The 144179-nt window shown below is 43.3% G+C and overlaps 2 protein-coding genes across 2 annotated transcripts; both read right to left on the minus strand.

The window, feature by feature from the left end:
- Positions 1 to 216: 216 nt before the first annotated feature.
- LOC139159561 (sperm-associated antigen 4 protein-like) lies at positions 217 to 33017 on the minus strand. The gene is given in 12 exon segments (XM_070736870.1): positions 217 to 366; positions 1986 to 2075; positions 5310 to 5344; positions 5347 to 5464; positions 10001 to 10110; positions 10735 to 10819; positions 13383 to 13539; positions 20545 to 20585; positions 25899 to 25954; positions 27807 to 27871; positions 29827 to 29911; positions 32993 to 33017. Coding segments are annotated over 12 exon segments (1017 nt in total).
- Positions 33018 to 34818: 1801 nt separating this feature from the next.
- Positions 34819 to 66139, minus strand: LOC139159562 (SUN domain-containing protein 3-like). The gene is made up of 11 exons (XM_070736871.1): positions 65989 to 66139; positions 61413 to 61536; positions 56096 to 56160; positions 53196 to 53251; positions 50956 to 50996; positions 45299 to 45455; positions 42649 to 42733; positions 42018 to 42127; positions 38394 to 38561; positions 36091 to 36180; positions 34819 to 34977 (listed from the first exon to the last, which is right to left on the minus strand). Exons 1-11 carry the CDS (start codon positions 66137 to 66139, stop codon positions 34819 to 34821), a joined length of 1206 nt encoding a protein of 401 aa, XP_070592972.1.
- Between the last annotated feature and the right edge of the window lie 78040 nt (positions 66140 to 144179).

Raw genomic sequence — 144179 nt, forward strand, 5'->3', positions numbered from 1 at the left:
GTTGTCTAATATCGCCACTATTATTTATTTTAACATTAGAGGTATTGTTGATTAAAATAAGAGCAGATAAGGAAATAAAAGGATTGAAGATTAAAAAAGAAATTTACAAAACACAAGCATTCACAGATGATGTGGTGTTTGTCTTGGAAGAACCAACAAAATCTATTTTAAATTTAATACATTTAATTTAAATTTAATATGGGAACATCGCAGGATTTATTTATCTTGGTAGATTTCATCCACTTTCTTGCCCATATTGGCCATCCTTCCATGCACCCTGATTCGATTAATGCAAGTGTACTCTGGATTTCCCCAGTTGCTCTCCACTTTGATTTTTACATACTGGAAAGCCTTCTCTTGTTCATTCTGAAATGTAGATGAGGGAAAAGAACAATCATAATAAAAAGCAATCAAGATGAAGTCATCCTCTTGAATGGCTCTATCGGTTTAATAGAAGAGTGCAAAGCCTATACTGTATATCTATATACAAGAGCCGGGGTGGCGCAGCAGGTAGAATGCTGTACTGCAGGCCACTGAAGCTGACTGTAGATCTGTAGGTCAGCGGTTCAAATCTCATCACCGGTTGACTCAGGCTTCCATCCTTCCAAGGTGGGTAAAATGAGGACCTGTATTATGGGGGAAATATGTTGGCTCTGTTAAAAAGTGCTATTGCTAACATGTTGTAAGCTGCCCTGAGTAAAAGGAGAAGGGCGGCATAAAAATCAAATAAATAAATAAAATAAATTTGTAGACCTGTTTCCCAAATGCTGATATAACTGATTTGGGATTGTTATTCATCAGAAAGAAGATTTGTGGTGGGGTTTTTTTTGTTGTTGTTTTGTTATGTCCCATTAGCTCCCAGCAATATATATAGTCCTCAACATATGACCCCAATTGAGCTCAAAATTTATGTTGCTGAGTGAGAACTTTGCTAAGTGAGTTTTGCCCCATTTTATGACTTTTCTTACCACATTTGTTTAATTAGAAACACATTGTTACGTAACAAATTGTTAAGTGAATCTGGTTTCCCCATTGACTTTGCTTGTCAGAAGGTTGCAAAAGTTAATCACATGGACCCCGAGACACTGCAGCTGTCCAAAATGTGAGTCAGGTGTCAAGTGTACAAATAGGGGTGCTGCAATGGTTACACGTGTGAAAAACTGGTCATAAATCACTTTTTTCAATGCTACTGAAAGTTTGAACAGCCATTAAGTAAACTGTTGTAAGTCGGGGACTATCTTTATAGTGCCACAGATTATCTAAACTATATTTCCTCAGGAGGAGCTCTGGTTTTCCAGCTCTGGCCGAATCCACTCCTTAAAGTACTGAATTAAAAGTTGTCTGATTTTTAGTAGATGGGGCAGAAATTGGAGAGATTCTTTCAAAACAACTCCCTCTGACACAGCCCCTTCGGTTTTACTCTACCCTACTTTATTTATTTTATTTAGTTATTTATTATTTAGATTTGTATGCCGCCCCTCTCCACAGACTCGGGGCGGCTCACAACAGAATGAAACAATTTATAACAAATCCAAATATAATTTAAGATATTTAAACAACCCCGGTTTGATTTTAAAAAACCCATTTACTAAACAAATATACATACAAACATACCATGTAAAAATTGTATATGCCCAGGGGAGATGTCTCAGTTCCCCCATGCCTGACGACAAAGGTGGGTTTTAAGGAGCTTACGAAAGGCAAGAAGAGTAGGGGCAGTTCTAATCTCTGAGGGGAGTTGGTTCCAGAGAGTCGGGGCCATCACAGAGAAGGCTCTTCCCCTGGGGCCCGCCAGCCGACATTGTTTAGTTGACGGGACCCGGAGAAGGCCCACTCTGTGGGACCTAATCGGTCGCTTGGATTCGTGCGGCAGAAGGCGGTCTCTGAGATATTCTGGTCCAGTGCCATGAAGGGCTTTAAAAATCATAACCAACACTTTACACTTTAGTTTTACCTCTACCCCACTTCTCCCATTTCTAGTTTACCTTCAGTTGGAATGTCTGAATTAATTCCTTCTCGGTATCATACATGAATGTTCCCAGTAGGATCTCCTCTTTTGTTTCATCATTTAGCCCCTAAAATTAAAAGGAGGGAATCAGTGTATTTTTTTTTCATTAATATTTTTATTTTATTTTATATGACTTACAAACATTTAGACATCAAACAATACAACATTAAACATTTACACTTGATATATTTACAAGATTTATTTTTTAACAATTCTATTTACTATACCTTTTTCTTAATTTCACCCAGTTGTAAATTTTTTCCCACACTTTGTAATAGTCCTTATTTTGTTGGTTTTGAATTTCGTATGTTAATTTGCTAAATTTGGTGCAGTCTAATATTTTTTTAATTACCGTTTCTTTGTTTGGAATCTTATCTTGTTTCCAGACTTGTGCATATGCTAATCTTGCAGCAGTAAGTAAGTGATTTATTAAGTAGTAATTTTCTTTGCTATGTTTGCCTCTAATTATGCCTAATAAATACATTTCCGGTTTTATTTCAATTTTATAGCCCAATATTTCTTCCATCCATGCCCTAATTTGAATCCAAAATTTTTTTGCTTCGTTACATTGCCACCATATGTGGTAGTATGTTCCCACTTCTTTTTTACACTTCCAACATTTGTTACTAATGTTTACATTCATTTTGCCTAGGCGTGCTGGCGCATAATGCCATCGGAAGAACATTTTATAAAGATTTTCTTTATATGGTGTTGACAAAGTCATCTTATAATTAACTGATCATAGTTTTTCCCAGTCTTCTAGCTGAATTGCATATCCAAAGTTAGTCATCCAAGATATCATGTTAGGTTTAACAATTTCTTCAATGTTTTCATAGTTTAATAGATAAATATACATTTTGGTTATAAATTTTTTGTCAGATCCTGTCAATAATTTGTCTATTTCATTTTGTTTATTACATATTCCAAATTTTACCAAGTCCCTTTTATATCTGCTTTGAATTTGGTAATATGGAAGCCAATCTATTACTATGCCTTCCTCTTTAAGTCTTTCTCTAGTTTTAAGACTTCCTTTAGTATTTAATAGGACTTCGTAGGTTATTTTTTGTTCTTGGCTTATTATATTTGGATGAATTTGAGCTTCTAGAGTGGATAGCCATCTGGGTATTTCATTATAGTGTTTTTTCCTGACTTTCCGCCAGTGTGTCAATAGTGTATTCCGAATTTGGTGTTGTTTAAAGTGAGAATGTTTTGAATGTTCTTTTCCCCACAAATGTGCGTGCCATCCTTCATTTATATCGTGGCCTTCTATTGTTAGAATTCTAGGATTTTCAAGGTTGACCCATTCTTTAATCCATAGTAATTTAGTGGCTTGGTGGTATATTTCTAAGTTGGGTAAACCGAATCCTCCTCTTGTTCTTAAATCTTGTAGAGCTTTCATGTTTATTCTTGGTTTTTTATTGCACCAGATAAGGTGAATCAGTGTAGAAGAGTTGAATGCTGCAGCAGCCCTGAAGGACAACCTGGAAGCAGTTCTTGACCAACAAAGTCAGGTCAATGCAGAAACCAAAAAAAAAAAAAAAAAGGAATTTTGAGTCTTGACAAGCAGGCAATCTTTTAATGGTGAGCGGAATTATTTTATATGAAACGGGCAGAGAGCTACGGAGAGTGGTGTGATTTTTCACCTTGGTTATTGCCAATTGTTTTTAAAATGTCTATTTTATTTATTGATTGATTGATTTTGTCCACTACACAATGAGGGTTTTAGTGGGTATACACATAGTAAAATACATGATGTAGGTTAGATACAGAATATACTCATAGTAAAATATATCTAAGAAAGAGTAGAAGAGAAGATATAGGAATGTTAAGATGCCTATGTTAGGGCTTATGTCAGAAAGCTATGCTGCTAATTTTTAGCAACTCTGGTGTACTGATCTGGACTCTGACTTTCCCTGGAAGTAGCAGGCAAAGGTTTTGTCCATTTCATCCTCCTCCTCCCACACATTGTATTCCAAATCACTATCCTGTACAGGGGTTGTAGTGAAGGCAGGAAATGTCCCAGATTATGGGACCTTATTGAAGTATCCTATGGAGTAGGGAAAGTAGGGACAGTCTTTAAATGAATTCATATGGGAAGCAGCAAAGAAACTGTTAGTCATTTTCTGAATTAAAGACACCAGGGAAGATGATGCCATGCCATTGGATAAGAGAAATTAATAGACTACTTAGGGTGGAAACTGATAGAGTTGGGCAGATATAATTCCTTGTCTTAGAATTCTACAGGGGGAATGGCCATTTAGCTCATTACTCTAAATATTGCTAGTTTATCCAGCCTCTAGTGATAGGTTGCCAGTCCAGAGAACTTGGCAGTGTATTATGTACCAATCCCTTCAAAAGGAGCTTTTTGAAGGGAGCAATAGCTTACATATCCCAAATTAAGGTATTAATTAATATTTTTCTTAAATTTGTATCTTACTTTTATTTGTTACAATTTAAGATCTGTACACAATAATGGGCTGCGGCCCCCATGGGAGGGGGACATAGTGGGAGTTGTAAGTTCATGCATTATTTATAGAATACTTAATAATTTTTTTATTGTCCTTCCTTCTCTAGTACTTAGTATGATCCTTAATTGCTTTTAAAATAGGAAATAATTAAATAGTACGTTTTACCCATAAACACTTTAATCATTTTTATCATTATCTAGATCTTAACTTTTATAGCAATTAAAGAAAATTGAGCTACTTGCCTAATCTGTTATCATACTGAACCTTATGGGTTTAGTACAAAACCTTAAAATGTTACTGTGCTCCTCAACAAATAATGCTTTCTATCATTTGTCCTTTTGGTGGCTATTCAAATAACGTGACTTAATCAACTGAAAAAGAGTCGTCAAGCCACTACCACCCAGTCACATGACCTTTAAGCCACCCCGGTGACCTTTAACCCACCCCAGTCACATGATTGTCAAGCCACTCCCACCTGGTCACATGGCAGGCAAGCCACACCCACAAAATAAACCATGCCCACAGTGTGGCAGTAAACATTTTGGCAGCTCATTGCTATATGTTCATAATGCTCCCACCTCCCATTTTTCCCCAAGAACTTTGAGAGATGAATTGGTCTGAGGGAGAATGACTGGCCTAAACTATGCTGGCTTTTATACTAAAGGGAGAAATAGAACTCGGAGCACTGATTTCTAATCCTTCATCTTAACCTCGATACCAGAATGGCTCCATATCCTATTTCAGCTCAATATCAAGGGCATAGTAGCCTTGGTGCTTCCTAAATTGGAGTTAGAGGAAAGATATGAGATAAGTTAAAACAGTATTGTACTCACATAAACCAAGAAATCTTTTAAGGCGCTTGTGATTCTATTGCTTTAGAGATGTGCTGAGCTGTAACGGCTGTGAGTCGGACTTTTTCAGGCAGCTTAATTACGACTTGGCCTTCAGATCCTGAGAATGCCCAGCAGTTTCCAGGGTAAACATCCGGCTACAAACAGGAGACCATTCACATAAATAAAATGTTCAAATTGGAATCACTCTATAATATGTAAATAGATGCATTGCTCTGGGGTTAAAATGGTTTATACAAGAAACACCCCCAATTTGGTGGTGGGGTATGTATGCTTGTCGGGTGGTGGGCACTTTCACTATACACTTGTTTTATGTTGTGGGTATCTTAAAATTGTTAAAAATCAATTAAAAAATGAATTCAGGTCCTGCAGATTGATTTGATGTGTGAGTACAATAATTACTGGGGTTTCTCCAGGAGTAGGGTGAACTTTATTGTGAATGTGTGACAAAATTGCTTCTGACCTCTGACGAGACGCACCCGCTGGACGGGGGTCTCGACAACCCTGTGATGGTTCACTTTACGAGGCCCGATCCTGAAACCATTACTAGTGCTTACCAATGAAACACGGAGTCAATGGTCTGGGTAAAGTGACAAAGCTTTATTGTTACAAGTATCTTCTTTTATACCCTTCATATGCAAATGAAGGGGTTTCAGCTAGTAATTTTCTATTGGCTAAATACAAGTCTAATTTTTCCTAATACAGTGATCCCCCGCTCGTTGCGAGGGTTCCGTTCCAGGACCCCCCGCAACGAGCGGGTTTTCGCGAAGTAGCGCTGCGGAAGTAAAAACACCATCTGCGCATGTGCAGATGGTGTTTTTACTCCCACAGCGCTAGCGAGGAGCCGAAGATTGGGGGCGGCGCGGCTGTTTGCCGCCGGCATGGGGGGCTTCCTAGCAGCCCCCCAAACCCGGGTTGGGGGTCCGGGGGGTGCTGGCAACGCAAACTCCTCGCTGCCGCCCGCCCTTCGCCTGCCCACGCCGTTCATTCTCGCCGCTTTCGAGCTGAGTCCGGGAGCGAATTCGCTCCCAGACTCAGCTCGAAAGCACCGAGAGACAGCGCCAGCGAACGGCTTGTCCGCGCTGTCTCTGGGCGCTTTCGAGCTGAGTCCGGGAACGAATTCGCTTCCGGACTCAGCTCGAAAGCACCGAGAGACAGCGCCAGCGAACGGCTTGTCCGCGCTGTCTCTGGGCGCTTTCGAGCTGAGTCCGGGAACGAATTCGCTTCCGGACTCAGCTCGAAAGCACCGAGAGACAGCGCCAGCGAACGGCTTGTCCGCGCTGTCTCTGGGCGCTTTCGAGCTGAGTCCGGGAGCGAATTCGCTTCCGGACTCAGCTCGAAAGCACCGAGAGACAGCGCCAGCGAACGGCTTGTCCGCGCTGTCTCTGGGCGCTTTCGAGCTGAGTCCGGGAGCGAATTCGCTTCCGGACTCAGCTCGAAAGCACCGAGAGACAGCGCCAGCGAACGGCTTGTCCGCGCTGTCTCTGGGCGCTTTCGAGCTGAGTCCGGGAGCGAATTCGCTTCCGGACTCAGCTCGAAAGCACCGAGAGACAGCGCCAGCGAACGGCTTGTCCGCGCTGTCTCTGGGCGCTTTCGAGCTGAGTCCGGGAGCGAATTCGCTTCCGGACTCAGCTCGAAAGCACCGAGAGACAGCGCCAGCGAACGGCTTGTCCGCGCTGTCTCTGGGCGCTTTCGAGCTGAGTCCGGGAGCGAATTCGCTTCCGGACTCAGCTCGAAAGCACCGAGAGACAGCGCCAGCGAACGGCTTGTCCGCGCTGTCTCTGGGCGCTTTCGAGCTGAGTCCGGGAGCGAATTTGCTTCCGGACTCAGCTCGAAAGCACCGAGAGACAGCGCCAGCGAACGGCTTGTCCGCGCTGTCTCTGGGCGCTTTCGAGCTGAGTCCGGGAGCGAATTCGCTTCAGGACTCAGCTCGAAAGCGGCGAGAATGAACGGCGTGGGCGGGCGAAAGGTGGGCGGCAGCGAGGAGTTTGCGTGGGCAGTGGGGAAACTCCTTGCTGATGCCCGCTGCTCGCCCTCCCGCCAGCAAGAGGGGGAAGACCCAGGGAAGCCCCCCAGCAGCTGATCTGCCGGGCCCCATCTACGCATGCGTGCCCATAGAAAAAAAGGGCACGCATGCGTAGATGGTGTTTTGACTTCCGGGTTCAAAAATCGCAAATTACCCTGTTCGCAATGGTTGGGGACGCAATAACCGGGGGATCACTGTATACGTTTCTTATAGGCTACAAATATAAGGTTTTTCAAATCTATAGGCTAATAATAAAACTTTTGAATACGCAAGTTTTCATAGGCTATATCTATATGCAAAAATAAGGCTTCTGAGTACATAACTGTTCATTGGCTATTTCTATTAAGCTTCTAATTGGTTATAAAAGGTATCATCTACAGCTTATGATAGGCTACTAACTTCTCACTTTATGCACCTATCGGTAGCTGAGTTGCCAGCCAATCACACTGTCAGTGTCTTATCTCGTGCCAGGAGCGCTGTTGAGGGATGTTTTTTACTCTGTCCAAAGTTCATGGCTATTGTATGAGTCACTGTCTCTGGGCAAATTTTCACCATGCTATTCAGATAACTGTCTCTGTGTATATCCTAGAGCATAGCTAATATTTGGCTTACACAATCCCTACAGACCACTAATCTGTGTTTTCTCTGGCTTATTAAGAGTTCAGATACACCAGCAAAGTAAACTATTAGTGGGTAAATAGAGTTTTGTAATTAAACCAGAATAATATCCCAACTAGTGTAAATTTTCCAATCATTTGCAACCAGGAAAATGTCATTCTTCCCTCATTCCTCCGTTGTAAATGAGGCATTCCCTCTTTCTCATTCTCTTTCTGTCTATCTGCCTTTTAATCTCATTGAGGGGAGTAGTGAAGAGAATGGGCAAGAAATGACCAGGATCTCCAACATTTTTATTTTTATCCCTCTAGAAATGAAGGGAATGGATGACGAACTGGGGAAAAGGATTACATAAAGTGAGGAGAGTACAAGGTGAAAAGAACAGAGAAAGGGGATGGATGGGATTAAAGAAATATTCCCGGAAGGTTGGCAGATTTATTTTATTTTTTAAATTTATGCGTTTGTTTATCAAAACGTGTAAGTAATAGCAGATATTGATATAAACACAAACATAAGTAAAGTAGGTGCAGGCAAATAGGGATGTTAGGCACAATAGTGTGCTTATGCATACTCCTTACTAATAAACGTATTGTGTGTGTGTGTGTGGCTGCTGGGCGGCCGAAGAAACCTTCCCTGGGTCTTCCCCGCCGCCCACGCAAAGGGGAAACCCCGATCTTCGGCTCCTCGCTCATGCCCGCCCGCCGCTCGCCCGCCCGCCGCTCAAGAGCAAGAGGGGGAGAGATAGAGAAAGAGAGAGAAGGAAAGAAAGAGATGAGAGAGGGAGGAAGAGAGTGTGAGAGAGGAAGAAGCAAGATAGAGAAAGAGAAAGAAAGATGAGAAAGGAAGGAAGAGAGTGACGTCATAAGGGTGGGAAAAATCGCGATATAGCGTTTCGCGAAGATCGAGATCGCGAAAATCGAGGGATCACTGTATATTGTGTTAAGTGTTCCATTTATCTTTTTGAACTGTGTGTGTGTATTTATCACCAAGCATTTAACACCAGCAGCCAATGCTTCAGCAATATACAAAGGGCCATTTTCCTCCATTCTGAAGCCCAATAATGAAGACTTCTATAGAAATGGGAGAGAATTCTCCTTTTGCTTTCCAACGTCCAGAAAGCATAAATAAGGAGAAACAGTCTACACTATAGCAATAGCAATAGCACTTAGATTTATATACCATTCCACCGTGCTTTACAGCACTCTCTGACATGTTTACAACATTAGCAGCCCCCAATTTTACCGACTTCAGAAAGAAGGAAAACTGAATCAACTTTAAACTGGTCAGGATTGAATTTCTGGCAGTGAGCAGTTACCCTGCAGTCTTGCATTCTAACTACTGCGTCATCACAGCTTTTGCCATCATTTAAAGTCTTCTTAAATACAGCAACTCAGAACTTCACAAACTATTCCAGCATACAAAGGAGAAGATTTTGTTCTTCTCTGGAATATTCTGTTTTTGAGCTGGAGAGTTTTGTGCATCCCTCCCCAGGGTTGGGCTACTGCCTGGATGGGAGGCAACGCAGTGGAGTAGCAAAATTGGAACTCCACCCTAGAGCACCCAATTTGCACTGAAAGATATTGAAAGAAAATATAGCGCGTCCTGCATAAACCACGCCCACAGTGTGGTAGTAAAAAATTTGGTAGTCCTTCATCCTCCCTCTCCCTGCTCTAAACCAACCGAAATCATTATTGTAACTTCTGAAATCTGCCTTAGTTTAATGCAATGAAAAGCAACAGTTAGATTTTCAAGTCAGAACAAAATAGGCCCTGAAGAACTGCAGAAAACATTTGCAGAGCCATTCACAAATATGTGCATCCTTTAATTTTAAGGAAAGCACTGAGCTTTCCTTAAAATTAAATGAAGTCAGATTTTATCAACATTTCGATCTAGGCTAGATTGAGAAGTTAAAGAAAACATCCATGTATATAGTTATGAGATAGAAACTGGACTCGGGGCAGTACTATTTTTCTAGCTGAGAAATTGTACTATTCTTCTGAATTAACTAATAGCAATGATAGAAATATTGCACCTGTAAAATAGTTTCAGGGGGGTTGGCTGAAGAGATAAATGGAAACCAACAGTTTTCCTGGTGCAAAAAATCGAAAGACTTAGATGTCCTGTTTTTATCAATCGTGGCTCCTAGATAGACAGACAGATGATTATGTAACCTCAAGTTATTTTCTATTTCTAGTGAATATTTAGATGTATTTTCTTGTGACAGATGTTTTTTAAAGTCTAGAATTAGTAGAGAATTAGTAGAGTAAAATACAAAGAGATTTCTTATCAGAAATTACATTCATTCACATGTAATTTCCCAATATTAGTTCCCGCGTAGTCTCCATGTAGATAGATGATACTTTTATAAAGGCTAGAATAAGTACAGAATAAGTATAAAGGCTAGAATAAGTACAGAATAAAATATAAAGAAACTTTTCATCAGAAATTAAATTCACTCATATATACTGTAATTATCCAATAGTAATTCATCTTTTGTAGAGTTTAGTGCAGAAAGAGAAAAATCTGTCAGATATGATTTCAAATCACTTTCTTATCCCCCCCCCCCCCCCAAGCTTCAGTTCAGGGATTTAAATGTGATGCCCATTAAACATTTAAATCAACCGAAGCTTTCAGATACTTCTCAAGGGCAACCAGGATCTCAAGATCCAGAACTGGGTGTAACTACTGCACAACTCGCAGTTTATGCAAAGACACTCCTGGCTGTGAGTTCCAAACCCAAAGCCACTCCATCTTTCAGGACATTACCTATTGACTTTTGAGCCCAGTCAGCCTTCTGTATATCATCTTCAAAAATCTTCTTAAAAGCCAAATTGAGCATATCAATCATTTCCTGCAAAGGAGAAGAAAAATACACCAGGGAAATGGTTTATACAAATATCAGTTACATACGTTAGAAATCGTAAGTTATGAATAGAACCATAGACTTAATTCCAACTGTCAGCAACAGATACACAAATATGGACAATAAAGCATCATGTCAAAAAAGCCAAAATTTGCCAACTCGGCAAATGGTTTGTTTCTCAAGTTTGCTGAGTAAAGACAGGAAATAAATGTGCCCAAATGAATAGCCCATAAAGGAATATTAACTGGTATCTAATAATATTTTTCTATCAGATTTTAGCTAAGGAAGAATGGTTGCTGGTGCTTAAAACAGTGTGTACCACGATTCTTTTAGATAGCATTAAGATGTTTTCATATGTCATTTAACTATGTGAAAAGACGATGCCTATGAAGCATACACTATAGCCAGCCCTGGGACACAGGCATTTGGGGGCTAATGTCAAAAGACAAAAATTTATATCAGTGCAGAAATCTCTATGCAATGCTCATGCTTTTTAGACATAAAGGCTGAATCTTCTGTGGAGAAGAAAAGTATGTAGAGGAGATTTAATAATTCTTAGAGTCATCAATCAATCCAGATAGACTATCTCATGTAGCAGGTTGGAGATCTACAAATTTCCTTTAAACTTTTGGTAAAGGGTAATCCCATAATTTACTATTTTATTTAATTTCTATACCACTCAACTCTCCAAAAGGAGTAATTGTTTTGTCTTCACCATAAAGACTTAAAACATACTAGAACACCTTTTATTATAAGTATCTCTATTATGAGCAGTGGGAAACCTATGACTAAGGCAGTGGTGGCGAACCTTTTAGAGACTGCAAGCCAAAACCCACTTTCTTGTCGCAAAGTGCCAACAAGGCAATTTAACCTGAATACTGAGGTTTTACTCCCTAAAATAATGATAAAGGCAGAGTTCAGCTAATTGTTCTACGAAAAATGTGATAAATGCACTTTTATGCCCCTTCATTTTTTCTGCTTTTGAAATATTATGCTCAATAACAATAAAACCTTTTGTAATATCATTTCTCTTTTTCTCTTTCCCTTTCTGTTTTTCTCTCTCTTTCCTTGCCTCTCTTCCTCTTTCCCTTCCTCTCTGCCTTTTTCTTTCTCTTCCTCTTTCCCTCCCTCTCTCTCTCTCTGCCTTTGCTTTTCTCTTTCTCACCCTGTTTCCATCCCTCTGTTTCTCTCTCTCCTTCCCTCCCTCTCTCATTGCCTTCATCTATTTCTCCACCCCACCCCTCCAAAACTGGTGCTGGGTGGTGGGAATCTGGAGGCTGATGAGCCTAGGAGCAGTGCACCGAAGTTCAGCTGTCTGGCAGGGAGGCATGGCACCCCAACATAGGCAGCTCTGCAGGAAAAGCAACTGACATCCGGGAGGCCAGAAGGAGCCTAGACCAGGGGTAGGCAAAGTTGTCTCTTCTATGACTTTTTTACTTCAACTCCGAGAATTCCTGAGCCAATCATGCTAGCTCAGGAATTCTGGGTGTTGCAGTCCACATGTCATACAAGAGCCAACTTTGCCTACCCCTGGCCTAGATGATCCAGGGTTGCATTGCGGCTCTGTGTCGTAATGAATTTCAGGAGGAGGAGGACCCCATCTCCTCCATTGGGAAACACCTGAGCTATGGTGGTGAATCTATAGGATCATGCGCGAGGTGGCATGCAGAGCCCTCTCTGTGGGTATGTGCGTCATCGCCCCAGCCTAGCTCCATCGCATTTCTTTGTCGGTTTCATTTTCAGGGAAACAAAAGTTTGTGGGACTAAAAAAAAAATTCACTCAATCAATTCCAACTTTGTGAGATCTTCTCCTTTCATGAGAAGTTGGAATTGATTGAGTGAATTTTTTTTTTAGTCCCACAATTTCATTCCCTGAAAATGAAACTGATGAAGAAATGTGATGGAGCTAGGCTGGAGTGATGATGCATGTGCCCACAGAGAGGGCTCTGCATGCCACCTCTCGCATGATGCTATAGATTCACCACCATAGGTCTAGGATTGTCCAAACCTTTCCACTGGTTGATTGTTCTCCCTGTTGGGAAATTTCTCCTTGGTTCTTGGTTGCTTTTTCCCTTGATTAGTTTCCATCCATTGTTTCTTTTCTTGCCTTCAGATGCTTTGGAAAACAAATTGATGCTCTCTGCTCTCTGCAGTCCTTCAAATATTGGAACACTGCTTTCGTGTCATCCCTAATCCTTCTTTTCATTAGAGTACATGTACCCAATTAGCTTCATCCTTGTTTCTCAACATTTTGTTGATATTGTGGCGACCAAAACTGGATGCAACATGGAATACTAGTGCCCAGTATGGAATTATAATTTACCCTTTTGCAGCAGGAAAGAAACCCTCACTCTGGTTCAATGTTTTCCCTACTGTATTTTTTAAGCATATTTGGTACGAGTGAGGCTGGGCATGAGAACAACTAACAAACTTCAGTTTTGTAAAAGGGGGAAAAATGACATTCTATGGTAGCTAATAGATGTGCAAAAGAAAATGATAATCTGGAAAGATCGAAACCAGAGAATTTCTGAGATTAGTTGCAGCTTCCTACTTTCTTCTCTCCTGGTAAGTCACTTTCCTGAAGGATTTGCTTGGTGGACTGCAGGCGGCCTTTATGGAGGTTGCTGATCTCAGAATGCAGTTGATCCATTTCATTCTTAAGGTCCTGAATTTCATGGAATTGATCTTCCAGCAGATGTTGAGATTTCCTTGTAATAAAGGAGGGGAAATGGGTGTCAGGATTATATGCAAAACTCTGAAAAACTGATAAATGGCAAAGCAAAAGGATACAAACCCATTCTATTGTTGCTTCCGTCTAGTGTTGCCTGGATTTTTGCTGTAGACTAGTGTAATACAGCTGGTCCTTGACTTACAACCATTCATTTAATAAGGCCGAAATTACAGTGGCACTGAAAAAAGTGATTTCCGACCACTTTTCACATTTAGGACTGTTGCGGCCTCCCCATGGTCACATGACAAAGATTCAGATGCTTGGCAACTGATTCATATTTATGACGGTTGCAGAGTCCCAGTGTTGTGATCATCTTTTTGCAACCTTTTTATAGACAAAGTCAATTAGGGAAGCCAGATTCATTTAATAACCATGGTATCAACTTAACAAAGGCAGAGTTTCACTTAACCAGCGTAGCAAGATAGTGGTAAACGGGCAAAAATCACTTAACAAATGTCTCATTTAGCAACAAAAACATTTGGGCTCAATTGTGGTCGTAAATTGAGGACTGACTGTAACTGCTTTCCAGACCATTCCTGGGCCTGCAATGCACCAGCTAATTATTGTGGTTACATAAAACTGGATATTAAGGCATTTCCGCCGAATCTGAAGGATGTTAGAATCAAGAAAGGAGATATTAAGCATGCCTGACCCCAATACGGTAAACCAGGGATGTCAAACTCAATTTCATTGAGGGGCGCATCAAATTTTTTTCCGGTGTTGGCGGAAAAGTATAGTGTCTGAGCGACAGTCCCTTTGGGACTGGGCGGCATAGATAAACAAACAAACAAACAAACAAATAAATAAAAAATCCCTTCTTTTTTTATTAAAAGAAATTAATAATAAAACAAAACCAAATTATATTACTATTATTATCTCAACAGTTCACACCCACACACCCACACACCCACACCCACACACACACACACACACATACAAACAAACGGCTGGGGGTTATTATTTGGGTGCTTTTTACCATATCCTTTAAATCAAGAGTCATTTCTCTCTCTTTCTCTCTCCCATTCTTGCTCTCTCTCTCTCTCTTTCTCTCTATTGCTTTCTCTCTCTCTCACTCTTTCTTTCTTTCTATCCATCTCTCTTGCTTTCTTTTTCTTCTCTCTCTTGCTAGCTCTCTCCCCCCTTTCATCTCTCTTTCTCTCTTTTTTTCTTTCTCTCTCTCTCTTGCTTTCTTTCTCTTCACTCTCTTGTTAGCTCTCTCCCCCCCTTTCATCTCTCTCTCTCTTTCTCTCTTGTTTTCTTTCTCTCTCTCTATTGCTTTCTTTCTCTTCTCTCTCTTGCTATCTCTATCTCCCCCCCCCTTTCTCTCTCTCTCTTAGCAGCGGCATTGGGCAGTAGCCCTTGGGCGGTGGCAGGGTGATCGCCGTGAGGCGATGAGGGGGCTGCGAGAGCGCTTTCTCCAAGCGCTTCAGGAACGCTTGCCCTGCCTCTACTGCAGCCCCCTTGCTGGAAGTCTGGGACGAAAGCGCTCCCAGCGAAGGGGCTGCGAGAGGGGCGGGGCAGGCATTCTCGAAGCCTTTGGAGAAAGCCCTCTCTCGCAGCCCCCTGGCTGGCTGGCAGCACTTTTGTCCCACAGCCGCTACTGCCGCGAGAGAAGTCGCGCCCCAACGCAGGAGGTGGCGGAGGAGGAGAGGGGGCGGATCGGGCGGGCGGGGAGCAGGGCTGAGAAGCCAGGGGCACGTTTGCCCGGAGGCACTGTGGGGAGGTAGGTGCGGCCGCGGCTCCCTTTGCTCCTACTGCCGCACCTCCCCCCCCCCGCGGGCTGGCAGGGGGATGGGGAGCGCTCGCTCGCAGCTTACAGCAAAAAGTTCCCTGGAGGCTCAATTTTTTTGCTGTGAAAGCCTCCTGCAGACCTCACCCACCGCATGTGGTCCACCCGAGCGCTGTTTTTGCCAACAGAGGAACAAGAAGCCAATCTTTACTGTTTCCAGGGCAGTCCCGCGAGCCGGATGTGGCCCATGGGCCTTGGGTTTGACAGCCCTGCCCTAAAGATAGTCAGGAATGAATCTTTTTGAATTTGAGGGAACTTCCTTCCACAGAAAGGTGGATAGAATTGCAGCTTAAATATTTTCTCCTTGGGTGTGAAAGAATGTTGCACTGTAGTCTCTAACCAAAAGCAAATGCATACTTATCAAGAGGGCTTCCAATGTGTTTTCAGTCTTAGGATTGCCTCCAAAGGGATTGGTGTAGGCCAGGAACAGGCAAAGTTGGCTCTTCTATGACATGTGGACTTCAACTCCCAGAATTCCTGAGGTAGCATGATTGGCTCAGGCATTCTGGGAGTTGAAGTCCACAAGTCATAGAAGAGCCAATTTTGCCTACCCCTGGTGTAGGCCAAGGATGGAATTGGACAACCTATTATTTTAACCCTAATGCAGGGGTCGACAAAGTTGTTCAGAATCTAGGAGCCAGCCAAAAAATTTAGGAGCCAGAATTTTTTTTAAGCAAACTTGGTTTTTAATTTAACAAAAAAAAAATTACAAACGTTATAAACAACATTTTACTTTTAAATGCAATATCGCAATGGAGTAACAAAGTTATATGGCATTATTTCTCTATACCATCATAATGCATTTAATCTCCAACTGATGCACATGAACAGTTGGCAATCCTATTCTATCACAACTAGTTTCATATTTTAAGCTTCAGAAAATCTTTGCAGTAGGAATGTCAACTGACATTAGTACAGGTACAGATTAACAGAGTTGGAAGGGACCTTATAGGTCATCTAGTCCAACCCCCTGCCCAAGCAGACCCTATACCATTTCTGACACATGGCAGTACATTCTCTTTTTGAAAGCTTCCAGTGATGAAGCTCCCACAACTTCTGAATGCAAGCTGTTCAATTCCCAAGGTTGTGTACTTTTTTTACTCTCCTTTCATTGTTCTCTTTTCCTAGTTTCCTAAGAGTGGGAAAAGGCTACACTATGCCACCTAGGATTTTTTATGATCTCTAATATTAATATGTTACTCTACTCTGAGCCATGGTTACAACCATTGGTACCCGCATGGGGCTGTTAAGTTATGAAATATATTGTAACATCACAACACAAAACCTGACATACACTGAACTTGTGCTTGATATCAGGATTCAAGTACAAAAGTATAGGCTTTGCATCAAAGATTTTGTCTCTTTTTAAAATAACGGGTTTTAAGTGAATTCCTCTTAATTATTTTTATTCTTGATTGTATATTTTTAACTGCTATTAGCCACCTAGGATCACAATGGTGAGCTGGTTGCCACATAAACTGAATGGAATAAATTAGTGTAGCCTAGAGAATTCTAATTGTAATATTTAGGGGGGGGGGGAATCAGACCAAAAACACAGAATTAAAAAGTATTAAGAAGTGGAGAAAGAAGACCTTAATTATCTTAACTGTTTAGTATTATTTCTAAAGGGAGTAAAGGTTTTAATATTTTTTAAGACACATAGAATGTCTTCTGACTTTATTTCTCTTCAATATGCAGTCCACTATTATAAACTTTCTCTGTGTGGAATGTATCATTACTATTTACATATAAGCAGTAGTATTAATATTTGCAGAAAATATCTTCAGATAATAACTTTTACATTATTTCAAGTTTTAATATAAAAAGCTCTTAAAGTACACATGTAATAGAGAGAAAATTGCTATCAGTGAACAAATCTTTGAAATTGGTACAAATTACTCACATGCAATAGTTTCTGATGCAGGACAAAATGTATTAATTGGTTGTAGAACATAAAAAATGTACTTATTATGGTATCCATTATTAGACAAAATTAATATAGAAAAAAAATTCCCTTGAACAGTTCTGGAAGGATGCAGGTGTGAATCACCAAAAAATACCTTTCATTGTTACACTGACAGAAAACTTCATTGGATCAAAGTTTATTGTATCAGCAGGGTGAACCGTGCAACTATTTTCTGAACTTGATTTTGACTATATGCGAAAACTATCACCTATTAGTTGTACTGTTAGGAACTGCATTCTATATAGACAAATGAAGAACCACCTCCCCACTCAGCTCAGTGACATCAGCATTTCATTCAGGTATCAGAATTGCTATTCCAGGCAGGTATATAGCTTATTATCATTCCTTGAGCTTGCTGGGCCAACAACAGATAACTTGTAGCCTTACCTACTCTGAGTTTAAAATCTTAGGAGGAAAAAAGTATTTAAAATTAATTTCTAATCTACAGAATTGCAAACAAAATCTACATATAGAATGGCATGAATTATTCACGCAAAATCTAATGCAATCTACTAACTGAACAAGTTGCTTAACCTTCCTGCAGGGTGCATTATGGTCGGAAGTCACCGCGCACGCGGCCGGAGGAGGAATGAACAAAACCTCACGCCGGGAGGGGAGGGGCTTCCGCTTCTCTCCGAAGGCGGGTGAGCGGCCAAGATCGGAGCGTCTGTGTGCGGTGGGGGGGAGTGAAGGGGTTCGAGTAGGAGGCGGAATGGAGGCAAGGGAGGGAGGGAGAGACGCACGCAAGCGCAGGGGACGCTGGGAAAGCAGCTCGCTCCGAGGTTGATGGGCGGAGCTACGGAAGCCAAGATGTACCATTTCTGGGCGTAAACACAAGGCGGGAAAAATATACTGTATACATACAGTACAGCAGGCAACATTTTCTAGGCGCCAGACAACATTTTCTAGGCGCCACTGGCGACCAGGCGCCTGGGTTTGTCGATCCCAGCCCTAATGTACATGAGATAATGAAGCTTGAGGCTTACATTCCTAGACCAATGCATGCCTGGCTGGGGAATTCTGGAAATTTGCCAAGGTTGGGCAGCCCTGTCTTAGTTCCTGTAGTTCTAAGCCTGGCTGCATTTCAATAAGCCACATTCCCAGAGATTTGTACAGTTCTTTTCCTTTAAACCATAACTTTTCTTCCATATCTTAGGTTTGAAGGGGGAGAGGCCTCTTTCCAATGTTTTGGTTTATTGGGTGACGATTTCCAGACTTTTTCTTTTAAAGCTTGTGTGCATTCTTGTTTTTAACTATTGTATTTTGTAAATTTCCCAGAGTCATGAGATAGATTTAAGCAGTTTATACATTTAATTAATGAGTAAAGTCTTTTTCTTTAACCCTGCTGTTCTGTTTTTAAAAAGTTACAAATCTTCTGTTCCCGGGTCACCCTGACCCGGACCGAAAACTCTTCATTTGCAGTGCTTATGTTTGGTCAATTTGAATACTTTTTTCACTTGGAAAGTAGTCTGAACATATCTGCACACAATGATATGAAAATTGAACTGAAGAAATTAATCCTTATTGGTTTATTTTGCACATAAATATGCCCCCCCCCCCGTTTTTGGTGAATTTTTTTTAGGTTTATTGATAAGTATGCCTGCAAAATGCATTCTATTTTACTAAAGTTGGTGTGGGATTGGTAGCTTGAACATTTCTGAACATAATGATATGAAAATTGAGCTGGAAAAATTGATGCATATTGGTTTATTTTGTTGATGAAATGCACGCCCCCCCCGGTTTTTTTTAAAATAGTCTTCACTTTATGGATAGTTTTGATAGCAAAATACATTCTATTTTACTAAAGTTGGTGTGGGATTGGTAGCTCGAACATTTCTGAACATAATGATATGAAAATTGAACTGGAAAAATTGATGCATATTGGTTTATTTTGTACATAAATGTATGCCTCCCCCCATGTTCAATTATTTCAATTTATATAAAAATTATGCTGTTAATTTCAAACTTACATACTTTTTTTTAGTAAAATGGATTTGTTTCATAAAATTAGTTCTCTGGCTACAATGTGGTTTATTTTCAAAAGGATATTCCAAATATTTCTAGCCAAATATGTATAAAAAGTGGCAATAATGGCACACAGCAAGGCCGAGGGGGGGGGTGGCACTTTTGTGGCAAAAATAAACCAATAAGAACAATTTTTTCCAGTTCATTTATATTTTTCTTATATTCAGAAATGTTCAATTTAGTATATCAAACCTTTTGGGGGGAAATTCCTTAGGGATTTGTAGCCTTAAAAAATAGAAACTGACACGAAATTCAGAAAGGATGGGGGGAGGGGCTTTTTGATCAAAATAAAAATATAAGTCTCAATTTTTCCAGTTCAATTTTCATATCATTATGTTCAGAAATGTTCAAACTAGTTTTCCAGTGGAAAAAGTTTTCAAAAAGACCAAATTCAAGTACCTAAAAAACCTCATTTTGTTCCGGGTCTATATGACCCGAACAGACTAAACGTGACTTTTTTTTTGCCCAGAAAATTTTTTTCCCCCCCACCCCCAAAAATATTTTTTTGATGATCAGCATTGTTAAATTGAGTAAATGAATGCCTAAGATTTTAAAGAATATTTCGGATTTGGAGCATAAAAAAATAAAAAGTGAAAATGGTTGCAAGCAGCTGAGGGGGGGAGGAGGCCTTATTTCTGATGTTAAAAAACCAGTAAGAATCATTTTTTTCAGTTCCTGTATATTTTGCTTATATTCAGAAATGTTCAAGCTACCAATCCCACACCAACTTCAGTAAAATAGAATGCATTTTGCAAGCAAAACTATCCATAAATTGAAAAAACTTTCACAAAAACAGGGTGGCGTGCATTATATCAGCAAAATAAACCAATAAGAATTACTTTTTTCATTTCAATTTTCATATCATTGTGTGCAGAAATGTTTAGACTACTTTCCAAGTGAAAAAAGCTTTTAAAAAGACCAAACATAAGTACTGCAAATGAAGAGTTTTCGGTCCGGGTCAGGGTGACCCGGGAACAGAAGATTTGTAACTTTTTTTGCCCAGCAAAAACTAAGCCCCCCACCCCCCCAAAAAAAATTCTCATAGAGAGAACCCCTGAAATGATGAAAAGTCATGAAATTTCAAGTTTCAGATATGCAGGGAAAATTTTTTACAGGGACTCAAACTTGGCTTCGGGTCAAATAGACCCGAAACAGAACAGCAGGGTTTTAAGATATTTTGGAGGGATGTATAATAGTCTTACCAGAGATTGTTCAGCTCAGTTTCATACATTTTTGCTAGTTCCTGTTGGAAGGGAAAAAACATATGATTCAACTTTTATATGAACAATTTTTTACGTGGACTTCAATCATAGTTAACTTTAGTTAATTTATGACCATTTTAGAATATATATCTATATATATCTATATCTATCTATCTATCTATCTATCTCTATCTCTCTCTCTCTCTCTCTCTCTATATATATATATATATATATATATATATATATATATATATATATATATATGTACAGTATATGCTTCTTGACTTAAATTCAATTCCATACCTCCCCAGCCAGAATTATGCAGTAAATTATAATCTTATCATTTAGTGATTGCCTCAGATAGTGAGAATTTACCATTACATAGATGATGAAAAACTAACTTAGAAACATAGAAACATAGAAGTCTGACGGCAGAAAAAGACCTCATGGTCCATCTAGTCTGCCCTTATACTATTTTCTGTATTTTATCTTAGGATGGATATATGTTTATCCCAGGCATGTTTAAATTCAGTTACTATGGATTTATCTACCACGTCTGCTGGAAGTTTGTTCCAAGGATCTACTACTCTTTCAGTAAAATAATATTTTCTCATGTTGCTTTTGATCTTTCCCCCAACTAACTTCAGATTGTGTCCCCTTGTTCTTGTGTTCACTTTCCTATTAAAAACACTTCCCTCCTGGACCTTATTTAACCGTTTAATATATTTAAATGTTTCGATCATGTCCCCCCTTTTCCTTCTGTCCTCCAGACTATACAGATTGAGTTCATTAAGTCTTTCCTGATACGTTTTATGCTTAAGGCCTTCCACCATTCTTGTAGCCCATCTTTGGACCCGTTCAATTTTGTCAATATCTTTTTGTAAGTGAGGTCTCCAGAACTGAACACAGTATTCCAAATGTGGTCTCACCAGCATTCTATATAGTGGGATCATAATCTCCCTCTTCCTGCTTGTTATACCTCTAGCTATGCAGCCAAGCATCCTACTTGCTTTCCCTACCGCCTGACTGCACTGTTCACCCATTTTGAGACTGTCAGAAATCACTACCCCTAAATCCTTTTCTTTTGAAGTATTTGCCAACACAGAACTGCCAATACAATACTCAGATTGAGGATTCCTTTTCCCCAAGTGCATTATTTTACATTTGGAAACATTAAACTGCAGTTTCCATTGCTTAGACCATTTATCTAGTAAAGCTAAATCATTTACCATATTACAGATGCCTCCAGGAATATCAACCCTATTGCACACTTTAGAGTCATCGGCAAATAGGCAAACCTTCCCTACCAAACCTTCCCCTATGTCACTCACAAATATATTAAAAAGAATAGGACCCAGAACAGACCCTTGTGGCACACCGCTTGTAACCTGACCCTGCTCAGAATACTCGCCATTAACAATAACTCTCTGATGTCTACGCTTCAGCCAGCTGCAAATCCATTGAACTATCCAGGGATTAAGTCCAATCTTCACTAATTTATCTATCATCTCTTTATGTGGAACCGTATCAAAGGCTTTGCTGAAGTCCAGGTAGGCAATATCCACGGCACCACCTTCATCCAACACCTTTGTGACATAGTCAAAGAAATCAATGAGATTAGTCTGACATGATTTGCCTTCAGTAAAGCCATGCTGATTTGGGTCTAATAAGTTATTGTTTTTTAGGTGCTGATTTATCCTCTTTTTGAGTAGAGTCTCCATCATTTTAACTACAACTGATGTCAAGCTAACTGGCCTGTAGTTACCAGCTTCTTCTGTACTGCCCTTCTTGTGAATAGGCACAACACTGGCCATTCTCCAATCCTCAGGAACTTCTCCTGTTAACAAGGATTGGTTAAACAAATCAGTCAGGGGGGGTAGTAATGACAGATCTGAGTTCTTTAAGAACTCTGGGGTGGATGCCATCTGGACCCATTGTTTTATTTATCTTTAATCGTTCAAGTTCTTCTAAGACATCGGCTTCTAAGATCACTGGAGCTGAATCCGTACAGCTGGAAGCAATGCTATATCCCTCTATAGTATTATTTTGTAAGGTATCTTTTGAGAAAACTGAACAGAAGTAGCTATTGAAATGGTCAGCGATCTCCTTATTCCCATTAATGCATTTATTATTCCCGGTACTAAGCTTCGTGATGCCGCAGTTTTTCTTCTTCTTATCATTAATATATCTGAAGAAGGTTTTATCCCCCTTCTTTACAAATTTGGCAATTTCTTCCTCTTTTGAGGCTTTAGCAGCATATATTATCTGTTTCGCCTCCTTCTGTCTCATTTTATACACCTCCCTATCAGCTATACTTCCAGACTCTTTATACCTCCTATAGGCAGCCTTTTTTTCATTGACTATAGCCCTTACATCATTGCTAAACCATAGCGGTTTCTTCTTCCTTTTACCTTTAGTTATTTGTCTTACATACAGTCCAGTGGCTTTTAAGATGGCCTTTTTTAATACAGTCCACTGGGTGCTCGCTCCTGCCATTTTATCCCTCCCCTTTAATTCATTATCTAAATATTCTCCCATTGCATTAAAATTTGTTTTTCTGAAATCCAATACTTTGGTTGCATTATAGGATTGCTCACAATGAGTTTTTACATCAAACCACAAACATAGATGGTCACTGCAACCTAAATTTTCTCCCACCTTGACATCTGAAACCCAATTCCCATTCGTAAAAACTAAATCTAGAATATTCTCCCCTCTAGTTGGTGTCTTAACCAGCTGTGCCAGAGCTGCTCCTGTAAAGGCCTCTACTATATTCTTACTTTTGCATGTAAGGGCACTGGGGATATTCCAGTCAACATCAGGCATGTTGAAATCACCCATAACCACAATATCTCCCTTTACTGCCATTTGGGTAATTTCATCCACCATCTTGTTGTCATATTCCTCGGATTGCCCTGGAGGCCTATAGATCACCCCAATTCTAATGACAGAACCTTCTTTATTTTGCATGCAAATCCAGAGAGTCTCTAGATCTTGACACGTATTTTGAATTAGTGTTGTTTTTAGACTTTCTTTAATATAAATGGCTACTCCACCTCCCCTTCTCTCTATTCTATCCTTCCTATACAGTGTATATCCTGGTATGGATATTTCCCATTCATTAGAATCCTTAAACCATGTCTCAGTTATGGCAACCAGGTCCAAATTATCTCTAGATATTATGGCCATTAATTCACAGAGCTTGTTGCTCAAGCTTCGAGCATTTGTGCACATTACCCGAAGAACATTATTTTCGTTATTAGTTTGCCCCTTATCATCAACAACTACATCTATATTATTTGCAGCTCCCTTTTCATAAGCTTCCAAAAACTGCTTTATCCTCATTGGTCGGGGACAGAAATCACCCCCATCAGTTACATCTCTGTCCCCTTTACCTAGTTTAAATGCCTGTCCAAAAAAGTTCTGAATTCCTCACCGAGTACCTGGGTACCTCTGTATGATGGATGCAAACCATCCCTCTTAAACAACTCCCTATTAGACCACCTACTGACATCATGACTTACATAGCCAAAACCTTCAGCTTTACACCACTGCCTTAACCACTCATTAAACTCTCTGATACACGTTGTTTTATCCTCTTGGCCACAAACCGGTAACACCTCTGAGAAAGTCACTGAATCAGTTATTTTACCCAGCTCCACACTTAGACATTGAAAATCTCTTTTTACTACATTAACATTTCTCTGGGACAAATCATTTGTGCCAAGATGCACCACCACATCAACGTTATTACCTTTACTCACAGTCTTAACAATGTTTGTAATCCACCTCCTGTCCCTGCTGGCAGTGGCCCCTGGGAGACACCTCAGCACCTTCACCACATCCTTGCTCTGTCCCAAATCAACACCTCTAACGGTCGAATCACCCACAAGAAAATGTGTCCTCTTTTTATTTCTACTAACTGCACTTGATGGTTTGGTGACATTTACGACAACTTCCCCTTTGAACATCAACTTGGGAATCAATAACCACATTTACCTTTACAACATCATTTGGTTACCTGTCCACATTACCTTGTGCTTATCCCATACCCTCTGGTAGAGCCAATACATTTTAATTTATGTTTGCTTGTTTGTGTCCTACTTTCCATTATATATATATTTTTACAAAATATCCCAACATACCTTCTTCCTCTTATTTTTCCCACAATAACAATCTGAAGTGAGTTAAGGTGAGTGTGTGTGACAGGGCCAAGATCAGCCAGCTGACTTTCAAGGTTAAGGCAGGACTAGAACTCAGTGTTTCCTGGTTTCTAAGCCAGCATTTTAATTGCTATATCAAACCCAAGCAAGCTGTCACTTCCTGAGCTGCTTGTTTGTGTAGCAGTGGTTACTCCAAAACTGCTGAGAACAACTTAACAGGCTCAGTTGTGTAACGTTAATTAGTTGATTACAGCCTGGTAGCAGCTGCTGCCTGGAATTGACAAAATCCTAGTCACTTAGGAGGCATTTGCCTCCTAAGAAGCTGCAGCTACACTCCTTTCAATGCATATTCCCCATTATGTACCTGCTCACTCTCTTTCCAGTGAATGTAAATGCAAACACCATTCCCATTCTTTCTCATTATCCCAGTGCCAGGGGGATAATTTCAAACGATGGGGAGTAGGGGAAAAGGGGTATATGATTTGGCCATTTCTCCAGGTTCTTCATAAATTGAGTTCTCACTACACCTTCCACACTGCTTGGAGCCCCTCCCTTATGATACCAGATTGCAACGCCTTGGTCCCTTCAGCCTTGAAAGACGGAGTTTAAGGGGTGACTTGATCGAAGTGTATAAAATCATGCATGGGATAGAAAAGGTGGATAGAGAAAATTATTTTCTCTATCACACAATACTAGGGCAAGGGGGCACTCCTTAAAGCACATAGGTAAGAACGCGAGGACAAATCAAGGGAAATATTTCTGAACAACGGACTTGTAGTTTGTCAATTGCAGTCACTCTAACAAGGAGTACCTGTTTTTGGAGAATGCAAAAGTAGAGGAGCCAAGATTGCTACTTGAGACATTCTTTTATATTTAAAAAATAAAATCCAGATTTTAACTGTCACTTCTATGATGACAGATTATACACAAATTCACTTGCTGTTTTCCAGATACAACATTTCTGGTAGCCTCAAAACCCAAGAAAACAAATGTGAACAGCATCTTTGATGGCCTCTTATTATCGAGCAAGGGCTTGTTTCCATTGAGAATTGTTACTGAGGAAAGGATCTTTGTGTGTGGCAGCCTTTTTGTCTTGAGGCCAAATTCTCAAATTCTCTATGAGTTCCCCAATCTGGCCCCAAACTATTTCGATGACTTCCTTTTCTGTCCCTTACATGCAATGGTGTTTACCTTTGATGACAGGCCATCGGATAATTGCAGGTATTGACAAACAGTATAAACTGTGCCTGTAAGAAACAAACAAAACTGGGAAGTTTCTACAATGAACTCTACAAATGCCTTTTGTCTTGAAGCTTCATGTCCAAGAAATTGCTAAAATTACACAGAATATTAGGAAAGATGTTCCTCTAGCATGTTATCCTCTTTTCTCAAAACTCTTCAAGAAGGACATTAATCCTACCTACACTGAAATTTGGCAACTTTATTGAACACTGGGCACGTTCTCTCCTTCCTTTTGAAAGAATAGAAAAGCTTTTTAGTTTTATAAACACAGAGAAATATAGAAGTGCATATAAGAAAAATATCACCACACACAACCATTTTCCACTACCTGAAGGAGCATTTAAAATCTCACTTTTTTCTACCGATACTTACTATTCAAACAGCCTTCATTTACTTCAACCACCTACCCAAATTGTCTCTTACAGAAGCTCTTTCAGTACTGAGAGAAAAATCTGTATCTGAGAAAAAGGTGAACGGTCATAGGATATACAATAACATGCCCTTGTTTGCAGGTTGGATACTTCCGCTGTGCAGTTCCATGCGTATTCGTCCTGTAAGAATCTGCAGTTGGATCCTGGTTCAGAGGAGCAGGAGTTGGAGCTGGGACTGTCCAACAGGGAAGACATAGTCCTCTATAAATGAGTGGAAAGTCAAGGGGATGAGGATGAGGAAGTCCCAAGGCCGTCTGGCAGTGAGAGGGGAGGGGGCAACCGGATGGGGGTCCTCCAGCAGGAGCATAGCAGCTGCAGAGGACCAACAGAGATGGTAGCCTCTCAGTGGTGGGCTGCTACCTGTACGCCTCGGAGCTCCATTCCGCTAGACTGCGCAATTTGCGTGCAACCACTCTGATGCCGTCTTCAATATTCTGGTGACTGGCGCCATGTTTTTTTTTTTAAATGTCTTTTTTGCTTCCTGCACATTCGCAGAAGCAAAATCCTGCGAGGGGATGCTCAGGTGCGCGAAATGTCATTGATTTTTTGCTTCTCCACATGTGTGGAAGCAAAAAATCACTGAAATTGCATGCAAGCGAGCGTCCCCTCGGGAGATTTCAGCAAGTTTTTGTTTCATGCGCAAAAAACCCACATGTGGGAACGCACGCACAGGCGCACATCCATGACCACCCGAATGAGTAGGATGCCCATGCAGCGCACCGGTATGCAGGTAAGTTGAACCCGCCGCTGCTCTAGACTGCCTCTGACAAGGAACGGATGAGGAGAGCAGAGTGGAGAGGGGCAGAGAGGAGATCAGCGAGGTTGCTTACAAGGAAGCACCCAGTCCTTCCTCAGAAGGAAAGCTGGGGAAGGTTGATTGAATCAGATGCTTGAGAAGGCGTGTCTGTCGGGAACACTTGCTTGTTTTGATGTGCTTCTTCACAGCTTCTCTGGATCCTGTTCCTTGAATATTGGGCTTGGTCTCAGCTCTCAGACTTTAGACTCTTGGACTATTATTTGGTTGCTGAAACTCTGGACTTATCTCCAGTGAAGGGCTACCAAAATTTTACTACCACATTGCGGGCGTGGCTTATGCAAGATGCCCTGCATTTTCTTTCAACATCTTTCAATGCAAATTGGGTGCTCTGGGGCGGAGCCCCATTTTTGCTACCCCACTCCGTTCCCCCCCCCCATCCAGGCAGTAGCCCCACCCCTGCTTATCACCCTCTTTCCTCGTGGGAAACCTTCCTTAGCCACTGCCTTGCCCGCCTGACGTGAGTTAAAACATGAACTTTTCTGGATAAAATCTGGCACATTGGGACTTCTGACACTCAGGTCATCGACACAAGCACCTTTTTTGTTCAATCCATGAGAACCTCCTGCTATTCAGATGTTTTTCTTTCAAATCTCAAGTGGAAGTACTTACCATAAATGACTGAGGCAGCTATGGTGAGCAACATCAAGCATTTCACGCAGTTATCCATTTGGCTTCTGTGGAGGAAGGTAGGATCATTAAGGAAAAGTCAATAGACGGGAAAATTCTTAGGATAAAAATGCTAAGGATAAGAATGGGAATTTTGATAATGGCGAAGGCCACTCAAGGGCATTGCTCGTTCTTTTCCCAACCAGAGAGGTTTATTAACAAGTCATTCTGAGGGTTGCTGCTGCTTCATGTTTTTTCTCTCTCCTCTCTTTTCCTTGCTTGATATCTGCCATAAAACAATGCATGGTGTGATGTCATCAAACAGGGTGTTTCCTTAACCCCTAGTGCCAATGGTATCACACCATACATTATGGCTATGCTAGCTGTTGCATGAGAAAGGGAAGAAACACCTAGGACAGGGGTAGACAAAGTTGGCTCTTCTATGACTTGTCAACTTCAGCTCCCAGAATTCCTGAGCCACTCATGCTAGCTCAGGAATTCTGGGAGTTGAAGTCCACATGTCATAGAAGAGCCAACTTTGCCTAGCGCTGACCTAGGAAGATGCATCTATTGAGTTCAACCAGTTCAGTTTAAGGTGTTAGCAGCATTGTTAGGTATCAGATAGGGGCCTTTCCCAAACTGGATATGCAGATATGGAATTGGAAATTGCCTGCATGTAAAACAGGTCAAGCATCAAATTCTAGGCAATGCTCAGGTTATTACATTGCTTGAGATATGGAAAAGCAGAAGTGAGAGTAAAAGAAATAGTAGAGTTAATGAAAACCAGCAAGAGGATCAGCAGAAAGACTACTTGTGAAGTAGAGGAAGACATAACATAAGCTTTCTTCCTGCAAGTAATGGAGGAGAGAGGCAGCTTGAGTCTATGCAAAGGATTCAAGAAGTCCATGGGTGTTTCAACTGGGTTTATTTCAACATGGCCAACTCTCCATAGGATGATTCACTGCGGGACAAGAATTACACTAATATCAAAGAAATGGTGGAATAGAATCACTGAAGAATGGAAAATTTAATATTTTAAAATTTATTTTAAATAATAAAATTGAATTGTTAAATTGTCCCATGGCGAGTTGTCCTGATGTGAGTTGGCCATGGTGAATTGACAGTGGCAGGTTTGGTTGCAGCTACTTGGCTGGGATGGATTGATTGATTCATTGGTTGATTGATTGATTGACTGATTCATTCATTCATTCATTCACTCACTCAGTCATTCATTCATTCATTTGGTTTTCTGAATGGTTTATCCCATTTCCATTCCCAACTCAGCCAGTGTGGACAACTTTCACCACCAAAGAAATTGCTGAATACGTTGGCTGGAGAAGATATGTGGTTTGGAGAATCTGAGAGAAGTAGACTTGAATTTAGAGGGAGGGACTTGGGACTAGGAAGAGAGAGAGAGAGAGGAACTGCAAATGGGACCATGCAGAATCTGTTACTTTTAAAGTCAAGGAAGGATGAAATTAAGGATAATTAATCTGTGCATAAAAGGTACCATTAAAACACAATAATTGAATATTTTATAGTTATAATACATTATTTTCATATAAAACATGGATTTATAATCAAAATAATTTTTAAATATTTAAATTCATGGGGATGTGCATGGGGGTTCAAAAATGCATGCAGGGAGTGGAGGGGCAGGAGGTCACTTGTATATGCAGGGAGTGGGGGAGCATAGGGGGAGTGTGCACATATGCGGGGTGCATGCAGGGGAGTTGTGTGGGCAATTGCAAGGCTGGGTGTGTGTCGCACACGCATTGCGTTATGGGTGTCAAAGTATGCTTTCGGCAAGTGACAATAAAAATTTTAATCACCAATGTGTTAGGGTAACACCTCTTTAGCCTATTTAAAGTCTTGCATGTCATCTAATATATGATATTTTCAACCTCTACCCTGCCCAACGTAGAACTTCTGCAATGGAGAAGACGATTAGATGCAGAGTTAGCTGTCTTGATTATGATTTCTTTCCAAAAGAGGTTTTGGACATTGTTACATTGCTACTTACCTTATACAGCAGCAGAATTGTAAAAGTTTTCGAAGAAAGCAGATAATAGAATACACAATAAGGCTAGGAATGCAGCATATGGTTTCTGTGAAACAGAACAATTCACAAAACAATTAAGGTGTTGATTCTGAAGGTTTATAAAGTACCGTATATACTCGAGTATAAGTCGACCCGATTATAAGCCGAGGCACCTACTTTTGCCACAAAAACTGGGAAAACTTATTGACTCGAATATAAGTCCAGGGTGGAAAATACAGTGGCTACTGGTAACTTATAAAAATGGAATATTCTTCTATTGTAGCTTCTTAAAATTGTTTTTGTAGGAGAATAAAAAAACATATGAAGAACGGTTGCAAGAACTGGGTATATCTAATTTAATGAAAAAAGGGACCATGGGAGACATGATAGCATTCTTCCAATATCTCAGAGTTTGCCACAAAGAAGAAAGAGTCAACCTATTCTCCAAAGCACCCGAGGGCAGAACTAGAAGCAATGGGTGGAAACTAAACAAGGAGAGAAGCAACTTAGAACTAAGGAGAAAATTCCTGATAGTTGGAACAATGAATCTGTGGAAGAGCCTGCCACCAAAAGTTGTGAATTCTCCAACACTGGAATGTTGGATACTCATTTGTCTGAAGTAGTGTAGGGTTTCCTGCCTCGGCAAGGGGTTAGACCAGAAGACCTTCAAGGTCACTTCCAACCCTGTTGTTATTATTATATTATATAACTTTTTTCCTTCCAAAATGTTTTTTATTTATTGCATCTTTTTTCCTCCCCTTCCAAAATCTTTCTTTTTTTTAAATTCCAAAACCCTCTTAAAATATCTTTAGGAATGTTATCTTAATCTTAAAACCTGTTATCTTAATCTTCATTACAATATCATTATAATTTTCTTAATAATTGGGATTTTATATATTCTTTCAAAACAATTGCTTAAATCAAACTTCCATGTGATAAATATTCAGATTTTCCAATTAAAATGTATTTCATAGGTTAAAATCATTATTACTATATCAATAGATCAGTAAATAACAATTGGGGTTACTCAATCATTAACTGTAAAATCTTTCTTCTACATGATATTTATCTTGCATAAGGAGAAACCATACTCTTAAAAAAAGGTAAATCTATTCATATTAATTATGTAGAACAAATGATAAATGACAAAATTCATACTATTATATTATCCTAACCTTTATATTCTTTTAAGCAAGTCAGCATTAACAATCTGCTTGGGTAGGATAAGTATAGTTGGAAGGAAAAGTTTAATTACACAGAGTTATCCCCACTTTAAGCAACATTTTGTTACAAAATAACCTATCCTGTTAATCAAATTTAAATGGGTAACTTACATTTTACTTGTACATTTTATTTAGTTGTAAAATAGCGTTGCTGGCTTGATCAGAAGAGAAATCCATGGTTCCTTCCTTCTGAAAATCTCTTCAACTCTCCCGCCCCTTCTCCCAGTGCTTCATGTAGAGCAGGAGCTGTGATTGGTACAGCTTGCTGCCAACCAGATAGCTCTCTCAGTGCCTCCTTTCTGTGTAGAGAATGAGCTGTGATTGGTTCAGCCTGCTGCCAATCAGGCAGCTCAGGGGCAGCAAGAGCAGAAAGAAAGAAACCTGTTGCCAGCCATGAGGTTTCTTTCCTCCCTGCCTTTCACATCGGAACTGTGGAACTTTGGGACAGTTTTCAGGTCAGTGAAAGTCAGTGACTCTAGTATATGTCGAGGTTGTATTTTTCAGTACTTTTTTGTGCTGAAAATATCGACTTATACTCTAGTATTTACGGGTAATTAGATGGGTGAGGGCTGGAAGCTTTTCAAAAATCTCTTTTGTGTTTTTCCATTGATTATGAATTTCATCTGCATAAATAAACCATCCTCACTGGAGAAGTGCTGAGCAACCTGACATTTCCAGTTTTGTGTTTTTCTGTTTTCTTCTCCTCCTATCCTTGTGAGCTAAACCAGGCCAGGTTTTAAAGAGAAGGATTGTTTGTGCACCTATTTGTAAATTCAATTTGAAATTTCTGAAAATGATGGTCATTAAACAAATCCATTCATTTGATTGGACTTTTTTTTTTTACTGACACCAACAAAAAAATGACAGAAACTGGCAAAAAAACCCAGCCATTTGAATTATGAATAAAACTGTAACACTCGTATGGGGTTCTTTGTAACAATGGAAACGTGGGAATTATAATCAATAAAGGAGCACATCAATGTTGGAATCTGATACCTATGTTTGGCTGTCTTTGTGCATGTCTGTACAGCATACGCATCTGTAAACTTCATGGAGCAAAGAATTCAGTGGGTAGGAATAGTGGGCACAGAAGGTAGGAAGAAATAGGTAGCCAATAACTATCTAGAGAATAAGTACTGAAGTGGTTGAACTGAAAATAAAAATGCAAAGTTCTCAATTAAAGGAAGACAGAGTTAAAGAGACAGTTGAAAAGGAATCCTCAGTGAATACAAAGTAAGTTTCTGATATAAAAAGGAAGAATTAGCTCTGAACGCTTATTGCTTTTGAAGATAATTATTTGGATAGTAATAATTATATAAATATCCGGGTCTTACAAAAGGATTACGAAAAAGGATTACCTTGAATGCCTTTTCTATATGCAACAGTTATTAATTAATTTATTTTTTATTTCATCAAGAATGCATTATATCAGGGGTCTCCAACCTTCATAACTTTAAGCCTGGCGGACTTCAACTCCTAGAATTCCCCAGCCCAGGTTGCTTTGCTGGCTGGGCAATTTTGCTTTGCTTTGCTGGCTGGGCAATTCTGGGAGTTGAAGTCTTCCAGGCTTAAAGTTGCCAAGGTTGGAGACCTCTGTATTAGATAACAGATATAAAAACATAATTATGAATACATGAAATGGATATGAATAAAAGGGACCATTAGGGACAGGGACGGTAAGCACACTGGTGCGCTTATGCATGCCCCTTAATGATTAGTATTCCTAATATTAATATTAGTGATTCCTAATAAAGTAATTATTTATAATATAGGCACAAAACATATAAAATTATGTGTTGCACTTATTGGGCTGTATTAATTATGATATCAGGATACCTGAGCTGTCCCCATCCGAAGCGTGAAGTCAGCTCTGAAGGGCCCTTGGATTCTCTGAACTTTCTGCTTTCTTGCAGATGTTTCATTACCCTTTTCTGCTGACAATTTGCTCATCTTCCCAGGCGCTTTTCATATCTTCTTGCTGTCTTCACTAATCCATTCACACAAGAAATATGTATGTATCTATGACTTTTGAAAGATCTCATTTTATCTAGGGAGTTATGCACGGGAAGGTATTATAATACATGTGCAGCCTGGAATAAATAGGAATGAACTGGACAGTTTTAAGTCTTGGACTATTGGCTTCACCTTTATCCTATCACATTATGGAACCCAGCCATCTGGTTGGGCAATGCCCACCACATGAGTATGACACATATAGCCACCATGCTATGATCCCACTATATAGAATGCTGGTGAGACCACATTTGGAATACTGTGTTCAGTTCTGGAGACCTCACCTACAAAAAGATATTGACAAAATTGAACGGGTCCAAAGACGGGCTACAAGAATGGTGGAAGGTCTTAAGCATAAAACGTATCAGGAAAGACTTAATGAACTCAATCTGTATAGTCTGGAGGACAGAAGGAAAAGGGGGGACATGATCGAAACATTTAAATATATTAAAGGGTTAAATAAGGTCCAGGAGGGAAGTGTTTTTAATAGGAAAGTGAACACAAGAACAAGGGGACACAATCTGAAGTTAGTTGGGGGAAAGATCAAAAGCAACATGAGAAAATATTATTTTACTGAAAGAGTAGTAGATCCTTGGAACAAACTTCCAGCAGACGTGGTAGATAAATCCACAGTAACTGATTTTAAACATGCCTGGGATAAACACATATCCATCCTAAGATAAAATACAGAAAATAGTATAAGGGCAGACTAGATGGACCATGAGGTCTTTTTCTGCCGTCAGACTTCTATGTTTCTATGCTAACCTTTTCTGATTTATTTTCCCTAAAGAAAAAAGATATGTGGAATTAAGGTGAAAGCAGACAAATTCTTCTGGTTCTGGTCAGCTAACTTTCTTTAACAACTAATTTGCCTGTTGGAATCATTGGCCTTATATTTATCTTTTCAAATAATTTTCTTCCTAAAAAGGATTTATTGACCCATAGAAGGATTGCATGGCTTGGAACATGTTAAACAAGATAGCCAACACTACACCAGGCTCATCAACTGAGTGGAAAGTATATTTTTGTTATTGAAATGTTTTTCGACTTACCTGTAAATTTAAAGCTGAAAGGTTGTTCAATGTGTACAAATCTATGGAGGGTGAGCCTTAGTTGAAAGCTCCTTAACATTTCATGACACTGCTTTTCTTGATACATATTATTTTTCAGTCAACAGAGTGATTCATTAAGACATAATTTTATAACTACATGGATATCTACCCCATTTCTTGATACAGTGATACTTATTGTGTGTATTATTAGTCTTCCACATTAAGGTAATTTTTGTTGGAAATATGAAGGATTTATTTGATCTTTTAATATCTCTGTACATTTGCCTCTATGCTATAATCTGAACTGAAATATTTTATTGGGAGATCGCCTCCAGTCACCTCATCTTTTTGAGAGATTGGACAGAATCTACTCATGCTACTCACATTAGTTTAACAACTACACATTACTTTAACAACCACATTACTTTATCAACTACATTACTTTAACAACAATTCTAACTGAATTTTCAACTAAAATCAACATTAGTTTAACAACTAATACTTTAACAACAATTCTAACTGAATTTTCAATTGAAATCAAACTGAAAACTGTTAGTCAAATAACTCAACATCATTAGTATATTCTCATGTTTTATTTCCCATTTTCCCCTGGTGGGAAAATCTGGAGCAAGTTCTAGATGCTTTTTACACTTGCTCAGTATAAATGTTCATATTCCCGTTTTTCTTTATTTATCTTGGGAGATTTCATCCACTTTCTTGCCCAAATGGTTTATATTGGCCATCCTTCCATGCATCCTGATTCGATAAATGCACGTGTACTCTGGATTTCCCCAGTTGCTCTCCACTTTGATCTTTACATACTGGAACGCCTTCTCTTGTTCATTCTGAAATGTAGATGAGGGAAAAGAACAATCATAATAAAAAGCCATCGAGATGAAGTCATCGTCTTGAATGGCTCTATCGGTTTAATAGAAGAGTGCAAAGCCTATACTGTATATCTATATAAAAGAGCAGGGGTGGCGCAGCAGGTAGAATGCTGTACTGCAGGCCACTGAAGCTGACTGTAGATCTGTAGGTCAGCGGTTCAAATCTCATCACCGGCTCAAGGTTGACTCAGGCTTCCATCCTTCCAAGGTGGGTAAAATGAGGACCTGGATTATGGGGGCAATATGCTGGCTCTGTTAAAAAGTGCTTTTGCTAACATGTTGTAAGCTGCCCTGAGTCTAAGGAGAAGAGCGTCATAAAAATCAAATAAATAAATAAAATAAATCTGTAGACCTATTTCCCAAATGCTGATATAACTGCTTTGGGATTGTTATTCATTAGAAAGAAGATTTGTGGTGAGGTTTTTTTGTTTTTTGTTTTGCTATGTCCCATTACCTCCCATCAAGATATATAGTCCTCAACATATGACCCCAATTGAGCTCAAAATATATGTTGCTGAGTGAGAACTTTGCTAAGTGAGTTTTGCCCCATTTTACGACTTTTCTTGCCACATTTGTTTAATTAGAAATACATTGTTACTTAACAAATTGTTAAGTGAATCTGTTTTCCCCATTGACTTTGCTTGTCAGAAGGTTGCAAATGTTAATCACATGGACCCCGAGACACTGCAGCTGTCAAAAATGTGAGTCAGGTGTCAAGTGTACAAATAGGGGTGCTGCAATGGTTACACGTGTGAAAAAATGGTCATAAATCACTTTCTTCAATGCTACTGAAACTTTGAACAGCCATTAAGTGAACTGTTGTAAGTCGGGGACTATCTGTATAGTGCCACATATTATCTAAACTATATTTCCTCAGGAGGAGCTCTGGTTTTCCAGCTCTGGCCTAATCCACTTCTTAAAGTACTGAATTAAAAGTTGTCTGATTTTTAGTAGATGGGGCAGAAATTGGAGAGATTCTTTCAAAACAACTCCCTCTGACACAGCCCCTTCGGTTTTACTCTATCCTACTTTAGTTTTACCTCTAACCCACTTCTCCCATTTCTAGTTTACCTTCAGTTGGAATGTCTGAATTAATTCCTTCTCAGTATCATACATGAATGTTCCCAGCAGGATCTCCTCTTTTGTTTCATCATTTAGCCCCTAAAATTAAAAGGAGGGAATCAGTGTAGAAGAGTTGAATGCTGCAGCAGCCCTGAAGGACAACCTGGAAGCAGTTCTTGGCCAACAAAGTCAGGTCAATGCAGAAATCAAAAAAAAAAAAAAGGGAATTTTGAGTCTTGACAAGCAGGCAATCTTTTAATGGTGAGCGGAGTTATTTTATATGAAATGGGCAGAGAGCTACGGAGAGTGGTGTGATTATTCACCCTGGTTATTGCCAGATTGTTTTTAACATGTTTATTTTATTGATTGATTGATTGATTTTGTCCACTACAAAATGAGGGTTTTAGTGGGTATACACATAGTAAAATAAATGGTGTAGGTTATATAGAGCAGTGGTCCCCAACGTTTTTTCCACCAGGGACCAGTTTCAGCAAGACAATTTTTCTATGGCCCGGTGGGGGAGGAAAGGGGTGTGGTTGGGGGCGGGATTAAGCATGGTGGTCCTCCCCGCCCCTCTTTCCCGCCATTGCCTTGTGGCCAGCAGAACCTGCCTCCCAAGCCCTCTTGCCCGGCGAGAGGCGAAGCGCTGGAGGGAGGGGGTCAGGCCGGCCCTCCTGCCTCCCCCCCAGCCAAAAACGCAAAGGCATGCCACAGCAGAAGCTAAAAGAGGCTTGAGCCTCCCAGTCCTTCTTGCCCCTCTGTCCCGTCCATCACCCTGCCTCCTGAGGCCTCTTGCCCGGCGGGAGGTGAAGCGCTGGAGGGAGGGGGCGGCGGCAGGAGGGCCGGCAGCTGCTGACTCCGCGGACCGGTGGAACATGCCCCGCGGCCCGGTACTGGTCCACGGCCCGGTGGTTGGGGACCCCTGATATAGAGGATATACTCATAGTAAAATATATCTAAGAAAGAGTAGAAGAGAAGATATAGGAATGTTAAGATGCCTATGTTAGGGCTTATCTCAGAAAGCTATGCTGCTAATTTTCAGCAACTCTGGTGTACTGATCTGGACTCTGACTTTCCCTGGAAGTAGCAGGCAAAGGTTTTGTCCATTTCATCCTCCTGCTCCCACATATTGTATTCCAAATCACTATCCTCTACAGGGGTTGTAGTGAAGGCAGGAAATGTCCCAGATTATGGGACCTTATGGAAGTACACAATTGCTGGTCTTTGAATTCTACAGGGGGAATGGCCATTTAGCTCATTACTCCAAATATTGCTAATTTATCCAGCCTCTACTGATAGGTTGCCAGTCCAGAGAACTTGGCAGTGTATTATGTACCAATCCCTTCAAAAAGAGCTTTTTGAAGGGAGCAATAGCTTGCATATCCCAAATTAAGGTATTAATTAATATTTTTCTTAAATTTGTATCTTACTTTTATTTGTTACAAGTTAAGATCTGTACACAATAATGGGCTGCGGCCCCCATGGGAGGGGGACACAGTGGGAGTTGTAAGTTCATGCACTATTTATAGAATACTTAATAATTTTTTTTAATGTCCTTCCTTCTCTAGTACCTTAGTATGATCCTTAATTGCTTTTAAAATAGGAAATAATTAAATAGTATGTTTTACCCATAAACACTTTAATCATTTAAATCATTATCTAGATCTTAACTTTTATAGCAATTAAAGAAAATTGAGATACTTTCCTAATCTGTTATCATACTGAACCTTATGGGTTCAGTACAAAACCTTAAAATGTTACTGTGCTCCTCAACAAATAATGCTGTCTATCATTTGTCCTTTTTGTGGCTATTCAAAATAATGTGACTTAATCAACTGAAAAAGAGTCATCAAGCCACTACCACCCAGTCACATGACCTTTAAGCCACCCCGGTGACCTTTAAGCCACCCTGGTCACATGATTGTCAAGCTACTCCCACCTGGTCACATGGCAGGCAAGCCACACCCACAAAATAAACCATGCCCACAGTGTGGCAGTAAACATTTTGGCAGCTCATTGCTATATGTTCATAATGCTCCCACCTCCCATTTTTCCCCAAGAACTTTGAGAGATGAATTGGTCTGAGGGAGAATGACTGGCCTAAACTCTGCTGGCTTTTATACTAAAGGGAGAAATAGAACTCGGAGCACTGATTTCTAATCCTTCATCTTAACCTCGATACCAGAATGGCTCCATATCCTATTTCAGCTCAATATCAAGGGCATAGTTGCCTTGGTGCTTCCTAAATTGGAGTTCTTTTAATGAACCTTAGAGGTAAGATATACAATAAGTTAAAACAGTATTGTACTCACATAAACCAAGAAATCTTTTAAGGCGCTTGTGATTCCTTCCGAAAAAGCTATTGCTTTAGAGATGTGCTGAGCTGTAACGGCTGTGAGTCGGACTTTTTCAGGCAGCTTAATTACGACTTGGCCTTCAGATCCTGAGAATGCCCAGCAGTTTCCAGGGTAAACATCCGGCTACAAACAGGAGACCATTCACATAAATAAAATGCTCAAAATTGGAATCACTCTATAATATGTACCGTATTTTCCGGCGTATAAGACGACTGGGTGTATAAGACGACCCCCTAACTTTTCCAGTTAAAATATAGAATTTGAGATATACTGGCCGTATAAGACTACCCCTCTTCTGACGCACATGCCTTCGCTCCCCTTCTGTGCTGCGGCCGCGAGGGAAAGGAAGGGGGGAGGAACGAGCGAGCAAGAAACGGGGTGTTGGTGGAGACGGCGGGCTGAGGCAAAGGGCTGCGTTTCCCTTCCCTCCCTCCCTCCTGCACCCGCCTCAGGCAGCAGCAACAGCAGCAACAGCAGCGCGTCGATGAAGCTGGCGAGGGAGCTCCGGAATCGGTTGGTGCTCGCCCGACGCCTTGTTTTTTTATTTTCCCCTTTGGTTTCTCTTCACAGGCGGGAGTTCGGGGAGCTTTCGGCCGGCAAGGGAGCGCTCGAGGAGACAGCGTCTTGCGGCATTGCCTCCCGTCGGGTTTACGACGAAGGGACGCTCAGCAACTTCTTTTTCCTTTCGGCGCCGTAGCCACCCGCAGTCCCCGGAGCCGAAAGTGAGTGCGGGCCCGCTCCCCCCTCTCCTCAATCCCGCTCCCTGCCTCCTCCCGCCCGCGGCTGTGGCACCCGTGTTAAGCAGCAGCTTTCGCTGGGTGGCTGCTGTGTATGAATGACTTCGGCACCGAATGGGCTCAGTATCCGGCGTATAAGACGACCCCCCACTTTGGAAAAGATTTTCAGGGGTTAAAAAGTCGTCTTATACGCCGGAAAATACGGTAAATAGATGCATTGCTCTGGGGTTAAAATGGTTTATACAAGAAACACCCCCAATTTGGTGGTAGGGTATGTATGCTTGTCGGGTGGTGGGCACTTTTCACTATACACTTGTTTTATGTTGTGGGTATCTTAAAATTGTTAAAAATCAATTAAAAAATGAATTCAGGTCCTGCAGATTGATTTGATGTGTGAGTACAATAACTACTGGGGTTTCTCCTGGAGTAGGGTGAACTTTATTGTGAATATGTGACAAAATTGCTTCTGACCTCTAATCTGTGTTTTCTCTGGCTTATTAAGAGGTCAGATACACCAGCAAAGTAAACTATTAGTGGGTAAATAGAGTTTTGTAATTAAACCAGAATAATATCCCAACTAGTGTAAATTTTCCAATCATTTGCAACCAGGAAAATGTCATTCTTCCCTCATTCCTCCGTTGTAAATGAGGCATTCCCTCTTTCTCATTCTCTTTCTGTCTATCTACCTTTTAATCTCATTGAGGGGAGTAGTGAAGAGGATGGGCAAGAAAGGACCAGGATCTCCAATATTTTTATTTTTATCCCTCTAGAAATGAAGGGAATGGATGACGAACTGGGAAAAAGGATTACATAAAGTGAGGAGAGTACAAGGTGAAAAGAACAGAAAAGGAGATGGATGGGATTAAAGAAATATTCCCGGAAGGTTGGCAGATTTATTTTATTTTTTAAATTTATGTGTTTGTTTATCAAAACATGTAAATAATAGCAGGTATTGATATAAACACAAACACAAGTAAAGTAGGTACAGGCAAATAGGACAATAAGACAGGGATGGTAGGCACAATAGTGTGCTTATGCATACTCCTTACTAATAAACGTATTGTGTGTGTGTGTGTATTGCTCAAAAAAAACAAAGGGAACACTCAAATAACACATCCTAGGTCTGAATGAATGAAATATTCTCATTGAATAGTGTAGGCTAGATTGAGAAGTTAAAGAAAACATCCAGAAGAAAATAATGATATGTACCGTATTTTTCGCTCTATAAGACGCACCTGCTGATAAGACGCACCTAGATTTTAGAGGAGGAAAATAGAAAAAAAATATTTTGAGCCAAAAAGGGGAGAGGAAGAGAGGAAGGAGTGAAAGAAGGGAGTGAGGGAGGAAAGAAGGGAGGAAGGAAAAGGAAAGCAAGAAATGGAGGGAGGAAAGGAAGGAAAGAAAGAAAGAAAGAAAGAAAGAAAGAAAGGGGGAAGGGACAGGAACAGAGGAAGGAAGCAAGGAAACTTATGAAAGGGGAGAGTAAGAGAGGAAGGACTGAAGGGAGGGAGGGAGGGAAGAAGGTAGGAAGGAGAAAGAAAAGAAGAAATAGAGGAAGGGAAGGTAAAAGAGAGAAAGAAAAAGAGCAAGAAAGAAAGCAAGAAAGAGAGAAAGAAAGAAAATGAAAGAGAAATAAAAATAGAGAGGGGGCATGAAAGAAATGGAAGGAGGGAAGGAAGGAGAGAAAGCAAGAGAAAGAAAGAAAGCAAGAGAAAGAAAAAAGAATGAAAGAGCAAGAGAGCAAGAGAGAGAAAGAAAGAAAGAGAGAAAGAAAGAAAAGAAAGGAGGGAGGGAAGGAAAGAAAGGAAGAAAGAAAGAGAGAGAGAGAGGGAGAAGAAAGGAGGGAGGGAAGGAAGGAAGGAAAGAAAAACGGGGAGTGTGGGGAAATACCGGGGTAAGACCCGAGTTTGATACGTGTGAAGGGAAGCCCCCTTTCCCTCTCTCTTTCTCTCTTGCTATCTCTCCCCCCTCTCCCTCTCTCTTTCTCTTCCCCCTCTCCCACTCTCTTTCTCCCTCGCCCTCTCTTTCTCTCTCTCCTCCTCTCTCTTTCTCTCTCTCCCCCTCTTTCTCTCTCTTCTTCTCACTTTCTCTCTCTTGTTTTCTTTCTGTCTGGGCAGATGGCTTTGCTGACCGGAGAAGCCAGCGATCCGGGAGTCCGGGACTGTGTGGCTTTGCGCCATGAAGAGGAAACGGCTCCGGCAGCAGGGAAAAGTCGGCCGTTTTCTCTTCATGGCGCAAAGCCACACAGTCCCGGACTCCCGAATTGCTTGCCCAAGGCAGGAGGCGGCGGAGGAGGAGAGGGGGCGGATCGCGCCCCAAGGCAGAAGGCAGCGACGTTGGAGAGGGGGCAGATTGCGCCCCAAGGCAGGAGGAGGAGAGGAGGCGCATCGGCCGGGCAATAGGGCAAGGTGGAGGCACCGTGGGGAGGCAGGGGCGGCCGCGGCTCCCTTTACCCCTACTGCCACACCTCCCCGCCCCCGCCCACCTCCCTGCGGGCTGGCAGGGGGATGGGGAGCCCGTGGAAAAGGGCGCGCACGGGTGTATTTGGGGGTGTGCGCAGCTTACGGGGAACGCTGGGCCAGGCAGCAGCTAGCCAGCCAGCCGAGGGGATGGCGCTGCCGAGTTCGCAGCCTCCCCCCCCCTCCCTGCCTGTATCTTCGCTCCATAAGACGAGGCTGATTTTTCAACCTACTTTGGGAGGGAAAAAATTGCGTCTTATGGAGCGAAAAATACGGTATATAGTTATGTGATAGAAACTGGACTCGGGGCAGTACTATTTTTCTAGCTGAGAAATTGTACTATTCTACTGAATTAACTAATAGCAATGATAGAAATACTGCACCTGTAAAATAGTCTCAGGGGGGTTGGCTGAAGAGATAAATGGAAACCAACAGTTTTCCTGGTGCAAAAAATCAAAACTCTTAGATGTCTTGTCTTTATCAATCGTGGCTCCTAGATAGACAGACAGATGATTATGTAACCTCAAGATATTTTCTATTTCTAGTGAACATTTAGATGTATTTTCTTGTTACAGATGTTTTTTAAAGTCTAGAATTAGTAGGGTAAAATACAAAGAGATTTCTTATCAGAAATTACATTCATTCACATGTAATTTCCCAATATTAGTTCCCGCGCAGTGTCCATGTAGATAGATGATACTTTTATAAAGGCTAGAATAAGTACAGAATAGTAATTCATATTTTGTAGAGTTTAGTGTAGAAAGAGAAAAATCTGTCAGATATGATTTCAAATCACTTTCTTATCCCCCCCCCCCCCCAAGCTTCAGTTCAGGGATTTAAATGTGATGCCCATTAAACATTTAAATCAACCGAAGCTTTCAGATACTTCTCAAGGGCAACCAGGATCTCAAGATCCAGAACTGGGTGTAACTACTGCACAACTCGCAGTTTATGCAAAGACACTCCTGGCTGTGAGTTGCAAACCCAAAGCCACTCCATCTTTCAGGACATTACCTATTGACTTTTGAGCCCAGTCAGCCTTCTGTATATCGTCTTCAAAAATCTTCTTAAAAGCCAAATTGAGCATATCAATCATTTCCTGCAAAGGAGAAGAAAAATGCACCAGGGAAATGATTTATACAAATATCAGTTACATACGTTAGACATCGTAAGTTATAAATAGAACCATAGACTTAATTCCAACTGTTAGCAACAGATACACAAATATGGACAATAAAGCATCATGTCAAAAAAGCCAAAATTTGCCAATTCGGCAAATGGTTTGTTTCTCAAGTTTGCTGAGTAAGGACAGGAAATAAATGGGCCCAAATGAATAGCCCATAAAGGAATATTAACTGGTATCTAATAATATTTTTCTATCAGATTTTAGCTAAGGAGGAGTGGTTGCTGGTGCTTAAAACAGTGTGTACTACGATTCTTTTAGATAGCATTAAGATGTTTTCATATGTCATTTAAGTATGTGAAAAGATGATGCCTATGAAGCATACACTATAGCCAGCCCTGGGACACAGGCATTTGTGGGCTAATGTCAAAAGACAAAAATTTATATCAGTGCAGAAATCTCTATGCAATGCTCATGCTTTTTAGACATAAAGGCTGGAACTTCTGTGGAGAAGAAAAGTATGTAGAAAGGAGAGGTGATTTAATAATTCTTAGACTCATCAATCAATCCAGACAGACTATCTCATGTAGTAGGTTGGAGATGTACAAATTTCCTTTAAACTTTTGGTAAAGGGTAATCCCATAATTTACTATTTTATTTAATTTCTATACCACTCAACTCTCCAAAAGGAGTAATTGTTTTGTCTTCACCATAAAGACTTAAAACATACTAGAACACCTTTTATTATAAGCATCTCTATCATGAGCAGTGGGAAACCTATGACTAGGGCAGTGGTGGCGAACCTTTTAGAGACTGCAAGCCAAACCCCACTTACTTGTCACAAAGTGCCAACAAAGCAATTTAACCTGAATACTGAGGTTTTACTCCCTAAAATAATGATAAAGGCAGAGTTCAGCTAATTGTTCTACGAAAAATGTGATAAATGCACTTTTATGCCCCTTCATTTTTTCTGCTTTTGAAATATTATGCTCAATAACAATAAAACCTTTTGTAATATCATTTCTCTCTTTCTCCTTCCCTTTCTGTTTTTCTCTCTTTCCTTGCCTCTCTTCCCCTTTCCCTTCCTCTATGACTTTTTCTTTCTCTTCCTCTTTCCCTCCCTCTCTCTGCCTTTGCTTCTCTCTTTCTCACCCTGTTTCCATCCCTCTGTTTCTCTCTCTCCTTCCCTCCCTCTCTCATTGCCTTCATCTATTTCTCCACCCCACCCCTCCAAAACTGGTGCTGGGTGGTGGGAATCTGGAGGCTGATGAGCCTAGGAGCAGTGCACCGAAGTTCAGCTGGCTGGCAGGGCGGCATGGCACCCCAACATAGGCAGCTCTGCAAGAAAAGCAACTGACATCCGGGAGGCCAGAAGGAGCCTAGACCAGGGGTAGGCAAAGTTGTCTCTTTTATGACTTTTTTACTTCAACTCCCAGAATTCCTGAGCCAATCATGCTAGCTCAGGAATTCTGGGAGTTGAAGTCCACATGTCATACAAGAGCCAACTTTGCCTACCCCTGGCCTAGATGATCCAGGGTTGCATTGCGGCTCTGTGTCGTAATGAATTTCAGGAGGAGGGGGACCCCATCTCCTCCATTGGGAAACACCCGAGCTATGGTGGTGAATCTATAGCATCATGCGCGAGGTGGCATGCAGAGCCCTCTCTGTGGGCACGTGCGTCATCACCCCAGCCTAGTTCCATCGCATTTCTTTGTCGGTTTCATTTTCAGGGAAACAAAAGTTTGTGGGACTAAAAAAAAAAATCACTCAATCAATTCCAACTTTGTGAGATCTTATCCTTTCATGAGAAGTTGGAATTGATTGAGTGAATTTTTTTTTTACTCCCACAAACTTTTGTTTCCCTGAAAATGAAACTGATGAAGAAATGTGATGGAGCTAGGCTGGGGTGATGACGCACGTGCCCACAGAGAGGGCTCTGCATGCCACCTGTCGCATGATGCTATAGATTCACCACCATAGGTCTAGGATTGTCCAAACAAAGCCACTGGTTGATTGTTCTCCCTGTTGGGAAATTTCTCCTTGGTTCTTGGTTGCTTTTTCCCTTGATTAGTTTCCATCCATTGTTTCTTGTCTTGCCTTCAGGTGCTTTGGAAAACAGGTTGATGCTCTCTGCTCTCTGCAGTCCTTCAAATATTGGAACACTGCTTTCGTGTCATCCCTAATCCTTCTTTTCATTAGAGTAGATATACCCAATTAGCATCATCCTTGTTTCTCAACATTTTGTTGATATTGTGGCGACCAAAACTGGAGGCAACATGGAATACTAGTGCCCAGTATGAAATTATAATTTACCCTTTTGCAGCAGGAAAGAAACCCTCACTGTGGTTCAATGTTTTCCCTACTGTATTTTTTAAGCATATTTGGTACGAGTGAGGCTGGGGATGAGAACAACTAACAGACTTCAGTTTTGTAAAAGGGGGAAAAATGACATTCTATGGTAGCTAATAGATGTGCAAAAGAAAATGATAATCTGTAAAGATCGAAACCAGAGAATTTCTGAGATTAGTTGCAGCTTCCTACTTTCTTCTCTCCTGGTAAGTCACTTTCCTGAAGGATTTGCTTGGTGGACAGCAGGCGGCCTTTCTGGAGGTTGCTGATCTCAGAATGCATTTGATCCATTTCGTTCTTAAGGTCCTGAATTTCATGGAATTGATCTTCCAGCAGATGTTGTGATTTCCTTGTAAGAAAGGAGGGGAAATGGGTGTCAGGATTATATGCAAAACTCTGAAAAACTGTTAAATGGCAAAGCAAAAGGATACAAACCCGTTCTATTGTTGCTTCCGTCTAGTGTTGCCTGGATTTTTGCTGTAGACTAGTGTAATACAGCTGGTCCTTGACTTACAACCATTCATTTAATAAGTCTGAAATTACAGTGGCACTGAAAAAAGTGATTTCCGACCACTTTTCACATTTAGGACTGTTGCGGCCTCCCCATAGTCACATGACAAAGATTCAGATGCTTGGCAACTGATTCATATTTATGACGGTTGCAGAGTCCCAGTGTTGTGATCATCTTTTTGCAACCTTTTTATAGACAAAGTCAATTAGGGAAGCCAGATTCATTTAATAACCATGCTATCAACTTAACAAAGGCAGAGTTTCACTTAACCAGCGTAGCAAGATAGTGGTAAACAGGGGCAAAATTCACTTAACAAATGTCTCATTTAGCAACAGAAACATTTGGGCTCAATTGTGGTCGTAAATTGAGGACTGACTGTAATCATAACTGCTTTCCAGAGCATTCCTGGGCCTGCAATGCACCAGCTAATTATTGTGGTTACATAAAACTGGATATTAAGGCATTCTCGCCGAATCTGAAGGATGTTAGAATCAAGAATCAGACCATTTTCTACTACGGCTTGACTTCCTGGCTCCAATCCTTCCCCGCAGGGAGGCGGAACCAATGAAGATGTTCCGCCCCAGACGCCTGATGGATCCAGAGGGTTTCCAGACGGCGCTTGGGGTTATTCCAGAGGCACTCATCCACAGTTCGGCGGAGTCTCTTGCCTAGGCCTGGAATACGGCTGCTGCGGAGGCTCTCGACCGGATTGCGCCTTTGCGACCCCTCCATGGCGCTAGACCCCGTAGAGCCCCATGGTTCAACGAGGAGCTCTGGGAGTTGAAACGCCAAAAGAGACGTCTAGAGAAGCGATGGAGGAAGAGTAGGTCTGAATCTGATCGAACACTTGTAAGAGCTTTTATTAAGACTTACAAAGTGGCGCTCAAGGCGGCAAGATGCGCGTACCATGCCGCCTTGATTGCATCAGCGGAATCCTGCCCGGCCGCTCTGTTTAGGGTGACCCGCTCCCTTCTTAACCAGGGGGGAGTTGGGGAGCCCTTGCAGAGTAGTGCCAAGGAGTTTAACACGTTTTTCGCTGATAAAGTCGCTCAGATCCGGGCCGACCTCGACTCCAATTGTAAAACAGAGTCGACTGACAACGAGTCAGTCGAGGTGACTGGGGCACGTACTTGTCCACCTGTCTGGGAAGAGTTTGATCTGGTGACACCTGATGAAGTGGACAAGGCCATTGGAGCTGTGAGTTCCGCCACCTGTTTACTGGATCCGTGTCCCTCCTGGTTGGTCTCGGCCAGCAGGGAGGTGACACGGAGCTGGGCCCAGGAGATTACCAACGCTTCCGTGGGGAGGGGAGTTTTTCCATCACTCTATAAAGAAGCGCTTGTGCGCCCCCTCCTCAAGAAGCCTTCCCTGGACCCAGCCGTACTTAACAACTATCGTCCAGTCTCCAACCTTCCCTTCATGGGGAAGGTTGTCGAGAAGGTGGTGGCACTCCAGCTCCAGCGGTCCTTGGAAGAAGCCGATTATCTAGGTCCCCAGCAGTCGGGCTTCAGGCCCGGTTACAGCACGGAAACCGCTTTGGTCGCGTTGATGGATGATCTCTGGCGGGCCCGGGACGGGGGTTTATCCTCTGTCCTGGTGCTCCTCGATCTCTCAGCGGCTTTCAATACCATCGACCATGGTATCCTTCTGCACCGGTTTGAGGGGTTGGGGGTGGGAGGCACTGTGCTTCAGTGGTTCTCCTCCTACCTCGCTGGCCGGTCGCAGTCGGTGTTAGTGGGGGGTCAGAGGTCGACTCTGAGGTCTCTCCCTTGTGGAGTACCTCAGGGGTCGGTCCTCTCCCCCTTGCTATTTAACATCTACATGAAACCGCTGGGTGAGATCATCCAAGGACATGGGGTGAGGTATCATCAATATGCCGATGATACCCAGCTTTACATCTCCACCCCATGCCCAGTCAATGAAGCGGTGGAAGTGATGTGCCGGTGCCTGGAGGCTGTTGGGGCTTGGATGGGTGTCGACAGACTCAAGCTCAACCCGGATAAGACGGAGTGGCTGTGGGTTTTGCCTCCCAAGGACAATCCCATCTGTCCGTCCATTACCCTGGGGGGGGGGGAATTATTGACCCCCTCAGAGAGGGTCCGCAACTTGGGCGTCCTCCTCGATCCACAGCTCACATTAGAGAACCATCTTTCAGCTGTGGCGAGGGGGGGCGTTTGCCCAGGTTCGCCTGGTGCACCAGTTGCGGCCCTATCTGGACCGGGACTCATTGCTCACAGTCACTCATGCCCTCATCACCTCGAGGTTCGACTACTGTAATGCTCTCTACATGGGGCTACCTTTGAAAAGTGTTCGGAAACTTCAGATCGTGCAGAATGCAGCTTCGAGAGCAGTCATGGGCTTACCCAGGTATGCCCATGTTTCACCATCACTCCGCAGTCTGCATTGGCTGCCGATCAGTTTCCGGTCACAATTCAAAGTGTTGGTTATGACCTTTAAAGCCCTTCATGGCACTGGACCAGAATATCCCCGAGACCGCCTTCTGCCGCACGAATCCCAGCGACCGATTAGGTCCCACAGAGTGGGCCTCCTCCGGGTCCCGTCAACTAAACAATGCCGGTTGGCGGGCCCCAGGGGGAGAGCCTTCTCTGTGGCGGCACCGTCTCTCTGGAACCAGCTCCCCCGGAGATCAGAACTGCCCCTACTCTTCCTGCCTTCCGTAAACTCCTCAAAACCCACCTTTGCCGTCAGGCATGGGGAAACTAAACATCTCCCCCTGGGCACATTGAATTTATATATGGTATGCTTGTGTGTGTGTATGTTAGTATAGGGGATTTTCTTAAATTTATAATATTTTAATTAATTGGATTATGTATTGGATTGTTTTTCACTTGTTGTGAGCCGCCCCGAGTCTTCGGAGAGGGGTGGCATACAAATCCAAATAATAAATAAATAAATAAGAAGAAAGGAGATATTAAGAATGCCTGACCCCAATACGGTAAAGCAGGGATGTCAAACTCAATTTCATTGAGGGGCGCATCTGGGTTGTGTTTGATCTTGGGGGAAGGTAGGTGTGGCCATAGTGGGCGTGGTCAGCTCAACGTCACATGTACCAAATTTTTTTTTGGTTTTGGCGGAAAAGTATAGTGTCTGAGTGACAGTCCCTTTGGGACTGGGCGGCATAGATAAACAAACAAACAAACAAACAAATAAATAAAAAATCCCTTCTTTTTTATTAAAAGAAATTAATAATAAAACAAAACCAAATTATATTACTATTATTATCTTCTCTTTTTCCATCCCTGTCTCCTCCCCCCGTGTGTGTGTTTGTGTGTGTGTGTGTGAACTGTTGAACCATTTCCAATTAGAGGTGAGCTATTGGAAATGGTTCAACAGTTCACACACACACACACACACACACACACACACACAAACGGCTGGGGGTTATTATTTGGGTGCTTTTTACCATATCCTTTAAATCAAGAGTCATTTCTCTTCTCTTTCTCTCTCTCTCTCCTCTCTATTGCTTTCTCTCTCTCACTCACTCTTTCTTTCTTTCTATCTCTCTGGCTTTCTTTCTCTTCTCTCTCTTGCTAGCTCTCTCTCCCCCCTTCATCTCTCTCTCTCTTTCTCTGTTTTCTTTGTCTCTCTCTATTGCTTTCTTTCTCTTCACTCTCTTGCTAGCTCTTTCTCCCCCCTTCATCTCTCTCTCTCTTTCTCTCTTGTTTTCTTTCTCTCTCTCTATTGCTTTCTTTCTCTTCTCTCTCTTGCTAGCTCTCTCTCCCCCCTTCATCTCTCTCTCTCTTTCTCTCTTGTTTTCTTTCTCTCTCTCTATTGCTTTCTTTCTCTTCTCTCTCTTGCTATCTCTATCTCCGCCCCCCCCTTTCTCTCTCTCTCTTAGCAGCGGCATTGGGCAGTAGCCCTGGGGCGGTGGCAGGGTGATCGCTGTGAGGCGGCGAGGGGGCTGCGAGAGCGCTTTCTCCAAGCGCTTCAGGAACGCTTGCCCTGCCTCTACTGCACCCCCCTTGCTGGAAGTCTGGGACGAAAGTGCTCCCAGCGAAGGGGCTGGGAGAGGGGCAGGGCAGGCATTCCCGAAGCCTTCAGAGAAAGCCCTCTCTCGTAGCCCCCTGGCTGGCTGGCAGCACTTTCGTCCGCAGCCGCCACTGCCGTGAGAGAAGTCGTGCGCCAAGGCAGGAGGTGGCGGAGGAGGAGAGGGGGCTGATCGGGCGGGCGGGGAGCAGGGCTGAGAAGCCAGGGGCGCGTTTGACCGGAGGCACTGTGGGGAGGTAGAGCCGGGCGCGGCTCCCTTTCAGCCTACTGCCGCACCTCACCCCTGCCCCCCCCCGCGGGCTGGCAGGGGGATGGGGAGCGCGTGCCTGCAGCTTACAGGAAACAGTGCCCTGGAGGCTCCATTTTTTTGCTGTGAAAGCCTCCTGCAGACCTCACCCACCGCATGTGGTCCACCTGAGCGCTGTTTTTGCCAACAGAGGCAACAAGAAGCCAATCTTTACTGTTTCCAGGGCACTCCCGCAAGCCGGATGTGGCCCATGGGCCTTGGGTTTGACAGCCCTGCCCTAAATATAGTCAGGAATGAATCTTTTTTAATTCAAGGGAACTTCCTTCCACAGAAAGGTGGATAGAATTGCAGCTTAAATATTTTCTCCTTGGGTGTGAAAGAATGTTGCACTGTAGTCTCTAACCAAAAGCAAATGCATACTTATCCAGAGAGGACTTCCAATGTGTTTTCAGTCTTAGGATTGCCTCCAAAGGGATTGGTGTATGCCAGGAACAGGCAAAGTTGACTCTTCTATGACATGTGGACTTCAACTCCCAGAATTCCTGAGCTAGCATGATTGGCTCAGGCATTCTGGGAGTTGAAGTCCACAAGTCATAGAAGAGCCAATTTTGCCTACCCCTGGTGTAGGCCAAGGATGGAATTGGACAACCTATTATTTTAACCCTAATGTACATGAGATAATGAAGCTTGAGGCTTATATTCCTAGACCAAGGTATGCCTGGCTGAGGAATTCTGGAAATTTGCCAAGGTTGGGCAGCCCTGTCTTAGTTCCTGTAGTTCTAAGCCTGGCTGCATTTCAATAAGCCACATTCCCCGAGATTTGTACAGTTCTTTTCCTTTAAACCATAACTTTTCTTCCATATCTTAGGTTTGAAGGGGGAGAGGCCTCTTTCCAATGTTTTGGTTTATTGGATGACAATTTCCAGACTTTTTTAAAAAAAACTTGTGTGCATTCTTGTTTTTAACTATTGTATTTTGTAAATTTCCCAGAGTCATGAGATAGATTTAAGCAGTTTATAAATTTAATTAACGAGTGAAGTCTTTTTCCTTAAGATATTTTGGAGGGATGTATAATAGCCTTACCAGAGATTGTTCAGCTCCGTTTCATACATTTTTGTTAGTTCCTGTTGGAAGGAAAAGAACATATATGATTCAACTTTTATATGAACAATTTGTAACGTGGACCTCAATCATAGTTAACTGTAGTTAATTTATGACCATTCTAGAATATATATATATATATATATATATATATATATATATATGTACAGTATATGCTTCTTGACTTAAATTCAATTCCATACCTCCCCAGCCAGAATTATGCAGTAAATTATAATCTTATCATTTAGTGATTGCCTCAGATAGTGAGAATTTACCATTACATAGATGATGAAAAACTAACTTTGGAATCAATAACCACATTTATCTTTACAACATCATTTGGTTACCTGTCCACATTGCCTTGTGCTTATCCCATACCCTCTGGTAGAGCCAATACATTTTAATTTATGTTTGCTTGTTTGTATCCTACTTTCCATTATATATATATTTTTACAAAATATCCCAACATACCTTATTCCTCTTATTTTTCCCACAATAACAATCTGAAGTGAGTTAACGTGATTGTGTGTGACTGGGCCAAGATCACCCACCTGACTTTCAAGGTTAAGGCAGGACTAGAACTCAGTGTCTCCTGGTTTCTAAGCCAGCATTTTAATTGCTATATCAAACCCAAGCAAGCTGTCATTTCCTGAGCTGCTTGTTTGTGTAGCTGTGGTTACTCCAAAACTGCTGAGAACAACTTAACAGGCTCAGTTGTGTAACGTTAATGAGTTGATTACAGCCTGGTAGCAGCTGCTGCCTGGAATTGACAAAATCCTAGTCACTTTCACCCCTGAAGGCATTTGCCTCCTAAGAACCTGCAGCTACACTTCTTTCAATGCATATTCCCCATCATGTACCTGTTCACCCTCTTTCCAGTGAATGTAAATGCAAACACCATTCCCATTCTTTCTCATTATCCCAGTGCCAGGGTAAGCATTTCAAACGATGGGGAGTAGGGGAAAAGGGGTATATGATTTGGCCATTTCTCCAGGTTCTTCATAAATTGAGTTCTCACTACACCTTACACCACACTGCTTGGAGCCCCTCCCTTATGATACCAGGTTGCAACGCCTTGGTCCCTTCAGCCTTGAAAGACGGCATTTAAGGGGTGACTTGATCGAAGTGTATAAAATCATGCATGGGATAGAAAAGGTGGATAGAGAAAATTATTTTCTCTATCACACAATACTAGGGCAAGGGGGCACTCCTTAAAGCACATAGATTAGAACGCGAGGACAAATCAAGGGAAATATTTCTTTACCCAAAGGGTCGTTGGTTTATGGAATTTAGCTGTCAGCCTTGATAGCTTCAAGGCAGGATTAGACAGATTCATGGATGCCAAGTGTATCGATAGTTATTGAAATGGATGTCCATGTGCCGCCTCTATGTTGGTTGAGGCAGGCAGAATTCCCTTGAGTACCATTTGTTGGGGGTCAAGGGAAAGGTTTGCCTTCTCCTTCTGCTCAAGATTCCCATGTACAATTAGGGGGCCAATGTGTAACACAGAATGCTGGACTCGATGTGCTTTGGCCTGATTCAGCATGGCTCTTCTTATGTTCTTATGCTTGGATTCACACAACTGTTTGGGGTTATATCCTAATGCTGTAAAGCAGGGATGTCAAACTCATGTTGTCATGTTGTCATTATATGATGTATTGTGACTTTTTCCCCCCTTCGCTAAACCGGGGTGTGGGGGTGGCCAGTGTGTGATGCAGCTGTGCCATGATTGTGACACCCCTGCTTCAAAGCAAAGGAAAGCTGAAGTAAAATAATAAGCAGAATTGTGGTCATGTGATTTTTTGCTTAGTGACAGCTTTGCTGAGCAACGAACTTGTAGTTTGTCAATTGCAGTCACTAAACAAGGAGTACCTGTTTTTGGAGAATGCAAAAGTAGAGGAGCCAAGTTATTTTAAAAAATAAAATCCAGATTTTAACTGTCACTTCCATGATGACAGATTATACACAAATTCACTTGCTGTTTTCCAGATACAACATTTCTGGTAGCCTCAAAACCCAAGAAAACAAATGTGAACAGCATCTTTGATGGCCTCTTATTATCGAGCAAGGGCTTGTTTCCATTGAGAATTGTTACAGAAGAAAGGATCTTAGTGTGTGGCAGCCTTTTTGTCTTGAGGCCAAATTCTCTATGAGTTCCCCAATCTGGCCCCAAACTATTTCGATGACTTCCTTTTCTGTCCCTTACATGTAATGGTGTTTACCTTGGATGACAGGCCATCAGATAATTGCAGGTATTGACAAACAGTATAAACTGTGCCTGTAAGAAACAAACAAAACTGGGAAGTTTCTACAATGAACTCTACAAATGCCTTTTGTCTTGAAGCTTCATGCTAAAATTACACAGAATATTAGGAAAGATGTTCCTCTAGCATGTTATCCTCTTTTCTCAAAACTCTTTAAGAAGGACATTAATCCTACCTACACTGAAATTTGGCAACTTTATTGAACACTGGGCACGTTCTCTCCTTCCTTTTGAAAGAAAAGAAAAGCTTTTTAGTTTTATAAACACAGAGTAATATAGAAGTGCATCTAAGAAAAATATCACCACACACAACCATTTCCCACTACCTGAAGGAGCATTTAAAATCTCACTTTTTTCTATCGATACTTACCATTCAAACAGCCTTCATTTACTTCAACCACCCACCCAAATTGTCTCTTACAGAAGCTCTTTCAGTACTGAGAGAAAAATCTGTATCTGAGAAAAAGGTGAATGGTTATAGGATATACAATAACATGCCCTTGTTTGCAGGTTGGACACTTCCGCTGTGCAGTTCCATGCGTATTCGTCCTGCAAGAATCTGCAGTTGGATCCTGGTTCAGAGGAGCAGGAGTTGGAGCTGGGACTGTCCAACAGGGAAGACATAGTCCTCTATAAATGAGTGGAAAGTCAAGGGGATGAGGATGAGGAAGTCCCAAGGCCGTCTGGCAGTGAGAGTAGGGGGGGGGGGGGGGCAACCAGATGGGGATCCTCCTGCAGGAGCAGAGCTGCTGCAGAGGACCAACAGAGATGGTAGCCTCTCAGTGGTGGGCTGCTACCTGTACGCCTCGGAGCTCCGTTCCGCTAGACTGCGCAATTTGCGTGCAACCACTCTGATGCCGTCTTCAATATTCTGGTGACTGGCGCCATGTTTTTTTTTAAAAAAATGTCATTTTTGCTTCCTGCACATTCGCAGAAGCAAAATCCTGCGAGGGGATGCTCAGGTGCGCGAAATGTCATAGATTTTTTGCTTCTCCACATGTGTGGAAGCAAAAAATCACTGAAATTGCATGCAAGCGAGCGTCCCCTCAGGAGATTTCAGCAAGTTTTTGTTTCATGCGCAAAAGCAAAATCACATGTGGGAACACACGCACAGGCACACATCCATTACCACCCGAATGAGTAGGATGCCCGTGCAGCGCACCGGTATGCAGGTAAGTGGAACCCGCCGCTGCTCTAGACCAGAGGTCGCCAACCGCCGGTCCGCGGACCAGGACCGGGCCGTTGGGGTTTTTCAGCCGGTCCACGGCGCCGCTGACAGCTAGCTCCGCGGCCCTGCGCCTGGTCAGAGCTCGCGTGGAGGCTGCCTCTCTCCTCCCATATTTTGCCCCCCTCCCAGCCTCTTGGCCGCATTCACCTTCCTCCGCCATCTCCAGCATCCAGCTCTTCCTCCGCTTCTCGCTTCTCTGACAGCCGAGCGGCGGCCCGGAGGCTGGGAGGGGGGCGGAGCACTTTGAATCCTGGCAGAAGCTGCTGCCCGAGTGCTCTTGGCCGGCGGGATTCAAAGTGCTGGGGTGGGGGGGTGTCCCGACAGCCCCCCCCCACCCCAGTGCTTCGCCTCCCGCTGGGCAAGAGCACTCGGGCAGCAGCTTCTGCTGGATACGGGCGATGGGTGGGACGAGTGGCGCGGAAGCCGGTGGCTGTGGCAGCTGCTGCAAGAGGCTTCCGCGCCGCTCTGTCCCACTCATCAACCTTCCTAACTCCTCCCCAGCCAAAATCACAAAGCCAGGCAGCCCCCAGCTGCCAAAGGAGCCTCCTGATTCTCCCCGCCCTTCTGTCCCGCTCATTGCCCGTGTCTGGCAGAAGCTGCTGCCCGAGTGCTCTTGGCCGGCGGGATTCAAAGTGCTGGGGTGGGGGGTGTCCCAGCGGGAGGCGAAGCACTGGGGTGGGGGGGCTGTTGGGACACCCCCCACCCCAGCACTTTGAATCCTGCCGGCCAAGAGCACTCGGGCAGCAGCTTCTGCCAGACACGGGCAATGAGCGGGATAGAAGGGCGGGGAGAATCAGGAGTCTCCTTTGGCGGCTGGGGGCTGCCTGGCTTTGTGATTTTGGCTGGGGGGGGGAGTTAGGAAGGTCCTACTTCTCCCCCCCCCCCCGGCCATGGAAAACTGGTCTAGCTTAAAGCCGGTCCCTGGTGCAAAAAAGGTTGGGGGCCTCTGCTCTAGACTGCCTCTGACAAGGAACGGATGAGGAGACAGAGTGGAGAGGGGCACAGAGGAGATCAGCAAGGTTGCTTACAAGGAAGCAGCCGTGTCCTTCCTCAGAAGGAAAGCTGGGGAAGGTTGATTGAATCAGATGCTTGAGAAGGCGTGTCTGTCGTGAACACTTGCTTGTTTTGATGTGCTTCTTCCCAGCTTCGCTGGATCCTGTTCCTTGAATTTTGGGCTTGGTCTCAGCTCTCAGACTTTAGACTCTTGGACTATTATTTGGTTGCTGAAACTCTGGACTTATCTCCAGTGAAGGGCTACCAAAATTTTACTACCACATTGCGGGCGTGGCTTATGCAAGATGCCCTGCATTTATTTTCAACATCTTTCAATGCAAATTGGGTGCTCTGGGGCGGAGCTCCATTTTTGCTACCCCACTGCGTTCCACCCCCCCCCCCCATCCAGGCAGTAGCCCCACCCCTGCTTATCACCCTCTTTCCTCGTGGGAAACCTTCCTTAGCCACTGCTTTGCCCACCTGACGTGAGTTAAAACATGAACTTTTCTGGATAAAATCTGGCACATTGGGACTTCTGACACTCAGGTCATCGACACAAGCACCTTTTTTGTTCAATCCATGAGAACCTCCTGCTATTCAGATGTTTTTTTTTTCAAATCTCAAGTGGAAGTACTTACCATAAATGGCTGAGGCAGCTATGATGAGCAACATCAAGCATTTCACACAGTTATCCATTTGGCTTCTGTGGAGGAAGGTAGGATCATTAAGGAAAAGTCAATAGACGGGAAAATTCTTAGGATAAAAATGCTAAGGATAAGAATGGGAATTTTGATAATGGCGAAGGCCACTCAAGGGCATTGCTCGTTCTTTTCCCAACCAGAGAGGTTTATTAACAAGTCATTCTGAGGGTTGCTGCTGCTTCATGTTTTTTCTCTCCCCTCTCTTTTCCTTGCTTGATATCTGCCATAAAACAATGCATGGTGTGATGTCATCAAACAGGGTGTTTCCTTAACCCCTAGTGCCAATGGTATCACACCATACATTATGGCTATGCTAGCTGTTGCATGAGAAAGGGAAGAAACACCTTGGACAGGGGTAGACAAAGTTGGCTCTTCTATGACTTGTGAACTTCAGCTCCCAAAATTCCTGAACCACTCATGCTAGCTCAGGAATTCTGGGAGTTGAAGTCCACATGTCATAGAAGAGCCAACTTTGCCTAGCGTTGACCTAGGAAGATGCATCTATTGAGTTCAACCAGTTCAGTTTAAGGTGTTAGCAGCATTGTTAGGTATCAGATAGGGGCCTTTCCCAAACTGGATATGCAGATATGGAATTGGAAATTGCCTGCATGTAAAACAGGTCAAGCATCAAATTCTAGGCAATGCTCAGGTTATTACATTGCTTGAGATATGGAAAAGCAGAAGTGAGAGTAAAAGAAATAGTAGAGTTAATGAAAACCAGCAAGAGGATCAGCAGAAAGACTACTTGTGAAGTAGAGGAAGACATAACATAAGCTTTCTTCCTGCAAGTAATGGAGGAGAGAGGCAGCTTGAGTCTATGCAAAGGATTCAAGAAGTCCATGGGTGTTTCAACTGAGTTTATTTCAACATGGCCAACTCTCCATAGGATGATTCACTGCGGGACAAGAATTACACTAATATCAAAGAAAGGGTGGAATAGAATCACTGAAGAATGGAAAATTTAATATTTTAAAATTTATTTTAAATAATAAAATTGAATTGTTAAATTGTCCCATGGCGAGTTGTCCTGAGGTGAGTTGGCCATGATGAATTGACAGTGGCAGGTTTGGTTGCAGCTACTTGGCTGGGCTGGATTGATTGATTCATTGGTTGATTGATTGATTGACTGATTCATTCATTCATTCACTCACTCACTCACTCACTCACTCATTCATTCATTTGGGTTTCTGAATGGTTTATCCCATTTCCATTCCCAACTCAGCCAGTGTGGACAACTTTCACCATCAAAGAAATTGCTGAATACGTTGACTGGAGAAGATATGTGGTTTGGAGAATCTGAGAGAAGTAGACTTGAATTTAGAGGGAGGGACTTGGGACTAGGAAGAGAGAGAGAGAGAGGAACTGCAAATGGGACCATGCAGAATCTGTTACTTTTAAAGTCAAGGAAGGAAGAAATTAAGGATAATTAATTTGTGCATAAAAGGCACCATTAAAACACAATAATTGAATATTTTATAGTTATAATACATTATTTTAATATAAAACATGGATTTATAATCAAAATAATTTTTAAATATTTAAATTCATGGGAATGTGCATGCATGCGCAGGGTTGGACACGGGGGGTAAAAAATGCATGCAGGGAGTGGAGGGGCAGGAGGTCATTTACATATGCAGGGAGTGGGGGAGCATAGGGGGAGTGCGCAATATGCGGGGTGCATGCAGGGGAGTTGTGTGGGCAATTGCGAGGCTGGGTGTGTGTTGCACACGCATTGCGTTATGGGTGTCAAAGTATGCTTTCGGCAAGTGACAATAAAAATGTTAATCACCAATGTGTTAGGGTAACACCTCTTTAGCCTATTTAAAGTCTTGCATGTCATCTAATATATGATATTTTCAACCTCTACCCCACCCAACGTAGATGTGATGGAGAAGATGATTAGATGCAGAGTTTGCTGTCTTGATTATGATTTCTTTCCAAAAGAGGTTTTGGACATTGTTACATCCCTACTTACCTTATACAGTGGTACCTCAAGATACGAACCCCTCGTCTTACGAACAACCCGAGATACGAACCCGGGGTTCAGAAAATTTTTGCCTCTTCTTACGAACTTTTTCCGTGTTACGAACGGCAAACCCGAACTTCCGGGTTTGGCATTCCGGAGGCTGCTAGGAAGCCCCGCAGCCTGGCTATCACCTTTTAAAACAGCCAGGGGGCTTCCCAGTTGCCTCCCGAAGCCAAACCCGGAAGTTCGGGTTTGGCGTTTGGCTTCGGGAGGCTGCTGGGAAGCCACCCGGCTGTTTTAAAATGTGACAGCCGGGCTGCGGGGCTTCTCGGCGGCGGCGGCAGGTACATAAGACGGAAAACGTTCAGGAGGCCGTTTTGGGTTTTTGGCTGGGAGGGAGGGCAGGAGGTCTGACGCTGGGGGAGGGAGTCAGGAAGGTCCTCCTGCTCCCCCCCTCAGCGAAAAACACAAAGACGGTCTGCCGCCGCATGACAGGCAGGGCGGAGCAGCGTGGAGCAAAGGGAGTCTGAAACCGCCAGCGGCTTCAGTTTCCCATTGCTCCGCGGGCGGCGGCAGACCGCCTTTGTATTTTTGGCTGGGGGGGGGAAGCAGGAGGCGCAGGATCGGGCCGGCGGCGGGCACAGGGAGAGGCAGCAGGTCTGCATCCTGTGCGGGTGGGCGGGCCGCGGGTGAGGAGGCGCGACCGAGCGGGCCGGCTCAGGCTCCGGCTAGGACTGGGCGGGCAGCGGCTGGGCACGGCGGTGAGGGTGCATCTGACTCGGGGCTGGCGGCGCCTGACGCAGCGGGGAACATCAGCGTGGGAGGCAGGAGAGGCCCAGGCAACCGGAGCAGCATTGCCGCCGCTCCCGGCTTGGCTTCCCTGGCCGCCTTGGCTTCCCTGGCCGCTTCCCTGGCCGCCTGGCGCTGCGATCTTCCAATCTTCCCTTGGCAATCTTCCGATGTTTCCTGGCTTCCCTGGCCGCTTCCCTGGCTGCCTGGCGCTGCGATCGGAAGATCGTAGCACCAGGCGGCCAGGGAAGCAGCCAGGGAAGCGGCCAGGGAAGCCAAGGGAAGATCGGAAGATCGCAGCGCCAGGCGGCCGTGGAAAGAAGCCGGGAGCAGCGCGCCCCAGGCAACGCACGCTGTGATCACAGCATGCGTTGCCTGCGGTGCGCTGCTCCCGGCTTGGCTTCCCTGGCCGCTTCCCTGGCCGCCTGGCGCTGCGATCTTCCGTTCTTCCCTTGGTTTCCCTGGCCGTTTCCCTGGCCGCTGCCCTGGCCGCCTGGTGCTGCGATCTTCCGATCGCAGCGCCAGGCGGTCAGGGAAGCGGCCAGGGAAACCAAGGGAAGAACGGAAGATCGCAGCGCCAGGCGGCCAGGAAAGCGGCCAGGGAAGCCAAGGGAAGATCGCCAAGGAAAACGCCCAGCCCAGCCCCCCCGGAGGCGTTTTCCTGGAAGCAGTGCCATCCACCACCGAGCTTTTCGTAATCTGTTTCAATTTTCTTCACTCCCCCCAACATTTCCCGCCTTGCTTCGCTTGACTGGCCGGAGGACATGACATTCACCGCCTCTCGTGCCTCCTTCGGCTTTGCGATTGGACGCGCCTCCCGCCGCTCTGCCCAATCGCAAGGCCGAAGGAGGCACGGGAGGCGGTGAATGTCATGTCCTCCGGCCAGTCAAGCGAAGCAAGGCGGGGAATGTTGTGGGGGGAGTGAAGAAAATTGACAGATTACGAAAAGCTCGGTGGTGGTGATTGCACTCCTTCCAGGAAAACGCCTCCGCGGGGGCTGGGCTGGGCGTTTTCCTAGAAGGAGTGCAATCACCACCACCGAGCTTTTCATAATCTGTTTCAATTTTCTTCACTCCCCCCCCCCAACATTCCCCGCCTTGTCTCGCCTGACTGGCTGGAGGACATGACATTCACCGCCTCCCGTGCCTCCTTCGGCTTTGCGATTGGACACGCCTCCCGCCGCTCTGCCCAATCGCAAGGCCGAAGGAGGCACGGGAGGCGGTGAATGTCATGTCCTCCGGCCAGTCAAGCGAAGCAAGGCGGGGAATGTTGTGGGGGGAGTGAAGAAAATTGACAGATTACAAAAAGCTCGGTGGTGGTGATTGCACTCCTTCCAGGAAAACGCCTCCGCGGGGGCTGGGCTGGGTGTTTTCCTAGAAGGAGTGCAATCACCACCACCGAGCTTTTCATAATCTGTTTCAATTTTCTTCACTCCCCCCCCCCAACATTCCCCGCCTTGCCTCGCCTGACTGGCTGGAGGACATGACATTCACCGCCTCCCGTGCCTCCTTCCGCTTTGCGATTGGGCAGAGCGACGGGAGGCGCATCCATAGGCTTGGCCGGGTCGCCGCAGCACCCTCCCTTCGCCAACCCTTTGGCGGTCACCGGTGGGCTTAGGGTGCCTTGGCACCGAATTCGCTGCCCCTTCCCCGTCAGCCAACATGAGCCGTAAGGAAGGGACCATCGTGGCCGGGCGGGAAGCGCCGCCTTCTTTCTCTTTTTCCCTCCCATCTCAGCCCCCCGGGCGGGGAGGGAGGGGATCCGAATGGGGGAGGGGTAACGATTGGCGAAGGGCGGGGAAGCCAGCGGCTGTAGCAGCTGGTGCAAGAGGCTTCCCCGCCCTTCGCCCGTGGCCAGCAGAAGATCGCTCCACTCGGTCGGCGGCTCCGGAGAGGCAGGAGCCGGGCACTGGCCTGCCTTTTGTCCCCCCCGCCGCTGCCGCCGCCCGCTGGCTGCAAGCGCTCTGCCAGGCGGCCAGGAGGCATTCAGGGTGAAATGCATGGAGGAATGGGAAGCTGAAGCCACCGGCGTTTGAGCTTCTCGTTCCTCCATGCCCTGAATGCCTCCTGGCTCAGGCGGGCGGCAGCAGACCGCCTTTGGGTTTTTGGCTCGGGGAGGAGGGAGTTAGGAAGGTCCTCCTGCTCCCCACCCCCAGCCGATAACCCAAAGGCAGGCTTGAGCCAGGAGGCATTCAGGGCGAAGTGCGTGGAGGGTTTGGCGTTGGGGTTCAGGAGGCTGCTGGAAAGCCTCCCGGCTGTTTTAAAAGGTGACAGCCGGGCTGCGGGGCTTCCCAGCAGCCTCCCGAACCCTGAAATTTTGCCAAACTTCCGGGTTCGGGAGGCTGCTGGGAAGCCCCGCAGCCCGGCTGTTTTAAAAGGTGACAGCCGGGCGGCAGCGTTTTTTTGCGGGGGTTTTTTTGCTGTTGCACGGATTAATTGACTTTACATTGTTTCCTATGGGAAACAATGTTTCATGTTACGAACCTTTCGTGTTACGAACCTCCTCCTTGCACCAATTAAGTTCGTATCATGAGGTATTACTGTACAGCAGCAGAATTGTAAAAGTTTTCGAAGAAAGTAGATAATAGAATACACAATAAGGCTAGGAATGCAGCATATGGTTTCTGTGAAACAGAACAATTCACAAAACAATTAATGTGTTGATTCTGAAGGTTTATAAAGTACCGTATATACTCGAGTATAAGTCGACCCAATTATAAGCCGAGGCACCTACTTTCCCCACAAAAACTGGGAAAACTTATTGACTCGAATATAAGTCCAGGGTGAAAAATACAGTGGCTACTGGTAACTTATAAAAATGGAATATTCTTCTATTGTGGCTTCTTAAAATTGTTTTTGTTGGAGAATAAAACATATGAAGAATGGTTGCAAGAACTGGGTATATCTAATTTAATGAAAAAAGGGACCATGGGAGACATGATAGCATTCTTCCAATATCTCAGAGTTTGCCACAAAGAAGAAAGAGTCAACCTATTCTCCAAAGCACCTGAAGGCAGAACAAGAAGCAATGGGTGGAAACTAAACAAGGAGAGAAGCAACTTAGAACTATGGAGAAAATTCCTGACAGTTGGAACAATGAATCTGTGGAACAGCCTGCCACCAAAAGTTGTGAATTCTCCAACACTGGAAGTTTTTAAGAAGATGTTGGATACCCATTTGTCTGAAGTAGTGTAGGGTTTCCTGCCTAGGCAAGGGTTAGACCAGAAGACCTCCAAGGTCCCTTCCAACCCTGTTCTTATTATTATATTATATAACTTTTTTCCTTCCAAAATGTTTTTTATTTATTGCATCATTTTTCCTCCCCTTCCAAAATCTTTCTTTTTTTAAATTCCAAAAACCTTTTAAAATATCTTTAGGAATGTTATCTTAATCTTAAAACCTGTTATCTTAATATCATTATAATTTTCTTAATAATTGGGATTTTATATATTCTTTCAAAACAATTGTTTAAATCAAACTTCCATGTGATAAATATTCAGATTTTCCAATTAAAACGTATTGCATAAGTTAAAATCATTATTACTATATCAATAGATCAGTAAATAACAATTGGGGGTTACTCAATCATTAACTGTAAAATCTTTCTTCTACATGATATTTATCTTGCATAAGGAGAAACCATACTCTTAAAAAAAGGTAAATCTATTCATATTAATTATGTAGAACAAATGATTCATGACAAAATTCATCCTATTATATTATCCTAACCTTTGTATTGTTTTAAACAAGTCAGCATTAACAATCTGCTTGGTTAGGATAAGTATAGTTGGAAGGAAAAGTTTAATTACACAGAGTTATCCCCACTTTAAGCAACATTTTCTTACAAAATAACCTATCCTGTTAATCAAACTTAAATGGGTAACTTACATTTTACTTGTACATTTTATTTACTTGTAAAATAGCGTTGCTGGCTTGATCAAATTCATGGTTTCTTCCTTCTGAAAGTCTCTTCAACTCTCCCGCCCCTTCCCCCAGTGCTTCCTGTAGAGGAGGAGCTGTGATTGGTACAGTTTGCTGCCAATCAGATAGCTCTCTCAGTGCCTCCTTTCTGTGTAGAGAAGGAGCTGTGATTGGTTCAGCCTGCTGCCAATCAGGCAGCTCAGGGGCAGCAAGAGCAGAAAGAAAAAAACCTGTTGCCAGCCATGAGGTTTCTTTCCTCCCTGCCTTTCACATCGGAACTGTGGAACTTTGGGACAGTTTTCAGGTCAGTGAAAGTCAGTGACTCTAGTATATGTCGAGGTTGTATTTTTCAGCACTTTTTTTGTGCTGAAAATATCGACTTATACTTGAGTATATAGAGTACGAGTATATACGGTAATTAGATGGGTGGAGGATGGAAGCTTTTCAAAAATCTCTTTTGTGTTTTTCCATTGATTATGAATTTCATCTGCATAAATAAACCATCCTCACTGGATAAGTGCTGAGCAACTTGACATTTCCAGTTTTGTGTTTTTCTGTTTTCTTCTCTTCCTATCCTTGTGAGCTAAACCAAGTCAGATTTTAAAGAGAAGGATTGTTTGTGCACGTATTTATAAATTCAATTTGTAATTTCTGAAAAGATGGTCATTAAACAAAGCCATTCATTTGATTGGACTTTTTTTTTTTTTTACTGACACCAACCAAAAAATGACAGAAACTGGCAAACCCCCTCAACCATTTGAATTATGAATAAAACTGTAACACTCGTATGGGGTTCCTTGTAACAATGGAAACATGGGAATTATAATCAATAAAGGAGCAAATCAAATCAGTCTTGAGCCCAAACTGAGGAGCCCATATAATTCATTTGCAGATAATTTGCTCATCTTCCCAGGAGCTTTTCATGTCTTCTTGCTGTCTTCACTAATCCATTCACACAAGAAATGTGTATGTATCTATGACTTTTGAAAGATCTCATTTTATCTAGGGAGTTATGCACGGGAAGGTATTATAATACATGTCCAGCCTGGAATAAATAGGAATGAACTGGACAGTTTTAAGTCTTGGACTATTGGCTTCACCTATCCTATCACATTATGGAACCCAGCCATCTGGTTGGGCAATGCCCACCACATGAGTATGACACATATAGCCACAATGCTAACCTTTTCGGATTTATTTTCCCTAAAGGAAAAAGATATGTGGAATTAAGGTGAAAGCAGACAAATTCTTCTGGTTCTGGTAAGCTAACTTTCTTTAACAACTAATTTGCCTGTTCGAATCATTGGCCTTATATTTATCTTTTCAAATAATTTTCTTCCTAAAAAGGATTTATTGACCCATAGAAGGATTGCATGGCTTGGAACATGTTAAACAAGATAGCCAACACTACACCAGGCTCATCAACTGAGTGGAAAGTATATTTTTGTTATTGAAATGTTTTTCGACTTACCTGTAAATTTAAAATTGAAAGGTTGTTCAGTGTATACAAATCTATGGAGGGTGAGCCTTAGTTGAAAGCTCCTTAACATTTCATGACACTGCTTTTCTTGATACATATTATTTTTCAGTCAACAGAGTGATTCATTAAGACATAATTTTATAACTACATGGATATTTACCCCATTTCTTGATACAGTGATACTCCACATTAAGGTAATTTTTGTTGGAAATATGACTCATTTATTTGAACTTTTAATATCTCTGTACATTTGCCTCTATGCTATAATCTGAACTGAAATATTTTATTGGGAGATCACCTCCAGTCACCTCATCTTTTTGAGAGATTGGACAGAATCTACTCATGCTACTCACATTAGTTTAACAACTACACATTACTTTAACAACTACATTACTTTAACAACTACATTACTTTAACAACAATTCTAACTGAATTTTCAACTGAAATCAACATTAGTTTAACAACTACATTAGTTTAACAACTACTACTTTAACAACAATTCTAACTGAATTTTCAACTGAAATCAAACTGAAACCTGTTAGTCAAATAACTCAACATCATTAGTATATTCTCATGTTTTATTTCCCATTTTCCCCTGGTGGGAAAATCTGGAGCAAGTTCTAGGTGCTTTTTACACTTCCTCAGTATAAATGTTCATATTCCTGTTTTTCTTTATTTATCTTGGGAGATTTCATCCACTTTCTTGCCCAAATGGTTTATATTGGCCATCCTTCCATGCATCCTGATTCGATAAATGCACGTGTACTCTGGATTTCCCCAGTTGCTCTCCACTTTGATCTTTACATACTGGAACGCCTTCTCTTGTTCATTCTGAAATGTAGATGAGGGAAAAGAACAATCATAATAAAAAGCAATCGAGATGAAGTCATCCTCTTGAATGGCTCTAACGGTTTAATAGAAGAGTGCAAAGCCTATACTGTATATCTATATACAGGAGTCGGGGCGGCGCAGCAGGTAGAATGCTGTACTGCAGGCCACTGAAGCTGATTGTAGATCTGTAGGTCAGCGGTTCAAATCTCATCACCGGCTCAAGGTTGACTCAGGCTTCCATCCTTCCAAGGTGGGTAAAATGAGGACCTGGATTATGGGCGCAATATGCTGGCTCTGTTAAAAAGTGCTATTGCTAACATGTTGTAAGCTGCCCTGAGTCTAAGGAGAAGAGCGTCATAGAAATCAAATAAATAAATAAAATAAATCTGTAGACCTATTTCCCAAATGCTGATATAACTGCTTTGGGATTGTTATTCATTAGAAAGAAGATTTGTGGTGAGGTTTTTTTGTTTTTTGTTTTGCTATGTCCCATTACCTCCCTTTTTAGTTTAATTCAATTAAACGCAATAGTTAGTGAAAAGTCTGAGGCAGCTTGAGTTTAAACGGTTCCTTTATTCAGCTCTATTCGGAAAGTGACTTCAGCAAGGAACGCATCTGGCTTTACACAGCACCAGACGCTCCTTTTATACTTTTAGACTTCCTGCCGAAACCCATCTGTCAGAGTCTTAGCCAATCAGAGGCGTCTAACAAAATTCAACTATTTACATTGCTTTATACATACTCAACACCCCTCCCTCCTTGGTTTAGAAAAAAACAGTTTTACACAGAAAGCCAGGTGACAAAATCATCCAATCGGCTCAGTCTGCGTGCAATCCTTTCGGACCTGCGCAGATCATTTGAGTCTTGGCAATCGGCCAAAGAGGAGGTCGGCTCGCTAGCGTCTCCACTGGAAGTCCAGGGTCTTGGTTGCGGAAAGGCCCCCAGTGTAGAGTCCGCGGGCACAACGCCGACCCCCGAGGATGCTGGCTCGACATCGCTGGAGGAAGATCGTGGAATTGGTGAGTAGATTTGCGTGTCCATTAAATTTTGTTGTGTAGTCCGTCCATTGAAGTCCTCTGTAGAAAGCGAGGGTGAATAATCCAAGTTAGTGTTTCGGGCTGTGGTGGTGTTTGGTAAAGGTGTGGACTCTTGGCGCCTTCGTAGGTGGTCGATGTGCCTTTTCCACACTCGGCCATCGTCTAAACGCACATAGTATGTCTTTGGCGCGGTTTGTTGTAATATTGTCCCTTTTAACCAATTAAGTCCACCATCAAAGTTCTTTGCAATCACATTTTGACCTAAATACAAATTTCTTTCTGGATTTACAACATCATTTTTGCTTTCACAATACATAGGATGGAGTCTATCTATTGGGGTCCTCAGTTTTCTCCCCATCAAAAGTTCAGCAGGGCTTTTTTGAGTGGCAGCATTTGGGGTGATGTGCTGGGTTAATAAGAATTGGTCAAGGTGTTCTTGCACCTCACCTGGTCCTGACCTGCGTAAGGCTTCTTTGGCCACGCGCACGTACCTCTCTGCCAACCCATTAGCCCAAGGGGAGTAAGTGAGATGAGGGCGTGTCTGATGCCTAATTGATCTAAAAAAAATTCCATTTGTCTGGCAGTTAACTGGGGACCATTATCTGACACCAATATGTTAGGGCAGCCATGTGTGGCAAAAAGACGGCTCAGGGCTTTAATGGTGGCACTAGTGGTGATGTTGCTCATGGCAATAATTTCTACCCATTTAGAATAAGCATCCACAATTACTAAAAAGTACTGTGGCCCAATTGGGCCTGCAAAATCAATATGAATCCTTGACCATGGTCCCTTTGGTTGTTCCCATTCCATTGGTGTGGTTCTAGGGGGGTTTGGCCTAGACTCTTGACATGGATCACAAGTGGCTACCCATTTTTCAATCTCTGCATCAAGCCCTGGCCACCATAAATGTCCTCTAGCCAAGCTTTTCATTCGCACAATACCAGGGTGCCCCATATGCAATAATTTTAAGACTTTGTTCCTTAAGCTGGAGGGAATTATGACCCTGTCTCCCCACAAAAGGCACCCTTTAAGATAAGAAGTTCTAGCCTTTTGTTTCTGAACTCTTTTAAACAATCCCCCTGGTTTTCGTTAGGCCATCCCTTTAATACACAGTTTACTACTTTCTGTAACTCTGGGTCTTGTCTTGTGTGATCAGCTACCTCTCTAGCGGTTGTTATTGGGTTCTCTTCTAATTCTAAGATTAGTACATCTGCAGCTGAGGCTGGGTCCTCTACTGCTATGGTCATGGGGCATCTACTCAGCCCATCTGCGTGATTAATTTCTTTTCCTCCCTTATGTTTAAGTTCATAATTATAACCTGCTAAAAATATAGCCCATCTTATTAAGCGTGGTGACATAAATGGAGGTGTGGGTTTATTTGGTGCTAAAAGTCCTAATAAAGGTTTATGGTCTGTTATGAACTCAGAATTTGCGGCCAAAAATATAATTGTGGAATTTCTTAACCCTAGCTACTAGGGCTAAAGCTTCCTTGTCTAATTGGCTATAGTTGCGCTCTGCGCTAGACAATGTTCTAGAGAAATAAGCTATCGGGGCTTCCGTGTCATTTGGCAAAACATGTGCCAAAACAGCACCCACACCATACGGTGAGGCATCGCACGTTAATCTTACTGGTAGCAAGGTGCTATATTGGACCACTACACTGTTTGATGTTAAAAGGTTTTTTATTTGTGCAAAAGCTTCGCTCTCAGTTTTCCCCCAGGTCCAAGGTGTTCCCTTCTCCTTGGAGGGAGGAGTCGACAGTCAGGATAGGTTGTACTCGCTCGTCAGAGGCGTGTCCGAGTCATAGAAGTATAAAAAGGCTGAAACCGCCCACAGGCCCAGTTTTTCTGACTCGCTTCTAACAGAGACACCTCGTGGCAGCACAACCTATTTTGTCTGTGACTCCTTATAAATAATCTCATTAGGTTAGTAATTCCAATTTATTCAGTTTAAAATTGGTCCTGAGGAAGCAGTAGGTTGCGGTGACCTCTTGGTACAGCTCTATCTGCTGGGTGGTAGGGCCCCAGGCCTTCCACACACCCCTGGCTCCTTTTTTTCTTTATCTCCTTCTGCCGTTAGGACTGCCTTGGAGCCACTCGCAGGCAAGCCATAAGCCTGGTGAGGGATTCTGACTGGTTACAGTCTGGTCCCCTTTGCCAACATTTCCTCCCTAGTCAGAACGTGCGAGACCTCAGAGTGACCTCTTTCCCCTGGGGCTGGCTACAGTCTTAGTGGTGATTTCATTTTATCTTGATTCCCTACCAGAGAGCTGGTTTCTGACTCCGTGTCAGATTTTCCAGGAAGCTTGGGAGAGGGTAAAAAAGGCCGATAGCTTGTGACACAGGAGAAATTGTCTGTTTACTTAATTCCCAGGCCTCAGCTACGAGGCGTTAATTGCTTCTCCTAGTAACTCAGGGAAGTTTTTTCAAGCCCCTGTTGATCCCTTTTTCGGGGTTTTTGTTTGTTTTTTGGATAAGTGAGACCTCTTAGAGAGGTTTTTCTTTTCTCTCCCCCCCCCCTTAATTATTGGCCGGCTCGAATTTAAACAGTCCAAGCAACTCCAGCTCTTTTGGCGCCATCTGCTGGCTTAATTCTATAACGGTCTCAGTCCCTTCCCAAATACTGGAAAAGTTACTCAGACCAGGCTTAAAGAAGGAGCAAATAGGGGCTAGGTTATTTTCTATATATTTAGCCCTTCCTTGCAAGGGACATTTTCATTTTTATTTTTATTTATTCACCTTTGTTTTATTTTTCCCCTCAGACCCCTGCAAGGGGACTTTGTCTTACTAACTTTTCCTCTACTTTTTATTCCCTTTTCCCTCTTTCTAGCTGTCTTGCCATGTCAGATCTAGCTAAAGCAGGAGGGAAAAGAACCAAAAAATCTGTCAGGCCTCTTCAGGTGGATTCTGATCTCATTTCCCCTATTCCAGAGAACAGGGACCCTACTCCTCAACCTTCGAAAGCAGAGAGGCATAGGGATCTTACTCTACAACGCCTCCATGAGAAAGCAGCCAGGGCTCTTTCCCCTACTCCCAGAATTCCTAATCAGGCTCCAGCTACTATTACTCCTTCTGGGTCCGCTGTACCTCTGGCTGCTAGCATTTTGGGTCCAGCTGGCTTGCCAAATCAAAATTTGATCCCAGACACTTCTAGACCCCCAGTTCCTCTTTCTCCTACGATTCTCATTGCACCTCCAGTTCAACCTGGCCCTTCCTCAGAGGTCTCTCAACAGATACCTCAGGCGACGCCTTCCCCAGAAGTCCACTCCTCGTCAACAACCTTTGATGCAGCAGCTATCCAGAGGTGGATTGATTCAGCAATTCAATGCAGCATTGAACTTAAGCTTAGCACCTTACCCACTACCATTCCCTCTAGACCAGTACCTGCGCCACCAGTGGCCCCTCTTTCCCTTGCTGCCTCTACCCTCAGACCTACCCAAGATTCTTGGTCTGATTCCTCGGCTGAGGAGTTGGATTCTTCTGACAAGGAACCTCCAGAGGGGGGTCATGCCGGTCTGTCTGAGGACGAAGAAGCTTCCCCAGCTTTACCTATATCAGCAGCCTTATTCCCAGCAGAGTTGTTTTCTACCATTTTGTTGAAGGCTCGTTCAACTGCTGGACTCACAGCTCCACCCACTCAATCTCAACCTTCCGCTTCCCAGGTGGAGACCCTGTGGAATCCTTACACGGAGGAGCAAGACATAATACCATCTCCGCCCCTCTTCGTAGAGACCATTACTAAACAATGCCTAAACCCGGCGGCAGGTCCAGCTCCTTCTAATCTAGAGAAGAGATTTTTTAATGTAGCTCCGGAGCTCGCCTCCTTCCTAGAACCCCCTGCTATAGACTTCTCAGTTCTTGCCCTGCATTCCTCAGAGAACCTACCGGGAAAGGAGGAGGATCTTCTAAAGGGAGAAGACCGTAAAATTGATCAGCTCCTACAGAAGAGTCATCAATCCGCTGCTTGGGCAATCAAAGGAGCTACAACTTCTTCCTTTTTCGCCAGGACCATGCTCATCTATGTCAGACAGTTGTAGGAATTGATTCCGGCTTCTGACATTTCAGCCCAACAAAGCCTGAACAAGATGTTTGCCACCTGTCAACTACTTGCAGACACTACTCTGTATACATCACGGTTTGCAGCCAAAACCTTGGCCTCCTCAATAGTGGCCAGGAGGGTGACCTGGCTCAAGAAGTGGCAAGTGGATATTAAACACAAGTGGCGTTTTGCTACAGCAGAATACAAGGGTAAGAACCTTTTTGATGATGTCCTGGAGCCCTTCCTCATTGACTCTAAAGACAAAAAGAAGATCCTACCCTCGAGCCAGAAGAAATCCTTTCAGCGTCCATCTCCTTACTATCGTCGACCTTTTCGTCAGGCTGATCAATCCTTCTCCTACTACAGAGGCTCAGCTCAACAGAGCTACAAACCTCGCAATGACCAGGACAAGAACTCTAGAGGCAGAGGAACCAAGCATCCCTTTAGCGGATCTGCAGGTAGCCGTCAGGGCCGAAGAGGTAGGTGGTGATATCCCCCACCCCGATCCCCTTTCAGTTCCCATCGTTGGTCACCTTGCTAAGTTTGCCTCCCATTGGTCTGCTATTTCCTCAGACTCCTGGGTTCTCAATACAGTGGCAAGGGGTTTACATTTGGAGTTTCTTTCCCCTCTCCCCTCCTTCTTTATTGCCTGTTCTATTCCCAAAGATCCCTCTAAGAGGGCTCTAATGGACCAGGCCATACAGCACCTGTTAGACATTCGGGCCATTCAGCCCGTCCCCCCTGAATTTCAGGGCCAAGGTTTTTATTCTATTCTCTTCCTTGTCCCCAAATCCTCGGGGGGCTGGAGACCTATTCTGGATTTGAAACGCCTTAACCTGTATATAAAATATCACAAGTTTAAGATGCACTCTCTTAAAACTATCTTAGCCTGCATCAGAAGGGGAGACTTCATGGCCTCTCTGGACTTAACTGAAGCCTACTTACATATCCTCATATCTAAGGAAGACCGTAGGTTCCTTCGTTTCTCCTATGCCGGAAGGCATTTTCAGTACCGGGCCCTTCACTTTGGCCTATCCTCAGCCCCCCAGGTTTTCACCAAGATTTTATCAGTTTTAGCTGCCCATCTTAGATCTATACCCATTCGTCTTCAATTCTATTTAGATGACATCCTGGTATTAGCGAAGTCCTTTAGCCTAGCTCAGGACTACTTGAAGACCACTGTCGAGGTCCTTACGGCTCACGGTTTTTCTATTAATATTCAGAAAAGCCATCTCACCCCTGCTACCTCCATCCTTCATTTGGGTACAGTTATCAACTCCCCAGTGGGTCTAGTAAGTCTCTCCCCTGAACGGATAAGTAGCATTAGGGGGTTGGCATCCCTAATCCAGGGCGACCCTTTCCCCACCCTCTCCTCCCTTTCTTCCTTGTTAGGGAAGATGGTTTCCTGTTTTTCCATTGTTCCCTGGGCTAGACTTCACTCTCGAGGTCTCCAGTGGTTTTTACTTCCCTTCCAAAAGCTTGGACAGGCCCACTTGACAAGACGAACCCATCTTCCTCCACAGGTCCAAAGATCCCTGACGTGGTGGAAGTCCGGAGCCATCGAGGACGACACCCTGTTCCAATCCTCCCCCACCGTAACCATCACCACGGACGCCAGTCTGTCGGGATGGGGAGCTCATTGCGGCCAGCAGCAGGTTCAGGGCCTTTGGGACGCAAGCCAGTCTTCCTGCCCCAACAACTGGCTGGAGTTACACACAGTTTTCCTGGCCCTCAAGAGCTTCAGCCACCTGATTGCCGGACAGGACGTCCTCATCAGGACCGACAATATGGCCACCAAGGCACATATCAACCGTCAAGGGGGCACCAGGTCCAGGACTCTGGTGCTAGAGGCCAAGGAGATCGGCCTCTGGGCAGAGAGACACTTGTCCTCTCTCCAATCGGAACACATATCGGGGACAGACAACATACAGGCGGATGCCCTCAGCCGGGCAACAGTAAAGCAAACGGAGTAGAAATTAGATCCTAGAGTTTTTCAGCAAATCTCAATGAGGTTCGGCAAACCATTAATAGATCTGTTTGCTTCCCCTCTCAACACCCAACTTCCCCGCTTCTCCCGCTTCCCGTCCCAGGGGGCGGAGAACTACGATGCCCTCCACTGTCCCTGGCCCAGGGGACTACTGTACGCCTTTCCTCCATTACCTATCCTTCCCCAAGTCATCCATAAGATATTGGAGGAGCAAGCGGAGGTAATATTGATAGCTCCCTTATGGCCCAGGCAACCCTGGTTTGCGGACTTAAAAATGTTGTCGGTGGTGGAGCCATGGCAAATACCAGTGAATCCTCAACTGCTCTCCCAGGGGTCCCTCCTACACCCGGACCCAGGCAGGTGCCGCTTGACCGCCTGGCTTTTGAGCGGAGCGTCCTGAGGAGTCAGGATTTTGACAACGATGTCATTGATTATATTCATAAGGCTCGCAAACCTTCCACGGAGCGTATTTACTCCTCAACCTGGAAAACCTTTTGCTCCTGGTGTGAGTCCCAAGGATTGTCTCCAATTCGCATTCCCCTCTCAAAGGTCCTTAGATAAGGGTCTCTCTCCGAATACCATTAAGCGGCAAACTGCAGCTCTTCCTCCATCATCGCTTGTGACACCTGGATATCCCTTGCTCATGTTCCTTTGGTGTCCAGATTCCTCAGGGGCGTTTCCAACTCCCACCCCCCTGTGGTCCACCGTTTCCCCACTTGGGACCTCCCAAAGGTGTTGTATTCGTTAACAGGGCCTCCTTATGAGCCTCTACAAGAGGCTTCTCTACGATATCTCTCCTTCAAGGTATCCTTCCTAATTGCCATCACGACGGCCAGGCGGATATCTGAGTTAGCAGCATTATCTGTCAGGGAGGACCTATGCCTTTTTCACCAAGACAAAGTAGTCGTCCGCCTTGACCCGTCCTTTCTCCCCAAAATCAATTCGATTTTCCACCGGAGTCAGGACATTATTCTACCAACCTTCTGCTCCCGACCTTCTCACCCTTCGGGACGCAGATGGCACACGCTTGACGTGAGGAGAGCTCTTCGCGTTTACTTGAAAAGAACACGGCCCATCAGGCAATCTGAGGCCCTGTTTATTTTCTTCTCCCCTCAAAAGATCGGCCTCAAAGCTTCTTCATCCACCATTGGTCGATGGATCCATGGGGCCATTGCCAAAGCCTATGACGTGGAGGGCGTCCAGAGGCCTCTGGGTATAACCGCACACTCCACTAGGAGTGCGGCCTCCTCGGCGGCCTGGGCCACTCAATGCCCCCTGGAGGATTTATGCAAGGCGGCTACCTGGACCTCTCTCACTCCTTTTATCCGCCACTATAAGATCGATAAGTTTGCCTCAGCACAGGCGGCCTTTGGGCGGAGGGTCCTACAACAAGTAGTGGAAGTTGCCCATCCCTCGGGACAATAACTTTGACATGTCCCATCCTGACTGTCGACTCCTCCCTCCAAGGAGAATGAGCGTTGACTCACCTGATACGCTCTTTCTCTTGGTAGAGGAGTCGACAGTCAGTTCCCTCCCCTTATCTACCTTTTTCTTCTTTCCTTGTTTTTTCCCCTCTTCAATGTAGAGCTGAAGAAGTTTTCCTGTATATAGTTCAGGGTTTTTTTTTTTGAATTAGTTGAATCTAGGAGTCTGAGTTGTGCTGCCACTCCGAGTCAATGTTTTCAGTTACGTCATCAAAACTGGGTCTGTGGGTGGTTCCAGCCTTTTTATACTTCTATGACTCGGACATGCCTCTGACGAGCGAGTACAACCCATCCTGACTGTCAACTCCTCTACCAAGAGAAAGAGCGTATCAGGTGAGTCAACGCTCATTCTGTAGCAATTTGTGGAGAGGCTTGGCTGCTGTTGCTTTCTGTTTTAAGAAAACAGAATAGAAATTTAGAAGGCCCAAAAATGCCTGTAATTCAGTTTTGTTCTGTGGCTCTGGGGCTTCTCTAATGGCCTTTATCTTATCAGGTGTTGGATGGATGCCTTCTCCATCAATTCTATAACCTAAAAACTCCACACTGTGGGTACCCCATACACATTTGTCTGCCCTGATTCTAAGGCCCTTTTGCTGTAGTCGTTTTAAAACCTCCCTAATTCTCTGGTTTATTTGTATTTGACATTCCCCTGAAATTAAGATGTCGTCAAAATATGGTATTGCGCCTTTTATTCCTGCTAGTAGCCTCTCCATTAAACTCTGGAAGATTCCCGGGGCTACGCTCACTCCGAACTGCAACCTTGTGCATTTAAATGCACCCCTGTGTGTGACTATTTTTGTGCGAGGGCGGTTGGTTCATCGACTGGCAATTGCTGATAAGCCTGCGCCAAATCGATTTTAGCAAATACTTTCCCTTCCCCCAGGGAATGAAGCAATTGTTGGACCACTGGAATAGGGTAAGGATGGTGTTGTAGGGCTTTATTAAGAGTGGACTTATAGTCAGCGCAAACTCTTAATGAGCCATCAGGTTTTAAAGGGGTAACTATGGGGGTTTTCCAAGGAGCCTGGTCAACAGGGACCAAGATGCCCTGTCCTATTAGTTTATCCAGTTGTTGGTCTAGTTTTGGAAGTAGTGGTAGGGGAACTCTACGAGGTTTAAGCCGTACAGGGGGACCTTTGGGGTCTAAGGAAAAAGATATAGGTGGGCCATTGTAAGAGCCCAAGGTGGAGCTAAATACATCAGGAAATTCTTGTAGGAAGTTAGGAATCCCTTGGTCACTCACATTATGAATACCAGTAATTACAATCCCAAGGGGAGCCATCCACTGTAACCCCAAAAGGGAGTGCCTGGCTCCCGACACCACAATCAATGGTAGCATACAGTTAACAGTTTTAAACAGTATAGGTACATGAATTTTTCCCATAACAGGAATAATTCCCCCTTGAAAATCCTTAATTACTAGAGCAGTTGGCTTTAAAGCAGCCTGGGTAAGATGAAGCATATATAACTTTAGTTTTTCCCAAGGCATGATGGTAAATCTAGACCCCGTGTCTAGTTCCATCTGGCATGGCTTCTTGTTAAGGAGCAGTGAAATCACAATTTTGTTCGAGCCTTTAGTTACCGTGCTATTAATTGAATAATCAGAGTTACCTTGTGCTTAGTCTCGGTTGGTGTTTGCGTTGTTTCTACGTCCTGGAAAACGATGATTGCTGTTGTCGCGCGGCTGGCCAGACTGACCCTGAGGACGAGGAGGACGCTGGGCAGAGAAGGAGTCTTCTGGCATGGGGGCTCTGCAGGCTTCTGCGATGTGCCCTTTCAGGCACGGATGGTTCCCTCGGCAGCCGGAGCAGGGAAAAATGGGACGAGGTTGTCTCGGTGGCCTCGCAGTGTCATGTTTGAGCAGGAAACAGTTGTCTTTGCTGTTGGCTGGTAGACTTTGCTCGTCTGATGACTCGGATTGGGAAGGTTGAGTGTCGATCTCCGCGACGACTTCCTTCTTGTCATTTTGCTTGAGTTCTTTGGCGGCAGCTTCAGAGATTTCAGCTGTTTGAGCCGTCTTGATTACGGTTTGCAGGGAAGGCTCATCTTCTGTTAGGAGCTTATTTCTTATGGCTGCATTTCTCATGCCGAAAATCAAGGCGTCAATGAGCCGGACTTCTGGGTTGTTTGCACTTTGCACTGTTTGCACTTTGACAAGACGGTGCGAAGACGGGTGGCGTATTGGTTGATAGATTTGGTGTCGAGCTGGCTCATTCTGGAGAATTCATGCCGGAAAATGATGGCCAGCTTTGTAGGTTAGAAGTGGGCAGCGAGGTTGGTTTTCAAGGTTTTCCCAAGTCACGGAGTTCGCCGGCAACGGGTCTGTCAGAGTCTGGGCAAGATCATATATCTCTGAGCCGCAATAATTCAGGAATATTGCTCTCTTCATGTCGCTGTCGGCGTCCTTCATGCCCGCAGCTTTTAGGAATATGTCGAATTTTGAGATGTAGTTATCCCAAGTAGATTTTTCTGGGTCGAAGAAGTCAGGAGCTCTTCCGACAGGCAGGTTGTCCATGGTGGAGATGGCAGGTTCGACCGTCCGACGTCGCCAGTGAAAAGTCTGAGGCAGCTCGAGTTTAAACGGTTCCTTTATTCAGCTCTATTCGGAAAGTGACTTCAGCAAGGAACGCATCTGGCTTTACACAGCACCAGACGCTCCTTTTATACTTTTAGACTTCCCGCCGAAACCCAACTGTCAGCGTCTTAGCCAATCAGAGGCGTCTAACAAAATTCAACTATCTACATTGCTTTATACATACTCAACAGTTAGATTTTCAAGTCAGAACAAAATAGGCCCTGAAGAACTGCAGAAAAAGTTTGCAGAGCCATTCACATATATGTGCATCCTTTAATTTTAAGGAAAGCACTGAGCTTTCCTTAAAATTAAATGAAGTCAGATTTTATCAACATTTTGATCTGGAATACAAGATCCCTAGGAAATCCAAGGGCTATAGTGTAGGCTAGATTGAGAAGTTAAAGAAAACATCCAGAAGAAAATAATGACATGTATATAGTTATGTGATAGAAACTGGACTCAGGGCAGTACTATTTTTCTAGCTGAGAAATTGTACTATTCTTCTGAATTAACTAATAGCAATGATAGAAATACTGCACCTGTAAAATAGTTTCAGGGGGGTTGGCTGAAGAGATAAATGGAAACCAACAGTTTTCCTGGTGTAAAAAATCGAAAGACTTAGATGCCCTGTCTTTATCAATCGTGGCTCCTAGATAGACAGACAGATGATTATGTAACCTCAAGTTGTTTTCTATTTCTAGTAAACATATAGATGTATTTTCTTGTGACAGATTTTTTTTAAAGTCTAGAATTGGTAGAGTAAAATACAAAGAGATTTCTTATCAGAAATTACATTCATTCACATGTAATTTCCCAATATTAGTTCCCGCGTAGTCTCCATGTAGATAGATGATACTTTTATAAAGGCTAGAATAAGTACAGAATAAAATATAAAGAAACTTTTCATCAGAAATTAAATTCACTCATATATACTGTAATTATCCAATAGTAATTCATCTTTTGTAGAGTTTAGTGTAGAAAGAGAAAAATCTGTCAGATATGATTTCAAATCACTTTCTTATTCCCCCCCCCCCCCCCCAAGCTTCAGTTCAGGGATTTAAATGTGATGCCCATTAAACATTTAAATCAACCGAAGCTTTCAGATACTTCTCAAGGGCAACCAGGTTCTCAAGATCCAGAACTGGGTGTAACTACTGCACAACTCGCAGTTTATGCAAAGACACTCCTGGCTGTGAGTTGCAAACCCAAAGCCACTCCATCTTTCAGGACATTACCTATTGACTTTTGAGCCCAGTCAGCTTTCTGTATATCGTCTTCAAAAACCTTCTTAAAAGCCAAATTGAGCATATCAATCATTTCCTGCAAAGGATAAGAAAAATGCACCACGGAAATGGTTTATACAAATATCAGTTACATACGTTAGACATCGTAATTTATGAATAGAACCATAGACTTAATTCCAACTGTTAGCAACAGATACACAAATATGGACAATAAAGCATCATGTCAAAAAAGCCAAAATTTGCCAATTTGGCAAATGGTTTGTTTCTCAAGTTTGCTGAGTAAAGACAGGAAATAAATGTGCCCAAATGAATAGCCCATAAAGGAATATTAACTGGCATCTAATAATATTTTTCTATCAGATTTTAGCTAAGGAGGAATGGTTGCTGGTGCTTAAAACAGTGTGTACCACGATTCTTTTAGATAGCATTAAGATGTTTTCCTATGTCATTTAAGTATGTGAAAGGATGATGTCTATGAAGCATACACTATAGCCAGCCCTGGGACACAGGCATTTGGGGGCTAATGTCAAAAGACAAAAATTTATATCAGTGCAGAAATCTCTATGGAATACTCATACTTTTTAGACATAAAGGCTGGAACTTCTGTGGAGAAGAAAAGTATGTAAAAAGGAGAGGTGATTTAATAATTCTTAGAGTCATCAATCAATCCAGATAGACTATCTCATGTAGCAGGTTGGAGATGTACAAATTTCCTTTAAACTTTTGGTAAAGGGTAATCCCATAATTTACTATTTTATTTAATTTCTATACCACTGAACTCTCCAAAAGGAGTAATTGTTTTGTCTTCACCATAAAGACTTAAAACATACTAGAACACCTTTTGTTATAAGCATCTCTATCATGAGCAGTGGGAAACCTATGACTAGGACAGTGGTGGCAAACCTTTTAGAGACTGCAAGCCAAAACCCACTTACTTGTCGCAAAGTGCCAACAAGGCAATTTAACCTGAATACTGAGGTTTTACTACCTAAAATAATGATAAAGGCAGAGTTCAGCTAATTGTTCTATGAAAAATGTGATAAATGCACTTTTATGCCCCTTCATTTTTTCTGCTTTTGAAATATTATGCTCAATAACAATAAAAAAGAAAAACTTTTGTAATATCATTTCTCTTTTTCTCCTTCCCTTTCTGTTTTTCTCTCTCTTTCCTTGCCTCTCTTCCCCTTTCACTTCCTCTCTGCGTTTTTCTTTCTCTTCCTCTTTCCCTCCCTCTCTGCCTCTGCTTCTCTCTTTCTCACCCTGTTTCCATCCCTCTGTTTCTCTCTCTCCTTCTCTCCCTCTCTCTCTCATTGCCTTCATCTGTTTCTCCACCCCACCCCTCCAAAACTGGTGCTGGGTGTGGGCATCTGGAGGCTGATGAGCCTAGGAGCAGTGCACCGAAGTTCAGTTGGCTGGCAGGGAGGTATGGCACCCCAACGCAGGCAGCTCTGCAGGAAAAGAGCTGTTGTACTTACCTGAATGGTCTTCTCAATGCACTGCGTGGAGAGTCCAACGTGGGTTATACTCTAGTTTTATTGGTAGGGACTGAGTTTGAATTTAAATAATTAATTCTGTCCCGCCCCCTGCTTGCACCAGAGGGTTCAGTTTTAAAACGAAGGCATAGACATATATTCTTTATATAAAAAAACTTTATTTGTTACAGGAAAAAACCAGAACTATAAAAAGGAACTGCGACCCTGGGCAAGAACAAGGCCGGTTGGGTTTTGGACTCTCCACGCAGCGCATTGAGAAGACCGTTCAGGTAAGTACAACGGCTCTTCTCCAATGCGCTGATTAGGAGAGTCCAACGTGGGATATACCCAAGCTAAGGAGACAGGGAGGGATCAGGCCTGGTCAGGGGAGCAGAAGCGGCACAGACTCGTTGAAGAATTCTCCCACAAAAAGCTGCTTCCGCAGAGGCAAAGGCATCGAGGCGGTAATGTCTAATGAACGTTGTTGGGGACGACCACATGGCTGCGTGACAAATATCCTCCACTGACGCCTGTGTGTTCCAGGCGGCGGATGTGGCCGCACTTCTGGTGGAGTGCGCTGTAATCCCTTGTGGTACCTGCTGGGACCGTGCAAAATATGCTTCCGCTATGGAAGATCTTATCCATCGTCCAATTGTTTGGGAGGAGACCTTGAGTCCCTGAGTGGCCAGGAGGAAGGAGACGAACAAGGCTTCAGATTTTCTAATCGGTTGTGTCCTACGAATGTACAGTTTGAGGGCTCGCCGGACATCTAGTTTATGCCAGCAGTGTTCCAGAGAATGAGCGGCTTGGGCGCAGAAATCCCGTGAAATGGTGTGTTGACCTTCGGTAGAAACGCCGGGTCCAGTCGCAGGACCACTCTATCTTGATGGAAAATGCATAAATCCTGCAGTACCGAGAGGGCTGATAATTCCGACACCCTTCTGCTGAAGTAATTGCTACCAGAAGAGCGGTCTTAAATGAGAGTATGCGAAGTGGAACTGAGCGCATTGGTTCAAAGGGCGGGCCAGTTAATGCCCGAAGGACCAGTGGGAGGTCCCAGGTGGGATACCTGTGGACCACCTGCAGTCTGATGTTAGTAGCACCGCGGAGGAAGTCTCGAATGTAGGGGTGGTGATATAGTGACCTCAAATTCTCCAGGCGAAGTACTGTGGACAATGCTGTTACCTGCCGGCGGAGGGTGTTCGGTGCTAGTCCTTTTTCAAACCCTGCCTGGAGGAAGGACAAGATCTGTTCTAAGGACTCTTGCAATGGGTCCAGATTCTTTAAAGTACAGAAGGTAATATGCTGACCAAGTAGAGTCGTAAATCCTGGTCGTTGAAGACCGCCAGGCCACCTGGATAGTTCCTATTACATTATTAGGTAGGGAGAGTGCTCTCAATCGGCACCCCTCAAGTGCCAGACTGTGAGGTGCCACCATTGAGGGTCTGGGTGGTGAACTGACCCCTGGGTGAGGGATACCTGACTGTCCGGAATCCGCCATGGTCTGGAGACCGATAGATCTTGTAAGTCTGAGAACCACGGGCGGCGTGCCCAGTGTGGCGCTGCCAGCAGAATCTCCGCCCTTTCCGCCAGCAGTTTGTTCACTACCCTTGGGATGAGTGCCGTCAGGGGAAAGGCATAAAGAAGCCCTTCCGGCCAGGGGGAGCGTAGGGCATTGACGGCTTCCACTCCTGTGGACGGGAAGCATGAGAAGAAGCGGGGAAGCTGTGCATTGTCCTGGGTGGCAAACAGATCCACCTGTGGCGTGCTGACCCGTAGTCAGATGTCCTGGAATATGTTCGGGTCCAGCCACCATTCCGCTGGATCTAATGTTGCCCGACTCAACCAATCCGCTAGTGTGTTTAGAGTCCCTGCTATGTGCTCCGTCCTCAAGGACTGCAGGTGTTGTTCCGCCCATGAAACCAGTGTCTCTGTTTCCTTCATGAGGCATTGTGATTTTGTGCCTCCTTGATGGTTTATATATGCCCGGGTGGCCACATTGTCTGTGAGGATGAGGACTGGGCGGCCTGCCACCTGGGGAAGGAACTGGCGTAGGGCTAGCGATACCACCCTTAACTCCAAAAAGTTGATGCTGTTGTTGACAAGCTCTTCCGGAGTCCAGCTGCCCTGGGCTATTTCATGTGCCGTGTGTGCCCCCCAGCCTGAGAGGCTCACATCGGTTGTAACAGTGATGCACATCTGTTCCTTGAAGCAGGTGCCCTGGTGGATAGCTGATGTTGTCCACCATTAAAGGGAGTGGCGGACCCTGGGTGGTAATCGAATCAGCTTGCTGGTGTGACTGGTTTTGTTCTTTTGAAATGGTAGGAGGAACCATTGTAGTTGTGTGTGTAGTCTTGCCCAGGGGACCACGTCGATATATGATACAAGCATGCCCAGTAGCCTGGATAGTAAGGTGAGTGGTACTTTGTGGTCGTGACGTACTGATTGTACTGTGTCTAGTAGGGATGCTTGACGGTCTGGTGACAGGAAGACATGATCGTGCCGAGATGACAAAGAGATGTTGTAGGTGTCAAGTGACTCTTCGCGAGATTTATTGAGAATCCATGGGCCTGTAGGGACCGGATGGTGTGGGATAGATTGACCTGTGCTTGTTTGGGCGACCTGGATAGAATAATGATGTCGTCTAAGTAGGCTTGGAGTCTTATAGACTGGAGGCGTAAGTCTGCCATTACGACATCTAGCAACTTGGAAAATGTCCTGGGTGCTGAGGATAGCCCGAAGGGCATGGCCCGGTATTGGAAGTGGGCACCTCCCAGGTAAAACCGTAAGTATCTCCTGTGGTCCGGGTGGATTGTTACATGTAAATAGGCCTCCTGTAAGTCTATGGAGGTCGGGAGGTTGTGCTGACAGATGCAGGCTAGGATGGATTTGAGTGACTGCATCTTGAACCTGCGGTACTTTACATCAATGTTCAGTTGCTTTAGATTGAGGATTAAACGATATCCCCCTGAATATTTGGGCACTAGGAAGATGTGTGAATAAAATCCCTTTCCCTCCTGGTCCGGAGGTACCGGTTCGATGGCCGCGATGTCCAGCAGGTGTTGGACTTCTTGTTGGAGTAGGTCCCTTTCCGCTCTGTTGGGGATGGGGCATCTGAAGAATCGGTTGGGCGGGAGGGCAAGGAATTCTAGACGTAGTCCTGATTGTATGGTGTTTATGGCCCAGCAATCTGAGGATGTCTCTTCCCATTGTGTGAGGAACCCTTGAAGTTTTCCTCCAATGGGAGCATCTGTGGATGAGTCATTTGGATTTCTGAAAGTTTGTGGAGGGTTGACCTAAACGGGCGTTTAGGTTGGGTGTATGGACGGTACCCCCCCCCCCCCATGTTCCTGTCTGTGAAGGGCAGTCTATCCTTTCGATAGTAGCCTTGGCCACAGGTTCTCTGGGCTTGCACAAAGGGAGAGGCTGTAGTGGTGTCGTAACGAAAAGTCTGTCTACGGGAATATGGTGCTGGTCTTCTATCAGCATGCCTATAAGCCTTAGGGAGGACCTTGCATTTGTCTTTGTCCTCAACCAATACTGAGTCTAATGACTCGCCAAATAGTTTCTCCCCGCTGAAGGGAGCTGCCGCAAGACGCCATTTAGATCTTGCATCGGCATGCCAGCTTTTGAGCCAGAGAAGGTGGCGTGAGGACATAGTGGCCGCCATGGAACGCGCTGCGAACTTAGCGGAGTTCAATGTTGCGTCCATGGAAAACTCTGCTGCAGTGAGAAGGTTAGTTAAGTCCTGACGGAGTCTAGCGTCCTCTGGGCCCAGTCTGGATTGCATTTCTTTAATCCAAAGAATGGATGTGCGTTTGAAAAATGAAGCTGCATTGGCAGCCCGCAATGCCCATGCTGCTGAGTGATGTGACTTGCGGATGAGGGTTTCCGTTTTGCGCTCATCTGGCTTCAGGCCTTCCATGTCTGCTGGGACTACAGAATTGGTAACAAGATTGGCAACCGGTTGATCCACAGGGGGGAACTGTAGCAATCCTTCAATGTCCGGGCCAAACCCATAGAACTTATTTTCGATGGAGGAAGGGCCTGGGGCCGCTGTACGGTTCTCCCCTAGGCGTTTTATATTGTCGATGAAAATTGAAGACGAAGGGATGAAGTCGGATTGATTTTCTGGTTCAGTAAAAAGTCCTGCAGTAGGCTCCAGCTCTACTGATGGGTCGGTAGGCTTGGTAGTGGAACCCAGCCTAGCTGTGGTCTTTGCTTTGTGCAAAAGGGTTTTGAACAGTGCGGGTTTAAACAAGCCGGTAAAAACTGGTTGTTCAGCAAATGTCTCTTCATCCTCAGAGAACTCATCCTCTGCCTCACTTCCCTCATCATGTGACAGGGGCTGAGACCCCAGCGAGTCCTGGTAGGTGTAGTGGGCATTAGCCACAGGCCATATCTCTGGTTTCTGGCTCTTGGTAGGCATAGGAGGTTGGTGCTGGATGCCCGTGGCGATGCCCTGCGAGTATGCGTTGGCAATTCCAACTTTGTGAGATCTTCTCCTTTCATGAGAAGTTGGAATTGATTGAGTGAATTTTTTTTTTAGTCCCACAAACTTTTGTTTCCCTGACAATGAAACTGATGAAGAAATGCGATGGAGCTAGGCTTGGGTGATGACGCACGTGCCCACAGCTCTGCATGCCACCTCTTGCATGATGCTATAGATTCACCACCATGGGTCTAGGATTGTCCAAACTATGCCACTAGTTGATTGTTCTCCCTGTTGGGAAATTTCTCCTTGGTTCTTGGTTGCTTTTTCCCTTGATTAGTTTCCATCCATTGTTTCTTGTCTTGCCTTCAGGTTCTTTGGAAAACAGGTTGATGCTCTCTGCAGTCCTTCAAATATTGGAACACTGCTTTCGTGTCATCCCTAATCCTTCTTTTCATTAGAGTAGATATACCCAATTAGCACCATCCTTGTTTCTCAACATTTTGTTGATATTGTGGCGACCAAAATTGGATGCAACATGGAATACTAGTGCCCTGTATGGAATTATAATTTACCCTTTTGCAGCAGGAAAGAAACCCTCACTGTGGTTCAATGTTTTCCCTACTGTATTTTTTAAGCATATTTGGTACGAGTGAGGCTGGGCATGAGAACAACTAACAGACTTCAGTTTTGTAAACGGGGGGGGGGGGGGATGACATTCTATGGTAGCTAAGAGATGTGCAAAAGAAAATGATAATCTGGAAAGATTGAAACCAGAGAATTTCTGAGATTAGTTGCAGCTTCCTACTTTCTCCTCTCCTGATAAGTCACTTTCCTGAAGGATTTGCTTGGTGGACTGCAGGCGGCCTTTCTGGATGTTGCTGATCTCAGAATGCATATGATCTATTTCGTTTTTAAGGTCCTGAATTTCATGGAATTGATCTTCAAGCAGATGTTGTGAGGGCTAGGTTTATATATGCCCGGGTGGCCACATTGTCTGTGAGGATGAGGACTGGGCGGCCTGCCACCCGGGGAAGGAACTGGCGTAGGGCTAGCGATACCGCCCTTAACTCCAAGAAGTTGATGCTGTTGTTGACAAGCTCTTCTGGAGTCCAGCTGCCCTGGGCTATTTGGTGTGCCGTGTGTGCCCCCCAGCCTAAGAGGCTCGCGTCGGTTGTCACAGTGATGCACATCTGTTCCTTGAAGCAGGTGCCTTGGTGGATAGCTGATGTTGTCCACCATTATTTATTTATTTTTCAATTTTTTTCTTAATTTTCATAAAATAGACAAACAGACGTACATACATTAAACATAAAAGGTGAGGATGCATTTTCCCCGCTTATCTCAAAAGTATAAATTCAAATACAGAAAAAAATACATAGTTGAATACATATTTGAATATTAAAAAGTAATTAATTTTTTTAAAAAATTTCATTAAAATTTTTCGTATTTAGTCTAATACTAAAATAAAACAAAATTCTTCCCATAATACTTCTTTATATATAAACTAATTCTAATATAATTCTTAAACAAACTTAATTTATCTAATACTATTGTAACCTAAAATAAAACTTATTTTTACCGGGGGAGAAAATTACACACATTTATTTATTTACATATCTTAATTTTCTATTATTTTTTCTTATCTATCCATATATAAACTTTGTTCCATGTTTCATAAAATTTCATATCTTCTTGATCATTTAAGCGTCTTGTCATCATATCCATTTCAGCGCAATCTAATATTTTTGAAATAACTTCTTCCTTGGGGATATCCTCCCCTTTCCAATTGTGCGCGTATATAATCCTAGCCGCAGTTAAGATATGTATAATTAAATATAAAATTTCTTTCTTATAGATCTGATTGGTAATTCCTAATAAATAGAATTCCGGGGTAATTTCTATATGTTGCTTTACTATTTCTTTTATTATTCTCCCTATCGTCTTCCAATACATTCTAGCTTTACCACATGTCTACCATTGATGATAATAAGTTCCTATTTCTTTCTTGCATTTCCAACACAGCGGGGAAGTTTTGGGAAACATTTTTGCTATCCTATTTGGTGGGAGGTGCCATCTGTAAAACATTTTAATTTGGTTTTCTTTTAGGGACCCTGATTTTGTCATTTTCCAATTGTTGGTCCAGACTTTCTCCCATGTATCTATATCTATTTCTTTTCCGATATTTTTGCACCAACTTATCATGTTATCTTTTAGGGTCAAATCTATGTTTTTGTGTGCAATCAAATATTTATAGATTTTTCCTATTGTTTTAGTTTGATTAAAAGTAATTAAGTTACTTAGTAAGTTCTTATTCTTGTTAAAAATATAAAGCGTTGTATCTTTCTGGTATCTAGATCGAATCTGTGCATAATGCCACCGATCAATTATTATCCCTTCTTGTTGTAGTTTAATCCTAGATTTTAATTTCATTTGATCGTTTAATAAGTCTTTATATCTTATTATTTTCATGTCCTTTGTAGACTTTGGGTGGATTATTGCTTCGAGGAAGGCAACCCATTCAGGGGTAGTTAGAAAATGATTTTTCTTTATATCTTTCCAAACTTCTAATAGGTATTTTCTTAAGGTGTGTCTTTTAAAGTATGAGTGGTTTTTATCCTTATCATACCATATAAAGGCATACCAACCAAGCATAAGATCGTGTCCTACTAAGTTTAATATTCTTTTATCTTCTAAAGTTATCCAATCTCTAATCCACGTTAGGGCGGCTGCCTGATAATATAATTTCCAATTAGGAAGTGCAAATCCTCCCCTTTCTTTAATATCTTCTAACATATTTATCTTTATTCTTGCTTTTTTCCCTTGCCATAAATTTTTTTTAACAATGTTTGTTAGATTTTTAAAGAAGTTTCCCCCTGGGTTTATTGGGATCACCTGAAACAAAAATAAGATTTTAGGCAAAATATTCATCTTAATTGTGGCCAATCTTCCCAAAAGGGATATTTTTAAATTATTCCAAATTTCTAAATCTTTCTTAATTTCCGTCATTAATTTTATGTAATTATCATTTTTAATGTTATTGTTTTAGCTGTTAACCATATTCCCAAATACTTAACCTTTTTAGCTACTTTTATTCCAGAAATGCATTCTAATTTGCTTTCTTGTATTTTACTCATATTTTTTGTTATAAATTGTGTTTTGCTTTTATTTATTTTTAGACCTGCTACCTTTCCGTATTGTTCTATTGTCTGGATTAATACTGGGACTGTCATTATCGGATCTTCAATTATAAAAGTCAGATCATCTGCAAAGGCTTGGACTTTATATCAGTGATTTTCAACCTTTTTTGAGCCAAGGCACATTTTTTACATTTTAAAATCCTGGGGTACACTCTCCTCTCTTTTTCCATCCCTGTCTCCTCCCCACCCTTGTGTGTGTGTTTGTATACACACTTTTGAACCATTTCCAAAAACAGGTGAGGGCTGGGGTTTTTTTCTCTCTTATTCTTTGGGTGCTTTTTATCATATGCTTTAAATCAAGAGTCACTTCTCTCTCTCTTTTGTTTCTCTCTTTCCTCTCATTCTCTGTCTCAATCATTTTCTCATTTCTCTTTTTTTCCTCCCCTTTTTGCTCATTTCTCTCTCTCTCTCTCCCTCTCCTTTTCTCTCTCTTTCTCTTTCTTTCTCTCTTTCTTTTCTCTCTCTCTCTTGCTTTCTTTCTCTCTGACACTTGCTTTCTCTCTCTCTCTTTTCTTTCTCTCTCTTTCTCTCTCTTTCACACACACACTCTCTGCAAAAAATTGTGAGACCAGAACCTGAGCTTCCTTCTTCGCGGCACACCTGACTATGTCTCACGGCACACTAGTGTGCCATGGCACACTGGTTGAAAAACACTGCTTTATATGTCTCCTTTCCAATGGTGAAACCTTTTATTTTTGAATTTGCTCTTATTTTAATTAATAGAGTTTCTAAGGACATAATGAATAATAGAGGTGATATAGGACAGCCTTGGCGAACTCCTTTATTTAGTTCAAATGTTTCCAATTGTTCATTATTTAATATAATTTTTGTTGTTTTGAATAGATAGCATCTATCACATTTACGAATTTTGGACCAAATCTCATTTTGTTCAATTGCATTTTTATAAATGTCCAATTGAGATTGTCAAAAGCTTTTTGGGCATCTAAAAACATTAATGCTAATGTTTTTTCAGGATGTTGCTCATAGAATTCTAATGTATTAATAACCATTCTAAGATTATTTCTAATTTGTCTACCTGGTAAAAAACCGTTCTGGTCTTGATGAATTATCCCATTTATAACCCTTTTAAATCTGTTTGCACATATTGCAGTAAATATCTTATAATCCACGTTTAGTAATGATATAGGTCTATAATTTTTAATTTTTTCTGTTGCTGTACCCGATTTATGGATTAAAATTATTAAAGATTCAGACCAAGATTTAGGGATTTTACCATCAAGTCTACATTCATTAAAAATTTCTAACATATTATTTCTTATTGTTTCATTTTCTATTTTGTACCACTCTGCCGGTATGGCATCTGGTCCGGTAGCTTTATTATTTTTCTGTTTTTTAATTATTGTAAGGAGTTCTTCCATTGTTATTGGTCCTTCCATGTTTGCCTGTTGCTCTTCCGTCAGTTGTAACTCAGAATGTTCTAAATAATTGAAAACTTCATCTTCACTAATATTTTCTTTTTTATATAATTCTTTTAAAAAGTTATGTACAATATCTGCTTTCCCTTCTGTGTCGTATTTTATTAATCCATCCTTATCTTCTAGTTTTTTAATTATTTTCGATTGCCTCTGTTTCCTAAGTTTATATGCAAGCTATCTACCTGGTTTATTAGCATGTTCAAAATAATATTGTTTAGCTCTTTTTATTTTTTCCGCTATTTGATTCTGCTCTATCAATCTGATTTTATGTTTAATTACATCAATTTTTCCTTTCAGTTCTTTATTCTTTATATTTTGTTGTGATAAAGATTCTAATTGTTTTAATTCATTTATTAATTGTTCATATTTTATTTTATTTTCCTTGTTATATTTTGCTGTATAAGATATTGTTAGTCCTCTTATGTATGCTTTGGTTGTATCCCATAAATTTTGTGGAGTAGTATCTGAGTTTTTATTAATTTCAAAAAATATTTTTAATTCTTTCTCAATCCAATCCTTATATTTTTTTCTTTCAATATATTTCTATTCATCCGCCAATTAAAATGTTTTTCATTAATTCTCATATAAACTACTACAGGATTGTGATCCGCCCATGTATTAACATCTATTTCCACCTCTTTTATTTGTTCTGCGGTTATTTTTGGAGCCCATACCATTTCTATTCTTGTCCAAATTTTATGGGGGTTGGAATAAAAAGTATATTGTCTCTTATGGGGATGTCTTTACCTCCAAATATCATTTAATAATAATTCTGTTTTCATTTTTTGGAAAGTGGTGGGTAATAGATTCTTTTTTTCCTTTTTACTATCCCCCCCCCCCGAGTGATCCAATTGTCTATTTGTAATAGCGTTGAAATCTCCAATTATTAGCATATTTTCAATGTTTAACTCTGTTATTTTTTTATGTAATTTTTTATAAAATGTCATTTGATCCTCATTGGGGGCATAAATAGAAAGAATAGCAAGAGGTCTAGATTCAATATTAACTTGGACAATCAAAATTCTACCTTCATCGTCTGTAAATAATTGTTTGAATTTATAGAATTCTCAACATACATCACTACTCTTTTTTTTTGATCTGCTAATGCAGCATACATATTTCTAATTTTAGAATTTAATAATAATTTCTGATTGCTTTTTTTGATGTGTACTTCTTGTAGTATTACAATTTGAGCCTTTTGATTTTTAATTTTGGAAAACATTTGTTTTCTTTTCTTTGGTTTGTTCAGTCCATTTACGTTTACTGAGAAAATTTTTAAATCTTTCGATGTTGTCATTTGTTATATTTTTTTGTTTCGCGCTGAGGTTGTTTTCTTCTAGCGCCTTGGTCCTGCTCTTCTTCTTGTACAGCTGCCCCCATAACTTCCTCCTGTTGTACTGTCGGCTCCTTTACGGGTTACTGTTGTACTGTCCATTCCTTTACTGATTGCTCCAGTTGGCTTATTCCACTATTTTCAAAGAAATCTCTCTTTTTTTAAAAAAAAAAAAAAATTTTTATTATTAAAATTAAAACATATACAACATTTAATACAACATCTAGTACAATACAAAACGTAAAACATAACATACGAAGAAAAAAATAAAAAAAATAAAAGCGAAGCAAATAAACAAATTCCAAACAGGTAGTAAGGATAAAAGTATCGGCAAATGTACATGGGAGTTGTATTAAGAACGAAAATTAGATCCAATTATATTTGCTCATTACCATGTTTCGAATAGTTTATCTAGAATGATTAAATGCAAGGGTTGAAATAAACGTATTGCAGAGAAATTAACAGATAATAATAAAATTCATATCCAAATATATATAAAGTCTCATGTTATTATATTAGATAAGAAGTTGCTTTATACCAGATTTGTAACAGTTCAAGATTATATCTGACATTTCAATCTTGTAGTCTGTTGTTCTCGCTTTTACTTCCTAACCAATTATAGAAAGGGTCCCAACAGTTGTTGAACGTAGCCAATGATTCATTTCTAACTAGTGTAGTCAGTTTCGACATCTCTGCGCAGTATATTATTTTTTTAATTATTACTTCGTTTGGAGGCAATTCATCGTTTTTCCACCACTGCGCGTAAGATAGTCTTGCTGCCGTTGTTAAGTGAATGATTAAGTGTACTTGGGGTTTCGATAGATTTTGTCTGATTATGCCCAATAAAAAGCATTCAGGAGTTTTGTCTAGTGATAGATTTAGTATTTCATCAATCCAAATTCCAATTTTGTTCCAATATAGTTTAGCTTTGGTACATTGCCACCATAGATGGAAATAGGTGCCCAATTCTTGTTGGCATTTCCAGCAATTTGGTGAGAGTTTATTGTTTATTTTGGTTAGCTTAATTGGGGTAATATGCCATCGGTAAAACATTTTGACCAGATTTTCTTTATAGGATGTGGCAATAGTCAATTTATAGTTCCTGCTCCAGAGTGTATGCCATTCCTCCTCTTTAATCTCATTTTTAAGGTCCAAATTCCATTTTTTGACATTAATTTTTGTGCTAAAGTTGTCTAGATCATTGTAGTTTAAGTAACCGTAAAATTTTTTGATTAGCTGATCTTGTGGGCCTGTACAGAGCTTATCTAGCAGGGCATTTTTGCTTATCCCGGTTTTGTTTTTATCTTTGTTAAATTTAGTTTGAATCTGTAGGTATTCCCACCATTCCACTTTTTGACCCAGATTTTCTAGTTCTAGCCTTGATCTAATTGTCCCATTTGGATTTAAAATATCCTTATATCTTATTATATTGTTACTTTTATGTAAATTAGGATGAACATAGGCTTCTAAAGGGGCGTACCAGATGGGAATTCCTTTATAAAGTTTAGGTTTAATTTTTTTCCAAGTATAAATAAGCGATTTCCTAATCATGTGATTGGTGAAGTATTTATGGGTTGTCCGCTTTTCATCCCATAGATAGTAATGCCACCCTAAGTGGAGGTCATGGCCTAAGTTAAGAAGTCTAGTATTTGTTAGGCTCATCCAGTCTCTCGTCCATGATAAAGATGCAGCCATATGGTAGTCCTTCCAAATTGGGAGTGCCAGTCCTCCATCTTCTTTTTTTCCTTGTAAATATTTTAATCGAATTCGGGGACGTTTATTTTGCCAAATGAAATTGTTAGTTATTTTGGTCAATTTATTGAAAAATTCCTTTTTTAATTGTATAGAGATTGTTTGAAATAGAAACAAAATTTTGGGCAAAGTATTTCACTTTATTGCTGCAATCCTTCCAAGTAAGGAAAGTTGTAAATTTCTCCATTTTAACAAGTCAGCTTGTATTTTGTCTATTAAGATATCATAGTTGTTTGATTTTAAGCTGGACACTCTATTTGTCAAATCGATACCAAGGTATTTAATTTTTGTAACTATTTGAATATCCAGTTTAGCTGTTAAGATATCTTTCTGTGATTGTCGCATATTTTTGGTTAGAATTTGCGTTTTGGTCTTATTTATTTTAAGTTCTGCCACTGTACCGTAATCTTCCAGAACTTCTAGTAATTTGGGACCTGACTCTAAAGGGTCTTCTAAGATAAAAACCAGGTCGTCCGCGAAGGCTTGAAGCTTATAGGTTTCTTTCTTACATTTTAATCCCCTTATATCTTCCTTATCTCTAATAATTCTAGTTAATACTTCAAGGGTTAAGATAAACAATAATGGGGACAGTGGACACCCTTGTCTTGTACCTTTATAAAGAGAGATTTTTGTCGATGTATCTCCATTAAGAATAATATAGGCTGATTGGACAGAATAAATAGCTTTTATTGCATTTATAAATTTGGAGCCAAATTCCATATACTCAAGCTGTTTGATCATAAATTCCCAAGACACGTTGTCGAAAGCCTTCTGGGCATCAAGAAATATTAACGCCACTTGTTTTTCATTATGGGCTTCATAATACTCGAGCGTGTCTAACACAATTCTAATATTGTTCTTTAGCTGTCTCCCGGGAAGAAAGCCGTTTTGATCCGAATGTATAAAATAATTTAGGAATCCTTTGATTCTACTTGCTAAGATGGAGGTAAAGATTTTATAATCGGCATTTAAAAGAGAAATCGGGCGGTAATTAGATATATCTATATGATCTGTATCTTTTTTTGGAATTAACGCTAAATTTGCTTCTGTCCATGAAGTTGGTATTTTACCTCTGTCTAGAGCCTCATTAAACGTTTCTAACATGGCCTTTTCCATTTCATCGGGGAGATCTTTATAGAGTTCTATGGGGAGCCCATCAGGGCCCGGGGCTTTATTGTTTTTTTGACTTTTTATTGCTTCTTTTAGTTCTGTAGCGGTGATCGGTTTATTAATTGTGTCAACCATTTCCTGTGATACTTTGGGTAGCTTGGCCAGCTCTAGAATTTCTTGAGTTTTTAGATCGTGAGTATTGTTTTGTGTAATATCGGTATGTTCATAAAGTTTACTATAGAAATCGCCAGCAATCTTTTTTTTCCTTTCCAAATCATAACATAGTTCCCCATTTTTATTTTTAAGACAGTTTATAAGTTTCTTTTCTTTTTGTTTTCTGAGTTTATTGACTAACCATTTGCTAGGTTTATTGGCATTTTCGAAATTATATTGGTTAGTTCTTTTTATTTGTTGTGCCAAATTTTGTTGGTCTATTAAATTTAGTTGATGCTTTATTTGTAGCATGTTTTGTTTAATTTCTTTTTTGGGGGGGAATTTCTGTAGTTCTTCTTCTAAAGCCTTATAGTCTTCTTCTACTTTAGCCGATTTCTGTATTTTTAATTTAAATTCTTTGGCCATATATGAAATGGCTATCCCTCTGGTAACGGCTTTGGCTGTATCCCAAACATTTTGAAGACTAGTGTGGTCTTTAAGATTTTCTTGAAAGAAAAATTTCATTTCGGTTTTGAATTTTTGCTTAAAATCTTCCTGGTTTAGTATAGATTTTTGAAGAGACCATCTACAACACTGTTTAGTTCCTTTCCAAGTTACTTTGAGCGCACTGTGGTCTGAGATGTAATTAGGGTCTATCTCTATCGAATGAATTTTAGTATTAATTTCTGTTGTTGCCCAGACCATATCCAATCTTGACCAAGATTGATGCCTGTCAGAATAGAAGGTAAATTTTTTAAGGTTGGGATTTCTGTCTCTCCAGCTATTTTTCAATTTTTGTTCTTTGATTAAATCGAAAAAGGCTTTCGGTAATATTCTTTTCTTTTGTTTGTTCATTTTATCATTCTTATAATCCAATTCATTGTTAGTTATACCGTTAAAATCTCCTAATAAACAGATATTGTCTGTGGAATATTCTTTAATGGTATTTAGTAATCTTTTATAAAAATTTTCTTGGCCTTCATTCGGAGCGTAGATATTAATTAATGTTATTATATCCCGTTCTATGGTTAGTTCTAAAATTAGGACTCTACCCTCCCTATCTTTGTATTTCAATTTAGTTTGGATGTTAGGGTTGATGTAACATATTACACCTCTCTTTTTTTCCGCTGCTAGGGACGTGAACAGATTCCCAAATTTGTTTCTTTTGAGTAAATGTTCAAATTTATTTTTGATATGGACTTCTTGCATTGCAATGATGTCAAAATTTAATTTAGCAATTTTGTTTAAGATTTGATTTCTTTTTTTTGGTGCATTTAATCCATTTATATTTATTGAATATAACTCAATTCCCTTGTTGGGTTTTTCTTGTGCCGAATTTAAATTATCTATATTTGGGTCTTGTAGCCCTTGTACTTCTTGTTTCTTTTGGGTATCCTGCATAGCCATTATTACCTAAAGTTAAGTTATCAGTAGCCTGAGTTCCTTCCGAACTAATTGGGGTCTGTTCTATAGGTTGTGCACTGGTAGATGGGAGGTTCCTTGTTCCGTTACTATCTTGTATCTCGGATGTCCGTTCAGTGGGAAAGTTTTTATCAAAAAATTCTTCTGCTTTTTCGACCGAATCAATTTTCAGCTTTTTGTCTTCAAAGAAATCTCTTGCTTGATCCAGATTTTCCAATTTATATCTTGTAGAGTGCCAAGTTAGTGATAGTCCTTGTGGAATGAGCCAACGAAAAGTTATATTTTCTTTAATCAGAATTCTGGTTAGGAAATGATAATCTCTTCTGCTTTCTCTGACACTTCTTGGGACTTGTTTTAATATTTTTATTTCTATTCCTTTATGTTGCAATTTTCCAGTTCTTGCCCAGTGGAGTATATCATCTCTCAAAGTTCTTCTTACAAACTTGATGTGAATCTCTCTCGGAAGGTTGTGGCGACGTATGTAGCTATTTGAAATTCTGAAAACTTCATCGATTTCTTTCATTATTTCTGTGGGATCCGCCAGGAAGTTTCCTCCAATGGTTTCAGCCATAGTCATCTTTAAATCTTCATCTTTTTCTTCTATTATGTTTTGAAATCGTAGCCCATACGAAGCACGTTGCATTTCCAAATGAGTGATTGATTCATCATATCTTCTATATCTCGAATCAGCTCTGTCCTCAAGATAGTCCATTCTTTTCTCCATTTTATCAGTCTTTTCTTCAACTGTTTTTACTCGATCCTCACTCTCTTTCAGAGTTTGTTGAATCTCCTTCATCTGCGCCTTCATTTCTCCCGTGTCTGCTTTTAGTTCAGCCATCTCTGTTTTGAATTCAGCCATCTCTGTTTTTATAGCTTCTCTTTGTTGGGTTGCGTCATCTTGTGATTTAAGCATAAAGTCCTTCATTGCATTCAAAGTCTCTTGTATTGTTGTAAGAGTGGGCTGTTGTGGTTTCTCTTTCTCCTTCTCCTTAGTAAACATGGTTACAGATAAAGTCTGGTGTGCCGGAGAGGGGTGAGGTGATCCTTGGGGTGATGAAGTTACAGTTGCTTTTTGCTTTTTAACTGTTTTAGTATGGGTTGAAGTACTCGACATTTTCAAACTTTCAATTCTTATTGTTTTATATTTCGTGAAAAGAAAAGAATCACTATAAATTCCAAACCTGTTCAATTGATTTTTCAACAAATTTCCCTTGAGATATCACAATAAAATTTAACTATTAATATAGCCAAAATATCAGTAAAATTGTTAGCAAATATCACAGTAAATTATCTTATTACCTTAAATTAACAAAACCAGAAGGAGAGAAAACAAATAAAACGATTTGAAAGAAAAGGAAGAAGGAGAGATTCAACACAAGAAGAAGAAATAATAATGAGAGAGGAAAAATAGAAAATTAGCTGTATAACTAAGAAGAAGAAAGAAAAGGGGATAGTAAAGAGGAAGCAGTTTTTGGAAGAGAAGGAGGTTTTAATTTCACTAAAGTAGAGCAGGAGACCAAGGGCAGTTAGCAGTGCATATGTTTTAAGTTAATTTTCTTTTAAAAAGAACAAAAGGAAAAAAGAAAAGGAGAAAAAGTTAGGAATTAACGCTGTAAAATTTAAAGAGCAGATACAAATATTATATACTGATATTCTTCTTATAAATCAAATAATCCTTATTGATGCAAGTCTCATTAATCCAATGATATCAAAAAAGAAATTTCAATATTATACAGTCACAATTTTCCAGTTAGAATCAAATCAAATTTGAATTTATTTTTTTAAAATGGAGTCAGTTTATATTTCGTAGCCCAAGACAAAGCAGCCAGTCTCTCCACTACAAATCCAAGAAAACAGCAAATAATCCAAAGGGAATAATCCAGGAACAAGCAGTCCAGAAAATAAGTCTTTTTAGCTTTAATGTATCAGTTCGTTTTGTTTTCCATTTATATTCAAGTTGTTGGTTTATTTCATTTTGTCATTAGAAGAAAAAGAAAGGAATTGAAGCAAAGACGTTCTTAATCCCTCCGCTGTCAAAATTAGAGCCCGGCATACAATGTTTATTGAAGATTTGAGAATTCCAGATTTTATTCAATTTTATTCAACTTTGCAAATTAAGTCTTTCATAATGTCATATCAAATTTGTATTATGTAGTTAATATATTCAAGATTTTTAAATGTTGAAAAGTTCAAGTTTGAAGCAAAAAATGAAAGTGAAAAGAAACGGTTGGATACGAATTTTCTAGTAACTTTCACCTTCGCCTTGTTAAGGAAATCTATTTTCAAACATGAAACAATAACATTTTTTACCTTAATTTCTTCTTGTCTTTTGTATTCTTTTTCAGTCTAAAAAGCTGCAAAAATCTTACTTTCTTTAAGCTTTTTTTCTCGCTTCCTGCTGGGTTTGGGGGGATCGCGATGGCCGTATCCTCTTATGGAAGAGGATCGGTTCTCCCTTGTCCAGAGCTGTAGGGCAGACCGCTGTCTCTGGAGCTTCGGCGGCGGCTCCTCGGACAAGGGGGAGCCCCTGTTCTAGGATCGGGCCATCCGGACCCGATCTGATCGCAGTCTGCGACCTCTGGAGGGGTAGGAGTCTCGGGGCAGAGCCCTGCCCGGGAGACTCCGCTGCGGTCCCGAGCCAGACCGGAAATCCAATGTTGTCCACCATTAAAGGGAGTGGCGGACCCTGGGTGGTAATTGAATCAGCTTGCTGTTGTGACTGGTTTTGTTCTTCTGAAATGGCAGGAGGAACCATTGTAGTTGTAGTGTATGTAGTCTTGCCCAGGGGACTACGTCGATACATGATACAAACATGGCCAGTAGCCTGGATAGTAAGGAGAGTGGTACTTTGTGGTCGTGACGTACTGATTGTACTGTCTCTAGTAGGGTTGCTTGACGGTCTGGTGACAGGAAGACTTGATCGTGCCGAGATGACGAAGAGATGTTGTAGGTGTCAGGTGACTCTTTGCGAGATTTATTGAGAATCCATGGGCCTGTAGGGACCGGATGGTGTGGGATAGATCGACCTGTGCTTGTTTGGGCGACCTGGATAGAATAATGATGTCGTCTAAGTAGGCTTGGAGTCTTATGGACTGGAGGCGTAAGTCTGCCATTATGACATCTAGCAACTTGGTAAATGTCCTGGGTGCTGAAGATAGCCCGAAGGCCATGGCCCGGTATTGGAAGTGGGCACCTTCCAGGTAAAACCGTAAGTATCTCCGGTGGATTGGTACAGTGGTACCTCAAGATACGAACCCCTCGTCTTACGAAAAACTCGTGATACGAACCCGGGGTTCAGAAAAATTTTGCCTCTTCTTACGAACTTTTTTCGAGTTACGAACCAGCATTCGGAGACAGCTGGGAAGCCGCGCGGCTGTTTTAAAAGGTGACAGCCGGGCGGCGGGGCTTCCCAGCAGCCTCCCGAACGCCTGTTCGTAACTCAAAAAATGTTCGTAAGAAGAGGCAATTTTTTTTTGAACCCCGGGTTCGGTTCGGGAGGTTGCTGGGAAGCCCCCCAGCCCGGCTGTGACCTTTTAAAACAGCCGCACAGCTTCCCAGCTGTCTCTGAACGCCGAATGCGGAAGTTCGGATTTGGCGTTCGGCTTCGGGAGACATCTGGGAAGCCGCGCGGCTGTTTTAAAAGGTCACAGCTGCGCTGGGGGGCTTCCCAGCACCCCCCGAACCCCGGACCTTTGCCAAACTTCTGGGTTCGGGGCTCGGGGGGTGCTGGGAATCCCCCCAGCACGGCTGTGACCTTTTAAAACAGCCACGCGGCTTCCCAGTTGTCTCCGAACGCTGAACGCGGAAGTTCGGCTTTTGCGTTCGGCTTCGGGCGACAGCTGGGAAGTTGCGCGGCTGTTTTAAAAGGTCACAGCCACGCAGGGGGGCTTCCCAGCACCCCCCGAACCCCGGACTTTTGCCGAACTTCCGGATTCAGGGCTCGGGGTGGTGCTGGGAAGCTCCCCAGCGCGGCTGTGACCTTTTAAAACAGCCACGCGGCTTCCCAGCTGTCTCCGAACGCCGAACGCGGAACTTTGGCTTTTGCGTTCGGCTTCGGGAGACAGCTTGGAAGCCGCGCGGCTGTTTTAAAAGGTCACAGCCGCGCTGGGGGGCTTCCCAGCACCACCCCGAACACCGGACTTTTGCCGAACTTCCGGGTTTGGGGCTCAGGGGGGTGCTGGGAAGCCCCCCAGCGCGGCTGTAACCTTTTAAAACAGCCGCGCGGCTTCCCAGCTGTTTTCGAACGCGGAAGTTCGGCTTTTGCGTTCGGCTTCGGGAGACAGCTGGGAAGTCGCGCGGCTGTTTTAAAAGGTCACAGCCACGCTGGGGGGCTTCCCAGCACCCCCCCGAACCCCGGACTTTTGCCGATCTTCCAGCTTCAGGGCTCGGGGTGGTGCTGGGAAGCCCCCCCAGCGCGGCTGTGACCTTTTAAAACAGCCGCGTGGCTTCCCAGCTGTCTCCGAACACCGAACGCGGAAGTTTGGCTTTTGCGTTCGGTTTCGGGAAACAGCTGGGAAGCCGCACGGCTGTTTTAAAAGGTCACAGCCGCGCTGGGGGGCTTCCCAGCACCCCCCCGAACCCCGGACTTTTGCCGAACTTCCGGGTTCGGGGCTCGGGGGGGTGCTGGGAATCCCCCCAGCACAGCTGAAACCTTTTAAAACAGCCGCGCGGCTTCTCAGCTGTTGCCAAACGCGGAAGTTCGGCTTTTGCGTTCGGCTTCGGGAGACAGCTGGGAAGTCGCGCGGCTGTTTTAAAAGGTCACATCCACGCTGGGGGGCTTCCCAGCACCCCCCCCAAACCACGAACTTTTTCCGAACTTCCGGGTTCGGGGTTGGGGGGCTGCTGGGAAGCCCCCCAGTGCGGCTGTGACCTTTTAAAACAGCCACGCGGCTTCCCAGCTGTCTCCGAACGCCGAACACAGAAGTTCGGCTTTTGCGTCCGGCTTCGGGAGACAGCTGGGAAGTCGCGCGGCTGTTTTAAAAGGTCACAGCCGTGCTGGGGGGCTTCCCAGCACCCCCCCGAACTCCGAACTTTTGCCGAACATCCGGGTTTGGGGCTCGGGGGGGTGCTGGGATGCCCCCCCAGCGCGGCTGTGACCTTTTAAAACAGCCGTGCGGCTTCCAAGCTGTCTCCGAACGCCGAATGCGGAATCTGAGGATGTCATTGTGTGAGGAACCCTTGAAGTTTTCCTCCAATGGGAGCATCTGTGGCTGAGTCATTTGGATTTCTGAAAGTTTCTGGAGGGTTGACCCCTAAACGGGCGTTTAGGTTGGGTGTATGGACGGTACCCCCCATTCCTGTCTGTGAAGGGCAGTCTATCCCTTCGATAGTAGCCTTGGCCATAGGTTCTCTGGGCTTGCGCAAAGGGAGAGGCTGTAGTGGTGTCGTAACGAAAAGTCTGTCTGCGGGAATATAGTGCTGGTCTTCCGTCATCACGCCTATAAGCCTTAGGGAGGATCTTGCGTTTGTCTTTGTCCTCATCCAATACTGAGTCTAATGACTCGCCAAATAGTTTCTCCCCCCTGAAGGGAGCTGCTGCAAGATGCCATTTAGATCTTGCATCGGCATGCCAGCTTTTGAGCCAGAGAAGGCGGCGTGAGGACATAGTGGCTGCCATGGAACGCGCCGCGAACTTAGCAGAGTTCAATGTTGCGTTCAGGGAAAACTCCGCTGAAGCGAGAAGCTTAGTTAAGTCCTGACGGAGTCTAGCATCCTCTGGGCCCAGTCTGGATTGCATTTCTTTAATCCAAACAATGGATGTGCGTTTAAAAAATGAAGCTGCATGGGCAGCCCGCAATGCCCATGCTGCTGACTGATGTGACTTGCGGATGAGGGTTTCCGCTTTGCGGTCGTCCGGCTTCAGGCCTTCCATGTCTGCTGGGACTACAGTATTGGAAACAAGATTGGCAACTGGTTGATCCACAGGGGGGAACTGTAGAAATCCTTCAATATCTGGGCCAAACCCATAGAACTTCTTTTCGATGGAGGAAGGGCCTGGTGCCGCTGTAGGGTTCTCGCACAGGTGTTTTATATTATCGATGAAAATTGAAGACGAGGGGATGAAGTCGGATTCCTTTTCTGGTTCAGTAAAAAGTCCTGCAGTAGGCTCCAGCTCTACTGATGGGTCGGTAGGCTTGGTAGTGGAACCCAGCCTAGCTGTGGTCTTTGCTTTGTGCAAAAGCGTTTTGAACAGTGCGGGTTTAAACAAGCCGGTAAAAACTGGTTGTTCAGCAAATGTGTCTTCATCCTCAGAGAACTCGTCCTCTGCCTCACTTCCCTCATCGTGTGATGGGGGCTGAGCCCCCAGCGAGCCCTGGTAGATGCAGTGGGCATTAGCCATAGGCCATATCTCTGGTTGCTGGCTCTTGTTTTGCATAGGAGGTTGCTGCTGGATGCCCGTGGCTATGCCCTGCGAGTATGCGTTGGCAATCATGTCCTGCACCGATGGGGAGAGGTGATGCCAAGTGTCAGGGCCCGACTGCAGGCCTGCAGCCATGGGGGTAAAGGAGGCAGATGGCACCGGCTTTGAATTTGCCAGAGGTGGAGACTGCAACCCCACATCCTGTCCCGGGGTTGTTGTGCGAGCTGACGCACCGAGCAGGGGGAGTGTCTCCACATGTTCAGGAGACCAGTGTTTGTCTGCGTTTGCAGGGGCAGGTTCTGGTATATCCATGGCATTAGCTGTGGATTGGGGAGGCATACCCATTTGGAAGGGTGGGAGGCTCCAAGGCTGTTGAAATTAATTGTAAGGCAGAGTCCAGGTCTGCTTCTGAGCCTGCTCCATCATTTTTTCCAGAGCTTTAATCCTCTTTTCAGTCTCTTTAGCAGATGCAGAAGACTGGGAGGATTTGGACTTTGGCTTAGTGGAAGGTGCCTTGTCCTTGGGCTTAACCACAGCTGGTGGTGGTGCAATGTCTTCTGCCCCTTGTTGTTGCTCTTTAGTCTCAGCCATTGAAGCAGTTGGAGCTTCCAGTCCCGCACTGCCAACAACAAGCCACCAGGTGGCAGCCTACCCTAGAGAGACAGGTGTTTTGCTGCTGAAACAGCCTGTAACGCGAGCCCCGACAGATGTTTAAACTTTGCACCAGCTAGTAGTGAAGGAGAAAAAAAAATTCCGGAAGCCGGGATTCCTTTGAAAAGGTCTTTCCCGAAAGATTTGCTTGGTGGACTGCAGAATGCCTTTCTTGATGTTGCTGATCTCAGAATGAATTTGATCCATTTCGTTTTTAAGGTCCTGAATTTCATGGAATTGATCTTCAAGCAGATGTTGTGATTTCCTTGTAAGAAAGGAGGGGAAATGGGTGTCAGGATTATATGCAAAACTCTGAAAAACTGTTAAATGGCAAAGCAAAAGGATACAAACCCGTTCTATTGTTGCTTCTGTCTAGCGTTGCCTGGATTTTTGCTGTAGACTAGTGTGATACAGCTGGTCCTTGACTTACAACCATTCATTTAATAAGTCTGAAATTACAGTGGCACTGAAAAAAGTGATTTCCGACCACTTTTCAAATTTAGGACTGCTGCGGCCTCTCCATGGTCACATGCAGGGCCTCCGATAGACGGGTATTACTGGGAGTGGTGTCACGGGCCCGGGCCAAGGGGGGGCCCGGCGCCCGCCAAAAACTCCCCAACCCCGATTGAGGCAAACTCTGCCACTGCGGAGCTTCTCCGACCGCGGCCCGCACCAAGACAACAAAAGAGCCAGGGCTTGCATGACCGGTGACGGGGGGGGACTCCCTTCCGAAGCTCCCAGGGTGGGAGGGGAACGAAGAAGGGGGAAGCGAAGAGAGAAGGCTGGCAGGCGCCGGTTTTTGTATGGCCCGAATGAGTCGCCTCTCTCTCTCTCTCTCCGTCTCTCCCCGCCCGGCCGCAGACAAAGGAGCCGCTCGGCGCCATCCTGCAAGGCGCAGGGAAGGTGGAAAGGTTGGGAGGTGGTCAGATCTCTCCCCCCGGGGCAGGGGAGGGAAAGTGGGGGCGAGGCAAGAGAGGGGGGAGGCCGGAAGGAGGGGAGAAAGCGGGGTGGCTTGGCCGCCGGGTAGCTGAAAAGGAAGAAGCCGGTTTTGGAGCTGCCCCCTTAAAACGCTCCGTCTTGCAGGAGGTGGCTCGCCAACGAGGGAAGCAAGCATCTGCTCGCGACAGCCAGCAATGCTGCTGATAGCAACCACCCGATTGCTGGGAAGGCGTCTCAAAAGCCTCCTCAGGGGGTTTAAAGCAGGGGCTGGAAGATTGCCCCCCCCCCCCCCGCATTTTGAAAGGGAGAATCCAGCAGTCAAAAGAGATGAGAGCTGATCATTGTGAGTGCTGAGACAGAGTTGTAAAACTTCAGAGAGATGGGTGGGGGTTTGGTAGAGGGAGGACGAAGCTTCGGAGAGGGAGGATGAAAAGGCAGGAGGGGCTGGAGTCCAGTGCCTGGCAGCATGTCTCTTCCCCACCCCGTTTCCCTCCAACACGACCGGTTCCCTTCCTTTCTCCCCCCCCCCCCCCCCCCCCGGTTTTGGAGCCATTGGGATCTGTTCCGGGACGATCCTTCCTTTATTTCTTTATTGGCCAAGTATGATTGGATACACAAGGGAGGAGAGATAAACATATGAGAGAGTGAAGGGGAGACAGAGGGAGAGGATGCAGGAATGAAGAGACCTGGAAGGAGAGAATGAGAGAGAAAGAAAAGAGAGAAATGGAGGGAGGAAGAAGGAAGAATGAAATGAATGGAGGGAAAGAGGGTGGAAGGACCTTTGGGGGGTAATTTCTTTCTCTCTCAACATTCAAATAATACAATGCACCATCTAATTTTCCACGAATAAAATGCTGTATTTTCTTAGTAACTAATATCAATCATCCCAAAAGTTGCAAAAGGTTTTTTTCTAATTTTGTCATCCAGTTACATACATTTTCTTTTAGTTAAATTCCCTCCTTAATGTTCCTTCAAAAAATATTTCTAACTTATTAACCAGTATGCCAAAGTGCTAAATTCAATTCCATTTATGCATTAATCCAAATCAGTATCACCTACTGCATATCGTATTATAATCAATACTTCTAACTTTATTAAAACAGATCAGCAATTCCTAAATTGATATATCTAAATAGAAAAATAGAAGTTAAAAAAGAGCAAACAAAACAATACTCTAAGCTTAATCAGCCCTTCTCAAACTCCAATTTCTTCAATCTGAGCAGAACTTTGAACCAAACCCTTTTTTTTATTTTTTGTATCCCCTTTTAATCCCCTTTTCCATTTTATTCTTTCTATTCTTCCTTCTAGGAAGAAAGGATTTTGTTAGAAAAATAAAGGGGTTATTGGATCAAACTTTGGACACTTGACAAGTTAGTTATGATGGTGGCCATGTCCCAGGGTTATGTGAACATCTTTTGGGATGTTCAAGCAGCTGCAAGGATTAACTTAATGACTGTGGCAAGAAAGGTGGTAAAGTGAGGCAGAACTCACTTAATAACGTCTTACTCAGGAGATAGAAACATTGGCCTCATTTACTGATGGTTCAAAGTCGCAACGGCCCTGAATAAAGTGACATGGCCCTTTTTAACACTTAGCACCTTCGCAGCAGCCCGATGATCGGAGGATCAAAACTTTGCTGCCGTTTCATTTTTATGACCGTTGCTGTGTGTCCTGAGGTCACGTGACCCCCTTTTGTTTCTAACCGATCCACGCCCAGGCATGGAAATGTGCCGCTCAGACATACTTTTCTGCTCACACCGAAAAAAAATTAGAGGGAACACTGCTTGAAGATATCTGGCTGGGGAATTCTGGGAGTTGAAGTCCAGATATCTTCAGGTTGCCAAGGTTGGAAAACACTGGCCTATGGGACCGCCTCGCTTGGTGTAAAGCGGGAAATGATCCCCGGGGGATGGAGTGGCTCGGTGACTTAAAGTAGTTTTAAAATGGCGGGGGGCCCAGACACTTAGGCTGTATGGGGCCCCAAAATTCCTGATGGCGGCCCTAATCACATGACAGAGATTCAGATACTTGGCAACTGATTCATATTTATGACGATTGCAGAGTCCCAGTGTTGTGATTATCTTTTTGCAACCTTTTTACAGACAAAGTCAATTAGGGAAGCCAGATTTATTTAATAACCATGCTATTAACTTAACAAAGGCAGAGTTTCACTTAACCAGCGTAGCAAGATAGTGGTAAACAGGGGCAAAATTCACTTAACAAATGTCTCATTTAGCAACAAAAACATTTGGGCTCATTTGTGGTCGTAATTTGAGGACTGACTGTAATCATAACTGTTTTCCAGACCATTCCTGGGCCTGCAATGCACCATCTAATTATTGTGGTTACATAAGACTGGATATTAAGGCATTTCCCCCGAATCTGAAGGATGATAGAATCAAGAAGGGAGATATTAAGCATGCCTGACCCCAATACGGTAAACCAGGGATGTCAAACTAAATTTAATTGAGGGGCGCATCTGGGTTGTGTTTGATCTTGGGGGGAGATAGGCGTAGTCATAGTGGGCGTGGTCAGCTCAACATCACATGTACCAGTGGCACCTGTGGAGGCCCTGGAGGCTCAATTTTTTTGCTGTGACGGCCTCCTGCAGACCTCGGCCACTGCATACGGCCCACCCGAGCGCTGTTTTTGCCAGCAGAGACACCAAGAAGCCAATCTTTACAGTTTCCAGGGCAGTCCCGCGGGCCGGATGTGGCCCACGGGCCTTGAGTTTGACAGCCCTGCCCTAAATATAGTCAGGAATTAATCTTTTTGAATTCAGGGGAACTTACTTCCACAGAAAGGTGGATAGAATTGCAGCTTAAATATTTTCTCCTTGGGTGTGAAAGAATGTTGCACTGTAGTCTCTAACCAAAAGCAAATGCATACTTATCCAGAGAGGACTTCCAATGTGTTTTCAGTCTTAGGATTGCCTCCAAAGGGATTTGTATAGGCCAGGAATAGGCAAAGTTGGGTTTTCTATGACATTTGGACTTCAACTCCCAGAATTCCTGAGCTAGCATAATTGGCTCAGGCATTCTGGGAGTTGAAGTCCACAAGTCATAGAAGAGCCAATTTTGCCTACCCCTGGTGTAGGCCAAGGATGGGATTGGACAACCTATTATTTTAACCCTAATGTACATGAGATAATGAAGCTTGAGGGTTACATTCCTAGACCAAGGCATGCCTGGCTGGGGAATTCTGGAAATTTGCCAAGGTTGGGCATCCCTGTCTTAGTTCCTGTAGTTCTAAGCCTGGCTGCATTTCAATAAGCCACATTCCCCGAGATTTGTACAGTTCTTTTCCTTTAAACCATAACTTTTCTTCCATATCTTACGTTTGAAGGGGGAGAGGCCTCTTTCCAATGTTTTGGTTTATTGGGTGATGATTTCCAGACTTTTTTTTTTTTTAAAGCTTGTATGCATTCTTGATTTTAACTATTGTATTTTGTAAATTTCCCAGAGTCATGAGATAGATTTAAGCAGTTTATACATTTAATTAATGAGTAAAGTCTTTTTCTTTAAGATATTTTGGAAGGATGTATAATAGCCTTACCAGAGATTGTTCAGCTCGGTTTCATACACTTTTGCTAGTTCCTGTTGGAAGGAAAAAAAAACAGATATGATTCAACTTTTATATCGTGCAGAACGCAGCTGCGAGAGCAGTCATGGGCTTACCTAGGTATGCCCATGTTTCACCATCACTCCGCAGTCTGCATTGGCTGCCGATCAATTTCCGGTCACAATTCAAAGTGTTGGTTATGACCTTTAAAGCCCTTCATGGCATTGGACCGGAATATCTCTGAGACCGCCTCCTGCCGCACGAATCCCAGCGATCGATTAGGTCCCACAGAGTGGGCCTTCTCCGGGTCCCGTCAACTAAACAATGTCGGTTGGCGGGCCACAGTGGAAGAGCCTTCTCTGTGGCGGCACCGGCTGTCTGGAACCAACTACCCCCGGAGATTAGAACTGCCCCTACTCTTCCTGCCTTCCGTAAACTCCTTAAAACCCACCTTTGCCGTCAGGCATGGGGGAGCTGAAACATCTCCCCCTGGGCATGTTTAATTTATACATGGTATGCTTGTGTGTGTGTCTGTTAGTACATGGGGTTTTTTAAAGCTTTAAATATTTAAACTGATTGGATTATTGTGATTTATACTACTTGTTGTGAGCCGCCCCGAGTCTTCGGAGAGGGGCGGCATACAAATCCAAATAATAAATAAATAAATAATAAATAAATATGAACATTTTGTTTTTGTTTTTTTTAATATTTTTTTATTATTTTTCATAAAAAAGAACAAACAAATACATACAAACAATAAACATAAAGTGGGGGTGTAATTCCCCCGCTTCTTATGAAAGTATACAATCAAGTGTAGAAAAAGAATACATAATTGAATATATGTTAACTATTATAGAAGAAAAAAAAAAGTTAATAAGTTTGAGTTAAGATTTTACAAAGCTTAATTTCAATATAAGTGTTAAGTAGGGTTAGTATAACATAATTACCAAAAAATATCTTTAATATAATCCTAATTACTACAGTAGAGTAATGTCAAACATTCAATCCAAACAATTTAACTAGGTTCAACTATTGTGCATCAAAAATCTTAATATATTGCTTATACTTATACATACATACACTACTAAATCCTAATCATAGCTAATATTAATATTATTATCACCTAGGTAAAAACTAATACAAAAGAAACAACTAAAAATCGAGCTTATTTTTTCTTATCTATCCATTTATAAACATTGTTCCATGTTTCATAAAATTTAGTATCCTCCTGATCGTTTAGTCTTCTTGTCATCATGTCCATTTCAGCGCAATCTAATATTTTAGCTATAACCTCTTCTTCCTTGGGGATTTCCTCCCCTTTCCAATTTTGCGCATATATTATTCTAGCCGCGGTTAATATATGTATAATTAAATAGAGAATTTCTTTCTTGTAAATCTGGTTTGTGACACCTAGTAGGTAAAATTCCGGGGTGTTATCTATATCTTGCTTTGTTATTTCTTTTAATATTTTTTCAATCATCTTCCAATATATTTTTGCTTTACCACATGTCCACCATTGATGATAATAAGTTCCTATGTCCTTCTTACATTTCCAACATATTGGGGATGTTTTGGGAAACATTTTTGCTATCCTATTTGGTGGGAGATGCCATCTATAAAACATTTTAATTTGATTTTCTTTTAGGGAAACTGATTTAGTCATTTTCCAATTATCAATCCACACTTTCTCCCATGTATCTATATCTATTTCCTTGCCAATATTTCTACACCATCTTATCATAGTATCTTTTAGAGTCAACTCTATATTTTTATGAGCAATAAGTAATTTATATATTTTCCCTATCATTTTTGTTGGATTAGTAGTAATTAAAGTAGTTAAAGGGTTCTTACTTTTATTAAAAATATAGAGAGTTTTATCCTTCTGATATCTAGAACGGATCTGGGCGTAGTGCCACCAATCTATTATTATCCCTTCTTCTTGTAATTCAATTCTTGATTTAAGCTTCATCTGGTCATTTAATAATTCTTTATATCTATAAGTTATTTTCTTATCCTTTATAGACTTTGGATGTGTTATTGCTTCTAAAGGGGCTAGCCATTCTGGGATACTTAAAAAGTGGTTTTTCTTTATATCTTTCCATACTTCTAATAAGTATTTCCTTAGTGTATGCCTTTTAAAATATGAATGGTTTTTATCCTTATCATACCATAAAAATGCATGCCATCCAAGCATTAAATCATGTCCTTCTAGGTCAAGTGTTCTTTTATTATCTAAGATTATCCAATCTCTAAGCCATGTTAATGCAGCGGCCTGATAATATAGTTTCCAATTTGGAAGGCCAAATCCTCCTCTTTCTTTAATATCTTCTAAACAATTCATTTTTATTCTTGCTTTTTTGCCTTGCCATATAAATTTTTTAATTAAGTTTGTTAAAGTTTTCAAAAAAATTCCCCCTGGGTTTATTGGTATTACCTGAAAAAGAAATAAAACCTTAGGTAAAATATTCATCTTAATTGTTGCAATTCTTCCTAAAAAAGATATTTTCAAATTATTCCACATTGCTAAATCTTTTTTAATTTCTGCTAGTAATTTCATATAATTATCATTTTTTAACGTTATTGTTTTCGCTGTTAAATTTATTCCTAGATATTTTACCTTTTTTGCAATCTTTATTCCAGTAATACTTTCTAATTTATTTTCTAGTGTATTATTCATATTTTTGGTCAAATAGTGTGTTTTGTTTTTATTTATCTTTAAACCTGCTACGTTTCCATATTGTTCAATAGTTTGTAGTAAGGTAGGAACTGTTATAGTCGGTTCTTCAATTATAAACATTAGATCATCTGCAAAGGCTTGGAGTTTATAGGTTTCTTCTCCTACGGTTAAACCTTTTATTTTAGGGTCTGCTCTTATTTTAATTAATAAAGTTTCAAGAGTCATAATAAATAGCAATGGTGATATAGGACATCCTTGGCGAACTCCCTTATTTATGTCAAGTGTTGGTAATTGACTATTATTCAGTATTATATTCGTTGTTTGTTTTGAATATATGGTATCTATTAAATTAACAAATTTTGGGCCAAATCTCATTTTATTTAATTGCATTTTTATAAATATCCAATTAACGTTGTCAAAGGCCTTTTGAGCATCTAAAAACATTAAAGATGCCATCTTGTCTGGATGTTGTTCATAGTACTCTAGTATATTTATTACAGTTCTAATATTGTTTTTAATTTGTCTCCCTGGAAGAAACCCATTTTGGTCTTGGTGTATTATTCCATTTATAACTCTTTTAAGTCTCTCTGCGTAAATGGCAATAAAAATCTTATAGTCTACATTTAATAATGAAATAGGCCTATAGTTTTTAATTTTTTCTGGTTCTGTATCCTGTTTATGTATTAAGGTTGTCAGTGATTCTGACCAAGATTTAGGAATTTTCCGCTCAAGTCTACATAAATTAAAAGTTTCTAACATATGGTTTCTTATTGCTTCATTGTCTATCTTATACCATTCCGCAGGTATGGCATCTGGTCCTGTGGCCTTGTTGCTTTTCTGTTTTTTAATTGTTGTTAGGAGTTCCTCCATTGTTATTGGTCCATCCATGGTGGCCTGTTGATCTTCCGTTATTTGTGGTAAATTTGAAGTTTCTAAATAATTAAAAACTTCATCTTCAATAACATGGTCTTTAGCATATAACTCTTTATAAAAGTTATACACAATGTCTGCCTTACCTTCTGTATCATATTTTATTATACCATCTTTGTCTTCTAGTTTTTGGATTAATTTTGATTGACTCTGTTTTCTAAGTTTATACGCTAGCCACCTGCCGGGTTTATTTGCATATTCAAAATATTGTTGCTTTGCTCTTTTAATCTTTTCAGTCAGTTGATTTTGTTCTATAACTCTGATTTTATGTTTAATTACATTTATTTCTGTCTTTAGATCTCTATTCTTAGTATGTTGCTGCGATAAAGATTCTAATTGTTTTAATTCATTTGTTAATTGTGAATATTCTAATTTCTTTTCCTTGTTGTATTTTGCTGTATAAGATATTGTTAAGCCTCTTATATACGCTTTAACTGTATCCCATAAGTTCTGTGGGGTAGTGTCTGATGTTTTATTAATTTCGAAAAATATTTTTAATTCCTTTTCAATCCAATCCTTGTATTTCTTGTCATTCAATATATACCTATTCATCCGCCAGTTGTTCTGTTTATTATTCATCGTCATATAGACCACTATTGGGTTGTGATCAGCCCATGTATTAACATCTATCTCGACCTCTCTTATTTGTTCTGCAACCATTTTTGGTGCCCATAGCATATCAATTCTCGTCCAAATTTTATGAGGGTTGGAGTAGAAGGTAAATTGCCTTTTATGAGGGTGTCTTTCCCTCCAAATATCACTTAGTAATAGTTCCGCTTTCATTTTTTGAAAAGTACTAGGTAGCAAGTTCCTTCTTGTTTTTTTACCTTTCCCTCTTTTTTTATTACCTCCCCCTCCTGAATGGTCTAATTGTCTATTCGCGATAGCATTAAAGTCACCTATTATCAATACATTGTCAATAGCTAAGTCTATTATTATTTGGTGTAAATTTTTATAAAACGTCATTTGATCTTCATTGGGAGCATAGATAGAAACAACCACTAGAGGTCTAGGTTCAATATCAACTTGTACAATCAATATCCTACCCTCTTTATCGTTATATATTTGTTTGGAATTTATAGCATTTTTAACATACATCACTACACCTCTTTTTTTTTGATCTGCTAATGCAGCATACATTTTGCCAATTTTGGGATTCAACAGTAATTTTTGATTATCTTTTTTGATATGAACTTCTTGTAATATTGCAATCTGAGCATTTTGGTTTCTGATTTTGGAAAAGATTTGCTTCCTTTTTCTTGGTTCGTTAAGTCCATTAACATTTACGGAAAAGATTTTTAAGTCTCTATTTGTTGTCATTTAATAGGTTTTTTGGTTTCTCGCTGGGGTTGAACTCTTCTAGAGCCTTGGTCCTGCTCTATTACTTGAGCAGTAGCCCCCAGATCTTCTTGCTGGGTTGGTAATTTTTCCCCTGGTTGCTGTTGGGCTGGTTGTATATGGACCACTTGTTGCTTACTCGTATGGTCGAAGCGGCCAATGCCACTACTTTCAAGAAAGTACATGGCTTGATCTACGTTTTCCAGTTTGTATCTTGTAGAACGCCATGTCAGAGAAAGTCCTTGTGGAATAAGCCAACGGTAAGTGATATTTTCTTTGATCAAGATTTTAGTTAAAAAGTGATAATCTCTTCTGTTTTCTCTGACACTTCTTGGAACTTGTTTTAATATCTTTATTTCTACTCCATGTTGTTGAGGCGGGGAGTTTCTTGAATAGTGAAGTATCTCATCTCGCAACGCTTTTCTTGTAAACTTAATATGTATCTCTCTTGGAAGGTTGTGTCGGCGGATATAGCTATTCGAGATTCGGTATACTTCATCGATTTCTTTCTGTAAAGCCATGGGGTCCTCCTGGAGTATACCTCCAATAATTTCCGCCATAGTCGTTTTTAAGTCTTCATCTTTTTCCTCTTTTATGTTCTGAAATCGAAGTCCGTATGAAGCTCGTTGCATCTCCAGCTGGATGATAGATTCATCATATCTTTTGTATCTCTCATCAGCTCTCCCTTCGAGATAGTCCATTCTTTTCTCATTTTTATCAGATTGCTCTTCAACTTTTTTAACTCGGTCATTACTTTCTTGAAGAGTTTGTTGGATCTGCTTTATCTGGTCTTTCATCTCGCCCATATCAGCTTTCATTTGGGCCATCTCCACTTTAAATTCTGCCAAGTCAGCTTTGATGGCTTCTCTTTGCTGTGTTGCCTCCTCCTTTATGGCTTCTCTTTGTTGTGTTGCCTCCTCCTTTATTGCCTCTCTTTGTTGAGTGGCATCTTCTTGTGATTTAACCATAAAATCCTTCAAGGTATTTAAAGTCTCGTGTATAGTTGCAAGGTTGGACTGCATTGTTTTGTCTTTGTCTTTATCTTTAGTAGACATGGTCAACACCTGATGCGAGGGGGAAGAATGCGGTGGAGAAAGAGTGGTTGGTGTGGTTTGTTTTTTTGCTGTTTTAACAAGGGTTGAAGTATGGGACATTATCAAATTAGAATCCACTGTTCCAAATTTTTTAAATTGATTTCAATTTATATATAGTGAAAAAGAAAAAAAATTACTATAAATTCCAAATCTGTTCAGTGTATTTTGTTAAAAAGAGAAATTCCCTTATAATATAGCTGTACCAATTCAATAGCAATTCAATTAATAACAAGATTCAAAAAAAGAAAGAAAAAAAACCTTGCTATTTGATGCCACAGGAAAAAAGAACAGGTGTTAACCTTTACAAGTAAGAAAGAAACAAGAACTAAAAAGAAAGGAAGGAATATCAGCTGTAAGTAAAAAAAACAAGAAGAAAAGCATTGAAGAAGAGACCTTGGGAAGAGGAAAGGAAAAAGGGAGGAGGAAAGAAAAATAAAGTGAAAAGAGTTGTTCAAAAGAGGGAAAGAAAAAGGGGGAATATTTTAATTCAACTATTTAAAATAGAGCAGGAACCCAAAGGTTATTAACAATGCATATAATTCAAACTAAACTTCTTCTAATAGTAAAAATACCCAGGAATAAAACAGAAGGTCAAAGGAAAGTCAGGAAGGAAAACAAATAATTATTCAAAAAGACAATAACAATATTGTATACTTGAGTTCTTCTTGTAAATCCTGTGGTTTTGCTAGAGAGTAGAGATCAAAATCCAAGTCTCAAAGTGTGAAGTTGTATTTAATTTTCATTCAAAATTCAAAGAGTAAAACAAATCAAAGGCTTGCTTGTGTTCAAAATGAAGTCAGTTTATTTTCCAGATTCAAAGCAGGAACAGAGAAACAAATCCCAAGATGGAGTTAAGTTAAATTCCGTGCAGCAGGGCAGATGTTAAACAAAGAAAGGAGTCAGCAAGTAATCCAAAAGGGTCAGCAAGTAATCCAAATGAATTAATCCAGCAATAGGTAATCCAAAAAAAAAATAGGTTCAATCTCTTGTAGATTTCATTTAGTTCACAATTATTAAGTTATTTCATATTATGAAAAAAGACAACAAGAAAGAAAAGGCAGCAAGACTGTGTTCCTCCGCTTCAAAAATTAAACCCAGAACATTATGATTTTAAAAGTCTATCAAAAGCAAATTCTAATCATCTCTAAAAATTTCCTTTAGCAGTTAAAATTTTTTAAATAGTCATGTCAAATTTAAGCTCTTTTGTTAAACCATAAAGTCAAAAAATTGTTTTATAGCTTCCAAAGTTCACGTTCAAGATGGAAAAGTAAAAGTGGAAAAAGTTAGGTCCGGCTGTTGTTAGCGGATGTATTCAATCAGGGAAAAAACTTTCACTTTCGCCCTGAAGAAAAAAACTTTTACTTAGAACTTTCACGATCTTCTGGTTTAAACACGGAACAGAATGGAAGTTTTTACCTTAGGTTTTCTGCTGTATTCTTTTTCAATAAAGATATTTTGTACTTTCACTTCTTGGGTTTTTTCTTCTTCCCGCTGAGTGAGGGGAGAAAGCGCTGGCCGGTCCTCTTAAGCGAAGAGGAGCGGTTCTCCCGTCTCCGAAGCTGCGGAGCGAACCGCTGCCTCCGGAGTCCTGGCGACGGGTCCTCGGGCAGAGGGGAGCCCCCTGTTCATGGATCGGGCCATCCGGGCCCGATCCGATCGCAGATACGACCTTCGGAGGGGGTAGAAGGGAACGCCTGGCAGAGCCCTGCCAGACACGTCCCGCCGCGATCTCCACCAAACCGGAAGTCTCGAACATTTTGTAACGTGGACTTCAATCATAGTTAAGTGTAGTTAATTTATGACCATTTTAGAATTTATATATATATATATATATATATATATATATGTAGATTGTTCTGAGTTCGGGTTTTGCCCTGTGTAATGTTTTGCATGTCTATGCGACGTTTCGGTGAAATCTCATTCACCATCTTCAGGCTGGAGTTCCAATCTTTGTGTTGTTGTAAATGAAATATATATATATATACATATATATACAGTATATGCTTCTTGACTTAAATTCAATTCCATACCTCCCCAGCCAGAATTATGCAGTAAATTATAATCTTATCATTTAGTGATTGCCTCAGATAGTGAGAATTTACCATTACATAGATGATGAAAAACTAAATGTGGTATCAATAACCACATTTATCTTTACAACATCATTTGGTTACCTATCCACATTGCCTTGTGCTTATCCCATACCCTCTGGTAGAGCCAATGCATTTTAATTTATGTTTGCTTGTTTGTATCCTACTTTCCATTATATATATATATTTAAAAAATATCCCAACATACCTTCTTCCTCTTATTTTTCCCACAATAACAATCTGAAGTGAGTTAAGGTGAGTGTGTGTGACTGGGCCAAGATCACCCAGCTGACTTTCAAGGTTAAGGCAGGACTAGAACTCAGTGTCTCCTGGTTTCTAAGCCAGCATTTTAATTGCTATATCAAACCCAAGCAAGCTGTCACTTCCTGAGCTGCTTGTTTGTGTAGCAGTGGTTACTCCAAAACTGCTGAGAACAACTTAACAGGCTTAGTTGTGTAACGTTCATTAGTTGATTACAGCCTGGTAGCAGCTGCTGCCTGGAATTGACAAAATCCTATTCACTTTCACCCCTGAAGGCATTTGCCTCCTAAGAAGCTGCAGCTACACTCCTTTCAATGCATAATCCCCATCATGTATCTGTTCACTCTCCTTCCAGTGAATGTAAATGCAAACACCATTCCCATTCTTTCTCATCATCCCAGTGCCAGGGTAAGCATTTCAAACGATGGGGAGTAGGGGAAAAGGGGTATATGATTTGGCCTTTTCTCCAGGTTCTTCATAAATTGAGTTCTCCCTACACCTTCCACACTGCTTGGAGCCCCTCCCTTATGATACCAGGTTGCAACGCCGTGGTCTCTTCAGCCTTGAAAGACAGCGTTTAAGGCGTGACTTGATCGAAGTGTATAAAATCATGCATGGGATAGAAAAGGTGGATAGAGAAAATTCTTTTCTCTATCACACAATACTAGGACGAGGGGGCACTCCTTAAAGCACATAGGTAAGAAAGCAAGGACAAATCAAGGGAAATATTTCTTCACCCAGAGGGTCGTTGGTTTATGGAATTCATCTGTCAGCCTTGATAGCTTCTAGGCAGGATTAGACAGATTCATGGATGCCAAGTGTATCGGTGGTTATTGAAACGGATGTCCATGTGCCGCCTCTATGTTGGTTGAGGCAGGCAGGATTCCCTTGAGTACCATTTGTTGGGGGTCAAGGGAAAGGGAGGGGTGTGCCTTCTCCTTCTGCTCAATATCCCCATGTACAATTAGGGGGCCAATGTGTAACACAGAATATTGGACTCGATGGGCTTTGGCCTGATTCAGCATGGCTCTTCTTGTGTTCTTATGCTTGGGTTCACACAACTGTTTGGGGTTATATCCTAATGCTGTAAAGCAGGGATGTCAAACTCATGTTGTCATGTTGTCATGATGTGATGTATTGTGACTTTTTCCCCCCTTCGCTAAACCGGGGTGTGGGGATGGCCAGTGTGTGATGCAACTGTGCCATGATTGTGACACCCCTGCTTCAAAGCAAAGGAAAGCTGAAGTAAAATAATAAGCAGAATTGTGGTCATGTGATTTTTTGCTTAGTGACAGCTTTGCTGAGCAACGGACTTGTAGTTTGTCAATTGCAGTCATTAAGAAGGAGTACCTGTTTTTGGAGAATGCAAAAGTAGAGGAGCCAAGATTGCTACTTGAGACATTCTTTTATATTTAAAAAATAAAATCCAGATTTTAACTGTCACTTCTATGATGACAGATTATACACAAATTCACTTGCTGTTTTCGAGATACAACATTTCTGGTAGCCTCAAAACCCAAGAAAACAAATGTGAACAGCATCTTTGATGGCCTCTTATTATCGAGCAAGGGCTTGTTTCCATTGAGAATTGTTACTGAGGAAAGGATCTTTGTGTGTGGCAGCCTTTTTGTCTTGAGGCCAAATTCTCAAATTCTTTATGAGTTCCCCAATCTGGCCCCAAACTATTTCGATGACTTCCTTTTCTGTCCCTTACATGCAATGGTGTTTACCTTTGATTACAGGCCATCTGATAATTGCAGGTATTGACAAACATTGTAAACGGTGCCTGTAAGAAACAAACAAAACTGGGAAGTTTCTACAATGACCTCTACAAATGCCTTTTGTCTTGAAGCTTCATGTCCAAGAAATTGCTAAAATTACACAGAATATTAGGAAAGATGTTCCTCTAGCATGTTATCCTCTTTTCTCAAAACTCTTCAAGAAGGTCATTTGTTGCAGTATAGCATAAATGTTAGAATAGGATTTATAAATCTGGACCTCTAGCATAAAAATACTCTTACCCTGATTCTATAACCCAGGACAGGAAGGGCACTAACCTGCCTAATCTGCATTCCTGGCAATTAAAACAGGGAAACAAAAGGGCTCAAATAAACAATAAACAAAGTTTTCACCACTCCGGACAGGATCAAAGGGGGAATTTACATTGCCTGAAGCATACAACAGGACGACAGGGTGGTTAAGGAAGATTAGTGAGATACGGCAGAAGATTTCAGAGAAATTAGGTGTGAGGAACATCTGCTCTAAGGAAGAGTTTTCTAGGAAATTGTTTCTTGATATCTATGGGAAAAGGAAGAACTCAAAAGATACGTTTGAAGTAATATTATTGGATGTATCATTTGACATGTATATGTAATTATCCCAATTTCCTTATGTTCCCAAATAAAAAGGAGTACATGGCTCTACACCATGTCACTTCACCCAGAGAGAGACAATGGTTCCAAGCTTTCTTTCTAGGATTCACGTTCGTGAGTGACCCCAGACGGCTGGGTTGCTCTTAGCCCCTTTTTGAGGACATTGTCTTCACTAGGGACTTTGACAGCATCCACAGGCGGTGGAGAAATACGGGCAGTTTCATCCTGTTACTTCGGCGTGCCAATGCAGTCGTCACGTGCCTGAGACCCTCATTTCTTACCTGCACATCTCGTCGTTCGTCGGTGAAGGAATGGACGATTTTTCGTAAGTATGGGGTCGGGGTTGTCCTGGGGAAAGGACCTTCATGTAAAGGAACTTGTGCAGATTCTCAGAGCTTTTGAATCTAAATTAAGAAAAAACGTTCTTTTCCCTACTATATGCGAGTTACGCCAACTCTTAACTTATGTTTGGAAACATTGTCCCTCTTATCCTCCTCACGGCTCATTAAAGCCTGCCGTTTGGATTAAGATAGGTACATATCTTTACCAGGAACCTTGTGCTCCTGCTACAATTCTTTTAACTTGGAAGACTGTCCTTGCTGCTCTTCGTTTTCACAACTTTGATTCCCCCCTCCTTCCGACCTCTCTATCACTCATCCCGCTGAGCCTTCGGCACCACCCCCATCTTATTCCCCCTCCCTCAGGGATCCCTGCCTTTCTCAACCTATGCCCCCCCCCCAGATCCCGTGCCTGTGCCCTCTCAGGATTTTCCTGCTCTCGTACTCACACCCTCTCAGGAAATTTCTACTCCTGCATCTGCTTACTTCACCTCCCCTCTTTGCTCGGATCCTTCTTCTGGCAGTGTGGTTGCATGGGGGCTTGCCTCCGAACTGGCTGACCCATCCCTTTCTCCAGAGGATCTTGAAACTATTTCCCAATTCCCTGTTGATTTTGGGGGTAATGCCCCGCATTATAGGGCTATTCCCTATCAAGTTTTGAGGAATTTGAAAGGAGCTGTCACTGAATATGGCCTTACCTCTGCTTATTGTCAGGCTGTTTTTAAAAATCTTACTGCAATTTATAACCTTCTTCCTATGGATTGGAAGACACTTGCAGAGGCATGTCTGACATCTACTCATTTTGTAATTTGGAAGTCTCTCTTCTACCAAAAATGTGAGGAAAAACATGCCCAAATTGGCCAATTTCCCCTGGATCAGCTTAAAGGGGAAGGAGTTTTTTCGACTTAACAACAACAGCTCACTACTAACTTGGCTTGTATTCTTCTTATCAATGAGTGTGCCCTTCATGCCTTTTCTAAGATAGATGCTGCTGCTTCCAAATCTGCTTCTTTTACTACCATCCGTCAGGGCCCCTCTGAAGCCTATGACACTTTCATTGAACGTTTGCAAAAAGCTTTGAAGCGGGATATTAACAATTCTGACGCACGACAAGAGGTGTTGATACGTTTAGCCTATGAAAATGCCAATGTAGATTGTCAGCGAGTTCTTGAACCGCTTCATGGAGACACCACTAAAAACCTGGCTGATTATTTACAAAATGCCGTCCGGGTAGGCTCCCTTACTTACCAGGCTGAACTCATGGCCTCTGCCATTTCTGCCCTGCAGGTCTCTTGCTTCCCCCTTTTTACTTTCTGCCCATGACCTAACCTCCTTGGCTCTTGTCTGTATCTCAGATTCTCCCATTGTGGTGCAGCAAGGCTCTGACGTTGCTGTCGTTGTGCCTGTACCCCTAGAAATTGATCCTCATAAATATGATGATCTTTCCACTCATGAGGAGCACCCATGGAGTACACTTCTTCTCACCTCTTCTGTCTCTTCATCTAAACCTGTGCTGACCCTTTTTCTAAATGGCATTCCCTTTTCTGGTATTTTAGATACCGGAGCCGATGTCACCGTCATCCAGTCCTCTCTTTGGCCCACTGACTGGCCTTTGCAGTCTTCACCGGCTGTGAGGGGCGTCGGCGGCATTCAGAGTGCACAGATTAGTACTGCTTGGATAGAAGCTACAATCCCGTCTTCTAAGACCAAGGCACGTATCCGTCCCGTTGTTTTGCCCCTATACGTCAACCTCTGGGGACATGATCTTCTTTCTCAGTTTAACGCTTCCCTTGTCCTTGACTAACCATGTCTGACCCCTTGCTTTCCCTTCAACTGCTCAATTCTTCTCCTGTCTGGATCGATCAATGGCCACTCTCATTGGAAAAATTGACAGCTCTTAAAGCTCTAGTGGAAGTGCAAATAAGGCTTGGTCATTTGGAGCCCTCCAACAGCCCTTAAAATACTCCGGTATTCGTGATAAAAAAGAAAAGTGGCCATTGGCGTTTCTTGCTAGATCTTAGGGCTGTCAACAAAGTAATCCGCCCCATTGGCCCCTTACAATGTGGATTGCCTAACCCCAATCTCATTCCATGAAACTTCAAACTGGCTGTAATAGATTTAAAGGATGCATTCTTTTCCATCCCGTTGGAATCTCAAGACCGCCTGCTGTTTGCTTTCACTCTCCCTGTCTTTAACAATAGTTATCCTACTTCTCGCTATCAGTGGAAAGTTTTACCTCAAGGCATGTTAAACAGCCCTACCATGTGTCAGTATGTGGTACATTCACTATTAGAGCCCTTTCACCTCTCCCATGCAAACATTCTTTTATACACTACATGGGTGATCTCTTGCTCTCGGCCGATATGCCTCACCCATCCTTTCAACAGATTCTGCTCCTTCTCATTGAACATTTAACCGCTAATGGCATGACCATAGCTCCTGAAAAGGTTCAGCAAACAGAACCCTTTCTGTATCTGGGTCACAAACTTTCCCAGTCCCGTTCCTCCCCTGTTCTTCCCTCCTTGCCTTTGCCCTCCCCTGCCACCCTGGTTCAGCTCCAGCAGTATTTGGGATCACTAAATTGGGCTCGCCCTTACTTGGGGTTCACGACTTCTCAGTTGACCCCCCTTTTTTCTGCCCTGGCGGGAGCCTCCTCCCCCTAACATCTTATCCACCTCACCCCTGAGCAGCTGGACACATTGGCTGAAATTAATAATGTGCTACGCATTAAGTGGGTGGATAGGTGCCAGGAAAACACCCCTCTGTCTCTTCTTTTGCTTAACACTCCTTCTATTCCTACTGCTTGTATTATACAAATTTTACCCTCATCAATCTTGATCATTGAATGGATTCATTTTCCGCACACACCCCGAAAAACTATTTCTTCTCGCTTTTCATTATATTTTGTTCTTATTGTTTGCGGCCGCCGCCGCTGTCTAACGCTCATAGGTTTTGAGCCGGTCTCACGTTATATCCCCCTTCCCCTCCCCATGTGGGAATCCTTATTTTCTCAAAGTGAAGACCTCCAGATGGCCCTTGTGGACTGGCCTGGTCAGGTCTTATATCATCTACCTGCGGACACTCGCATTCAATTAATTCAGTTGGTCCCTGTCCGCTTTAACACCTGTATGCAAGACCAACCTATCCCACAGGCATTAACTGTTTTCACTGATGGGACAAAAACCAGGGGAGCCTGTGTTTTTCAAAGAAATGGCCAATGGGTTATACACCACACACCAGCCCAAACCTCTGCTCAACGTGTAGAATTGGCTGCTTCCATTTTGGCCTTTCAGAAACTGACTGATACACCCTTTAATCTTATTGTAAACTCCTTGTATGTTTCCCAGATTATTCTTAATATTTTTGATGCTTATTTGTCCCCAGCTGTTGACAGCTCCTTATTGGCCCTGTTTTTGACTCTACAGCAGCTAGTTATGGCTAGGACTGCCCCCTTTTTTGTTGCTCACATATGCAGTTATCAGCCTTTCCCAGGAATGCTAACCCGAGGGCAATGACACTGCCGATAAGGCGGCACGGTCACCTGCTGTTTTTTCTCTGTCTTTCCCAACCCCTTGGGAAAGCCACTCCTATTTTCACCAAAATGCCAAAGCTCTCGCCAAACAATTTATTATCTCAAAATCTGAATCCTCGGCCATTGTTCAGCAGTGCCCTACATGTAGTCAGTATGCTAACTCCATTCCTATGGGGGTCAACTCGCCTGGTCTTGAGGCTTTACAAATTTGGCAAATGGATGTTACGCAATTCCAACCTTTTGCGCCCTGGAAATATTTACATGTTTCTGTTGATACTTATTCTGGCTTTATTATGGCCTCCCCACAGAGAGGCGAGGCCACGAAGCATGTTATCAACCATTGTATTCGCACCTTTGCAACGATGGGATGCCCTAAAGAACTCAAAACGGACAATGATCCCACTTATACTAGCTCAGCCTTTGCTCAATTTTGTAATACTTGGGGCATCACGCATAAGTTTGGCATAATTTTTAACAGTCTGGTAGAAAGGGCTAACTTGACCGTTAAACGGGTGCTAGAAAAATTAAAAATGGAGAAAATCCCTCCGGGCCTCCCGTCCTTGCAAAACCAATTAAACAGAGAACTTTTTACTCTTAATTTTTTAAACTTAACTGGGCCCTCCGCTCTCTCTACTGCTGCACAGCGACATTTTGCCACACATGAATCCTTGCCCCCCCGACCCCCCGTTTATTACAGGTTACTTCCAGATCTGACCTGGAGAGGCCTCGCAGATCTCATCACCTGGGGCCGAGGTTACGCTGTGGTGCAACTATAGGATTGTGTGTTGTGGGTTCCTGGCCGACACATCTGCCCCTTTTTGCCAAAAACTAAGGAAAAGAAGCAATCCCTCCCTGACCTCTCTGAGTGCTGTATCCTTAATCAATGATGTCCACCTCAGCTACAGAGGCTGTTCCCACGCCCGTCCAGGAATCCGGACTGCATCAACCTCCACCTTATGATGAAGTTTTTCCTGACCCTCCAGGACACTTTCCATCACGAGGATGCCCTGTTTTGCGCATTCACAAACATGCCTCCCATTTCACTCTATGGGATAAATTAAATGGACCAATGTCATGTACGCCATTTTTCTTACATGTTTTTATTTTTCTATTGTGTTTTTGTGCATATTTTTTATTATTGCTTTTACTACCTGTTCCCGCGCTCCAACTTACACCCGCCCCAGACGTTCTATGGACCTGCAATAACGGATGGAGTATAATATTTGGCTACGTCTCGCAAATCTTTCCAACTTGTCTACATTCTGTTTGTCGCAAACTGTTGATATGCATATGGTTCTTGGGCATTGTCTGATTCCTGTATGCACCCCCCTTTCTGTGTTCCTTAATGATTGCTCTTTGTCGATGTTTTTAACTGCCCAGGAACTACATTATGCCTGGTTTTATGAATGGGGTCCCAAGTCATATCGTCTCCCTTCTGGACCAATGTCATTATATACCCCTCATGTTGCCATAGGAGCAGATGTGACGTGTGCCCGTATTGTTAGTTGTTCCACCCATCAGTCCCACCCACGCTATTTGAAATTGTCACCTGCCACGTGGAAGAGCAATTGCTCAACCATTCAAAATGTATCATTTGCCTATGGTCATGTTCTGCTTCCCCCAGGCTAGTTTTTTACATGTGGTGACAGGACCTTCAACTATATCCCAGCAAACTTATCTGAAACCGTTTGTAGCCTGACCCGCCTAATTCCTGTTCTCCCCTCCAAGCAAGATGTACTTTTGTCTCACCATTATCGGCAACGCAGAACTATTATTCCCTTGGATAACACCTGTGATGACAGCATTGCCTTATTGAACAAAGCTGAATATATTTCTTTAACTGCCTCACTTCTAGGGGTGCCCATTTTGGCAGTGTACAATCAGCATTTGATAGGAAATCTTGCTTGTGCCTTGGCAAAAGATATTAACAGAACCTCCACAGCCTTGGCTGCTTTAAATGAAGAGGAATCTGACCTGAGACATGTGATATTAGATAACAGGGCTGCCATTGACTTTTTACTGTTACTCCACTATCAAGGTTGTCAGGCAGTTAATAACTTGTGTTGTTTCAATCTCACTAATAACTCTGCCACCATAAAAGAACAGATTAAGGAGATGAAACAATTGGTGGACAACATGGGCACAGACATATTATCCAATTGGTGGAATGCTCTATGGTCATGGCTTCCGGATGGCTCTTGGTTAAGGGTAATTTTTATGTATGTGATAGGTATCATTTCAGCCGCTATATTGTTATGTTGTTTTATCCAATGTATTCCTTCCTTGTTTTCTATGTGTCGTTCTGCCTTTGTTCACGATGTATTGTATGAGTCTGCTCAATCCCTCAAAATCCCCCTAGAACTGTTTTGTGATGATCCGATGGAAAATAAGAAGCCCTTTCACTTCTCTTGTGATGAACAAATAAGAACAGAGTACTGACATAGGTACTTGCGTTCAATAACAAATAAAAAAGGAGGAGATGTTGCAGTATAGCATAAATGTTAGAATAGGATTTATAAATCTGGACCTCTAGCATAAAAATAGTCTTACCCTGATTCTATAACCCAGGACAGGAAGGGCACTAACCTGCCTAATCTGCATTCCTGGCAATTACAACAGGGAAACAAAAGGGCTCAAATAAACAATAAACAAAGTTTTCACCACTCCGGACAGGATCAAAGGGGGAATTTACATTGCCTGAAGCATACAACAGGGTGACAGGGGGATTAAGGAAGATTAGTGAGATACGGCAGAATATTTCAGAGAAATTAGGTGTGAGGAACATCTGCTCTAAGGAAGAGTTTTCTAAGAAATTGTTTCTTGATATCTATGGGAAAAGGAAGGACTCAAAAGATATGTTTGAAGTAATATTATTGGATGTATCATTTGACATGTATATGTAATTATCCCCATTTCCTTATGTTCCCAAATAAAAAGGAGTACATGGCTCTACACCATGTCACTTCACCCAGAGAGAGACAATGTATCCAAGCTTTCTTTCTAGGATTTGCATTCGTGAGTGACCCCACATGGCTGGGTTGCTCTTAGCCCCTTTTTGAGGACATTGTCTTTACTAGAGACTTTGACAGCATCCACAGACATTAATCCTACCTACACTGAAATTTGGCAACTTTATTGAACACTGGGCACGTTTTCTCCTTCCTTTTGAAAGAATAGAAAAGCTTTTTAGTTTTATAAACACAGAGAAATATAGAAGTGAATATAAGAAAAATATCACCACACACAACCATCTCTAGCAATACAGGTAGTCCTCTATATAAACTATAATCACAATTGGAATCACAATTTCTGATGCAAAGCAAGGCAGTGAGTTGGAAAAAAAAAAAGCAAAGGAAGCAAGATAAGCAAGTAAGGTAAGATAGGTGAGTTATGCCTTATTTTATGATTTTTTTTGCCACCGTTGTGAAGGAAATTATTGGGGTTGTTACATGGATCATGCAGAATCCGGCTTCCCCAATAGACTTTGTCTATCGGAAGCCAGCTTGGAAGGTCACAAATGTCACTGGGGGACCCTGCAAACATCATAACTGGTGGGATCTAACTGGTCGCTGGGATTCATGCAGCAGAAGGCGGTCCCTGAGATAATCTGGTCCAGTGCCATGAAGGGCTTTATAGTTGCTTAGCAAAAGGTTGTAAATCAAGGATTACCTGTAAACAGTTAAGGGTGTACCACACAATAGAAATAAACTGGCTTCCAATTGTAATAAACAATATTTATATGGTAAGATTTCAACTGCCATACACAAGAATGCATAAAAACAGAGTAGGCATCATATGTCTTCTGACAACTTTCTTTCAAGAAGAGCTGTGGGATGCTGTGGGATCCTTCAGGTTAGCTATTCTCACACTCTTCTTCTACTCCAAGATTTAAAGCCCACTTGCTCCAGCAACCCTTTCGCTAGTTAGGAGAAAGTAGTGGGAATTTTCTCCAAATTGATTCTTATTGCAGGAGAGGCGGAGTAACGACACGGACACAAGAGCTGGATTTAAAACTGGGTCATTTTTATTTAAATAAATTAGCATAATTTATTTAAATAAATTAGCATAATTAGCATAATTAACTATAACCCTAACAAGGACCCGCAGGGTCAAACAATTGCTTCCGGGGCGGAAAATGACATATAATAAACTTCCGGCGCAACTTATGGGCGTTACCTCCATGCTAATCCAGGTGAGGGACCACTCCCTCACTTGAGACCTTGCCATGCACTTGCATGTGGGAGGTCCCGCCGGCTAACCCCTACAAGGGGAATTAAATGGGTGGGACCCAAAGACAGGTTCTCCCCAACTGCTCAGGTCGCCAATACCACAAGCCTTTGGAGAGAACCTGTCAATCATCCCCAAAAATGCCCAATGGAGAACACGCAGTTGTTAAACCACCACCCAGTTTTCCACCCCTAACCTGCCGCGGAGTGGGGGTCAGATCTCTATCTTGGCTCCCCGACTCCCCCCTCTAACTGCACCAGCTCACGCAGTGACCGCTGCAGGTCCTGTAAGAAGATGGTGTTCCCTTGTGCCAGGTGAACACCGTCAGCCCGGTAAAGCCAGGGCTGATCTATGGTGGTAAGGTGATGGGCCACTACAACCCCAACTAACTCTCTGACTACCTTACCCAGGGCCTTATTCTCTCTCCTCCTAACCCGGTGAATGGCCCTAAGGGAAATGGCGTCCCTCCAAGTGATCCTTCGGAGGATCTCAGACCACACCACTTGCGCGGTGGGCTACAAAGTGCGAAGCCACCGCAGGTCTTTGCGAGCCTGGCAGATCAAAGGTAGACCTCCAAGCACACACAGGTCATTGCCACCGAGGTGCAAGACCAACCACCTGGGCGCAGCAATGGGATGCCGACCTCCCAGCACCACCTGGGCACAGCAATGGGATGCCGCCCTCCCAGTAATAGCAGTAGAAGCCTTTCCCACCGCATGCCTCTTCTCCCCATCCAGACGACGTTGACCCATCAGCCCAATGACAGCTGGGTCCCCACAGTGGTCCTTGCTGCTGAGCGGCCGGCCCAAAATATCATGCTGTGACCGCAAAGCAATGCCGTCGGTCTCGTATTGGTGGGGCTATCTGGAAGAGGGCCAAGAGAGGTTACCTAGCCTAAGACCTTGCCCTGGACCCTCAGCCGGCCGTACGTACTCTAAATAGGCCGCTGACTGCCAGCGGCCGATTTCCCGAATCCTGTGTATCGGGAAACCCATAATTGCCGCACTAGTGGCAGCGGGGATACGGAACGAATGTGTTCTATAGCCGGCGGGATCAATACCTATCCTGACCATAGCCCTGGACACTAGAACCCAGAATTGATAGCGGGTCAGAGGGGTACCGTCCTGATGCCTAAAAAGGTACCCCTGCCCCGGTCCTCTCATGCTACAGAAGTGATAAAGAGCGGCTACCGGGCACACAGACTGATCGGTGGCCGCCCTAAGTTCTATCCTAACCCCTCTATGCAACTGACCCATCTTGGAATGTCTCACCAAAAGGGAGACACCCCTCTCCCTGAACTCTAAGTCAGCAAACTGGAAGGCACGGAGCAACCTGTCAGCCTGCAAGGAGGCCATAGCCTCGCTGACCCGCAGGGCCCCAAAAACATGACACAAGTCGCTGCCCGAAAAAGACGGGCCTCACACACAGAGGCACACAGACTGTCAAAAGCTTGGTTAATAAGCGACAGCTATTGCACCGTCAGAGCCTGGCGACTATCTGTAGGGGTCCCCTGTCACTCCCTCACCCAGCCTTCCAGCATCTTCCGAATACGGAAGTCACCAGAAAGGTCCAGAACCCCCCTCCCCGCCTTGGACAGAAAGGCGAGACCTGCTAGCTTGGACCTAATTGTCCTAACTAAAAGGCCACGCTGCCTAAGCTGGACACAAAATTCCATCAGGTGTTCCACTGGGGCAGGCCAACTATGGGTGCAACCCCTGTCCTGCCTAAAATCCCCAAACTCCTTACCTGCATGCTGATAAGCCCTCAGGGTGCCTGGTGCCACTCAGAGGGCCATGGCCCTGCAGGCTTCTACTCTCCACTGCTCGGGAGCCCGCCCAGGCTCCAAGGGTGGCCGGGAAAAGCCTCTGGTGACGCGCGGGCCCACGGAGCCAGGGTCCGAAACCTGGACAACTGACCACGGGACAAGGCGTCAGCAATCCCGTTGTCTAACCCGGGGACGTGTTGAACCAAAAATAAGGCGTTTAGGGACAAAGACCTGTGCACAAAATCGTAGAGAAGCCGCATGACCCTGTCGCTCTTGGAGGACAGGGCATTCACAACATGGACTACAGCCAGGTTGTCACAGCAAAAGTGCACGGTTTTGTCTCTAAACTGCTCCCCCCAAAGCTCTAAGGCCACTACCAAGGGAAAGAGCTCTAAGAAGGTCAAGTCCTTGACCAGGGGAGAGGCCCTCCATTCCAGAGGCCAAACGGAATGACACCACTGGTCTCCTAATATAACCCCGAACCCACGGGTCCCTGCAGCATCCAAGCAAAACTGCAACTCAGCTTCCAAGAGAAGCTCGTGCCTCCAAAATGACAACCCATTAAAATGATCTAAAAATTCCCGCCATACACGTAGGTCATCCCTCACCCGGGTGCACAGGCGGGTACGATGATGGGGCAAACGCAGCCCCTTCATCGCGTTATACAACCTCCGTGAAAAAGCCCGACCGGGCACAATGACCCGGCAGGCAAAATTAAGAAGCCCCGCTAATTCTTGCAGCTGTCGAAGGGTGACCTTCCGACAACCTAACAATAAATTGAGCTTACCCCGTATCTTAACCAATTTGTCTAGGGGCACTCTAGAAGATTGCTCCTCTGAGTCCAATTCATTACCAAGAAAGGTAATCTTGGTAGCAGGGCCCTCGGTCTTCTCAGGGGCTAAAGGCACCCCCAATTGAGCGCAAAGGGCTTCGAAGTCCTGCATTAGAGCAAAGCATTGCTCTGAACGCGCAGGCCCCACCAACAAGAAATCATCAAGGCAGTGAACGACCGAACCCAGACCACTGCGCCTCCTGAGCGCCCACTCCAAGAAGGTGCTAAAGCTCTCAAAAAGAGAGCATGAGACAGAGCATCCCATTGGCAATGCTCTGTCCACATAAAAACCACCCTCAAAGTGGAAGCCCAAGAGGTTGAATTCGTCTGGGTGTATGGCGAGGAGCCGGAATGCTGACTTAATGTCACATTTCCTCCATAAAGGCTCCAACCCCACACTTCCTAACCATGGTCACTGCCGCATCAAAAGATGCATAGCGGACGGAACAAAGTTCATCTGGAATGAAATCATTCACTGATTCCCCTTTTGGAAAAGACAGATGGTGAATTAAGCTAAATTCACCACTCGCCTTTTTGGGGACCACACCTAAAGGGGACACCCGCAGAGTTGGGGAGGGTGGCTCTGGGAAAGGCCCTAGAGCCCTGCCCTCGGCCACCTCCTTCTGTATTTTTGCCCTAGCAATGTCTTCATGTCCTACAACCGACTTGAGGTTGTCGGACATGAAAGCCTTCCGTATCCCCACATACGGGATCCTAAAACCCTCTGAGAAGCCCTGCAGGAGAGCAGCCGCTCTCCAGCGAGGGTGATAATCCGCTAGCCATTCCCTGAGCACTGGAAGCTTAATTGGGCTGGGCCCCTTTCCTCCAACGGGCGGGGGCAGTTTAGCCTGACCCCCTTCCTTCTTATTCTTCCCCTTTTTTGGACTGGGACACACTGAAGCGGCATGGGTACCCCCACAGTTCCCACAAGCATGCCTGAACTTGCAGAAGGGACGAAAACAAGCCCCCTTTGCAGAGAATTCATGACATGGGGGAGGTGCGGCTTTTGCCGCACCCCCCGTGGTGGCCTTAGCCGAGGTGGACGCTGGAGGCTTCTTCTCCATAAAGTGCCCGCTATCTGTGCGATCACAACCCTCATTCCCAGACATGTGTGTTGCTGCAAACCACAAGTTGGGAACGACCATGTCCCAGGGGAGAGTGGGATTGAATGCCACCCGCATCCTGAAAGCCTTGTCATAGTGACGCCAAATTGAGCCCTTGTACTCAAAATGAGCACGGGCTATTAAATCAATATATTTGAGCATCGAGGCAGCCCTAGCGGGCTGCCTCTGAGTCACTATGGAGGCGTAAGTCAGATAAGCATACAGCCAAGAGCTGAAGCACCTACTGACTTTCGCCTTCCTAGGCTTCTCTACCTGCGCCTCCCCCTCCTTATCTTTCTTGGGGACCTCCCTGTTAAGGAGGGAGAAAAGATCGACATATTCCCCCTTCCAAATGGTTTCCTGACTGAGGGATGTAAATGAAACCCTAGGGGCGTGGATGGCAGCCCCCACGGGATAGCCCCCGCCCTAATACTGGCTAGAAGGTCCCATGCCGTGGCGACCCCAGCCCCTGACACCCCCGACCCTGACGGAAAGGCCGTCATTGGGGTATTATTTATGTTTTAATCGTACACCACTAAGAGTCACAAATGTAAGATGGACAGCCATATGTAAATTAAATTAATACCCAAACATAAGAATGTAAATAAATAAATAGTAAAATCTGTGAAGACTTTAAATGCAACAAGAAATGAAGCCAGGGATATATTATTGAGCAGAAATAACAGGCTGGTACACAATATGTCAGTCTATGGGATCTTAGTAAAGGCATAGCAAAGGCATATAATGGAACTGGAAAAGGTGCAAAAAAGGGCAACAAGAATGATAAAGGAAATGGAGCACCTGCCTTATGAAACCAGGTTGCAATGCCTTGGTCTCTTCATCCTTGAAAGACGGCGTTAAAGGGGTGACTTGATTGAAGTATATAAAATCATGCATGGCATAGAAAAGGTGGATAGAGAAAATCTATCTCACAATTCTAGGACAAGGGGGCACTCCCTAAAGATCATAGGTAAGAAAGCGAGGACAAATCAAGGGAAATATTTCTTCACCCAGAGGGTCGTTGGTTTATGGAATTCATTTCCAGAACAGTATATGTTAGAAAGTAAAGTGATTGAATATAAAGTTGTGCTCTCGTCTTAATGCTGACCTTTATTCTTCGTCAGAAGCACAGCTCAGGGCTTCTTCCACAGGGAGATGCCAGAAAAAAAAACAGCTGAAAATCAGTGGGTTCCTACTGGTACAGCTCTCTGGACCACACTGGTAGGAATTCACCACTGCTGGTAGGTGAAAAAAAAATGCCCAAACTGGCAAACCGGAAGTACATTTTTCTGACCTTCTGGTTTGCCTGGTGAGGGATTTTTTTTGCCTCTGGGGCTTCAGGGAAGCCTTCCCTGAAGCATCTGGAGGACGAAACAGTCTTTCCCAAAGTTGAAAATCAGCTGGCCAGCGTGCACATGCGCGCTGTAGCTGAAACATTGAAAAGTCTTGCGTGCCTTCCCTGTTGCCCACATGCCGTAGGTTCGCCATTGCAGGGTTAAATGAATCAATACAGTTGTTAAGTTATCGCACAGCACTGCACACCAAGACAACTAGACACAAGAACAGGTTTTTACGGAACGCCATCACTCTACTAAACAAATAATTCCCTCAACACTGTCAAACTTTTTACTGAATCTGTACTTCTATTTCTACTAGTTTTCTCATCATTCCTATCATCCTTTTCCTCCCACTTAGGACTGTACGACTGTAACTTGTTGCTTGTATCCTAGGATTTTTATTAATATTGATTGTTTCTTCATTGCTTATTTGACCCCTATGACAATCATTAAGCGATGATTGACAAATGTATCTTTTTCTTTTATGTACACTGAGAGCATATACACCAAGACAAATTCCTTGTGTGTCCAATCACACTTGGCCAATAAAATTCTATTCTATTCTAAAGGAATCTGGCTTCCCATCGAGTTTGCTTGTCAGAAGATCTCAAAAGGTGATAGTATGACCACAGGACACTGAAACCCTCATAAATATTAACCAGTTGCCAGGGGTCTGAATTTTGACCATGGTGAAATCTACTTACCTTCCTTATTGGTTTGGAAGTGGGAGTTTTGTCTGTGCATGCTCACTTTGCGTGCGTATCACTGTTGCACATGCTTTTTCACTCTCTACATGAACACATGCGCAGAGGGTTAAAAAAAAGAAAATGGCAACATCCGGGTGGGTGGGCGGAGCCTTGTGCCTCCAAATAACCAGTGGCCCCTGCTAGTGGTATGCCCAATGATGGGCTACCAATTTTTTTTACTACCACACTGTGGGTGTGGCTTATGCATTTTGTTTCAACCTCTTTCAGTGCAAATTGGGTGCTCTGGGGTGGAACTCCAAATTTTGCTACCGGTACTGAATTCCAGACTGTACCTGTAGGAGCCCATCACTGGGTATGCCCAAGCCACCGGTAGCTCCTGCTACCAGTACGCCCAAACTGGGCTGAACTGGTAGCATTTCACCCCTGGACTGTGGGGAAGCTGCAACAATTGTAGGTGAGAAAAATGGTCATAAAACACTTTTTTTCCAGTGTCATTTAATTTCAAACAGTCACTAAACGAACTGTTGTAAGTTTAGGACTACCAGTACATCAATTTGAAAGGCCCCATGTAATGATAAGGACTGGGCTGGGAATGAGGAATGAGTTGTATTAAATCCCACATGTAGATTAATTCCTTTTCTGTAAAGATCCTTATTTCTCAAATCTCCAGGAGTCTCAGAAGAAAAACATGCTTAGAACTCCATCCCTCCATCACTCATTATTCTCACTGCAACCTGTGTCATCTCCCCCCCCCCCTCCATGAAAATAAATGCATCACCTGACGGAAATTGTGGAAAATCCCAGCTTAGAGGAAAACTCTTGGTGAAGTGCATTCTATCTAAAACAAATATTGAAACATATTTTGGGTAAAGCTCTATCTGCTTGTGGGACCTAGGATAATTTCATGCATTGCCTCCTGAAAAGGCTTGGACATAACTTTGATGCTTCTTTTCTCTCCCCTGTTGTACCTGGATATCACTGGCCGGAACAGAAATATTCATAATATAAGGGCAATCCAACATGGGAGTACCAAATACATGTCCATCTATCTGCCTGCCTGCCTGTCTTGTATGATATACATCTCACTAAGCTAGAAAACCTGGTAGACATATTTGTGCATCTTTCTAGCTTTGGAAATAGGAAGAAATCCCTGGTCACACTTAAAATTGCCCTGTTACTTTTAAAGATATATAAGAGACCCTATTTAGGAGTTTTGTGACCCATGAAAAATCACCTGATTGAACAAGCTTTTGTAATCCCTAATTCATTTCTGCTAGATGGAGTGAAGCATAGCAAAAGGGATATTATATGTAATCATAGTTAAACCCATCCTTTTTTCTGATTGTGCTGGTGAACATGAAGGCAGAGGAATAAATGACGGTTGATAAAAGAAAAAGAAAATTCGAGTGTTATGTTTTGGGGGGAAACCAAAATTGATTAATTAATGGATTCAACATTAACATATTAAGCTATTTACTGAATAGTGTGATCATCTTATACCTAGAAATGAATGAAAAGATTCCAGTTTCCTTGTTCCACCTTCTGTAGTGATGGAGTTAGAGACCAGTCATTGCAGGCTGCTATGACATTTGACTATCTTTGCTGTGTTTGTTTGTTTGTTTGTTCGTTCATTCGTTCATTCATTCATTCAATTTTTATGCCGCCCTTCTCCTTAGACTCAGGGCGGCTTACAACATGTTAGCAATAGCATTTTTTAACAGAGCCAGCATATTGCCCCCAAAATCCGGGTCTTCATTTTACCCACCTCGGAAGGCTGGAAGACTGAGACAACCTTGAGCCGATGATGAGATTTGAACCGCTGACCTACAGATCTATCAGTCAGCTTCAGTGGCCTGCAGTACAGCACTCTACCTGCTGCGCCACCCTGGCTCACTTTTTATTGCTTTTATATCGTTTTCCAAGCAGCAAAAGGTAACAAAGAGCAACAGCATTTCTATTGGTGATTTTTCCTCGCCAATCCTTAAGAACATCCTGTTGATACAACCTAAAATGGTCACCTAACATCAAAAACATCATCAAAAAAGCACAACAACGAATGTTCTTTCTGCGCCAGCTCAGGAAGCTCAAACTGCCCAAGGAGCTGCTGATACAGTTCTACAGAGGAATCATTGAGTCTGTCATCTGCACCTTTATAACTGTCTGGTTTGGTGCTGCAACCCAACAGGATCGACACAGACATCAGAGGATAATCAGAACTGCAGAAAAATCCAATTAAATAAATACATATATAAATTGCTGTCAACCTGCCTTCCATTGAGGACCTGTATACTGCATGAGTCGAAAAGGGAGCTGTGAAAATATTTATTGACCCTTCGCATCCTGGACATAAACTGTTTCAACTCCTATCCTCAAAACGTCACTGCACAACTAGACATAAGAACAGTTTTTCCCCAAACACCATCACTCCGCTAAACAAATAATTTTTTAAGTCTGTCATCAGCAGCTCTATAACTGTCTGGTTTGGTTCTGCAACCCAACAGGATCGACACAGATTTCAGAGGATAATCAGAACTGCAGAAAAAACAATTGCTGCCAACCTGCCTTCCATTGAGGACCTGTATACTGCACGAGTCAAAAAGAGGGTGGGGAAAATATTTACTGACCCCTCACATCCTGGACACAAGTTGTTTCAACTCCTACCCTCAAAACATCGCTACAGAGCACTGCACACCAAGACAACTAGACACAAGAACAGGTTTTTTCCGAACGCCATCACTCTACTAAGCAAATAATTCCCTCAACACTGTCAGACTTTCTACTAAATCTGCACTTCTATTCTACTAGTTTTTCTCATCATTCCTTTCACCCATTTCCTCCCATGTTGACTGTATGACTGTAACTTGTTGCTTATATCCTAAGATTTTTATTAATATTGCTTCTTCATTGCTTATTTGACCCCTATGACAATCATTAAGTGTTGTACCACATGATTCTTGACAAATGTATATTTTATTTTATGTACGCTGAGAGCATATGCACCAAGACAAATTCCTTGTGTGTCCAATCACACTTGGCCAATAAAAATTCTATTCTATTCTCTATTCTATTGTAGATGAGATCACGTACCAGCCAGGGATAGTGTCCTACATCATCCTGGCAATGTGAACTGGATGAGATCACGTAGGTATGTGAGGCCTGCTTAGGGTAGGTAGTTTGCTGCACACAACCTCTATGTGATCTCTATCTCTACACTGTGGTCATTATTTTAAGAAATTGGAGGCATGTTTGCTTCTTTCCACCTTTTTTTCAGTCCTCATTTCTTTTGTATTGTGACTTGTAAAATACAGTCCTGAGAGAAAAATGGCCCCATTCTTCTGCCTGGAAGGAGATTATATATATTATAAATGAAGTAAATCTATCCACAATTATCTCTTTAAGTTTTGTACATACACGTAGATGTGTATGCCTACAATTCCTTTGGAATATCAATGCAGAAATACCCGGCCAACAGTTTTAACGTCGGCCGGAGTTGCCTCACGGGCGGGGGGCGACGATGATGCAGCTTTTTTAGCTGCGAACTTCCGGGTTCTTCGGAAACCGGAAGTTCGGGTTTTGGCAGCGCGCCAATGAGAGCGCGCTGCTGCTGGCTAAGGCGGGCCCACAGATCGCCCTATTTAAAGGGCGATCTGCAAAAGCGGCCACACAGTTTGTTTCATTTTGCAAACAGGTTTTTTCCTTTTGCAAACGGGGCAAACAGTTCAGCGAACAGCCTGCTTTCGTGCCGGCTGTGACGGATGGCGATCGGCGGCGGCGGCAGCGGATCGCTTCGGCGGAGGACGGGGCCTATCGAGGCCTCGACAGGTTGCAGGGTCCGGGGCTTGCGGGCCCCCGACTCATCTATTTTTTACCTTTTACAGCGGAGAGTAGGGTAGCCTGCTCTCCAAGGGGGGGTGGGGTTAGGTCGCGGCAGAGCCCGAAGGCCTCACCCGGTAGGCAGTCGGTGGTTCAGAGGCTTTTGCCTCTGAGTCTTGGTTGGGAATTTCGTTTATTTTGTTGGGTATTTTTTGTTTCGGTTTCGACAGGTTGCTGCCCGGGGTATAGGGGGTTGTAGGTAGGCCCCTTCCCCCCGGGGGTGGCCAGCTAACCCACCCACCCCAGCCTGGGACCCTCTGAAGGGGTGGACAACCCCCCCCCTTCCCCCTTTTAGTTAAGGGGCATAAGGGTTTTTTGGGTTTTGTGAGGCCAGTGGGCCTTGCTGGGGGTGCTGGGATTAGGTGGGGTGACCTAGTGGTTCCCTACGGTCCCTGGGGCTCCCATTAAGAGGCCACACCTTGATAGGCTTTGGGCTTCCCTTTGGTGGGGTTTGCTCAGGGTTTTAAGAGCTCAGTACCTCCCATCCGGGTGGCTGAGAAGGAATAGGCCCAATTTTGGGGGTTTATTTTTGTATTCGGTTTGTGATTAGGTGGCTGTTTAGTATGGGCCCCAGGAAGCGCGTAGCCAAGCAGGCTCCGCAGGGCCCTCGCTCTCGGAGGGCCAGGGTCCTATCTTTACGGGCTAGGGAGGCAGAGGTTGTAGTTCCTACCCCACAGGTGCCACCCCCTCCTGCCGCCCAGGCCCCTTGAGGCCAGGAACCCGGGGTGTCTGCTCAAGCCTTCTCTGCTCTTTTAGATCACCTGGACCGCATGGACGCCCGCTGGGAAGCCGCCTTCAGGGCACGCAGTGGATCCGGGCCCTCAGCGGCGTTGGGAGCCCCTCCTGTCGCTGGGCATGCGCAAGAAGCTCAGGACCAGAGCGACCCTGTGGCACGGGATGCCAGTTCTGCGGCCTGGGCCCTCGGGGCCCCATTGGATGGCAGGGGTGAGTCTCTTTCCATCACACCCACACCGGTTGTTCAGGGGGTACACACCTTACCCCCCCAGCAGGACCGGCCGGCTTGGGCCCTCCTTTGGGGTCCAGCACGCCCATGGTCTGCTCCCAGGTCTGGGGGGCGACCGCACCGCCGGCTTCGGTTCCTGCCGGGGTGCCAGTGGTGAACACGGGGTCTTTGCTCGGCACGACTGGGGTGGCAGGGGTCCAGGTAGCCCCCTCGGGGGTGGGTGGTTTTGTGGTTTTGCCTGGATTGGCCAGCCTTACGGTGGCCGTGTCTTCTGCGGGGTTGGCCAATAACAGCGTGGCCACCTCGACCGACCCCATGGCGGCTGCCATGGGGGCGGTACCTGCGGGCCTTCCCTCGACTCCTTTAGGGTACCATTTGCACCCCTCAATTAGAGATAAGATTTGGAGGGGGGAATATATTGATCTTTACACTCTATTAAATAGGGAAGTTCCCAAAAAAGAAAGGGATGAGGAGGCCCGTACCGATCGGGCCAAGAAGGTCAAGGTACCTAGGTCTTTCAGGTCTTGGCTTTACGCCTTCCTGACCTATGCAACCGTTATCATACAGAAGGAGCCAGGCAGGGCCACGGCGCTCCTTAAGTACATTGACCTCATTGCCATGGCGCACTTCGAGGTCAAAGGGGATGCCTGGCAGAACTACGACGAGGCGTTCCGGATGAGGGTGGCGTTTGACCCTTCTCTGCCTTGGGATCGGGAGGTACCCGATCTATGGTTTCAGGCGACCCGCAAGAGCGGGTCGGGTCAAAGGACCGATAGCAGTCATTTAATGGAGGAGGAGCCGGCTGCGCCTCGCACGGTTGCGGGGCAGGGTGTTCGAACCACCCCGCTTTGTTTTGAGTACGGCGCCAAGGGCTCTTGTGCTCGCTCCTCCTGTAAGTTCCGACATGCCTGCGGGAAGTGCGGAGGTTCCCACGCCACGCACATGTGCCCGCGTCCCGGGAGAAATAGGAATGGCAGGGACAAGAACAAGCCCGCCGTTCCTACAACTCAAGGGCCCCAGTCCGGTCAGGCTTGAGCGCTTGACTGAACTCTTGCGGGGATATCGCCCGCCCGAGAGGGCGGCTGCTATCCTGCAGGGCTTTAGTGAGGGCTTCAGAATTCCGTATCAGGGTCCCCGTAGGGCCTTTATGGCGAAGAATTTGAGGTCCCTTCAAGGTAACGAAGAGTTGGTTAGGATAAAGATTAAGAAGGAGGTAGATGAAGGGAGGGTCCTGGGCCCCTTTCCCTCCCCTCCCATCCCGAATTTAAGGGTATCCCCCCTTGGGGTGGTACCCAAGAAGGCCCAAGGTGAGTACCGGTTGATTCACCATCTTTCTTTTCCCCGGGGGGAGTCGGTGAACGACTTCATACCGGAGGAGCTGTGTTCAGTCCGCTACGCCTCGTTCGACGCGGCAGTAGCTATGGTCCGGGCTTGCGGAGTCGGGGCACTAATGGGCAAGAGCGACATTAAGTCCGCTTTTAGGCTCCTGCCCATACACCCCGACGATTTCGATCTCCTGGGTTTCTGCTTTGAGGGAGGTTTTTACATGGATCGAACTCTCCCCATCTGGTGTTCGATTTCATGCGCTCTCTTTGAGAGCTTTAGCACTTTCCTCGAGTGGGCGCTCAGGAGTCGAACTGGGTCCAGGTCGGTCATACACTATTTAGATGACTTCCTGGTGGCGGGCCCGGCGGGCACACCTCAATGCCAAGCCCTAATGGCGGCATTTGAGGGGCTGTGTGCTTATTTAGGGGTGCCCCTAGCGCCAGAGAAAACGGAAGGGCCATCCTCTAGGATGTCCTTCTTAGGTATAGAGCTAGACTCCTCTACGCAGTCTTGCAGACTGCCGGAGGACAAGCTGTTGAAGATGAGGCTCAAACTGGAGGAGGTAGCCAGCCTGAAGAAGGTGACCCTCAAGCAACTCCAGGAGCTTACAGGGCTGCTTAACTTCGCTTGCCGGGTAATTGCTCCCGGTAGGGCGTTTTTACGCAGACTGTATTCCGCCATGCAGGGTCTGAGCTCGCCCCATCACCATGTGCGGCTCGGTGTGGGGGCCAGAGAAGACTTGCGGGTATGGCAGACTTTCCTGGCCCATTTTAACGGGGTCTCCTTCTGGCGGCAAGATTTGCTTCTCCAAGCAGACTTGCAATTGCACTCCGACGCCTCGGGTTCCCTTGGCTTCGGGGTGATGCCGGGAGGGAAGTGGTGCCACTCCACATGGCCGGCTGAATGGGCTGCGGCCGGTATAGGGAGGGATCTCACATTCTTAGAATTTTTTCCCTTAGTGGTGGCGGTTGAACTGTGGGGCAGTCAGCTCGCCAATCGGGTGGTTCATTTCTGGTGTGACAACCTGGCGGTAGTCCACGTGGTAAATTCTTTGTCTTCAAAGAATGAGAGGGTAATGCACCTGGTCCGATTTTTCGTCAGTAAAGCCTTGGCTCTGAACGCACTGTTCTTGGCACGCCATGTGCCTGGGTTGGAGAACGGCGCGGCTGACGCTTTATCCCGTGGACAGCTTGCCAGGTTCCGGGCATTGGCGCCCTGGGCGCAACGCACACCAGAACAGATGCCAGGACACTTATGGAGCCTGGCGGGGCTGCAGAACCATGGAGGCAAGAGGCAAATCGGGCCATTGGGCTGTCGATAGCCCCAAGCACCCGGGCTGCATACCTCCAGTCAGGTAAGGAGTTTATGGAGTTCAGGGATAGTAAGGGCTATAGGCAGATGTGGCCCGCACCGGTCGACCAGTTGTTGGAGCACTGTGTGCTGCTACACCAACGTGGTCTGACCGTGAAAACCATTAGGGGCAAGTTGGCAGGCCTGGCATTAATCGCCAAGGCTCAAGGGTTTCCTGACACGTGTAGTGACTTTCGGGTTAGGAGAATGTTAGAAGGGTGGTCCCGGGAACGGCCGACACCAGCGGCTGATGCCCGGCAGCCCTTATCCATATTACAGCTGTCGGCCTTAAGCCACACATGGATCAGGCTGTGCACTTCACACTATGAAGCCTGCCTTTTCCATGCGGCAGCGACTACGCTCTTTTTCGGGGCTTTTCGGGTGAGCGAAGTTTTAGCCAGCTCTGTTCGGGACAATAGCATGCGCGCGCTCCAGCGGCGCGACGTGCAGCTACGAACTAGTGGGGTCTCCATACGCCTGCGACAGTCCAAGACGGACCAGCATGGTCGCGGTGTGGAGATTGTTTTAGCACCAACGACTGATGGTGCCGTTTGCCCGGTGTCGGCTCTAACCGTTTTTTGCGCTAGTCGTGGGGAAACCCCGGGTTTTTTATTTTGTCACTGTAATGGGGCCCCCTTGACTAAGTACCAATTTTGGGCAGTTACTAAGCGGGCCCTTGAACAAGTGGGCGCGGACCCCTCCAGGTTCGGCACCCACTCGTTTCGAATAGGCGCGGCTACCGCAGCTGCCACTGCTGGTTTTCCGGATCGCCACATCATGGCCATAGGCCGTTGGAGGTCTGCAGCCTTTCGTACATACGTTAGGCCCCCCCGATAGGGACCCGTTTTGGCCGTTTTAATTTTCTGTTTGTTGTTTCAGCTGTTGCTGGTTCCCGGCCCGCAGTTTGGCTCATGGGCCACAGTTTCGTGTTTTGGGCCGGCCGTTTTGCTTCACGGTCTCCTGTCGGATCGCAGCTTTCCCTGGGCTCGAAGATGGACGTTGTTTGGATGGGCCGCAGGGGAATGCGCTGGGAGGGGCTTTGCCCCCTGTTTTTTGGACGGTGTCGATCCGAGGGAGCCCCCGAGTTGTTGGTGATCCACCTCGGGGGCAACGATCTCGGTGTTTTGAGCGGCTTGTCGGTGAGCATCCAGGCTCGCGAAGACCTTCAGGCCATCGCAGCCGCGTATCCAGGCACACATCTTGTGTGGTCTGAGATCCTTCCCAGACTTGTCTGGCGGGATGCTGTTTCACCAAAGCCGTCAACAAGGCCAGGTTGAGGGTCAACCAGGCCATCGGGAAGGTGGTTAGGGAGTTGGGGGTGTGTGTAGTGAAGCATCCCCATATAAAATTTGGAACCCCCTGGCTCTACCGAGCCGACGGCGTTCACCTCTCAGAGGAGGGGAACGCCATTTTCCTGTCGGACCTGCAGAGGTGCCTCCAGGAATTGGTGTAGGAGGCTGGGTGGGGGTCGGGGGGGGCCAAGATTGAGATCTGACCCCCCCTCCGTGGCAGGTTTGGGGCGGAAATGGGCAATTAGATGCAACTGCGCATGCTCCTTTCAGGGCATCATTAAAGGGTGATGGACCGCCTCTCTCCAGGAACCAGAGGTTTTAACAACGTCGGGGATTGGAGAGAGGATGTCCATGGGAATCACCGGATCCAATGTCCCACGGGGATTGGAGGGTGATCTCCTCCCACACGCAGAAGCGTGGCTAGGATCCAGGTGAAGGTGGTACCTTCACCTGGATCAGCAAGGAGTTATTGCCCAATGTTGCCAAAGAATGTTATGGTAGGAATTTCCGCCCCGTTAGTTTTGCTCTGCAGGTCCTTAGTTGTAATTTGTTTATTCAAATTTATTCAAATTTATTTAAAGTTATTTAAAGTTATTTAAATATGTTAATTAATAAATGACTCTTAATTAATCCACAATCCATGTCTCAGCATCTTTACTCCGCCTCCGGGGGCAAATACCCGGCCAACGGTTTTAACGTCGGCCGGAGTTGCCTCAGGGGCGGGGGGCGACGATGATGCAGCTTTTTTAGCTGCGAACTTCCGGGTTCTTCAGAAACCGGAAGTTCGGGTTTTGGCAGCGCGCCAATGAGAGCGCGCTGCTGCTGGCTAAGGCGGGCCCACAGATCGCCCTATTTAAAGGGCGATCTGCAAAAGCGGCCACACAGTTTGTTTCGTTTTGCAAACACCCGCCCACCCTCCGCTATCACCAGTGTGTCCTCCAGAGGTCGCCTCGGGGCCGAATAGGAATTTTTTGCGGCCTCCCCTTTAGAGGCGGCCGTTTTTTCGCCTATTCCACACTGACGGGTGCGGATCGGATTGGTTAGGGGGCGTGGTGTAGTTAGATAATAAATAGGCATCCCTTTGGTCATTGGGGTTGGCAGGTTTGGGGTGGAAATGGGCAATTAGATGCAACTGCGCATGCTCCTTTCAGGGCATCATAAAAGGGTGATGGACCGCCTCTCTCCAGGAACCAGAGGTTTTAACAACGTCGGGGATTGGAGAGAGGATGTCCATGGGAATCACCGGATCCAATGTCCCACGGGGATTGGAGGGTGATCTCCTCCCACACGCAGAAGCGTGGCTAGGATCCAGGTGAAGGTGGTACCTTCACCTGGATCAGCAAGGAGTTATTGCCCAATGTTGCCAAAGAATGTTATGGTAGGAATTTCCGCCCCGTTAGTTTTGCTCTGCAGGTCCTTAGTTGTAATTTGTTTATTCAAATTTATTCAAATTTATTTAAAGTTATTTAAAGTTATTTAAATATGTTAATTAATAAATGACTCTTAATTAATCCACAATCCATGTTTCAGCGTCTTTACTCCGCCTCCGGGGGCAATGGCAAATACAGCTGGAATATAATTGGGAAGTCATGTCTTTTTTCTTCAATCACAGGCGCTCTAAATAAGAAAATGACTCTATTTCATGGAGTAGCGTAACTAAACACTTCTGTGTGCACACCTAAGGGTTTGGTATAGATTGGTGATCCTCTCTAATAGGCTCCAACATGCACTCTAGGGAAAGCAATCATATCTTCTCTCTCTCTCTCTCTCTTTCTCATACACACACACACGGATTAAATTTAACTTACTGCTTTAGGCAGCAGCATTCACTGTTCCAGGAGATTTGATTGCTGGAAGACAACAAAAGTCTACAAAACTCACCGGAATAACACAGAAGAGCAGGAGATAATTGGCTTAACATGTTCCTTAATTGTTCCACAGGCTTTAACCATACTCTCTGAAGTCTTCTCATCCTTGCTCTCCAAAGATGAAAGGCAGCAAAGACTGTCCTCTTCAATAAGATTGCTGTATTTTAGTTCTTAAGTGGAATTTTAGCCAACTAGCGTTAAAAAAAGTGTGCCAAGTTCCCCGCTGCTAAATAATTGTTCATGCTGTGACTACAGGTTTACCCAAGGGGGCAAAATAAAAATTAATTGGTTTAAGGTCAGCAAAAATGACTGAAATCCTAACAGTATGGATTGATAGGACAATGCTTGGAAGTATAATCAAGAGTGACAGGGGACTTTAGGGGAAAAATGTTTGCATCCTATTACATCAACCAGTTCTATGATGTCTCAAATCAACATTTATATACTTGAGGGAGCAGAATGCACATAAGGGGAGTGGAATTTCCCCAATTTCTTCATGGATTTTGAAATAATGAAGTCATTTCCTTTCTACATGGGGTTTAAATGATGACTTCACCATCTTTGAGTATTGACTGTGACTGGAAAGTAGAGACCAAAACCCAGAATGTCACCACTAGTATGTTGTGGATTGGCTTTTAGAGCTGTGTGATCCAGCAATTTTTGGAGAAAATATATACTCTGTCAATCAAAAATGTCACATTATTTCTTCCTTTGGAAGAAAATTGTTGGACAGGCTTGGTGAATATTGAAAGCTTAGTTTCTCCTTTCAAAGAGTTATAAAATCAGGTGAGCATGTAATATATTTATAAGGACAAGCTTTTTGTCTTTTTCTATATTATTATTATTATTATTATTATTATTATTATTATTATTATTAATTAAATTTGTATGCCGCCCCTCTCCGCAGATTCGGGGCAGCTCACAACAATAATAATAACAATATACAATGTAACAAATCTAATATTAAAAGAAAGTATTTAAAAAACATTTGCTGAAGGACCTTATCCAGTGATGAGGAATCTATAGCACATGTGCCACAAGTGGCACATGGAGTCATATCAGTGGGCATGCATGTGCACACTGGCTAGCTGATTTCTAGGCCTTCTAGGCCCACTGAGAGTTGGGAAACAGACTGTTTCTGGCCGCTGGAGGGGGTGGAGAAAGCCTGGTTTTTTTGCTCTCCCCAAGCTCCAAATCTCCACCAGCAAATGCTCTGTTCTACACATCGGCAAAAAGAATCAGAACTTCAAATACAAACTGAATAAACAAATTATCACAGATAATCCCCACTCGGTCAAGGACCTCGGAATACTAATAACTAAAGATATAAGTGCCAAAGCCCACTGCAACAACATTGCTAAGAAGGCCTCAAGAGTTGTTAATCTAATCCTACGTAGCTTCTGCTCTGGAAATCTCACACTATTTACCAGAGCTTACAAAACATTCGCCAGACCCATCCTAGAATACAGCTCGTCTGGTTGGAACCCATACCACATTTCTGACATTAACACTCTCAAAAATGTCCAAAGATACTTCACCAGAAGAGCCCTTCACTCCTCTACAGAACAGAACAGAATTCCGCATGAAACTCCTCTACAGAACAGAATTCCGCATGAAACTAGACTTACAATCCTGGGTCTTGAAAGCTTAGAACTACGACGCCTTAAACATGATCTAACTATTGCCCACAAGATCATATGCTGCAATGTCCTGCCTATCAAAGACTACTTCAGCTTCAACCACAACAACACAAGAGATTCAAGCTTAATATTAACCGCTCCAAACTTGACTGTAAAAAATACGACTTTGGTAATCGAGTTGTTGAACTGTGGAACTCATTACTGGACTCCATAGTGTCATCCCCAAACCCCAACATTTTACCCTTAGACTATCCACAGTTGACCTGTCCAGATTCCTAAGAGGTCAATAAGGGGCGTACACAGTGCTTTCCATCCCCTGTTCTATAGTCTCTCCTATATCTCCTATATATTCTCTACTATATCTCTATAAGCTTCATTGTATATTATTGTGTATTGGACAAAATAAATAAATAAATAAACATAAATAAAATAAATAAATAAGCCCGAAAGCCTTTCTAGGAGGCTGGGGAAGGCGAAAATGGCCTTCCCCACCCCTCCGGAGGCCCTGCAGAGGCCAGAAATGGGTGGTTTGTAGGGAATGCTGTTTTAGCCCTCCCCAGGCTCCTAGAAAGGCTCTGAAGCAGTGGAAAGAGCAAAAAAAAGGGCATTCTGGTCCAGTTTGATCCACCAGATCTCATAGTGAAACCCAAATAGTGTAAAACAGATGTGAACAGACAGGGGTTGCACCTTACCTCTGCTACCAGTGCAGATGCGTGCGAATCTCTGGGTGACTGCCGTGCACTTGTATGTGTCTGGAGCATGGGTGTCAGAGTGAGATTTGGCTTCTGTGCATGCGTAGGAAGCAAATTTCTTGTGTGAAATTTTGGTGATTTTTTTGCTTTTGCGCATGTGCAGAAGCAAAAAATTGCCAAAAATTGCTGGAATTTCATGCGCCCGCACATTAAAAAGTTGTTGCCTAGATAGAAGTCTGGGAGACAGGAGCCTATGGAGCATAAGATGCCACATATTTTCAGCTGAGGAAATTGAGGTAGTTTCTGCATCAGGGAGAAAACTGGATGCCAACTTTTCCACTTCTGTCTCTTCCCTTCCAGCTTCCATTGTCACTTCCATTGCCAATTTTTGGGAAATCAGATTTGGAAATAAAATAGAACATTGGAAATAAAATTTTCCTTTCAAAAAGTAACAGGAAAAAAGTGGATCCAAGAAACGAGAGCAATCATCTTGACACCAACACCTGGAAAAATCCTGGAAAAGATAGTTAAATAGCAGATTTATGAGCAACTAGAAACAAGCAAGGCGATTACTAGAAGACATCATGAATTGTCAAAAACAGACAAACCTTATTGGTTTTGTTGACAAAGCAACTATTTACTTATTTTTATTTTATTTATTTGTCAAGTACGTATTGGTAGCATACATAGATATAGAATTGTTTATATACATGATATAGGTACTAATAAGAGGGAAACATTAGGACAGGGGTGGTAGTTTATCTAGACTTGACAAATTAGATCGCAGCCTACTTCCTATAATGTGGGTAGGCAGTACCATTGATGGATAGTCCTCAATGGAACTACATCTACATGGAGGGAAACATGCAGTGGGGTACTTCAAGGTTCTGTCTTAGGTCCAAAACCCTTCAACATTTTCATAAATGATCTAGATGAGTGGACAGAAGGGAAACACATAAGATTTGCCGATGGCAGCAAGCTAGGAAGAATAGCTAACACTTTGGAAAATAAATTCAAGACTTGAACACTAAGCCCTATCCAATACAATCCAATTCAGTGGTGAGAAAAGTAAGGGCTTACACTTAGGCAAGAAAAATTAAATGCACAGAATGGCACCTAGCTCAACAGTGTAACTGGGAGAGGGATCTAGGTGTCCTAGTGAGCCATCACTTAAAATCAGCCAACAGTATGCTGCAGCTGCCAAAAAAGTCAACACAGTCCTAGGCTGCATCAACAGAGT

The sequence above is a fragment of the Erythrolamprus reginae genome, chromosome 2, assembly GCF_031021105.1.
Source record: "Erythrolamprus reginae isolate rEryReg1 chromosome 2, rEryReg1.hap1, whole genome shotgun sequence".
Lineage (NCBI taxonomy): Eukaryota > Metazoa > Chordata > Lepidosauria > Squamata > Dipsadidae > Erythrolamprus > Erythrolamprus reginae.

What these genes read in the sequence shown, in the direction of transcription:
- LOC139159562 (XM_070736871.1), bottom strand. Translation starts at nt 66,139, where the DNA reads ATGTCGAGCCAGCATCCTCGGGGGTCGGCGTTGTGCCCGCGGACTCTA. An exon ending in ACTTACCAGGAGAGAAGAAA is followed by an intron (nt 42,734 to 45,298) that starts GTAGGAAGCTGC and finishes TCTCCTTTGCAG; the next exon opens with GAAATGATTGATATGCTCAA. An exon ending in TAAAAGATTTCTTGGTTTAT is followed by an intron (nt 36,181 to 38,393) that starts GTGAGTACAATA and finishes TTTTAATTTTAG; the next exon opens with GGGCTAAATGATGAAACAAA.